At 38.7% G+C, this 144,179-nt stretch overlaps 2 protein-coding genes and 1 long non-coding RNA gene across 39 annotated transcripts; 1 reads left to right on the plus strand and 2 right to left on the minus strand.

Moving 5' to 3' along the window:
• Window positions 1–45,010: 45,010 nt before the first annotated feature.
• On the minus strand, window positions 45,011–48,179 carry LOC110008157 (uncharacterized). The gene is made up of 2 exons (XR_002282741.2): window positions 46,163–48,179; window positions 45,011–45,585 (listed from the first exon to the last, which is right to left on the minus strand). It is a non-coding gene; the product is annotated as an uncharacterized LOC110008157 (long non-coding RNA).
• A 1,132-nt stretch (window positions 48,180–49,311) lies between these two features.
• APTX (APRATAXIN-like protein) lies at window positions 49,312–82,577 on the plus strand. 30 transcript variants are annotated; one of them, XM_088867654.1, is made up of 10 exons: window positions 49,312–49,614; window positions 51,402–51,491; window positions 51,593–51,705; window positions 60,135–60,275; window positions 77,301–78,505; window positions 79,093–79,160; window positions 79,545–80,319; window positions 80,443–80,613; window positions 81,342–81,832; window positions 82,261–82,577. In XM_088867654.1, the coding sequence occupies exons 4-7, from the start codon at window positions 60,261–60,263 to the stop codon at window positions 79,550–79,552; spliced, it is 1,296 nt and encodes a 431-aa protein (XP_088723780.1). In that variant the 5' UTR covers window positions 49,312–49,614; window positions 51,402–51,491; window positions 51,593–51,705; window positions 60,135–60,260; the 3' UTR covers window positions 79,553–80,319; window positions 80,443–80,613; window positions 81,342–81,832; window positions 82,261–82,577. The 30 variants fall into 30 exon arrangements, with proteins under 30 accessions (XP_088723780.1, XP_088723768.1, XP_088723761.1 ...); XM_088867642.1 differs by lacking the exon at window positions 79,093–79,160 and having other exon boundaries at window positions 81,322–81,709; window positions 81,788–81,832; XM_088867635.1 differs by lacking the exon at window positions 79,093–79,160 and having other exon boundaries at window positions 81,342–81,709; window positions 81,780–81,832.
• Window positions 82,578–91,625: 9,048 nt separating this feature from the next.
• Window positions 91,626–113,277, minus strand: LUT2 (Lycopene beta/epsilon cyclase protein). Of its 8 annotated transcripts, none has more exons than XM_088867658.1 (12): window positions 112,774–113,277; window positions 111,790–111,919; window positions 104,233–104,385; window positions 103,041–103,176; window positions 102,850–102,960; window positions 102,676–102,778; window positions 97,477–97,620; window positions 97,271–97,378; window positions 95,619–95,715; window positions 95,385–95,516; window positions 93,277–93,409; window positions 91,626–91,904 (listed from the first exon to the last, which is right to left on the minus strand). In XM_088867658.1, the coding sequence occupies exons 5-12, from the start codon at window positions 102,933–102,935 to the stop codon at window positions 91,739–91,741; spliced, it is 969 nt and encodes a 322-aa protein (XP_088723784.1). In that variant the 5' UTR covers window positions 102,936–102,960; window positions 103,041–103,176; window positions 104,233–104,385; window positions 111,790–111,919; window positions 112,774–113,277; the 3' UTR covers window positions 91,626–91,738. The 8 variants fall into 8 exon arrangements, with proteins under 8 accessions (XP_088723784.1, XP_088723785.1, XP_088723786.1 ...); XM_088867659.1 differs by having other exon boundaries at window positions 93,320–93,409; window positions 112,774–112,979; XM_088867660.1 differs by lacking the exon at window positions 111,790–111,919 and having other exon boundaries at window positions 93,320–93,409.
• Between the last annotated feature and the right edge of the window lie 30,902 nt (window positions 113,278–144,179).

The raw sequence follows: 144,179 nt of genomic DNA on the forward strand, positions 1-144,179 counted from the left end.
TCAGTCCGGTCCTAAGCTCTATTAACGAATACACAGATTGGGGTATTATTGGCCTTTGATGATTGCTCATTCCTTGAACTACACTAAGAAGTGTCAAGTGTGCCAAGTACGTTCAAGTCTTGTTCACCAACCTCCAGAGCCCTTACACCCTATAGTAGCATCATGGCCCTTTTCATAATGGGATATGGACATTGTAGGGCCTATAGGCCCTCCTTTGGCAATGGGTCATGTCTTCATTCTAGCCGCAATAGATTATTTCTCTAAATGGGCTGAAGTGGTCCCCCTTAAACAAGTTCCTGGGACAACAGTGGCCAACTTCGTCTAACATCACTTCATATATCGGTTCGGAGTGCTCGACCAGATTATATCTGACAATGGTCCTCAATTCAGGAGTCACCACATTGATCGCTTGGTTAACCAGTTCGGTTTTGAATGAAGGTATTCGACAATGTACCACCCTCGAGCGAATGGAATAGCTGAGGCTTTCTATAAGACTTTGTGTAAGGTTTTATGAAAATCGGTATCAAAGATGAAAACAACTGGCATGAGAAGCTTCCTGAAGCACTATGGACCTATCGTACTACTGCGCAAAATTCTACTGATTCCATTCCTTATTCTCTGGTCTACAGAGGTGAAGCAGTTTTACCGCTTGAAATTCAAATCCCTTTATTGCGAGTCACTATTCAACAAGGAGTAATTAAAAACAAGAGAGTCAAGCTCCGTTATCAAGAATTGGATGCCCTCGATGAAAATAGGCTAGAGGCTCAATAGAACCTTGAACTTAACCATGGGAGAATGAAGAGGGATTTTGACAAGTCTGTTAGGGTCCGTTCATTCGCCCGTGGCGATCTAGTTCTAGCCATCAAGAGGCCTATTATTATGCATGGCCAGCGTAAAAGGAAATTTGAACCCAAATGGGAGGGTCCCTTTATAGTAAAAAAGGTCTCACCAAATGGATCCTACGTCCTAGCACATCCTGATGGAGAGGAGGCGATTGCCCCTATCAACGGGCGATACCTAAAGAAGTATTATCCGTGATGCATATTCAAAGGAAAGAGACTCAATGCAAAGAAGGCAAGACAGTCCAAACAAGGTCTAACTCTTTATTCCTGTAAAAATGAGTTACAATTTACAAGTCAAAAAGCCCATTATTAGGGAGGTTACAAGTCTCATCTGAGGATAAGAGGACGGTTATAAACCAAAATCTGTAGTTTCACTCTTGCATTTGAGGATAAGAGGATGGTTATAGGCCAAAATAATTCCTCTCCTCATGAAGAAGAAGCAAGCCCACCGAAGAACTACTCTCCCAGAAGAAGCAAACCCATGAAAGAATTGCTCTCCTAGAAGAAGAAAACACACCAAAGAAGCATCCTCATCATGAAGAAGAAGAAAAACCACTTGGAGAGTCAGCTTCAATTCATCTGACAAGTGCCACCATAGGATGATGGTTACAGGCCAAAAGAAGGAGCCAACCATTTTCGAGTCAGCTTCAATTCATCTAACGAGTACACCAAACATACAAAGCAGACTTCTCTGGCAAGGAACTAGCCTATGATGGAGAGAATACTTTGTTCACAGTGGATGCCCTTCCACAGAACAATATGGACTTCACTATTGTGCTTGAGCACTTGGCTTCTAACATGCATCACAAGCCAGGCCTTACCACTGGTCACCACCCTTTACCTACCCATGTCAATGCCATCGCCAAGTGCAGCAATTCTCGCATGCAACTTACTGCCACATGAGAGTGGCACCGTGCGCGTCATCACGTGCCACATGCGCTGATGAGAGCCGGTTGTTTCCTCCAAAGACCAGTGCCGGCTGTGCTCCTAACTCCTGGCGTCGGCTGCCTTTCTTGAGGATCAACGTAGACCGTGTCAGCATCGGCTATGCTTCTAACCATCAGCATCGGCTGTGTCAGCATTAGCTGTGCTTCTGTTAGTGCTGGCTGCCTGTCCTAAGTCAGTGCTGGCCGTGTGCTTCACCGTGGCTGTTCACCTCCCGATGAATCCTGGTTTTTCATGTCTCTTCACCTCCTAAGACTCCTCATTTTCAAGGCCTAACTCCCTTCGCCTCCTCAACTGTTTGATTTCCAAGCACAACCGTTCGCCTTCCCTGCGACGGTCCACCTCCTGCGACCGTTCGTTCCCTGCCGAAAAACATCTGCAAGGTCACCAAAAACACCATGAAACCACTTAAGCCCCCGAAAAAACTCCCAAAACAAGCGGAAATGCCCACTACTGCACTTCCTGCCTCTCCAACCTGTAAAAGCACGACCGGGATTCACTATTTCCCAGGTAAAACCCCTTGCACTCATTGAGAAATTGCTTAAAACCATCGAAAAACCTCGATAGGTCTTTTCTCTTTCTTAAATCACCGCCGGAGTTCATTGATTCCCCAATGAGCTCCCCTTTTTCCACTGATTCTCGGTCAAAAAAGCTCCTTGTTTACTCCTTTTGCTCGCTCTCCTCCTGCAAACTTCACCAATCCCCGATAGACTTCTGTTTGTCGAAAACTTCCCTGTAGAAACCTTGCCGGAATCCTTGGTTGCTTGCCAGAGCTTCCATCACAAACTCTGTTCATCGTTAAAAAAAAATTTGTTTAAGTTTTTACCTTCTGTGAAAAGTGGGGAAAATGGGGGTTTACCCCCTTATATAGCCAATGCTCTGCCGAAATGCCCCTCGCAAATTGGGAATCCCAGCCACATCCAGGAGATCAAACGAAAATGGGCCAGGATTAGGTCGGGCTCGAGCTGAAGCCCAAACACAAAACCACACTCACAGTCGGCTGTGTGTTCAAAGACTTCAGCGCCACCCGTTTTGATTATGACTTCAACGTCAGCTGTGTGCTCGAAGCCCCAGCGCCGACTGCATTCTTAGTAAACCCCACGCCGGCTGTGTGTTCAGCCACTTAGCACCGCCTGCGTTTCAACAACCCTAGCGCCGGCTATGTTCATGCGATAGCACAAGATGTCCTCAGCGCTGGCTATGTTCAGCGCCGGCTGAGTCGTTAAGAAGCAGTGTTGGCCGTTTTCAGCATCGGTTGAGCTCTCACAAGAAATAATGGTTGTTGTACGTGGTGGCAGCTGTATTTTAAGCAGTCTAGGCCGAAGCAGTGTGTGTCCTATCGCTATCCTCAGTGAGGTTGCACCTTGACTCTGACCTATTGAACTTAGGTCGATCAAAATCAGGTCATGACTTCTCATCCCCAGTAGGATAGCCATACTCGAACTATAGCCTATTATCTCTAGTGGAGTTAGGGTCATTTTTGCTGCTGCAACCCCAGTGGTGCCTCACGCTTATTTATTCTGTCCTCAAGGATATAAAAGACCCACATTTGTCTCTTAATCCTTAGTGAAGTTTTCTTTCGTTCGCCATCCCTCGGTGGGCCACCATCTCCATCTGAGGCCTCTGCTTGTGAATGGCCTTAACCATTTTATCCTTAGGGAGTTGGATTGCCATCCACGGACATAGTCCCCATGGAGCTCCACCTACATGGCGACTCACATAATGGTCTAGATGCACGATCCTAAACTACATGGTCCAAACTATATAACCTTAAACTGTAGCGGAAGTCTAGTTGCACGACCTTAAACTGCATGGTCCTAGCTGCATGACTTTAAAACTGCATAGCTATGGTCTAGATGCACAACCCTAAACTGCATGGTCCAAACTACATGACCTTAAACTGTAGCATAGGTCTAGTTGTACAACCTTAAACTGCATGGTCCTAGCTGCATGACTTTAAAACTGCATAGCTATGGTCTAGATGCACGATCTTAAATTGCACGGTCCAAACTATATGACCTTAAACTGTAGAAGGTCTGGTTGCATGACTTTAAACTGCATAGTCCTAGTTGCATGACTTTAAAACTGCATAGCTATGGTTTAGCTGTATGACCCTAAAACTATAGTACACGCCCTAGCTGCACGATGTTAAAACGCTTAGCATCTTGGTCCAAACTATATGACCTTAAATTGTAGCGGAGGTCTAGTTGCACGACCTTAAATCGCATGATCCTAGCTACATGACTTTAAAACTGCATAGCTATGGTCTAGCTGTATGTCCCTAAAACTATAGTACACATCCTAGTCGTACGACGTTAAAAGGCTCAACACCACGGTCCAAATTATACGACCGTAAACTGTAGCGGAGGTCTAGTTGCATAACCTTAAACCGCATGGTCCTAGTTGCATGACTTTAAACTGCAAAACCCATAGTCCAAGCTATATGACCCTAAACCATAGTGCTTCTCTTAGCCGCATGATGATAAACTGCTTTGCATAGGTCCCGAAGGTATGACCATAAACTCACCCCTACGTACGTGTGCACACCTTTTTACATGCATCTTCATGCACGTCTTCCTTAACCGACCCATGCATGTGCACTACCTCCTCAGTGAGTCCATTCATTTCATCATCCTTCATCATTCCCCAGTGAGTCTAACCCATGCTTACAAAATGGCGAACCATCCTGCCACCTATACTCGCCGCAAGCTAGTGGGTCACCATTTTTCACCCGCTTTTCATACCTCATCCATCTTTCATAGGTAGCTTCGTGTCATCTCCCCAAAAGTGAGCTAAAACCACTATCATACTCACTCCATGACCTCTACCAACTTCCATCCATATCCATTATGGTCCAACTGTATGACCTTAAACTGTAGTGCATGTCTTAGCCGCATGACATTAAAAGGCTTTGCAGTGGTCCCAAAGGCATGACCTTAAACACACCTTCACAAAAAAAAAATGAAATAATGGGCATGGTGTATGCCATAATAAGGGAAGGCCATGCATAAAAATGACAGACGGGCATGGTCATGAAACCATGAGTAAAGGAGTTTCGTGAATAAAACCCGGGCACCGTGAAAACCTAAAAGAGCATTATAAGTAAAAATGGAAGAATAAGAGTGAACATGGCAGTAAGGTCATGGTTAAAAGAGCCTCAAATAAAAAGAAGTTGGTAAAAACCATCTCTACGGCTCTGCTTCCCAAGTTCAAGTGAAATCCACAAAGGACACTTGAACCAATAAAAATAGGTTGATGTAGCGCTCGCCTCAATGGGCGGCTTTAGCCCTCACTCAAAAAAAAGAAAAAATCCCCAGTGTTACAATACCATGATCCAAAAATACGAGCTCTAAGTAAAATATTTTGACATCCTAAGTCCAGTTGCAAAAAGGACTCGAGGGACAGAATATTCGCCAAGACGGCAAGACAAGTCTCAAGAAAAAGAGCAACATTCCCAAGAGGATATGCAACATACTCCTAGATGCCGAAGACACCTCGAGAAGGCAAAGTCATCCACGAATTTGAACCTACTATGTACTGAGCTGCACAACAGTGGGTAGGGATGGTTGTACCCAAAGCTGGTCACCTCGACAAACTGAGGTACCCTACCCGCCAAGGAATAAATGGTGCACAATGCAGACGAGGGCCAACAAAAGGCTCTTCAACACAACAAACAAACAAGAAAGTCACTCTGACAAACCAAAGATGCCCCAAGAAGTCTAAGTTAACCATGACTTTGGAGCGGCAATCAGATGATTGTCGTAGCAGCAAAGCAGTGGGTAGGGGTGGTTATACCCAAAGCTGGTTATCTAGATAAATTGAGGTACCCTACCCGCCAAGGAACAACTAGTGCATTACGCAGACGAACGTCGACAATGGCTCTTTTGTTGTCTATCTAAGACAAAGACCCAAGCCAAATGGGAACAATGGCCTTTGACATGGCACTCAATTACAAGATAGGCCTGATTCTGACTGACGAGGTCCATATAAAATCCTAAGCTTCAGAATCACAGAAAGTCCACATGAAGGTGAGGACTTCGATAAGATCTCTCAAAAAAGTCTGTTATCCCCCTAAAGTCTCAATGGACGGACCCGCGAACAATGCATCCCTACATTTGAGCATCCTAGTTACACCATTACGTGAATCTCCTCGGCGTTCACGTGGTCCTGTGGCTAGGAAGAAAAAAGTAATAAAGCCAAAGGAAATTTTTCGAATGTTATCCTTCTCGCTTCTCTCGAAGAGCAACATTTGGCAAGGCAAGCTATTTGAACGTATTTTCAGCACCTTGGTCCCAGATGCGGAATTAAGAGGAAGCATGTCAATAAAGCCTATAAAACAGTGGAAATTTCTACAGTCTCAGAATGGCCACAGAATCGGTCACGATATTCATCAGCACTCCAAAAGGCTACCTGTCATGTTTCATCACGATCAGACATGTCTAAGGTAGTGAATATAAAGAAACAATTTCGACAAAATCGTCCTCTAGTACCCTGAAATGAACCCCATAACTAGAACTATATTTTTTGTGCATCAGATAGTTGTGGGACTACTGTCATTGAATACGGCACAGTCGAAAACCCTTATGGTTCAAGTTTCGGCTTAATCGGACAGTCCAATACAAAGTTAGGGGTAAAATGCTAAAAGGAGTAGGCCGCACACTATTCCTGTGTGGCCACCCTGCATCAAAACACCATTAAAGGTGGTTGTTTTTACAGTCATGGGCAGTAACTTTAGGGGCCTATATCTCACTCATTTTAAGTCAGATCATGCTCAAATTTGGTGAGCGTATTGGTCTCGTCAAGACGAGTGTTTCGATATGTGGTACGCCCCATGACGATGCCCGAACAGGGAGAAAAACAAGAGAGAAGTTGCAGATCCATGAAGAGAATTGCAAAAAATTTAGCAGCAGCACGCTACACTTTAGTGGCCAAATCACGACGCTCACATACCCGATCGGCATGAAACCAATTGCATTATGTGCGTGAGGTCCATGGCTATCTCTGGTCCAAACTTCACGTACGATGAACAGTTGGATTTCACACACGGAGGCGTCGAAGCTGCTATAAATTCTGGCCACCAGATTTCAAGACTTCGGTAAAAACTCAAGACGACGAAATCTTCATCCGGACACAAAATCAAGCTGTGTTTATTGCAACGTGATCTTGACAACATGCTCAGTATGATTCAATGAAGAAACTGAATAAAAACATTAAGAATAGAGCACACAATCGATTCAAAGTTTTCAAGATTCAAGCAAATTTCAAGTTTCATGATCATGGCTCAAGAACATGATTCATAGCTCGAAGTTAGTATCAAATCGATCGTCATGCCGAGCCCCACAAGAAAATAATCATCTTTCAATCAAATGGGGATCAGTCATGGGACATCACACAAGTTCTCGGGCAGCAGTAGGGACTGCTTTAAAATTCCACACATTGTTAGGCAGGGGCAAAACAATCCTTTTGCACTCATTTTTTAAATTTCTTTTAATTCAATTAAATTGTAATTATCTTCAATTCTAGGTATTTGTTGGGCATCCACCCATGTTTGAGCCTAATTCTATATAAGCATGTAAAGCCAAATTGTAAAATCCCCTTGGGTTTATTATTAAAGATTCAATAAAGACTTCATTTTTTCTTAAAGTCGTGGGTGCGTCTTGGAGAGAGAGAGATGAGAGAGAAGAAAGGGCCGGTACCTTTCGATAAGGTAACTTTCTCTCCACCTCTCTTTCTCTCTCCTATCCTCTTTCTCTCTCTTTTTCTCATCTCAATCTCTCTTTTTCTCTCTCTTCTCGTCTCTCTCTCTTTCTTTATTTCTCTCTTCTTCTCATCTCTATCTTTCTTTCTCTCTCTTCTTCTCATCTCTATCTCTCTTTCTCTCTCTTCTTGTAATCTCTATCTCTCTTTCTCTCTCATCTTCTCGTCTCTATCTCTCTTTCTCTCTTCTTCTCATCTCTATCTCTCTTTCTCTCTCTCCTTATCATCTCTATCTCCTTTTTGTTCTTCTTCTTAAAACATAGCCACCAATGCCTAGCACTGACTGTATCTTTCTCTCTCCTCTCTTCTTAAAAAACACAATCGGCGATGCCTAGCTCCTATTGTGTCCTTCTTGTCCCCTCTCTCTCTAACACATTCGACAAAACTTAGTGCATACTACGTACCCTCTCTCCTCAATCTCACCTAATTGATGAAGCTCAACGCTGACTACGTCGTCTCTCTCTTCTCTGTCCAACACAGCCGGTGATGCTCAGCGTCGACTGCATCCTCTCTCCCTTCTTCTTCCAACATAGCCGGTGACGCCTAGTGCCAACTGCATCCTCTCTCCCTTCTTTTTCTAACACAACCGGTGATTAACACCGACTGTATCTTTCTTTCTCTTCTCCTTCTAACACAGCTAGCGATGCCTAACGCAGACTGTGTCTTTCCCTCTCTTCTTTTCTTAAACACAGCCGGTGATGCTTAACACCGACTATGTCTTTCTCCCTCCTCTCTCCTTCCTTCTCTCTTCTATCACACTCGCCCCCTTCTTTCTTTCTCTCCCTCTCTTTTTTTCTCTTATCTTCTTACTCTCTCTTTATGATTTCCATTCTTTCAATTATTCTTTGTTTGATTAAGAGGGGTCAAGATTAGCCTTTCATGGTAGTCCTATCATCTAGCCATAATATTGTTGTACCAGAATTTCTGTGCCCGCTTTATTGCCATGACAGACTAACCAAGCTAGTTAGTATCGGTATTGAGATCTAGTAGTAATTCTGTTGAGCCGGTCTGGGTTACCGAGCCCGTTTTACTGCCACGTCAGACCAATGACCTACCACCTTAGTCACTGTACCGATCTCCCCGCCTAGTCAAATTCTTTTCTCCCCCAACTTCGTTCTTTTATTCTTCTCTTCTTCTTATGAATGTGCATGCTTGTGTACGTTTACCAAAGAGGCAAGGTGAGGTCTGCTGAGCCACCTATCTTATAACATTTGCCATACATGTGTGATTGTAGGAAGCAAGAGAATACAAGCCAAGGGAGGCGATTCCAAACCAATTTTATGACTAAGAGGCTTTCTTCGTGATTTAAGAGGGCGCCCATGTGAGCCAGCTTGAGAAAGTCCTGAGCCCACCTTAAATTCCTCTCTCATAAGTTGGTAATACATGTCTTTGTTCTCGAACGAGGTTCCCGAGAGATCGATCTCAAAATATCACGGGTCTTTGCTGAAACCCAAGACTCATGCCGCCCGATCATCCAGATCCAGAGGGCAAGATCGAGGCACCTAACCACTCCCGTCCTTAGTCCTCCTAATTTAGAAAAACCTATGTTCCTATACATAACTATGAAAATAAAACCATGGGGGTAATGTTAGGACAATATGAAAACCATGAAAAAGAGCAAACCATGTATTGCATCAGCAAAACCATGATTGATTATGAGACAAGATACATGGACATGGAGAAGCATTGCTTAATGCTTGTGTGGGCTATATAAAATTTTGGAAATTATGCCTTATTTAATACAGTCAAGCTCATCTCAAAAATAAACTCACTCAAGTACCTATTGGGAAGACCAGTCCTTAATGAACATTTAACGAAATGGATAATAATATTGAGCAAGTTCGCGATCGAATATGTCTCTCAAATGTAGGTCAAAGGACAAGCCGTTGCTGACCATTTCGCTAAACACACATTACCAAATAACACTCCCTTTAACACGGATCTCCATGATGAGGACCTCTTCACAATTGAGGACTCAACTTGGGAGCTATGCTTCGATGGTGCAATCAGTTATAGGAGTTATATTATGCTCACCCAAAATTTTTTTAATGCCGACAACTATCTGACTGAATTTCCCCTATACCAATAACATTGCCGAATATAAAGCTCTGATAGCCAAACTCGAGAATGCCATAGAACTGAAAATTCACAAATCCGAGTCATTGATGACTCATTATTCGTCATAAACCAAGTTCAAGGGATTGAAAGGTCAAAGAAGAAAAATTAAAGCCTTATCAATAAAAGGTGGAAATTGATGATAAAATGTTTAAGCAAACCACCTTCCAATATGTAATTAGGGAAAACAATCGGTTCGCAGTCAACCTTGCTTTGATGGTCAACATTCCCTTTAGAAGTCACCACACTGTCATTTAACATCGAGCACAAGCATGACCCCATCGAAATTTGAAGAGAAAATGGAGCAAGAAAATGAGAATAATGGGGAAGCGTCTTTTGTGGCCTCAGATGCACTAGTCAAGGCAAAACCATGGATCCACAATGTGTTATTCCTGTTGAAAGATAGGTCATACCCCTACGGTGCCACCAAAAAGGATAATGAAGCCCTCTGAAGGTTTTTTCTGAATTTCCTAATAAGAGACGAACATCTCATCAAGAAATACTTTGATGGCATCATCTTGTGATGCCTCGACCATCCATAAATTGATCAAGTGTTAACAGAATTACACAATGAAGGAGGTCACTCTGGGGCAACTGCCTTGTCCTAGAAAATCAAACACAAAAGCTATTATTGGACCACCATGGCCAAAGATTATTGGAAATTCTTTAAGAGGTACCCTAAATGTCAACTTTATAGAGACCTCATCCATGCACCTTCTGTACCACTTAACACAGCCTATATGGCCCTTTGTCATGTGGGGTCTTGATATCATTGGAATGATTTCACCAAAAGCCTTGAACGGCCAATGATATATACTAACGGCCACATAATACTTCACAAAAAGGGTAGAAGCTGCAACATTAACCAAAATTGAAGGTCAGGATGTCTGTCGTTTCCTAATGAACAACATTATATTCATATTTGGTGCTCCTGAATCAATCATTACTGACAATGGAACCAACTTCAAAAATGAAAGGATCACTAAGGTGTGCAAAAGGTTTGGGATAACGCAGAAATTCTCCACACCCTACTACCCTCAAGGAAATGGACAAGTAGAGGCCACAAACAAATGACTTCTAAGAATTATATATAGAATGATAGTAGGTCGCAAAGATTGGCACCAAAAGTTAGATGACGCGCTATGGGCTTATCGAACAAATGAGAAGACTCCTACTGGTATTACCCCATACTAATTAATGTATGATATGGAAGTTGTGCTACCCATTGAAGTTGAGATATTGTTCCTCTGAGTGCTCATTCAAAATGATTTAGACAATGAACAAAAGATAAAAGCACGAGTCGTTGCCCTCGATACTCTAGACGAAAGATGACTACGAACAACACAGAATATCATAGCTTACCACTATAGAATTGAGAGGGCATACCAAAGAAAAGCTATTCCCCGACAATTCAGAGAAGGAGACGTGATACTCAAGAAGATCTTCCACACTCCTGCAAATCCACACCCATTAGAAAATTCAAACCTAATTAGGAGGGGCCATTCGTGGTTACCCGAGTACATGCAGCAAAATCCTATAAAATAAAAAATCAAGAGGAGTATGAACTCAAAGACCCCATTAATGCAATGCATCCCAAAAAATACTACCTGTAATGAGATTAAAAAATAAAATTAAATTAAAAAAAAAGGAGAAAATGATGGACCTGGTGAAAACCTAAAAGGGCACTGGTAAAACAAGAAAAAGAAAAAAAAATGATGAATGAAAAACATGGCGAAAACCCTAAAAGGGCGCCACGGATAAAAATAGAATCATGAAAAGAAAATCCTCCAAAAAGGAGGCCCTGATCCAAAACATCAAGTACAAACAAGTACTTGCAAGTCACAACAATACTGCATAAGCAAAAGCTGAGGATGGAGACTCCTCCTAATCCCTATAGGTTCCCAACAACCCTCGAGAAGATATGGGAAGGTGACATGAATTGGAGACCCAAGAGACTTCAACCAACCTCGAGAAGAATGTCGGGACCTCTCCAAGAAGGAAGCTTGGCAAGACCCAAAGAACTCCTCATGATTTTGTGAAACACATTATAGGAGCTTTAAAGGCTAATGTCAAGTCTCTTGGGCCCTTACGATCTCACAAGGAAACCATTTCATCTTTAAATAAGCGAATAAAATATTTTCCCTATTTGAAAATGTTTTTCAAATTGGCTGTTAAAATCATCTATTTTCAAATATTTTTCTTTCTAGAAAGGACTTCCTCCATCACTACAAGAGGTTAAACTCTTAGTCGATCTGACCTCGCTCTCGAAGCCAACTTTTCTATGCACGTTATGAAGGCTTGAAACTAACCAAGCACTCCATAATTGTATGGCAATAACTACCAACTACCACATATCGGAGATGGGTGAACCTTGCCAATGACAATATTGGCTAGTTAGGGAGCATTCTCTCTGTCCTTTAGATCCCCTAAGGCAAAAATAGGCAAACTCTTCCTCGTGTGTGTGTTTGATGGTCCAATAACAGGAATTTTGGGACGTAAATTGGGCTGAGTTTGTTGAAACTCGGTCTAAAAAGTGTGTGCAAATAAAATGTACATCTCTACCTCAATGAATTAATTGCACTTGTAAAGAGTAACTAACAAAACACCCCATAACTGGGGCAATGGAGCAAGAAATTCCCCAAAGCAAGGACAAAAGCTATATAAAAAATGAGCAAGAACTACCATGTATGAATATTTTGCATCTAGGGGCATCTTGAACATTTCTGACCAAATATAAAGGGCAGTAACATGAAAATATTGACTTGAGATTAACTCTGAGCACCAAAAATAAATTTGTTCTTGCTCAAAATGCCTCTACTCAGATTTTGAATGCTCCTATAGACTGATACAGCCAAAAGTATGTATTTTCTCTCTGAAAAAGACTATTTAAATTTTAATTGGTTTTCAAAAGTTTTCATATGCTCCTTGGTAGCACAAGCCTAAACTACCAACCAATTTCAAAAAGAAAATATTTTATTCAAAAAATAATAATAATAATTTTTCTCATCGGTGGCACAAGCTTAAACTACCATCCAATTTAAAAAAAAAAACCCAAAAATTCAAAAATAAAATAAAATAACATATAAATAAATAAAGAGCATAAGAAAAACAACTAAAACCTTTAGAAGACCTTAGAAAACCCTGAGGGAATCGAAGAAAATGATAGGTTCAAGAATTTGAATTATGAAAATCTCGTAAGTCAAATGGCATGGCCAAAAAAATCCAACTCAAGTTTCGAGCATGTGTAACTCATCAGAGGATCTCACGTCCAAAACCCTAGAATGAAAATACCCTAGGTGGGCGAGTGGGGAGCGCAATGTCTTGGATGGAAAAGTTCGTGTGCCCTTTGCCCACATGACATCAGATAATTTAAAATATCAGCAGTGCTTACTTCTTTGACACTCATATATCCCTCAAAGGACATGGAATGCCAAAGAGGGGCACCCGTAGACACCCCAATTGAAAACTGGTAAATTCAATAGTTTTCTAAACCCTATGCAACCTTAGGACCACATTATCCTAGTAAACCCCGGACCATATACCATCATAGTCCATACTGCCTAACAGAATCCTACATATTCATTTTTTTTGAATAACATCAAGTAAAAATAGCCAAATCAAATATTTTTACTTGATTTTTAACAGGAAATATCTCAAAAGCCATTGGAAGTCCCCGAATCAAAATCTATCAAATCTAAGCAAATTTGGTCTGGGTAACAAACCAAAATTATCAAGAATCATGTGATTTTGGCAAGTGATATCTAAAAGCCTTTGGATCACCCTAGAATCAGAATCTGCTGATTCTAAGCAGATTTGGTATGGGCGACATTGTCTAGAATCAAGTGATTTTTGGTAGGAGATATCTCAAAAGCCTTTGGAACACCCCAAAATTGGAATTAGCTTATTCTGGACAAATTTGGTCTGGGTGACACACCTAGTGTCGTGCCATCAAACTTTCTAGAATTGCATATCTTTGACCTAGCTCATCTCCTGAATCATTTTTTGTGAGGTTCATTGAACCTGGACCATTTTGGTCTAAGCAACACGGGTAGTGTCACCTAAGCCTTTGACCACCAAAATAACAGTCTAGGCTAGGAAATCCCTTTGTTACGAGTTGTTATCCATTCCAGTTGTTTTTCACCTTTAAAAACTCATTTTCATAACTCATTTTAGGGTTAGACTCTAAAAATAAATTGGTTAGATGCCTCAATCTCGCCCTCCAGATCTAGGTGATCGGGTGGCACACGGCTCAGGTTTTGGCAGAACCCAAGACTTTGAGATCGCTCTCTCAGGAACGTCGCTCAGGAGCGAGGGAAGGTATACCAACTGATGAGAGAGGAATTTAAGGTGGGTTCAAGACATACTCTGGCTGGCTCACCTGGGCGCCCTCTTAGATCACCAAGAAAGCTCCCCAATCGTAGAACTAGTTCAGAATCACCTCCATTGGTCTATATTCTCTTGTTTCTGCAATCACACACACATGGTTAATTTTACAAGACAAGTGGGCCGAAAAATACCCCACCTTGACTTTGAGCGAATGTACACAGGCGTGCACATCCAAAAGAAGAAAGGGGAAGAGAATAGATAAACGAAGAAGAATGGGTTAAAGCAAGGGCATGGAGAAGATAAGCATTTGACTAAGTGACTAGACCAACATAGTGGCTAGACCAGAAGTGATTGACCCGACGTGGTAGCAAAGCGGGTACAGTAGCTTGACCGTCACAACAACAACGCTATCAGACGCAAGAACGATCATCGACTAGCCTGACACAATGATTAGCATATCGTGGCAATATAGCGAGCACGGTATCTATGACCAGCTCAACAGCAATACTGTTAGACGACAAGACTACTATGGCAATGTTTGTCTTAGCCTATCTTGGTCAAACGAGAGAGAAAGAAGAAAGAAGAGAGATAAAGAGAGACATGCATTGTACTATCGATGTCGTGCATGTAAGAAGAAGAAGAGATAAGCATTGAAAGAGAAGAGAAGAAGAGGGAGAATGAGGAGAGAAGGGAGAGAAGGAAAAAGAAGAAAGAGAAAGAGAAGGGAGAAGGGAGAACCTAGATGGCGATGAGAGGGAAGATAAAAAAGAACAAGGATGGCAGTTAGCTTTCGTCGTCCGTATCAGAAGGGTGAGAAAAGAGAGAAAACATGGGCAGCAACGTGCTTCCGCCGTCCGTGTCAAAAGATTAAGAAGAAAGAAAAGACATGGGCGGCGATGTGCTTCCATCGTCCATGTCACATGAAGAAGAAGAGAGAGGAGACATAAGCGGCGATGAGCTTCCATCGTCCATGTCATAAGAAGAAGAAGAGAGAGGAGACATGGGCGGTGATGAGCATATAGCGTCCATGTCATAGAAAGAAGATGTGAGAGAAACAGGGGCGGCGATGAGCTTTCGCCATCCATGACAGAGAAATAAGAGAACAGAGAAGACATGGGCAGCGATGTGCTTTCGTCATCCATAACACAGGAATAAGAGAAGAGAGAGATTGCATGGGCGGCGATGGTGTTTTTATCTTCCATGACAGAAGATTTAGACAAGAAGACTTTGACAGAGGCCTATCTCGTCACTCAGGTTAAGGCCCGGCTCACTATTTGTGCCTCTGAAGCAAGAAGACATCATGATAGGCGATAGATCCCGCCATGCATGAATAGAAAGGAATGAGAAAGAAAGAGAGAGTAGAGAGAGGAGAGGGGAAACATAAAGGAAAGATAAAGAGAGAGAAGGAAAGTGGATAAAGTAAATCAAAGAAGAAAAAGGAAGAATAGATAAAGGTGAGAGGAGAAAAGAAGAGAGAGAAAAGAGGAGAGAGAAAAGAGGAGAGATATAGAGATGAGAGAGAAAAAAGGAGAGAGAAAGAGAGAGAAAATATGAGAAGCGAGAGATAGAGATGAGAGAGAAAGAGGAGAGAGAAAGAGAGAGAAAATAAGAGAGAGAAAATATGAGAAAAGAGAGATAGAGATGAGAGAGAAAAAAGGAGAGAGAAAGAGAGAGATGAGAGAGAAAAGAGAAGGAGAGAGAAAATTACATTACAAAGGGTACCAACCCTTTTCTCCTCTCTCCTCTCTCCTCTCTCTCTCCAAGACGCACCCACGAACTCAAGGCAAATTGAAATTTTATTGATCAATGTGTAGAATGAATGGGGGGGTCCTTTACAATTAGGTTTAGCATGTTTATATAAAATTGGACCCAAACATGGGTATGCGCCTAAAAACTAGCCTAATTGATGATAATTAAAATTATTCTGAATCAAAGAAAACTAAGAAAATAGGGTGCAAAATGATTGTTTTGCCTTTCCCTAACAATTTATAGAATTCTAAAACAGTCCCTGCTGCTGCCCTAGAACTTGTGTGATCTTTCTTGACTGATCCGGATTTACTCTGATGCCCGTTTGATCGAAAGAGGATTATTTCTTGTAGGGCTTGGCGTGACGATCGATTTGATACCCATTTCGAGCCACAGATCATGTTTTTAAGCCACGATCATCAGACTTCAAATTTGCTTGAATATTGAAAACTTTGGATCGATAATACGCATTCTCCTTGATTTTTTTCATGTGATTTCTTCTTTAAAGTGCACTGAGCATGTCTTCATGATCGCATGGCAACAAACGGGACGCGATTTGAAGCCCGAACGAAGATTCGCAATTTTTGAGGTTTGGACGGAATCTGAAATTCCATCGCCAGAATTTATAGTCACTTCAACACCTTCATGTGCAAAATCCGACCGTTCATCATATACAGGGTTTAGACCAAAGATAGTCCTAAACCTTATGAACACTATGGGACTAGTCTCATGTCACGATTTTCGAGCGTCATGATTTGGCTGCTGGATGAGGCATGTCACTGCTTATTTTTCAGCAACTTTCTTCACGAATCAGAAACTTCCCTCAAGATTTTCTCCTTGTTCTGGTGTCGTCACGAGATGTGTCACATATCGAAACGCTCATCTTGACGAGACGAATACGCCCACAAAATTTGAGCAAGATCCGACTCGAGACGAATGAGATATGGACCCCAAAAGTCACTGCTCAAGACTGCACTTTAATGGAGACTGGTTGTAGGGTGGGCACAAGGGAATAGTGTGTGGCTCCTCTTATTTCATTCTTTTGCCTATAACCTCTTCATGGAGTATATGTTTATGCTTAAATTTGACCCTTGAGGGTTTTCAACCGTGCCAGATCCAATGGTTGTGATCCCACAATAATTGACACACCAAAAATAGAGTTCCAGTTATAAGGGTCCATTTTAGGGTGCCAGAGGGCAATTTTTCCAAAATTGTTTCTTTATGTTCATGTATCAGACATGTCGGATTGTGGCGAAACTTGACAGTTGGCCTTTTAAGTGGTTTGGAAGATTTTGACCAATTCTGAGGTAATTTTGAGACTGTCGAGAATTCCACTGTATGTCAAGCTTTGTTGATCGGCTTCCTCTTTATTCTACATCAGGGACCAAGGAGTTAAAAAATATGTTCAAATAGCTTGCCCCGCCGAATGTTGGTTTTCGAGAGAAGCGAGAAGGACAACATTCAGAAAATTTCCTCGATTTTATTACTTTTTTCTTCCTAGCCGCAGGACCACATGAATACCAAGGAGATATCCACGCAATGATGTAACTAGGATGCTTAGACATTTGGATGCAATGTGCAAGTCCATCCATGGAGACTTTAAGGGGAGAAGAGACTTTTTTGAGGGATCATGTCGAAGTCCTCACCCTCAAGTGACTACTTGTGATTCTGACAGCTGAGGATTTTGTACGAACCTCGTTGGTCATAATCAAGACCGTTTAACAATTGAGTGCCATGCTGAAGGGTATTGTTTCCATTTTGGTCTGGGTTTGTTTTTATCCTCTAGTGTTAGTCCACGTTTCGAGGATTTTTTTTGTTTGTTTTGGATGTTTTTGTTGAAGAGCCTTCTGTCGATGTCATCTGTGTTGTGCACCAGTTATTCCTTGGCAGGCAGGGTACCTCAGTTTATCAAGGTGACTGGCTTTCGGTATAACCCCTACCTACTGCTTTGCAATTTCAACAGTCATGATACCTTTCTTCTTCGTCTGAGGTGACCCTTGAGGATTCAATCCTAATGGCTGCATCACAAGCCCAAAGTCATGGCTGACTTGGCTTTCTTGGGGCGTCTTCAACATTTTCAAAATGTGTTAGCGACCTTATGAGAATATTGCTCTTCTTCATGAGACTTGTCTTGCCTTATTGGTGAGTCTTCTGTCCTTCGAGTCCTTTTTGCAAATGGACTCAAGCTGTTAGAATCTTTTTCTTGAACCTCGTATTTTTTAGGCCCTGGCATTGTCACACCAGAGATTTTTCTTTTGAATGGAGGGTGAACCCACCTGTAGAGGTGAGTGTTGCATCAATATGTTTATTGGTTCAAGAGTCCTTTGCGGATTTTCACTTGGATTTGGGAAGCGACGCCGTAGAGACGGCTTTCACCAACCTCCTTTTTTTTGGGGCTCTTTTACCCATGACCTTTTGGCCATCCTTTTCTTCCATTTTACTCTTCACAGTGCCCAGGTTTTCATTTTCATGGAACTCTTTTACTCATGATTTCGTGACCATGCCTGTCTGTCATTTTACTCATGGCGTTCCCTTGTCCAGGTATACACCATGCCTGTTATTTTTTTCTTTTTCTTTTCTTTTTTTATTTTCTTTTTCTTTTTCTTTTTCTTCTTTTTTTTCTCTTTTTTTTTTGTGAAAGCGTGTTTAGGGTCATGCCTTCGAGACCTGTGCGAAGCCTTTTAACGTCATGCGGCCAGGACGTGCACTACAATTTAAGGTCATACAACTGGACCATGGCGGCGATGGATGGCAGTCCGTAGAGGCCATGGAGTGAGTATGGTGGTAGTTTGACTCATTTTGGAGAGATGGCACGTGGCTACCTGTGAGAGATGGATGGTATGAATGGAAGGTGGAAAGTGGTGACCCATTAGCTGATGGTGAGTATGGATGATAGAATGGCTCGCCTTCCTGTGAGCATGAGTAAGACTCACTGGGGAGTGATGAATGGTAATGAAGGAAGATGGATTTACTAGGGAAGCAGTGAAGGTGGTGCTCGCACGAACGGGTCGATTAGGGAAAATGTGCGTGAAGATGCACGTAAAGGGCATGTGCATGCGTGTGGGGCGACTTTAAGGTCATGCCTCCTAAACATATGTAAATCAGTTTATCATCATGCAGCCAAGACATGCACAATGGTTTAAGATCATATAACTTGAACCGTGGTTATGCAGTTTAGAGTCATGCAACTAGAACCATGCAGTTTAAAGTCATGTAACTAGACCTCCGCTCGTATAGTTTGGACCATGCAGCTAAGCCTTTTAACGTCATACGGCTAGGACGTGCATCATAATTTAGGGTCATATAGTTTGGGCCGTGCAGTTTAAAGTCATGCAACTAGACCTCCGCTACAGTTTAAGGTCGTATAGTTTGGACCATACAGTTTAGGGTCGTACACCTAGACCAGGGCTGTGCAGTTTAAGGTCATGCAGCATAGACCATGGATGTGCAGTTTAAGGTCATGCAATGCGGACCATGATTGTGCAGTTTAAGGTCATGCAGCGCGAACCTTGGTTCTAATTGCCGTGTAAGTGAAGCTGCATGGGGAATAGGTCTACAGACAACAATTTGACTTCCTAAGGATAAAATGATTAAGACCAACAAGGGGTTTAGATGGAGATGGTGACCCGACAAGGGATGGCAATCGGACTTTGCTGGGGGTTAGGGGAGAAGTATGAATCCCTTGGGTGAATAATGAGGCTCCCTAGGTTTATGGGAGGTAATCTGACTCCCTGAGAATAAGGTAGTCAGGTGTGAAGAGACCCACTGAGGATTGAAGAAGTCAAAATGACCTTAACTCCACTAGGGGTCAATAGGCTGCAGTGCAAGTGTAGCTTGTACTGGGGATGAGGGACTGCTCTTGACTCTAATGGGGATAACAAGTCATGGTTTGAGTGGAACGGCCGTGAGTCATAATCTGGGTGCGATACCATCAGGGATAGTGGTAGGACACACACAGTGGTGATCAGGTTTTGGCATGCACGGCACTAGAACATGCATGGTGCTAGCGCAAGGAGTGTAACGCACACCGCAATAGGCTTGACACTCATGTCATTTAGCACGGGCAGTGGCAACACATGTGTGGTGGTAAACCTGGGAACACAACTGACGCTGGTCATAGAAGGACACAGACGGCGTTAATTCATTAAGATCACAGTAGACACTGGGCATAGGGAACACGGTCGGTGCTAGGTCATTGAGAACACAGCCGGCGCTAGGGACGAGAACTCAACTGGCACTGGGTCTTTAAGAACACAGTAAGCGCTGGGTTATTGAAAACACATCTAGCGTTGGGTATGGGCTAGTGTTCGGGCCTCCAGTCCAAGCCCGACCCAATCTTGGTCTTGAGTTTTCATGGTCGGCGGTAGACTTTCATTCAGGCCTCAGGTCTGAGCTTGACCTGATCCGATCCATCGTCGTTTGGTCTTCTAGGATGTGACTGGCATTCTTGGTTTGCATGGGGTATTTGAGGAAAGCTTCGTCTATATAAAGGGGTAAACCCCATTCTTACTGTTTCACCGACAGTAAAAACAACTAAGTTTTTTAGCAGTGAGGGTGAAAAATCTCACGGCTAGAACTCCGGCAAGCATGCAGAGCAGGAAGTCTTCAGGAATTTGTCAGTCATCAAATTTCAACTGAGAGGGTAGAACAATGGCAAGGGAACGCAGGGACCTCCGCGAGGGTTACTGTCACTAGAGTTATAAAGCAAGGAGTTTTGCATGGGTTTCAGTGGTCTTTGGGGTACTAGGGAAGGTGAAAAAGGGAGGAATTTGTAGCAAAGGGTTGCTTGAGAACTTACGTTGGTTTTTGGTGGTTTCCTGTGAAAAGCAGGAAGGGGAAAGGTTTCCCAGTGATTTTTTCGGTGGGAAAAGGGGAGTTTCAGGCGAGAACGCGAGAGGTCGCGAGGAGGTGAACGGTTACCCGGAAAAGAAGGGTCGCGATAGGCGAGTAGTCATTCGAGACGAAGGGTCTCTTATAGGAAAACAAGGGGCCTCGGGAAGGTGTGAAATCATTAGGGGGAGATGAAGGGTCTTAAGTAAGAAAATGAGGGGTCTCAAGAACCGAGGAAGCGTGGGGAAAATGAAGAGTCACCGAGAGGCAAAATGTCATAATAGGAAGGGGCCACAGCCGGCCCTGACTTAGGATACGCAGCCGGTGCTCATCCTCAGGAACACAGCCATCGCTAACGCTAGGACACACAGTCGACGCTAGAGTTCAGAAACACAGCCGGTGCTAGCTTTTTATGATACACAGCAGGCGCTGAGTCTCCAAAATTCAACCGGCACTAGTCTCGTGTGGCGCTAGTCAGTTCCTTTGTCGCACATGGCTAGTAACATGATGCACCTGGCCTTAGTCATGCACAGCTTTTGCCTGCTCGATCCTTTGATGAACCATGATGAGTGGTGTTTTGCTGTAATCGTGTACGACAATGACTGGGGTAAGCAAAGAGTGGGGACCAATGGTATATCCTGGCTTATAATGCCTATTGAAAGCCAAGTCCTCCAGCACAACAGTGAAGTTCACGTTGTTCTGTAGGGCACCCATTATGAACAGGGTATGATCTCCATAATAGGCCAGTTCCTTGCCATAGAAGTCTGCTTTATATGTTTGATATACTCGTCAGACGAATTGAAGCTGACTCGAAAATGGTTGGCTTCTTCTTTTGGCCTATAACCATCCTCTTTGAGAACACCCGTCAAATGAATTGAAGCTGACTTGCAAGTGGTTTTTCTACTTCTTCGTGATGATGGCGTTTCTTTTTGGCCTGTAACCGTCCTCTTATTCTCAGATGCAAGAGCAGCACTACAGGTCAACTGTTCTCTTTTCCTCAGATGCAAGAGATTTGTAACCCCCCTAATAATGGGCTTTTGATTGTAACATGTAACTTTTTTTAATGCAATAAAGAGTTGAGCTTTGTTTGGACTTTCTGGCTTGCTTTCTTCCGTACTTTTGATTCTTTGCTATTGCACATTAAGATTTGTCTTGAGTATGCATCATGGATATTATTTCTTTAAATATCGCCCATTGATAGGGGGCATTGCCTCCTCTCCATCAGGATGTGCCAATAAGCTCCATTTGGCAAGACTTTCTTGACTATAAAGGGACCTTCCCACTTAGGTTCAAACTTCCCTTTTGCACTGCCCATGCATAACAATCTACCTCTTGACAGCTAGAACCAGGTCCCCCCGGGCGAATGAGCGAACATTGATTGACTTGTCAAAGGCCTTCTTCATTCTCCCTTGGTTGAGTTCGAGGTTCTATTGAGCTTCTATCCTCTTTCCATTGAGTGCATCCAATTCTTAATAATTAAGCTTAACTCTCTCATATTCGGTTAGTCCTTAGTGTATGGATACACGTAGTGAAGGGATTTGAATTTCAAGGGGCAGAACTGCTTCACCCCCATAGACTAGGGAATAAGGAGTGGAATCAGTGGCATTTCTTGTGGTAGTATGATATGCCTACAAGGCTTTAGAAAGTTTCTCGTGCCAGTTCTTCTTCTTTGATATAGATATCCTTAAAATGTTGCACAGAGTCTTATTGAAAGCCTTGGCTAATCCATTTGCTCGAGGATGGTACATAGTTGAGTACTTCCACTCGAAGCTGAACTGGTTGACCAAGTGATCAATATGATGGCTTTTAAACTGAGGGTCGTTGTCTAATATAATTCGATCAGGCACTTCGAACCGATAGATGATGTGATGTCGCACGAAGGTAGCCACCGTGGTCCCAGGAACTTGCTTAAGGGGGACCCCCTTTAACCCACTTGGAGAAATAATATGTTGTGGCTAGGATAAAGACATGACCCATTACCGAAGGAAGGTCAATAGGCCCTACATTGTCCATACCCCATTGTGAGAAGGGTCATGATGCCACTGTAAGGTGTAAAGGTTCTGGAGGCCTATGAAGAAGACTCGAGTGTATTTGGCACACCTGGCACTTCTTGGCATAATTTAAGGAATCAACAGTCATCCAAGGCCAATAATACCCCAATCTGCATATCTAGTTATAGAACTTAGGATCAGACTAGCGGCATTTCCAAGATTGCCTTGATCTTGATCGTTTCAACTTCCAATCCTCAGTGTCTAACAATGAACCCCAAGAACTTTCCTGAACGCACTCCGAAAGTGCACTTTAGCGGGTTCATTTTGAGCTGATGAAGGCGTAATCATTCGAAAACCTTTTCAAGGTCCTTCATGTGAGTGCCTTTCACTTTGGATTTTACCACCAAGTCATCTACGTAACATTCCACCTCTTTGTTCATCATGTACTTTAAGATGGTCGTCATCACGCTTTGATATGTACCACCAGCATTCTTCAATCCAAAAGACATCATGGTGTAGCAGAAGACACCCTTTGGAGTCAAGAATGTGGTGGCTTCCTCATCATCATGCACCATCTGTATCTGATTATACCCGGAGTATCCATATATGAAGGAAAATATTTGGCATTGAGTTGTAGAATAAATGAGCATCTCGATGAATGGTAATGGGAAGTCGTCCTTGAGACAGGCAGTAATCAGGTCGCGAAAGTTGAAGCAAACCCTAATTTGGCCATTTTTCTTTTTGACTGGAATAACATTTGCTAGCCACTTTGGGTATTTGACCTTGCGAGAAGCTCTCTTACTACCTCAGCATCTATCTGCATTCAACATTGGGCCTGAACCTTCTCTATTTCTGCTTGACAGGCTTGACAGATGGATCAATGCTGAGTCAGTGGACTGCGACTCGAGGATCTAAACCTGGCATTTCATGGTAATGCCAGGCAAAAACATGTCAATTTGCTCACAAGAAGGCAGTGAAATTCTCTTTCTCCTCTGAAGACATATAAAAGTGAGCCTGGGGTCAGTTTCATCTCCTAAATTTATCTCTTCGAGTCATCGACTGTGGCTTGACCGCCTTCTTCCCATTCTTCTAGGGCCTCTTGCAACTCTTCTTCCTTATCTTCAGAGGTCTTTTCATTAACCTCAAGTGCAGAGACCCATGATTCTGACATCTTTGCTTCCAATAAGGCTCCAGTGTAGGTCATGATTTCTACATCTTTATCAAACGGAGGAACAGAAGGATCGTCTTCGAATATGGATGTCGTATCTAACTGTGGGAATTTAATTTGAAAGTTACAAGGAAGTTGAGATTCAGCGATGGTGGGACAAGAAGCGCCTTCATATGAATCACACGGTCTTTGCAAGGGTGACTGCAGTGTTTGCCCCGCGCTGGCTTATACTTCATAGACTTGTACCGAGTGGGAAGCTTCTTGAAAATAGAAGTTCTATCCCCTTGATTTTCTCAATCTCTGCTCAAGGTCAGGCTCAGGGGACCACTGGGGTTTCATTGATTTTGACCTCTTGTGCTTCTTTGAAGAAGATGGCTCTACCTTGACTTTAGCTGCCAGGGCATCAGCAACTGTTAAGAGTCCAACTGCCTGTGCCAGAGACTTTTTCAACCACCTCCGTTGCGTCCTACTTATATTGGATCCTTCAAGTTCTCTATCAAGAGCCTCGAAGTCTAGACATTTCAAGGTTATGCCTGCAAGAGACATAGAAGAGGAAGGATGAGAAGAAGAAGAAGAAGAAGAAGAAGAAGGGGAAAGTGAGTGAGGGACTTTTAAGGTCATTCCCCTCATCAAACCGATCTGGGCAGATTTTTGCGTCATCACCAGAGTTGGACGTGTGCAGGGAGTCTTTTAGGTCCTTCCCCTACTCAGACCATTGGGGAGCGCCTTTAACATTGTCACCCTCATTGGACGTGCTCTGAGAAGAGGATGACTCAGGGATATCCTCTTGCTGGGATGAGGAAGGAAGGATGATCATGCCAGGGATAAAGTCCAGCAAAGTTGGTAGTGGGGGAAGAGGCCTGAGAAACTCCTGCTCTATGGGTGGTTGAGCCACCTTGTTTCTTCGACGAGCAGTCTTTGGTGCCCATCTCCTTCTGGTTTTTTGTGGCAGTGATTGATCCATCTCGCTAGGCTTATGGACAGCCCTAGCTTGGCGAACTGCTTCTCGCTTTAAGGAATTGAGCCTTCTTCGCCTATGGTAAACTATCCATGGTTGGGAGGTCAAGGGATCAGCAGAATCAGAATCATTATTACCAGGGTATTGTGTTGAGAGGCCCTCTTGTACTAGTGGAGTAGTGATTTGGGGATCTCCTTCTAGACCGTTACAAGCCTCTTGACATCCCTATATTTTCTTTGCAATTATATCATGGAAGCTGAAGCATTTGCTTAGGTCGTGGCCCCATATTTAATGGTACGGGCACCAATGGTTCTCAGTTCCTTGAGCAAGGCGCTTGGGTTGCCTCACCGATTTTGGTACGATGAGGCCTTACTTGAAGCATCATAATGAACAAGGAGCGCAGGAGATCGAGTGCTTCATCTTCCTCGTGGATTGTCACTGTGTGAGAAGCTTATGTTGCCCCGAATGCCTTCTTCAGCTCTTCGAGCTTTATATGACCCTTCTGGATTAGGGCTTCGATAATGTCTTTTAATGTGTAACAGTCATCTGTGGGGTGATTTATCCTCCGATGATAAGCACAATAATTTGCATGACTATCAAGTCCAGCTTGATCAGGGAACTTAGTCTCTAGAAGCTCGATCATGTTCTGTTCGAGTAATAATCAGAGTAGTGCAGGGGCCCATTCCTTTTCAAAAGGATAAACTTTATTCTTATGCCTGGTCCAACAATCATCTCGATTAAGGTTCGCTGGTGGGGGTATTCGACTGTACGATTGTTGTTGCTGGCCTGCCTGAGGCACCTTTGCTGTGTTTAACCCGTTGGAGAGGTCCAAAGTTTGGGAGGGAGATTTCTTTAGATCACTTACGGTGATGGCCACGCTAATCACCCCTTTCTGTTGGTTGCCCCGGGTGTTAGTCTAATTGCTATCAATGCCTCGATTTTTCCCTGAGCTTGCAGGCTATTGTCGTGACCTGCCATGGTCGCATGATAGACTTTCTATGCAGATCGACTTTGAGATAAGATCTGACATGGAGGTTGGGTTAGAGGCCTCAACATGTAGAGCGATCTCAGGACGCATGTTTCGGACACAGGTTTGAACTGCTTCCTTCTTAGGTATGGGATTGGGATGGCGAGCGGCCAAATTTCTCCACCTTGATATGAATTGATCCACCGGCTCATCAGAATCTTGGGTTAGGGTGAGGAGCTCAATGATTTGCACTCTCTCTCTCGACCTCATAAAAGCGCTGGTGGAATAGTTTCTCCATTTCCTCCCTAAGTATGTACTGAGTTTGGGGGAAGCCGAGCATACCACTAAAAAGCTAAGCCATCAAGGGTTTCAACAAATTGATGGAGAAGGAGTCTCCCCTTAGCTACTGTCTCTTGACACGCTGCTTGGAAGTGGGGTTTTGCTGGTGCGGGGAGGATGTACCATTGAACAAGGGAAACTTCCGTTTCTGGTAGTCTGAGGGAAATGGCACCTGATGGGTTGATTGGTTCCGAACTTGATGGGTTGCACGAGGCAGCTCGGTCAGCAAGGGGTCAACATGCCCTGATTGGATTCAAGTCTTGTATGCCGATCGTGTAAGAAGAATCATGCTAGGCGATAAGTTCCGCCATGTATGAACAGAAAGGAATGAGAAAGAAAGAGAGAGCAAAGAGAGAAGGAGAGAGGGGAAACATAAAGGAAAGATAAAGAGAGAGAAGGAATGTGGATAAAGTAGATTAGAGAAGAAAAAAGAAAGAAGATAAAGGCAAAATGAGAGAGAAAGAGAGAAAAGAAGAACGAAAAAATAAGAGAGAAAAAAGAGGAGAGAGAAAGAGAGATAGAGATGAGAGAGAAAAGAGGAGAGAGAAAGAGAGAAAATAAGAGATAAAAGAGGAGAGATAAAAGAGGAGAGAGAAAGAGATGAGAGAGATAAAGGAGAGAGAAAGAGAGATGAGAGAAAAAAGAGGAGGAGAGAGAAAAGTATCCTATCAAGGGGTACCAGCTATTTTATTCTCTCGTCTCTCTCTCTCTCCAAGACACGCCCACGAGCCAAGGCTCTAAAAAAATCAAATTAGAGCCCACCTAAAAATGTCCACTAGAAGAGGTTGTTTTTATGCCCAAATTATTTGAATGTATGTTTTAGCACCTTGGTCCCTGGTAGGAAGCAAGTCAATAAAAGTCTATAAAACAGTGGAAATTTTGGATAGCCCAGAATTGGTCAGGATCGTCATCACTACTTCAAAAGACCACCTGTCGAGCTTCATCATAATCAGATATGTTTAAAGCAATGAACACAAAGAAACAATTTCAGCAAAATTGGTCTCTAACACTCTGAAACAGACCATGTAACCAAAGCCATACTTTTTGTGCATCAAACAGTTGTGAGACCACCGCCATTAGATTTAGCACAGTAGAAAACCCTTTTGGGTCAAGTTTCAGCTTAATCGGGCACTCCAAGATAACGTTATGGGTAAAATGCCAAAAAGGAGTAGGCTGCACACTATTCCCGTGTGGCCACCCTGCACTAAAACAACATTAAAGGTGGCGATTTTCACAGTTACGGGCAATCACTTTTGGCCCTATATCTCACTTGTTCCAAGTCGGATCGCTCCCAAAATTTGGTGAACGTGTTCGTCTCATCAAGACGAACAATTCAATATGTGGTACGCCCCATGATGACACCCGAGCAGAGAGAAAAACTAAATGAAAATTTCTTATCGGTGAAGGAAGTTACAAAAAATTCAGCAGCAGCACACCTCATTCGAGCAGCCAGATCACAACGCTCAAATACCCAATCGGAACGAAACCAATTGCATTAGGTGTGTGAGATCCGAGGCTATCTCTGGTCCGAACCTCGCATACGATGAACTGTTGGATTTCACACACGAAGGCATCAAAGCTACTCTAAATTCTGGATGCCGAATTTTGAGATTCCAGCCAAAAACTTAAGATGACAAAATCTTCATCCGGATATGAAATCAAGCTACGTTCGCTGCAACATGATCGTGACGGCATGCTCAGTTTGATTCAATGAAGAAAGCACGAAGAAATATCAAGGAACAAGCACATAATCGATCCGAAGTTTTCAAGATTCATCTAAGATTTAAGTCTCATGATCATGGCTCAAAAACATAATCCGTAGCTCATGTTGGTATCAAAATGATCAACATGCTGAGCCCTACAAGAAAACAATAATCTTTCGATCAAATGGGCATCAGAACAACCTCGGCTCAACTATGGAAGATCATGCAAGTTCTCGGGCAGCACCATGGACTATTCTAGAATTTCATACATTGTTAGGCAAGGGAAAAACAGTCCTTTTGCACCTATTTTTAGAATTTCTTTAAATTCAATTAAATTGTAATTATCTTCAATTCTAGGTAGTTTTCGGGCGTACACCCACATTTTAGCCCAATTCTATATAAACAGGCACTGCCTCATTATACAAAGGATGGATTTATTCTTCTTGGATCAATCAATAAAATTCTGATTTTTACTTAATTTGGTGGGCACATCTTAGAGAGAGAGAGAGGAGAAGAAGAAAAAGGTTGGTACCCGTCAAGCAGGTAGCTTTCTCTCTCCTCCCCTCTTTCTCTCTTCTCTCCTCTTTCTCTCTTCTTTCATCTATATCTTTTTCTCTCTTCTTCTCATCTCTATCCATTTCTCTCTCTTCTTCTCATCTCTATCTCTATCTTCTTTTCATCTCTTTCTCTCTCCTCCTCTCTTCTCGTATCTATCCCTTTCTCTCTCTTCTTCTCATCTCTATCTCCATCGATCCTCTTCTAACACAACCGGTAAATCCTAACATCGATTGGTTTTTCTCTTTCTTCTAACACAACCGGTGAAGTCTAGCGCTGGTTGGTTCTCTCTTTCTTCTGTCACAACCGGCAAAGCCTAGCACCGGTTAGTTTTCTCTTTCTTCTGTCACAACCGGCGAAACTTAGAGCCTGTTGGTTCTCTCTTTTCTTTTGTCACAACTGGCGAAGCCTAGCTCCAGTTGGTTTTCTCTTTCTTTTGTCACAATCGGCGAAGTTTGGTGCCGATTGGTTTTCCCTCTCCTCTTCTGTCAGTTGGCAAAGCCTAGCACCGATTAGTTTTCTCTCTCTTCTTTTATCAGTTGGCAAAGCCTAGAGCAGATTGGTTTTCTTTCTCTTCTTCTATCAGTCAACAAATCCTAGCACCGACTGATTGTCTCTCTCTTCTTCTGTCAGCGGGTGAAGCCTAACATCGATTGGTTTTCTCTCTCTTCTTCTATCAGGCTTCTAGTTTTCTCTCTCTTCTTCTGTCTGTCAGTGAAGCCTAACACTGACTGATTTTCTCTCTCTTCTTCTATCAGTCGACAAAGCCTAGCACTGATTGGTTTTCTCTTTCCTATTCTGTCAGTCAATGAAGCCTAGCACTGACTGGTTTTTTCTCTCCTCTTATGTCAGTCAGTGAAGCCTAGCATCAACTGGTTTTCTCCTCCTTTTTTGTCTGTCAGTCGATGAAGCCTATCACCGACTGGTTTTTTCTTTCCTCGTGTCTATCAGTCTATGAAGCCTAGTGTCGACTAATTTTCTCTCTCCTCTTTTGTCAGTCGATGAAGCCTAGTATCGGTTGGTTTTCTCTCTCCTCTTCTATTAATCGGTGAAGCCCAGCACCGATTAGTTCTCTCTCCTCTTTTATCAGTCGGCGAAGCCTAACGTTGACTGGATTTCTATCTCCTCTTCTGTCACTATCGGTGAAGCTTAACACTGACTACGTCTCTCACAATCGGCAAAGCCTAGCGCTGACTGTGTTTTCTCTTTCTTCCTTCTAACACAATCGGCCATGCTTAGCCTCGACTGCACCTTTCTTCCCTCTCTCTCCTTTATCCTCTTGTCTTTCATACTCTTCTCTTCCTTTCTTCTCCCTCCTTCTTTCTTTCCCTTCTTCTCTTCTTATTCTGTTCTCATAACCTTAATTCTGCCACTCCTTTGTTCGACTAAGAGGTATTGAGTTTAGCCTCTCATGGTAGTCCTGTCGTCTAACCATAATGTTGTTGTGCCATGATTACTTGGCCCGCTTTATTTCCACGACAAACTGACCATCGTGCCTAGCTAGTCGGTATTGGTCATGACATCTAGAAGTAATCCTATAAGGTGGTCTTATTTACCGAGCTCGTTTTGTTACCACGTTAGCCCAATTATTCACCAGTCTAGTCACTGCTATGATCCTCTCGCTTAGTTGAATTCTTCTCTCCCCCGTCTTTCTTCTTTCCTTCTTTTTGAATGTGCGTGCATGTGTACATTCATCAAAGAAGAAAAGGGTGAGGTCTGACCCACCTGTCTTATAACCTTTGCCATATATGTGTGTGATTGCAGAAAATTAGAAGAATATAAGCCAAGGGAGGCAATTTCGAACTAGTTTTATTACTGGGGGCCTTTTTTTAAGTGATCTAAGAGGGCGCCCACGCGAGTCAGCCCAAGTAGGTCCTGAACCCACCTTAAATTCCTCTCACCAATTGGTAAAACTTCCCCCCCCCCCCCATTCTCGAACGAGGTTTTCGAGAGAGTGATCTCAAAAACGTCCCAGGTCTTCCCTCGAAACCCGAGACATGTGCCGCCCAATCCCCAAAGGATCCTAAGGGCAAGATCGAGGCACCTAACCAGCTTGACGACTCCACTGGGAACATATTACCCCGTAGTCGGATCGTTCTTGTTTGGCTAGTTTCTTTCTTTATTGTCTGCTTTCATTGTCTTTTCACATTTTATTATGGCTTGTGGGTTCTGTAACCCATTTATCCGAATAGGGGACTTTCTTATCCCCGTATTCGAGAGCATCCCTAGGGAACAAGTTCCTTTGACTTCGTTCCCAACTATTCTCTTGAGCAAAGACTCCTTGTCTAGGTCCCAAGTCTTAACTTAGACCGATGTGAAGCGGGACCTAAAAATCCCTCACTCCCCATCTCCTCGCTCTAGCGAAAACTCCATTAAGGTGCCCTACATCGGCTGCACTTATGTTGCCCCACAGCATGCACCCAACCACCGGCAAGTCACTTGCCGGTCGTGTTCCTAAGGTACGTCGGAAGGCCGCCCAATCCCTTTCTGCAAAAGGCAAACAAGCTGCCATTGTTTCTGTGGGTCGCCATAGGGCTACCCCCCACATTTCTGCACCATTGGTCTCTATCCCTAGAGGCTCATCACGTCGAGGCGGAAACCCCACGATCTCCATCCCTCACACACACCACAAGGCTCGTGGGTTACCCACTCGAGCCACACCTCGGGGAAACCCTTCTGTCACCTCGAGACCGTGTCCAAGATTGAAGCTTTTAAGGCCAGGTCCTATGCATGCTACTCATATGCATCTCACTGCTCGAGGCAATGCCATTGCCACGCCAACCAAGTACACAGGAGACGACCTTCTTGTCCTCCTACTCTGCACACACAAGCGCACATTGTAAGGGACAGGCCTACACCTGTTCTCTTGCAGACACTTGCCAGACCACTTGCTCGAGCCCAGGTTGACTCCTAGGTTACCCGTGACCCTTCTTCAAGGGGTCCACACGTGTAGCCATCACAGATGCCCTCTTGCCCTCGACTCGGGCCTCCTTATGAGTCAACCATGCTCCGGCCCACTCCTTCTTCATCGAGTAAGCACCTTCAGCCTTGGTACTTGAAGGTTTTCCCTAAGTGTACCATCCTGAACCAGCCCCATCACTTTGGTCATGTCTCTCGAGCCCACAAGTGATCTCGGGGCATCGACCTGATGGAAGATCGAGTCCTTCATCCTCCCTAGCCTAAGATGACTCCAGTTCCTAGCCCTCATTGTCGCACCTAATAGAGACAGCTCTTTCTTATGCAAGAAGAGTTGACCAGCAGTGACTTAGATCGCAGTTTTGGCACGAGGTCCATCAAAACCTCAAAGCTAAATGCGATAGAGGTGTGAAATTTTGACCAGGGAGGTGACCAAGGCAGTCAAAACAACCAATTCTGACCCTCTTCACCTGAATCCCTTGTACCCCCTTCCAACAATGAAGCCTGAAGAAGTGCTCCAAGAGCCCTGTGCTGTGGTTACTCTTGTAGAAAAAGACCTAGCCGCTGAATAGCCACGATCCCAAGATTGTCGAGAACCGATCCAAATGCGATCAGTATACAAGAGTCGAGTTCAATCGAGGCATGTTAATCCCCTGTTGACTGACTTACCACGTATGACCCATGAAGTTCACAAGCCCTCTATTGCCACTAACGTAGACCCCCATAGTGAAATGGTCAGCGTAATAGTCGTAAGCGAGCCCGGTGATGCGCAGGCAGAGCGCATGAACAAGTTTGAGGATATGGTGCATGTGATGATGGAAAAGATTGATCGTATCGACGCTGCACGCCAGTCAGCTAACCATGAGGTCAATTCTCATCACTCTAATGGTGCACCTCCACAGCAGCCCCCTCCTTCTACCTCACAGGACAATTATGTCCCTCATCCCATCTCTCAGACAAACATTAACGTTATGGTCACCCATAGACTAAAGAATAGACAAATCCCGGGGATACAAGGCGCAACGCCTTATCAAAGGCCATACCCCTCATTTATTGATCAGGTCCCGTTTCCCTCAGATTATAAGAAATGGAAGTTTTCTTTATTCAACGGAACCACATCCCCAAACCAGTATATTGCCCACTTCCAAGCAGCATGTCGAGAAACAACGGCTGACAGGAGGCTTCTTCTTCGACAGTTCGTTGAGACCCTCGATGGCCTAACATTTCAATGGTATGCCCCGACTTCTTCCAAACTCAGTGCATACGTGGGAGGAGATGGAGAAACTATTCTATCAACGCTTCTATGAGGTCGAGAGAGAGGTTCAAACCATTGAACTTCTCACCCTGACTCAAGACCCCGATGAGCTTGCAGATTAGTTCATATCAAGATGGAGAAACTTGGCTTCCCGCCATCCTAATCCTATGCCTGAGATGGAAGCAATCCAAACTTGCGCGACCCGAGATCGCTCTACATGTTGAGGCCTCTAATCCGACCTCCAAGTCAAAGCTGATCTCTAAATCAGTCCACATAGAAAGTCTTTCACACCACCATGGCGTGACAAGACAACCATCTACAAGTTCAGCAAACAACTAGGGCAATGGAAATTCTTGAAATAACACACAAGGCAGCCAACATAAAGGGGTAATCAGTGCAGCCGTCATAGTCACTAATTCAAAGAAGCCTTCCTCCCAAACTTTGGACCTCTTTAAAGGGGTAAGCACGACAAAGGTAATACCCCAGGCTGGCAAGCAACAATAGTCGTACAATCGGGTACTCCCACCGGCCAACCTTGATCGGGGTGATTATTTCACTAGGCAAAGGAACAAGGTCTACCCCTTCAATAAGGAATGGGTCCTTAAGCTGTTCTGATTATTATTGGAACATAATATGATCCAGCTTTCAGAAACCAAGTTCCTGAGCAACCTGGCCTTGACACTCAGGTGAATTATTATGCCTACCATCAGAGGATCAATCATCATACAGATGACAGCTACACGCTGAAGGATATTATCGAGGCCTTGATTCTGAAAGGTCAGATAAAGCTTGAAGACGTAAAGAAGGCCTTCAGGGTAGCCGAAGCCTCTCATGCTGTAACTATCCAAGAGAAATATGAAATGCCCTTCTTCATTATAATGCTTCAGGAAGGTATAATCACACTTAAGCAAGCAAGGCAACCTCGTCGCCTTGCTAAGGGGACTGAAGATCGGTGGTGCCCATACCATTAGATAAGAGGCCATTACCTATCAGAATGCACAAGTTTCCTTGATATATTAGCAAAGAAAATGGGGGAGTGTCAGTAGTTTTACAATCTCCCTATAAGTGACCCCCAAGTCACTTCTCCATCGGGACAAGGAGATCTCCCAAAGAAGTACCTTCTTACATTGATTTAGACCCTGTGGAACCCTTGATTCCCCAGCCATGGATAGTCTACCAAGGCCAAAGAAGACTCAAGTCTTTAAGGTGAGAAGTTGTTCGCAAAGCTAGGGATGTTCGCCAGCCCAATGAGATGAATCAAACATCACCTGAAAAAACCATAAAAAGACGAGCACCAAGGCTACTCGCCGAAGAAACAAGACCGCTCAATTCACAGTCAAGTAGAAATTTCTCAGGCCCCTTCCTCCACTGCCAACTTTACTGGACTTCAACCCTGGCACGATCCTTCTTCCTTCTTCATCCTGTCAAGACGATGTCCCCATGCCATCTCCCACTCAGCATATGTCCAATGACGGTGACGACGTTAAAAGCACTCCCCAATGGTCTAAGCAAGGGAAAGACCTAAAAGACCCCTTGCGCCCATCCAACCCTATTGATGATATAAAAAGCTACCCAGATTGGTCTGATGAGGGGAACAACCTTAAAAGTCCCCCACCTTCTAACCCTTCTCCTACTTCTCTTGCTTTTCATTCTCTCTCTTCTACGTCCCCTGCAGGTACAACCTTGATATGTCGGCACTTCGAGGCTCTCGACTGAGAATTTGAAAGAATCACTATAAGCAGGATGCTGTGGAAACAATTGAGAAAGATCGTTGCACAGGTAGCAGGATTCCTAACAGTTGCTGATGCCCTCGAAGCTAAAGCCAAGGCAGAGCCATCTTCTTCAAAGAAACGTAAGAAGTTGAAGCCAAAGAAATCCCAGTGGCCCCCTGAGCCTGACTTTGAGTAGAGGCTAAGAGAGTCAAGAGGGCAAATTTTCTACACTCAAGAGGCTTGCCACATGATACAAGTTTGTGAAGAATCAGCCGGCTCGAAGAAAACACTTCAAGCATCCGTACGAATATCGTGTGATTCGTACGAAGACACTCTTCACATTATTATCATTGAACCTTAATTTTCCTCTAACTTTTGAGATAAGTCTCTCCAACCTAGCGTGCTTACCACTTTTGAGGTTGACCTTTCCGTCACTCGGTTCGATAAAGGTGCAGAAATTATGATCCACTCTGGACCTCTATCAGAGGTAAAAATGTTAGGATCAAGGGTCTCTGTACTTGAGGTCGATCGAAAGATCTTTGAAAGCGACGATGAAGAGTTGCAAGAGGCTTCAGAAAGAATGGGAAGAAGGTGATCAAGCCACAGCTAACGAACTCAAGGAAATAAATATTGGAGACGAAGGGGGTCCTAGACCCGCTTTCATTTCAATGAATATGTCTCCAGAAGAGAAAGAAGATTTCACTACTTTTTTGAAAGCAAACCGAGACGTCTTTGCTTGACACTATCATGAGATGCCTGGTTTAGACCCTCAAGTAGTTGTTCACCATCTCAGCATCGATCCGACTATCAAACCAGTCAAATAGAAATCGAGAAGCTTCAGGCCTGACCTCAAGATGCAGATAGACCCCGAGGTGACCAAACTCAAACGAGCAGGCTTTATTCGCGAAGTCAAGTACACGAAATGGCTAGCAAATGTTGTTCCAGTAAAGAAGAAGAATGGTCAAATCAGAGTGTGTATTGACTTTCACGATTTGAATACTGCTTGTCCCAAGGATGACTTCTCGTTGCCATTCACCAAGATGCTCATCGACTCTACAGCTCACTGTCAAATATTTTCCTACATGGACGAATACTCCGGGTATAATCAGATAAGGATGGCACCCGAAGATAAAGAGGCCACTGCATTCCTAACTTCAAAAGAGGTCTTTTGTTACACAATGATGCCTTTTGGATTAAAGAATGTTGACGCCACATAATAGAGAGCAATGACGACCATTTTCAAAGACATGATGCACAAGGAGGTGGAATATTATGTAGATGACTTGGTGGTAAAATCTAAAGAAAAAAGATGCTTACATGAGAGACCTTGAAAAGGTGTAAAAGCGGTTGCGCCTTCATCAACAAAAAAATGAACCCACTGAAATGCGCTTTTGGTGAGCGCTCTGGAAAATTCTTGGGGTTCATCGTCAGACATCGAGGCCTTGAAGTTGAGTCATTCAAGATCAAGGTAATCCAAGAAATGTTGTCACCGACTACACTTCAAGAACTGCACTCTCTTCAAGGGCAGCTGGCATACATTCGTAGGTTCATCTCGAACCTCTTAGATCGTTGTAAACCCTTTACACACCTGCTAAAGAAAGATACCCCATTCATCTGGGATGAAGCATGTTAGGCAGCCCTTAACGACATCAAGCATTATTTACTCAACCCTCTAGTGCTCTCTACACCAGTATTAGGAAAACCCCTCATTCTATACGTGACTGCTTTGGATGAGTCACTCGGAGCATTGTTGGCACAAAACAATGGAGAGGGAAAAGAGACTATGTTATATTACCTCAGCCGCAAGATGCAAGGGGCCGAGAAGAATTATCCTCTGATTGAGAAGATGTGTTTGGCCCTGATCTTTGTAGTATAAAAACTCCGCCATTACTTGCTTGGTCATGAAGTGAAAATTATATCGAAAACTACTCCTGTAAAGCTTCTCATGACACGCCCATACTTGTCGAGACACCTTGCTAAGTGGGCATTATTGCTGATGGAAATCGACATTACGTATGTCTTGCAGAAGGCCATCAAGGGCCAGGCCTTGGCTGACTTTCTCGCAGCACACCCCGTACCGGCAGAATCTCCTCTATCAAGCGACCTCCCTAATGAAGAAGTATTTTGTGTTGACCTTACTCTTGTGTGGGAACTGTACTTCGACGGAGCATTCTAATCGGATCGCGGAGGCACCCGCGTAGAATTCTTCGTGCCTAGAGGAGGAATATTGCCATGTTCTTTCTCTCTCACTCAAGTCGGTTCTCATAATGAGGCATAATATCAGGCCCTTATAAGCAGACTGGAGATAGCCTTCGACCTCAACTTGGAGCTGCTCAAGATCTATGGCGACTCTGAGTTGGTTATCCGACAGGTCAAAGGATTTATGATGTGAGAAAAGACACTCTTAAGCCTTACCACGATACTGCAAAATCGTATATGGCTCAGTTTGGGGATGTTTCCCTGAGTCACATCCCCAGGAAGCTAAACTCGCTGGCTGACGTACTTGAGAAACTCGGTGCTACAATCAATTATCATCATCAGGGCCCATGCTAATTTGGGTGGCAAAATGGAGACACATCGAACTAAGAACTGAGGTCGATGCGGATGACGAGAGAAATATCGTCCCCGAGTACCCTCCTTATCCATTTGGAGCACTTTTATCAGCCAAAGAAGTAATCAAGACTGAACAAGAAAGAGCACAGACTCAAGGAGCTAAGGGTCGAAATCAAGAACCAGAATTCTTTGACCCAATGTGTGCAAAAATTGAGCAGGTAGAAGATTGGAGAGAGCCCATCACCAGTTTCCTAAAACATGGCAGGCTCCTAGAAGATTGTACCTAACGCAACAGCATACGTCGAATGTCTACAAAGTATACCCTCCTTGAAGAAGACACTCTCTTCAGACGGTCATTTAACGGCATCCTTCTTAGATGCATCAATATTCGAGAATCAAATAAGGTGTTAGAAGAAGTCCACTCTGGCATTTGTGGACTACACCAGTCTAGTCCTAAGCTCTATGAACGAATATGTAAATTGGGATACTATTGCCCTTCCATGATTGTCGATTCTTTAAGCTACTCTAAAAAATGCCAAGTATGCCAAATACACTCCAGCCTGGTTCACCAGCCTCAAGAGCCATTGCACCCTATAGTTGCTTCATGGCCCTTCTCACAATGGGGGTATGGACATAGTAGGGCCTATTGACCCTCCTTCCACAATGGGCCATGGTTTTATTCTAAAAGCAACAGATTATTTCTCTAAGTGGGCTGAAGCGGTTCCCCTTAAGCAAGTTTTGGGGATAGTGGTGGCCTACTTTGTTTGACGTCATATCATATATCACTTCAGAGTGCCCAACCGGATTATATCCGATAATAGTCCTCAATTTAGGAGTCATCACATCGATCGCTTAGTTAACCAATTCGGTTTCGAATGGAGGTACTCGACTATGTACCACCCTCAGGTGAATGGATTAGCTGAGGCTTTCAATGAGACTTTGTGCAACATTTTAAAAAAGTTAGTATCAAAAACAAGGAAAAACTGGCATGAGAAGCTTCTTGAAGCCCTATGGGCTTATCGCACTACTACGTGAAATACTACTTATTCCACTCCTTATTCTTTGGTTTATGGGGGTGAAGCAGTTTTACCTTTGGAACTACAAAACCCTTCACTGCGAGTCGTTATTCACCAAGGAATAACAGAAGATGAGAGAGACAAGCTCTGGTATCAAGAATTAGATGCACTTTATGGAAAGAGGTTAGAGGCTCAATAGAGCCTTGAACTCAACTAAGGGAGAATGAAGAGGGCTTTCGACAAGTCTGTCAAAGTCTGCTCATTCACCCACGGTGATCTTGTCTTAGTTGTCAAAAGGCCTATTGTTATGCACGACCGACATAAAGGGAAGTTTGAGCCTAAGTGGGAAGGTCCCTTTATGGTCAAAAAGGTCTCTCTCAACGGAGCCTATATACTGACACATCCTGAAGTAGGGGAAGCAATGCCCCCTATCAATGGACGATACTTAAAGAAGCACTACCCATAATACGTATTCAAAAGAAAGGGACTCAACACAAAAATAGGCAAGATAGTCCAAACAAAATTCTAACTCTTTTTATTACAGTAAAAACGAGTTACAAGACGCCCATTACTAGGGAGGTTACATGTCTCTTGCATCTGAGGATAAGAGGACAGTTACAAACCAAAACTTGTACTTTCGCTCGTGCATCTTAGGATAAGAGGACGTTTACAGGCCAAAACAAATGCCTGCCCCACCAAAGAAAGGCCTTCCTCATGAAGAAGAAGTGAAACCAGTTTAAGCTAACTCATCTGACGAGTAAGAGGATGGTTACAAGCTGAAAGACAAAGCAGAGCCATTCCAAGAACTTAGCCTCAGTACATCTGATGTGTATGTCAAACATACAAGCCAGATATCTGATCTGATGTGTATATCAAATATACAACAAAGGATTCATTCGACGTGTGTATCAAACATACAAAGTGGGCTGCCTTGGCAAGGAATTGGCCTATGACAGAAAGCATACCCTGTTCACAGTGGGTGCCCTTCCACAGAACAACATGGAGGATTTGGCTTCCAGCAGGTACCACAAGCAATGCCCTATCATCATTCACCATTTTTTGTCAGCCCATTGTTGTATGTAGCACATCGCGAGCGCCGCAAATCCCGCACGTAACTTACTGCCATATGCAAGCATCACTCTCCGCACCATGATAAGCTACACGTGCTAATGAGCGCCGACTGAAGCCAACACCGGCTGTGTCCTTCAAAGGCCGGCGTCGGTTGCCTTTCTTGAGGTTCAGTGCCGGTTGTGTCAACACTCCAAACCATCAGCGCCGGTTGCCCCAGCACTAGCTGCACTTCTGTTAGCATCGGCCTTATCGCGACTATTCGCTTCCCGAGACTTCTCGTTTTCAAAGCCTAAGTTTTCACACCTCCTTAATGGTCGCACGAAAGAGGTAACCGTACACCTCCCTGCGACGGTTCACCTCCTCCAATTGTATGCCTTCCACGATAGTCTGCCTCTCGTGACCACTTGTCTCCCGCCGAGACTTCTTCTAACGGCCGGAAACCCACTGAAAAACCCTCCTGTCAGCATTTTTTACCTGAACAGCACCAGAATTTCACCGAAAACTTATGTAAACTTCCCCTAAGTTCCCAGGAACCCTACAAACACCATTAACAACATTGAAAAGTTACCACGACCCTCGGAAAACCCCTTAAAACTCCCTGGAAAACTCCCAAGACATGCGAAAATGCTTATTGTCCCACTTCTCGCTTCTTTTACCCTAAAACAAAATACCAAGGCCGGAGCTTTTCCTTCCACAGGAAAGTCCCCTGTGCTAAAAAAAAAAAAAACTCTCCCTGCAACTTCACCAAATTCTTGGCAAAGCCTGCTCATCGAAGGTCTTCCCTACAAAACCGCTTGGAATCCCACTATTGGACGAGAACCTTCCCTGCAAAACCTTTGCCAGAGTCCCACTGCTTCCCGAAACTTCAACCGACCACCCTCTCCTCACCGTTAAGAAAATTTTCGATTAAGGTTTTTTATGCCCTTGGTGAAAAAGTGAGGGAAAATGGGATTTTACCCCCTTATATAAACCACACTACCCTCAAATGCCCCTCACAAATTGGGAATTCCAGTCGCTTCCAAGGGAAGCCAAGTGATGATGAGCCGGGTCGGACTTTGACTCGAGGTCCGAGGTTACTCTCATCGATCCATCCCTAGCGCCGGGTGAATTTTAAACAACCCTAGCGTCAGTTGACGTAGCACCGAGTGAATTTCAAACAACCCTAGCACCAGTTGACGTAACGGTGGATGTGTTTGCAAAACAACCCTAGCGCTGGTTGACTTAGCACCGGGTGTGTTTTCAAAACAACCCTAGCGTCGATTGACTTGGCACCGGGTGTGTTTTCAAACAACCCTAACGCCGATTGATTTTGTGCTGAGTGTGTTTCCAAATGACCCTAGCGCCGGTTAACTTAGTGCTGGTTGTCTTCAAACAATATCACGGGTCATTCACAGTGCCAACTGAGTCTTTAACAACCCAGCGCCGGTTGTGTTTGTGAGAACTCAGTGCTAGTTGAGTACTCACAAGAAACCACTAGCGCTACACTTAGCACCGGCTGTATTTCCAGCAGCCTATTGTCACCTACTCCAGGTTGAAGTCTTATGCGTCCTACCACTTATCCTTAGTGGGGTTGCACCCAAGTCGTGACCTATCATCCCCAATGATGTTGCACCCAGGCTGTTGCACCCAAATTGTGGCCTATCATCCCTAATGGAGTTAAGAGCTATCCCTCATCCCCATGGGAGTCACACCCATGCTGCATCTCATTGTCCCCAGTGAAGTTAGGGTCATTCTTACCTCTTCAATTTTCGGTAGGTTTGTTTCACACCGAGCCATCTTTCACCCTAGAGAGTATGCTTACCCCCCACTAAGACTTAGTGAAGTCCGCTTTTGTTGGCCATCCTTCATCAGGACACCACTCCCTCAGTTTGTGAATGGTCTTAACCATTTATCCCTAGGGAGTCGGATTGCCATCCACAGACCTATTCCCCATGGAGCTTCACCTACATGGTTGCACCGCCTCGGTTCATGTTGTATGACCCTAAACTGCACAGCCTCTATCTGTGTTGCATGACCCTAAATTGTATAGCCTCGGTTCATGCCGCATGCCTAAACTGCACAGCCTCAGTCCGTGCTGCATGACCCTAAACTGCATAGCCATGGTCCAAACTATATGACCTTAAACTGTACAGTCCTAGCTGTATGACTTAAAACTGCATAACCATGGTCCAAGCTATATGACCCTAAACTGTAGTGGAGGTCTAGTTGTACGACCCTAAATTGCATGGTCTTAGTTGCATGACTTTAAACTGCACAGCCATGGTCCAAACTATATGACCTTAAACTATATTGGAGGTCTAGTTGCACAACCTTAAATTTCAAGGTCGTAGCTGTATAACTTAAAATTGCATAACCATAGTCCAAGCTACATGACTTTAAACTATAGTACACGTCCTAATCGCATGACGTTAAAAGGCTCAGCACCATGGTCCAAACTATATGACCCTAAACTGTAGCGGAGGTCTAGTTGCATGATCCTAAACTGCATGGTCTTAGCTGCATGACTTTAAACTGTATAGCCATGGTCCAAAATATATGACCTTAAACTGTAATGAAGGTCTAGTTGCACGACCTTAAACTGCACGGTCCTAGTTGTATGACTTTAAACTACATTCAGTTGTATGACCTTAAACTATAGTACACGTTCTGACCGCATGACGATAAACTGATTTGCAGAGGTCCCGGAGGTATGACCAAAAACTCTCCCCCACATACTTGCACATGCCTTTTACGTGTACCTTTCACGCACACCTTCCCTAACCTACCTGTTAGTGTGCGTGCGCCACCTACATTACCTCCCCAATGAGTTCATTCACTTCATCACCATACCTCATTCCCCAGTGAGTCTCACCCGCACTCATAAAATCGCGAACCATCTCGCCATCCATACTCGTTGTAAGCTAATGAGTCATCATTGTGCACTCACATTTCATACATCATCCATCTCTCATAGGTAGCCTAATGCCATTTCCCCAAGTGAGTCAAACCACCACCATACTCAGTCCATGGCCTCCACAGACTGCCATTCATCACCACCATGGTCCAGCTGTATAACCTTAAACTATAGTGCACATGTAGGCCGCATGACATTAAACTGTTTCGCACAGGTCCTGAAGGCATAACCTTAAACACGCCTTCACAAAAAAAAAGAAAAAAAAAATGAAAGATTACAGGCATGGTGTATACCTTAACAAGGGAACGCTATGAGTAAAAATGACGGATGGGCATGATCACGAAACCATGGGTAAAAGAGTTCCGTGAATAAGAACCGGGCTTGGTGAAAACCCGAAAGGGCATCATGAGTAGAAATGGATGAAAAGGGTGGACATAGCTGAAAGGTTATGAGTAAAAGAACCCAAAATAAAAAGAAGTTGGTGAAAACCATCTCTAAGGCACCGCTTCCCAAGTTCAAGCGAAAATTCGTAAAGGACGCTTGGACCAATAAACAGGTTGATGCAGTACTCGCCTCAACAGGCGACTTCAGTCCTCACTCAAAAGAAGAAAAATCCCTGGTGTCATAAATGCCAAGACTCCAAAAGTATGAGCTTCAAGGAAAAGATTCTAAGAGCCTGAGTCCAATTGCAAAAGGACTTGAAAGACAGAAGACGCCAAAATGGCAAGACAAGTCTCATGAGGAAGAACATTATTCCCACAAGGTCACAAACATACTCTAGAAATAAATACTCCAAAGGCAAGAAATCGATAAAGCCAGGGGAGAACCTGCCAGAGACGCCAGCTTGTCTAGCCGGCACGACTAGACCTTTCGGATCGGCTAATAGAACCTACAGCTGACTGGACTCGATAGACGAGACCTATAGTGGTACTTTGAATGTCAAAAGAAAACCTGGTGTAGCAGCAAACAGCGCCTACCAAAGCAAACCAATGAACGCAGACCAAATGGGAACATTGACCTTCGTACAAAATCCTCACTCACCAACAGTCCGCACGAGGGTGAGGACTTTGACAAGATCCCTCAAACATGTATCTTCTTCCCCTAAAGTCTCCATTGACGGACCCCCGAATAATGTATCCCTACGTCTGAGCAGCCTAGTGACACCATTACGTGAATCTCCTTGGCATTCACGTGGTCCTATGGCTAGGAAGAAAAAAAAGTAAAAGCTGAAAAAAAATTTTCAAATGATTGTTCTTCTCACTTCCCTTGAAGTACAACATCCAGCGGGGCAAGCTGACTGAACGTATTTTTCAGCACCTTGGTCCCTGGTAAGAAGCAGGTCAATAGAGTCTACAAAACAGTGGAAATTCCTGACAGTCTTAGAATGGCCCCAGAATTGGTCATTATTGTCATCAGCACTTTAAAAGACCACCCGTCGAGTTTCATCACAATCAGACATGTTTAAGGCAGTGAACACAAAGAAACAATTTCAGCAAAATTGGTCTCTAGCACCCTAAAATGGACCCTATAACTAGAGCCATACTTTTGGTACGTCAAACAGCTGTCGGATGGCGTGTGTTTTTTGACCGCCACAGACCTAGCATGTCCATGACGATATAAAATTCACGCAAAACCACAACGGACGATGCGTCATCCATTGTGGATACGTTCAACAAACTGCCATAGACATAGCAAGTCCATCGCTGTGGCGAAACACTATAGTATTTCACCTATAAACATTGTTTTTCCTTATAAACTCGATGTCGTCTTATTTTTTGGACAGTGTGGATTAAAAAACCGCAACGGATTTACTGTGTGTATTGAGATAGTATATCCGTGACGGCCTTTTTTCACACGAAAAAATACGGGAAACTACCATAGCTCTCGTAGATCCATGGCAATTTGTAAGACAAAACCGCCACGGAAATAGCATATCTGTGTATGTTCCTGGCGGGGCAAAATACTATTCAATTTCACCTATAGGCGTTTTTAGGAGTATATATATATATATATATATATATATATATATATATATATATATAAAACTCTAAAAAACGCTTATAGGCGAAATGCTGCAGTGTTTCGCCTCGCCACGGACATAGCATGTCCATGGTGGTTTATTAAACAGAGTCGCAATGGACGGCACATGGTCCGTAGCAGTTTCGCTTGTTTTTTGACAACCACATACTCGCAATTTTTGAACGATTTTGGAACCTCCATCTTTTGCTTTTCTTTCTTCCAAAAAAATATTAACTTTAATGGAACTTTCCCTTTTAATGGGGTTTTTAAAAAAAAAAAAAAGTTTGAAGTCTTTTAGACAGATATTGAAATATATACGTATAAATCGTAGAGTACAAAGCTTTTCATGAATCTACTCCCACACAGTAACATATATCTAAGATGAGGGTTCTCGTGTCCACACAGTAACATATATCTAAGGTTAGGGTACTCCCATACAGTAACATATATCTAAGATTAGGGTACTCCCATACAGTAACATATATCTAAGATGAGGGTTCTTGTGTCCACACAGTAACATATGTCTAAGATGAGGGTTCTCGTGTGCATTGCATTTATGCAATTATGACGATAAGCTTTATTTTTCTCTCTTTAGATAAACTCAATATCTCTTTCTCTCTCTAAAAACTCAACATCTAATCTAATATGTCTTTTTCTCTCTAAAACCCAATATCTCTTTATATCTGTGAAAATTTGTTTTCTCTTTAAGAACCCAATTTTTCTTTCTCTTTAAAAACCCAATCTCTCTTTAGAAGCCCAATATCTCATTTTCTCTCTAAAAATGCAATCTCTCTCTAAAGACCCAATATCTTATTCTCTCTCTAAAAATTCAATATTTCTCTCTTTAAAAATCCATGACCACTCTCTAGAAACCCAATCCATCTTTCTCTCTCCGAAAACCCAACCACTATATCTCTCCCTAGAAACCCAATCGCTCTTTTTCTCTCTAGAAATCCAATCTTTCTTCTCTCTCTAGAAATTCAATCTATCTTTCTTCTCTCTGGAAATTCTATCTCTCTATTTTTTCTCTCTAAAGACCCAAAAAAGGTTTTTAAAAAACATTTTAACATATGCTTTTTTTTTTTTAGAATACTACAAATAAGAAAAACTTAAAGAAAAAAAAAAACCCAAAAACAAAAAAGGCATCTTAATGGGCCAGGCCGGGCTCAGACCCAAACCAATAAGTTCCTTTCCGGCCTTTGGGCCAAGCGGCCTTTTCCTATATGTTTCTGGGCCGGGCCTGATCATTTTTGGGTATCATAGGGCTTCGGTCTGGCGTGACCCATTGGAAGCCGACCAATATTCTCTGTGAGGACATCTAAACGAGGTCTTAAACTCCACCACAGCCAAACCAAGGGTCTGACTGCAATATTCATTGGTATAAAGGATATGGTAATACCCTTCCATTACAAAAGAAGTTTCAATTTGTACAATGCCACGTCCCAAATTATTCGAGCTTTATTAGGTCTTTAGACAATCGTGAAAATAGGCACTCCTCAACTGCACCAGAGCCTTTTCTGTTTTTGTAGGAAATAGAGACTCCTGACCCTCTCAATGAAGTAAAACAATGTTAAAAAACTAACACTCTCAATGAAGTAGAACAATGTCCCCAGTTGTTGCTTTTTGACCTCATAATGCATCCTGAGTAGAGTTTATTTTGGTCTCGGTCTCAATCTTCCCTGCATTTCGTAGGGGTCTGGCCCTCATTGAGCTTCTCATCGACAACGCCCTTGCCCTTCATACTGGCTTCGGAGATGTCGAATCGAGCTTGTGTGGCAGCTTTCACTTGCGACTTCTGGCCAAGGTAAGAGAAACACTCGAGCACAATGATATCAACGAGCACATTGAAATTGGCATTGTAGACAATCAAACCAAACTGGTTCAGCTTCACTTGATCCTGTCATTGGGCTGAAAACATTAAATCCGCAGGTTGGATAAGTACAGGGCATGAGGATCATTCAAACAGGTGAAATATAACATATAAACTGGTAAGTTTAATTTACCAGAAAAAAAAAGGAAATTAATTAGAAAAAAAACAAGTCACTGATCCTATCTAGTGTTTTCTTCAGAATTTGAAAAAGAACATCAAAACCTGTTTGAACGTTCAAACTGGTTTGAATATTTACAGGCCAAAAAAAAGAATAAGTGTAGGGCTAGAACGTAAATCCAAAGTCCAAAAATGAGTAAGTACTACCCTTGAACCATTTAATAACAAAAGTTGAAAAACAAAAACCCAAAAGAAAAAAGGAAATAAAGGGAATCCTCAAAGAAGAACAATACCACTTTCTAGACCACAACACCCAAACAACACCCACATTAAATCCAAAGGTTGAATAAGTACAGGGCATTACCACCATGCAAATATGGGAAATATAGAATATAAAGACAAAATTAATCAGAAACAGACATGTTACTAACAAGTACCTTTCTCTAAAAATTAGAATGCTAAGGAGAGAATCCACCTGAAATTTTAGCAGAGCCAAACCTGAGATATATGGCATTTGCCAACTCGATCTCACGGTTTTTTGGTAGCATTAGAGGACATATTCCATGACGAGTTCCGGCAACTTGCAGGGACACAAATTCTAGAGGAGGGAGAGAGCAATGAGGGGGAGGATGTAACACCCCTTATCTGTTCATGCACCAGCAAGCTTTGGGCTCGTTTTAATTGTTGAAGTTCGGCTCCACATGGAAATTAGCATGAGAGAGAGAAAAAGAAATTAAGACATCGATTAAAAATTAACAATTGTATTAGACACAAATTTACGAGTATAATAGTTAACTCAAGAGACAATGGAACATACACAATAATCAACTCAAGAGATCCATCAGAGAGCAACAATTCTAGTAATCAGACAACGATAATGGAACATAAAAACAACCAACTGAAGACAGTGCAGCCCCCTCAACAAACCAAACAACCCCATTCAAGATGCCTTGGGGACCGGACCACCAAACCATGTTGTTGTCATGGGAGAGAGTTATGTTGCACAGAGTTTTGAGGTTTTCTTTTTCTTGCCGGTAGGCTTGGTCGAGGGAGACCCCTCTTCTTACCACATCTCCCCATTCCTTTCTCACCACCATATAAATCCCAACAACAGATGGTGGGTTTGCAGCCAAGGTAATAACCATCAAATAGTATATCACTTGGAAAAATGCCATAGAGCCTCCCACTACTAAAGCCATAACTCATAATCTTTTTACCGTATATCCCTCCACGTACAAGCACTGGAGACGGATACCTATCACCTTTCTTCAGCTCACTTTCGCTATTACATTCGAACCCCAACTCGAGCATATCGATATTGATCACCACCTCCCACTTCTTCGCCTCCGTGCTTAAAAACCACACTATTAGTTTAAAATATGGCCTTACAGCCACAAGAGAAACATGGCCATTCCAATCCAAGACTGCAACATGGCCAACCCACACCGAGATTTCTAATCCACTTCGAAGCTCCGATGGTGCACGTATAACCTCTACTGCCTCCCTCACCATGTCGAAGCCAATCAACCTACAGTCCATAGTGTCATAGGTGTAGCATATATGTCCAATGGATATGAGACTTTTCTACCAAAGATCAGAGGTTTTTTTTGGCAGGCTTTCAAGGTGCCTCCATTCTCCAATCGACGAGTCAAACAGCTGGTATTCCGGAATGGGCTTCCATGCAAACACATTCAATACCCTAATCAAAACCCTGAATTTGCGATGCTGATGCTCAAACTAGAATCTGAAGTAGAATGCAAAGGATCCAGGAATAGCAAGAAGGCAAGTGGATTGGCCGGTTGCAGAGTTGACAATAGTAAAGATACCTCTACCTGTTAAGGTACAAAGATGCCATTGGTGCATCCCACCCTTTATCTACAACACATGATTGGGTAATGATTTTGTAAAGACACCTTCATCTACATCCCACCTTTTATTTAGATCTTTATATGTTGCAGATAAAAAAGGAAGACAACGAATGGTTTTGAGTAAATAACAAATTTGTTCAAACCCAAAATCCAGAAAATCTTTTTTACAAAGAAATTTTGGAATTACAAAAACAATTGCACCAAAATTTCTTTATAGAAACTAAACAAGTTTCTAGTTTTTTCAAAAATCTTGAAATTCCTTTCAATATTTATGAAGAATTAATTAGATATGGAAAAATCATATCTTAGGTAACAAAGCCCAGTTTCAAAAATACACAAGTTCACTCTCTGAGCTGATAACTAATCAGAGTCGCAATTTTCAAAAGCTCAAAGAAAAGATGTTTCAGTCCATTAAACAAATGGACTAGAACGAAGATTTCTCTTTTGATAAGATTAACTTTTATCTTGTGATATCATAGCTCCTCGATCATCAAACAAGTGATCCGGCTTTTGAAAAACTCAAAAGAATTTGTCTCTATGAAAAGGCTAAACAAGTCTTACCTAGCGACATATTTCCAAAATATCCCAAATAGTGGACAACAGATAGTTTTCAAAAATTTCATAACTCCTGGAAAGTAAGTTTGAAAATCACTACCTTGACCCACACCAAAACATAAAAGTTATTTTATATCTCGACTTCAATCAAACTTGTGATTATGGCGAGATTGTGGACTGAGGCCCTACAAGAAAAATTAGATTTGAACACCTTCATGGGCTATCTTTAAAATTCCTGCCCAACTTCATAAAGAGCATGGTCTACAGAATCTCAAAATCATGGAGACACAATGATCATCTGATATTCGACATAACCAGCATCACTGGATGGTTTGCTAGAGAAAAATTCTACCAGCCATACCAATTTTAGGAACTGAGAAAATCACACCCGATGGATTTCTATATTACTGAAGAAACACTGGTAACAAAGGAAGAGATAAACAATCTCGACGTCACAGAATATGTCGTCAAAAGCATAAATATCATTCACCAAAAAGTTGTATATGATAAAAGAAACAAGAATGACAAAATTCATAGACGGCAGGAAACTGTTCGTAATAGATCTCCCAGTAGCCCACACAGTTGAAGAAGAACTAAATATAGATTTACAAAAATTTCTAAATATTTATCCCACAACAATACTGATGGATCTCACCTCGGACATAGCTAATCAAGCTGAAAAGCGCATCGAGATCTTTCGAGATACTATCTTACAAAGATAGGAAAACAATCCCTCTGACAGCAGTGACAACTTAGACAGTATTGGAAACTCTAATATTGCCAACATGATGGAAAAGTGATGGGACGGACTGACTGCAAAAACAATCCAGCACACGTGTCCCCTAACGATGCAAGTGATGACGCAAAACATGATGTTATCAATGACACAAGCACTGACGTCATCACGCTATAATTATGCACCTGCCGCACTTACGGGTTACCTGACACCTCGCTACAACCATTATTACTTCCAAGACACCTCACCAAACCGTCATAATTACTTCTAGGACACCTCAACAGGTGGTCATAATTTATCATTGGACACATCAGCAGACTCCATTATTACTCAACGGCCTCTATTATTGCTGACCAATAGCAATAATTGCTCACCTGCCCCAATAATGGTGCACCTACCTCCATTATTGTGGAATTGAAATGAGTTATAAGGGTTTAAAGTTCGCATCTTCTCCTCTATAAATAGGGGCTTAGTCTCTCAATTGAGACATCGAAAATTAAAGCTTCACTTTAAAGTCTGAGTTCAAGCCTTAGGGTTCTAAATTTTTTGTTTCCCTTCTGTTTTATGTTGTAATACCTATGCTTATTCATTCTCTTTTGTATGCCTTTCCTTCCATTTCTCCTGCTTTCTCATCTTCACGAGTCTCAGTCTGAGTCTTGTAAAGCCTCTATAATCCGCTTGTCTATAAATGATATCATAGCATGTACTTCAAAGCTCATACTTGTTTATTATGAAGTAAAGCTTGCTGTTAAAAGTTAAGCGTTGTAGATTAACTGGACTGATCACCTCAGGTAAAATATCTACTTCTTTGCTTTAATTTATCTTTATGATGTATATGTTCTTTTTTATTTTGATTTAAACTGTGACCATGCAATGTGTATGTTCCGTTTTATTTTGATTCAATATCGGTTTGATCTAGGTCAAATATCTGCGACCGTGCGATAAAGTTTGGATGCTGATGACAGATGAATTTACTATTCATTTTCGCCTATATATATATATATATATATATATATATATATATATATATATATATAAGCTGAGATTAGCCCACTAGCTCATATGAACATATGAGCCCAATGGCCCAGATTGAATCTGGGCCGATCTGACGCTCACGGATGTCAGGTAGTATTTGAATTTTATTTATTTTTCTACAAATCCAAATCATTTGAAATTTTAGGCGTGTGTTTTAAAAAATAGGTGAATCTTAAAAAATATCAAAAAAATATTTTACATGAGATAAATTGATCAAAATACCCCCAAAAGTATTCGAGGGATATTTTGGTCATTTTAGTTTTACGAATAATTGTTTTTATATTTTTATTAGGTGCACCTTGATGAGGAGAACACACCTAAAATTTCAAGTAATTTGGATTTGTAGAAAAAAAAAATTTCACAGACTACCGGACATCCATGATCTTCAGATCGGCCCAGATTGAATCTGGGCCGTTGGGCTCATATGTTCATATGAGCTAATGGGCTAATCCCAGTTTTATATATATATATATATATATATATATATATGGGAAGATACTACAAAACACCTATAGGCGAAAATGAACAATGATTTCGTCTACCATCATCACCATCCAAACTTCATCGCACGATTATAGTTGTCTGATAGTGTTTTAATATTTTTTTTATTAATTGGAATGATCTGAAATTTGGAACGTATATATATCTCAGTGAGGAGCACATAATAAAAATATGAAAAAATAATTAGTAAAATATAAATTGACCAAAATACCCTTAAAAATATTTGAGAGTATTTTGGTCAATTTATATTGTACAAACTATTTTTTTTCATATTTTTATTAGGAGCGACTCACTAAGATGTACAGACGCTTCAAATTTCAAGTAATTTGGATTTGTAGAAAACAAATGAAAATTGAGATACTACTGGACAACTGTGACTGCGCAATGAAATTTAGATGATGATAAAGATAGGCAAAATTAATGTTTATAAGGCAAGAGTTTTTTACGTGTATATATATATATATATATATATATATATATATATATATATATATATATATATATATATATATATATATAAGTAATAATGTTATGGGACCCTCTCACATCTAATGGCACGAGACCTCGAGGATGACCGTTAGATATAATTCTAAACTCAAGAAAAAAAAAAGACGGGGCTTTAATGGTTAATTTACTTCCAAGGAGGTAAAGCCCCCCTCTTTTTCTTGAGAATAGAATCAGAATATCTTTTGGTTCTATGCTAACGGTTGCGGCAGGGTTAGTAGGATCATTACTTTTTGATAAATGATAAGAATCAACAATGCGCTATCCCAAATTTTTTTGGAAACATAAAAGTACTGATTTTCAAGAAAATTTAGTGATTTCGAAAGGTTTTTTTTTTTGAAAGGTTATACTGTTCTCTCTCCCACTATTTTCCTCGACTGTTTACTCACTCTCACATTCGTTTTTGATCTCTCTCTTGGTCATATTCAACTAGCGGAGAGACACGCATGCCTTGCTTTTTCTAGTTTCCTGCGGTGTGCTGAAATATCTTAAGAAACTCATGACTTGGCAATTAAAACAGAGTTGCAATTCTCTGCAGGAATCCCTAAGAAACTCATGACTTGACAATAAAAAGAGAGTTGCAATCCTCTGCAGGAATCTCTCATGGGTGATGGAGTGGAACCTTCAGGTTTGTAGGGAAAGAAGAATTCCCCAACTTGTTTCAAATAATAATCTTTTCTCTAAGACGTCTTTCACAGAGGTTCAGATAATGAATGGGTGAATTTGCAGGTGTCGGGAATCAGTTGGTTGTGGTTCTCGTGGGCGCACCAGGCAGTGGCAAAACGACCTTCTGCAACAATCTCATGGAAACTTCAAATCGGCCATGGATTCGTGTATGCCAGGTACTTCTCTTCTCTCTAGCTATCTATTAATGCATTCTTGTTATTTGTTTGGAAATGATTGATACCTGCAAATGAATAATGGAAAATGAGAGAGAAATTGGGGAGAATTGGGTCTTAGAGGAGTAAACTTTGTCAAAAGTTAATGCAAGAATACCCATATTGATGGATTTTTGGTGATTCTTCTTCTTTAACTATCTATCAATGGTTTTTTTAGAACTATACTCTCTCACAAGATAGTGCTGGAATCTTCTATCCACGGGCCTCTGTTGTTTGATTTTTAGTTGGATAAATGATTGACACTCACAAACGTAAAATGGAAAATAAGAGAGAAACTGAGGAGAATTGGGTTTCTATACAAGGATACTTTTGTTGTACGTTTCTCTTTTGAATACTCCCCCCCCTTCATTTCTTTTGGAAAAACCTAAATTTGAAAAAGTATTTTGGTCAGCAGTTTTTACCTTTATTTGGGATGAATATGTAAATCCAATGAAAAGGTGGAAGGATTGATGGACTTCTCGGTGCAAGCTGTTGCAGAGAAGTGTTTTGGTGGTAGTGTTGGGGATGTTCTCTCTTTAAGTACATGTAATACTCATTCTTGATGTGATTCCCATGTGTCTTCCATGTTAAAAATCTCTCATGTTCAAAGGACCAAATGAAGAAGATAAACTGCATGTAGAACTTGATAATTCAAATGATCACGTGTCCCTACTTTGTAGGGTTGACTAGTATTAGAAAGAAACCATAGAGGCCTGCCCACCATGTAGTATTATCTTTTATCATTGAAAATTGGAGCTTGGCTGTAGATATGGTTGATAGAACTTACTTAAAGGAGCTGTAAATTAGGAGATGAAATCTCGTCTCTTATCCAGTTCATCTACCTAAGGGCAAGGGAAGAACAATTGGCTGTAAGTGTATTTTCACGATAAATGAAGGCTGCTCTGATGAAGGTGAAAATATGTATAAAGAATAATCGGTGACAAAGGAATATGTCCCGAAAGAAGGCAAAGTCTTGAATTAAATCTTCTCATTAGTAGATTATGCTATTATTCAGGTTCATATAGATATAGTAGCTTTGCATGACTTATATCTAGAGCTATTTGCAGTGTTACATAGACACCAATGCGGTTGTCGGCTTCTATGAGTGTCACAAGTGTCTGGTATCTTGGCCTAAAAAGGCAATACAACTAGACAAGTTGGTATGTTATTTTTCATAAATAAAATAGTATATTTTTAAAGATGTATGATATGATTTTCTTTGAGGGAACTCAGGAGTAGCTGCAATTGGCGATAAAGGGAAAGTAGACCTAGGTGGTCTGATCATGTATAACATCAACCTAGAACTATACCAATTAGAGGAGTGATATGGTTTAAGCAGAAGGTTCTGAAAAGGCAAGGGGAAGGCTCCAAATGACATGGATGGAAGTAGTGAAAAAAAATATAATGACTTATGGTTTGACTGAGGGAATGAGTCTTGATCAGTATATGGTGGAACATAATTCATATAACTCATCTTAGCTACACCCATTCTATGGATATCTTGTTTCTTGACCACCCAACATTCCATCCCTTAAAGCATTGTTGGTCTTACAACCATCCTATAGAACTTCCCCTTTAGTTTCATTGATATGCAATGAACACATAAGACTTCAGAAGCACGTCTCCACTTCGTCCACCCATCTCTGATTTATGAGCAACATCTTCGTAAATCTCTCCTGTCTCATAGATTACTGATCCAAGATATCAAAATTAATCCCTTTTTGAACAGGTGCAGGCCATGGGCCTCGAGCCAAAGACCTGCCAAAGCATAAAAGTTGTTCTACCACCTATAGCTTTACCATTTTACGTCATAAAAATGCCGGACACTTTTATTTGTACTGCGGCTATCATACTTAAAATAAATGATGTCATTCGACTTGTATGGTCAAGCATCGGGGTCATGTCTCTAAGAGTCAACAGATGTCGACATGTGACACTAGCCTTTATATTGAATGTATGGGTAACATTGACTATTTGATGTAAAATATCTTTCTCCATTGAAATCTATAGGAGGAAATCTAAATGCGCTATCTTGAATGCTTTGTACAGAATGGAAAAGAGGATATGTTGGCAAGGAATATCCTTGACAATGGTACAAATGATTCGACATTTTCATGTGTAAAGCATGGGCATTGATCGTGTGCATTTACATTTGGTATTATATGTGGATGACATGTTAATTGTTGGAGAAATCATGTTAAAGATAAATAAATTAATGACTCAGTTGGGCTAAGAATATTAGGCAAAGAATATTAAATGAAAGACCTAGAGCATGTAAAGAAAGCTTTGGGCATGGAAATCGGTAGAGACTGAAAGATTGGGATGTAGTTGTCGTTGAAAAGTATATTGACAAAGTTGCTTCAAGGTCTAATATGACCAATGCAAAACCTGTTAGTGTGCCTCTTGTTGCTCATATTAAGGTTTCTGCAGTGCAGATTTGTGTGCTAGCACATATGAAGATACAGAACCCATGTCTTATGTTTTTTATGCTAGTGTTTTGGGAAATGGCTTACACTAGGTTGGCATCTCCCCATGGTGTTGGTTTTTTCAGCAGGCACAGGGAAGTCCAGGAAACAAACATTGGTAGGCAGACAAATGGATACTTCATTGCTTGCAATGTACCACATATAGTTGCATTGTGTTCGAGAAGAATTATTTAAGGAAACGTAATTTAGTGGGCTTTGTGGATGCTAATTCTGTTGAGAATTTGAACAAGAGGAGATCCGGTACTGGTTCTGTTTTCATTCTTATTGGTGGATCAGATGCTGATTTTGTTGATAATTTTAACAAGAGGAGATCGAGGACTGGTTCTGTTTTCATTCTTGTTGGTGGATCAGTTAGTTGGATGGAAGTCATCATTGCTTTCAATGATTGATTTGTCCATTATGTAGCAGAATACATGGCTGCCACATAACTATCAAGGAAGCCATATAAGGGTCTTGTGAGTGACCTGGGTTAATATAGGATTAAAAAAAATGTTTTGCGATAACCGAAGTGATCAGCGAAGAACCAAGTTTGCCATGTAGGGACCAAGCATATAGATGTGAAGTACCATTTTATTGAGAAAGTCATTGAAGCAGGTAAGTTTTGCATGTGAAAATCGGTGTTTGGAAAAATGGATCGGTGGACTGGATTGCCCATCCGTCGGGATCACTGATCCAGATCTTCTGGGTAGGCGATTCGATGAAGTCAAAAAAAAAAAAAAAAAACACAAAAAGGAAAAAAATTATAGAAGGATATGATAAGTAGTGTGGACATTTATAACAATTATTTTAAGCAGCATAGTTGGCTAGTACTGTGACTGATGATGCCAAGGTTAGGGGTTTGGATCCCCAACTTCTTTTTTTATGTAGTATAAAATACAAAAAAGTTAAGGTAAAAGTGCTTGGGAGGGGGTTCGAATCACCAACCTAGTGCTACAGGTTCTGGAGTGCTCCTGCCGGACAACTAAGCTATTATAACATAGTTTGCATAGAAAGAAACATAACATTTTATTTTTTTAAGAATCATTTTGATTCCTTCAAGGCCTCGGCATAATGTCAATGAATCCTGATCTCGATCTGTGATTTTTCAATCACTGGTGAAAACTAATATTAAGAATAATGTTGCCAACATGATGACAAGCCTGTACCAGTGGTGAAGTTCAAGTTGTGCTTGAACTTACTCACTGCATTGAGTGGGCACCCTATGCGTTTTGTTGGAGAAGATTGAAAGCGTTCTCAAGTGGGTCAAGCGAAATTCAAGCCAAGGTGGTGATTATCGTACTTATTCATCTTGAATTCTCTCCCTCCCCCTCCCCCTCCCCCCATCTTTTTTGTAAAATCCTAAATTATAAAGAGCATTTTTTTCATGGAAGTTTTTCGTTTTATTTGGGATCGGCATATAAACCCATGGTGGCTAGGGTTAGAGATTATAGAGATAGATTTAGAGAGAAAAAGAAAAATCACGAACCTTTAAGAGTTAAGGGGTTTCTTGGAGGATAAAAAATAGTGGGTGGAAAATCAACATTCTCTCTCTTTAGGAAGGAGAATAAAATAAACAAGAGAACATGTGCACTAGCTTTGTTGGTGATCTCTGGATTTGTCTATCCCTGTGCATGTAGCTTTTGCAAGGAAATGAGCCACAAAAATCTGATATTGTATTTGTATATGATTTGATCTTCATTTCAGCTGGTTTTGTTCTCTCTTTCCCGTTAGTTTTTCTCAACTTTGTCACATGTAGTGCAGAAACCCATATTTTTTTCATGGAAGAATAATTGATTTTTTTTTTCTGCTTTCTAATATCTATACATGGCTAGGGTTTGCTTTTTATTTGGTGAAATCGCTGATATCAAAAAATTAATAATGGAAAATGAGAGAGAGCTTATGGAAAATGAGAGAGAGCTTGAGGAAAAATAGGTTTGGAGAAAACTATAATCTCTCAGAAGATATTATAGTAAAATCCATGGTCGTTTTTCTTGTTTTCTCTCTCTATCTGCGACTTCTTTTTTATTTGCTCTTTATTTATAGTAATGATTGATACCAACAAAAAAATAAACATAATATGAGAATGAAATTGAGAAGAATTGGGTATTTACTTTAGTGAACTTTAGTCTCTCATAGGATGGTGCAGGGAAACTTGTCCTTTGAATGGCAGTAGTCTAATTAGTGGATTATTAAAGAATCTAATTTGTGCCTTTCAGCTTGAAGTCATTGTGTATTGAGTAAGAAGGAAATGAGGAAATGAATGCTGGCATTGCTTGATGCATTCTGCGAGATTCTTTGTCCTTTTCATGGCTTTTTTAACATAATTATATAGTTTATACATATATTAGTGCTGCATTTGGAGAAGATTTTTATTTTATTTTAATTTTTTCAGTAGAGACCCAATACGGTTAGGAATGTGTTGGTGCTTCCTTGTCCACCATTTGCTAGGATCTTTAACCACCTCCCTCCTAGCCAGTGTTTTGTGAAAGAAAAGATAGGACCTTGTGAAGTCTTTTCCTTTTTACAAAGGGTGCTGACCACTGCTCCAATAGTGTAAGAGAGGGGAGTTGACCCCACCAGCAGACGAAACCTTAAGTATTATAAATTTGTAAAAACGTTGTCTATGAGATACCGTTAGAATCTGGGAGTCTGCATGTTTTTAAGTCCTCGAACACTCCCCTATATACAACTTATTTACTCGTTATCCCTTTGAAATGTTGCTACGATGATCTAAATTCTTTTGCTAGATGTCTTATTTTCTAAGTGAAGGTTGTCCTCCTCTAAAGCATCCAACAATATTTAGGCTCCTTTCTTTCTTAAAAATATTCATTAAAGGGAAAACTTTGTCCCTAGGAACACTAGACTGTGATATTCTCCCATTTCCACTTTTGAGGTGGGTGACAGATGCAAAAATGTCCCATATCACTTCATTCCCAGAAACAATCTCAAATAAAAAAATGGAAAAACAAAAAAAGTAAAAGAAAAAATGAAATAAAAAAGAGGAATAATTTGTAGCTCTAGGCATTCTCCTAATGTATTGTTATTGCCAAACTAAATTCTTTGTAAATCGATTTGAATGAGATGTGGGTCATATGGATTTGGAGTGTTTTTGAAGTTCCAAATTAAATAGAAGTCAATCCGAAAGCAATATCCTCAAAGAAGATGTCTTGGAGCTCCAAAAATGCTCTAAAAACTATGGGCAACTTATGACCTAGTTTGAACCTTCCATTTTGAATGGACATGGCATATGAGTGATTATAAGATCTTACAAAGCTCCAAATCAAATCTTTGAGGATCATTATTTGGGTGTTTGAACTTTTTACGGGTCTCCCAGCCTCCATAAAATTGATTTCTGAGGTGAGGGAACATTATTCTCTAATGTTCCTAGGCACAAATGAAAAGTTAACCCTGCTTAATATGTGATGCCTAGAGTTGCAAAACTATATGAATATTTTTGTTCAAGCTATGTCTCAAAATATGAATATTTTTGTTCAAGCTATGTCTCGCAATATTGGTTAGCTTGGTGCTCCACCTGCTTTAGCATTTGGTTGCCCCCTAGTGCTACTTTCAGGTTCATCCTTTGTAAAGGCATTAGGAAAATCTATTTATAGCATTTGATTCCCTAAACTGGTTGATAATTAATGGTGGGACCACGACATCCTGCCTTTCTGGTCTTCAATATAAATGCCACAATTATTTTTTCCACATTTGGAGCCTAGTTAAATTGTAAAATGGCGGGATTATTATTTTCTCTAGCCTGACCCTGGGAAATAGCGAATTTTTCATTTGCAAATACGCCTTTTGCAGTGAAATTGTCACTGTACTTTTACGAGCATGCGTAGTTGAGTCCCTTAGCCTTCGGCAAGTGGAATGCGATCAAATTGAGTTCTCAAATTTTCTATTTGCATGAGTTAGACCTCAAGGAGAAAGAATATTTTTCATTATAAAATGGGTCATCATGCTCGTAAAATGATGGAAAAGGCTTAAACTTAATCAATATAGGTCCCTCTAAATGTATCGGGGGACCCGCACTACTTTTGATATTATCTCCATGTTGACCTGGAGCAGTTAACAAGTTTAAATCGACAAGCTTTATTGGTGATTGATTTTTATTCAGTGTGTATATTGGCATTCAGAAATGCTGTACTTCTTACCTAATGTCCATTGCAAGATAACTAAAATGGGTTTTTTACCTTGATAATTTGAGGAATGAGTGTGATAAAGTATGGAGGGCGATGTAAACATTGACTTGGGAATGTTTGACTTAGAGCTAGCTTAGATGAGAAGGTGAAAACTTAGGAGCTCACACAACTAGTGTTCAATCCTCCAAGTTGCATGCTTGGTGTCAGGCACCAAGCATGAATTGCATTAACTAGCAGGGGCATGTGCATTCTATGTGATTGAATATGATATTAATGGACATTGTGTAAAATAAAAGTATGATTGTTAATTTTTTTCGGAGTTGAATCTGGCTATCTATTGATGCATTGCATCTTTGGTGCGAGAGAGAGGCTTGATCCTAGCCTTACATCTCACATCTAGCTATTATGATGTGTGGTGATGATTTTCCCACCTTATCACCATTTATCCAAATTCAATTTCAAAATTCCTTCTTTTCTATTTAATCTTCAAATTTTGAAATTCAAATTAAGGTAATTACTCAAATGCCCATGGTACTTGAATGAATTATGTGAGAGGAATGATCTAGGAGGGGCATGCCCCTACTTTATGGATCAATGTTTTCTTGCCTACCATTTTCCCTCAAAAGTAAGATATCTTTCTCTTATTAGTTAGTCCACAATGGTTAGTAAGGCTTGGTTTTAATTGGACCTATGGCTTTGACAAAAAAATATCTAGGCCAAGTCGGCTCACACACACATGCAAATGCACACAAACATGTGGAATAGAAGTAACATATGCTAAAGACCAACAGAACACATAATACAAAAATATCACAAAACACAAAGAAGGTCCTCAACAAACGTCATGTAGTGGGCATGCCTCTCTAGGCAGCATCACTCACATCTAGCTATTATGATGTGCGGTGATGATTTTTCCACCTTATCACCATTTATCCGAGTTCAATTTCAAAATTCCTTCTTTTTTATTTGATCTTTGATCTTCAAAATTTGAAATTCAAATTAAGCTAATTACTCAAATGCCCATGGTACTTGAATGAATTATGTGAGAGGAATGATCTAGCAGGGGCATGCCCCTACTTTATGGATCAATGTTTTCTCGCCTACCATTTTCCCTCAAAAGTAAGATATCTTTCTCTTACTAGTTAGTCCACAATGGTTAGTAAGGCTTGGTTTTAATTGGACCTATGGCTTTGAGAAAAAAATATCTAGGCCAAGTCGGCTCACACACGCATGCAAAAGGACACAAACATGTGGAATAAAGTAACATATGCTAAAGACCAACAGAACACATAATACAAAAATATCACAAAACACAGAAGGGCCTCAACAAACCTCATGTAGTGGGCATGCCACTCTAGGCAGCATCAACCACATGTTGCCGCATGTGGTGATGTGGAGCCTACGTGGTACCATGTGGTTGGCTGTTGGGTCCAATTGGCCATTGGGCCCCACACATGGATCTCCTTGTTTGTCATTTTCTCAAAAACTAATTTTGTAAAACCAAATTTTTCTCCATAAAAGAGTTTCTCAAAAATTATTCTCAAGATTATTTCATTACTTCAGATTAATTTGAATCCAACGAAATTATTTTGAGGGAAATTAGGATCCTTTAGGAAACGAAATCAGATAGTCGGCCACGTCACTTAGCTTGTCCCGGAACCCTACGTCGTTTTCTTAAATCAACCCAAAAACTCTCATGGCCCACTAATCTGAGGTAGGGCACTTGTTTAGCTTGTCAAAGTTAACTCAATAGATGATCAAGTCTTGGAATTGGCGTACATTGCAGAGGGACCCCAAGGACAGGCACTTTTGTGGAAACGGGAACTCTCTCTTCTGCACATGTGCATAGCTCCTTTTAGTGTATCAAGATTGAAAAGAGCAGCTTCCAATTTGTGATGGCGATGCACATGCCATGAGATGGCTCAAGGTCAGTGATATGTCTTATGTCCTTTTAAAGCCTAACCATCTTACGTAGGACTCTTGAAAAATCTCATATTAATACTCGAGCTATAGTAATTCTATGATTTGAACACTTAACTCATGTCCTCGCTTTGATGATCATGAGGCATTTTTGTAACATCCTTGACTAGGGATAACCTGTAACCTTTTCGGTTCACTGCACCTAACACTTGATACTCCTGATCTGGGGTTTTGTGACTCTAAGGGCACCAACTCTAGATCTAAGTTTGCAAAGATTTCGTGAATCATTGTGTTCTTGTTCACTTCCATTGGGGTTAAGGCCATAACCCCAACAATTATAGCCCCTTGACAATAAGTTTATCAAGATTCTTGGACGATGATGGAGGGACAATTGGGATGTATATTTAGTTAGTTGAACGTATAGTAAAAATCAATTCCTTCCATCATTGTCCAACTCATTGATTGAATGGTGATGAACCAAGTGCTCATGGTTGTGACTGCGACAATACTGTTCATTGTAATATGTTTTCTTCTATAATTTTGGTTAACATTTCAATCTCTCTTCAAGATTTTTAACTGTAAATCATTCTAGTGGGCCATTTTCCACTATGCATATGGTCATCATAACCCATTGACCATGAGAGTAACATTGGGTAAAACCTTTTTAGTAGTAATTTTAAGACTAAGAATCCTATGAAAAAAGTAAACTAAACACACTCATTAAGTGTCTAAAAGAAATAATGTCCTATCATTGAAAGAGACCATCGAAGTTTTGGATAGTCTCAAAATAGATAATAGGGAAAGAGATAACTTATAGTTATCCCCTATGGCTTTGGATGTTTACATTAGAAATCTTTTGTTTCTAACTCACTTGTAATGGGAAAGTAACTATCCCAATCTCTTATTGTCTTACCTTAAAACTTTATAAAACTTAGAAGGATGCCTACCCTAATCCCTCTCCATCAAAAGGGATCTCATCTAAATGAATGCTATGTGTCAAACTGTTAAATTTGGTTTAATATATCTATAATAGGTGGAGAGCTATGAAATCTTGTTATAACAAAAATAAGGAAATTTTTTACTGTTAGTAATGTTATTGACAAAAACGAAGTTTGTGTCACCAAAAATAGTTTTAAGTATATAATTTTAATTTAAAATAACCTTTTAAAATTATTTTCATGAAATGGAATTATTCTTATTATATAGTATACATTTTCAAAAGTTAGTATTTTATATAAAATTTACATCTTTTAAGACAAACATTGGAAAAGATCACGCATAGTAAAATATATTTAAAATAGATTTGTTATTTAATCGCATGTTTCGGAGTTGTTTTCAATGAAGTGCTCATTTTTAGAAAATTATGAAATTACCAATATATTTATTAAAATGACAATGATTTTATGTTCTTATTTATGTTCCCATTTAAAAGATATTGATATTTTAAAAAAGTTACAAATAATTATTTATTGTGAGGTTGATGTATTCTTTGGACCTTTTAGCTTTTATTCCCATACCACGTGTCAGCACTCTAGAGCTGAAAAGGTACAAATTTCCAGTGAAACATGGGCCAAACTTTGGAGTTTACATTGTTGAAGAGAGACATGAGAAAGATTTGCTTGCATAAGCATATTGTATACTTACTTTCTTGGGTTAGAGACCTTATGAGAAGCATTGTTTTAAAAAATGAATTGGCGGGTGGGGTGGATCACCAACTATTGATCCCAATCCATATCGGCAATCTGGATTGCTCAAATTGGCTATCCAAAATATTTTTTAAAAAAGTGATATAAAATGTAATATGTAGAATATATGTCACAAAAGCATGACTAGTTTGTTGGCTTGACGTTGCACTTCAAAAGAATAAGTTCATAAGTTCGATTCCAACCTTTGGTGGTTTTTTTTGTTTTTTGGTTTTTTTATTTACTTTAAAAAATTTCTATGTTCTGGCTCCTTCCTTTAGAGAAAACTCTTAAAAAAGTTGAAGACCACTAGGGGGAATCAAACCACCCACCTTTCAATAGACAACCAAATTTGATAGCCAACTAACTTATTCAGGATACATTACTTATAACTACATACATCATATGTTAATCCAATCGTTCGTCTGAATCAGGAATCGACATGTTCATGTGCGATTCCTGATTTGGATGAACGAATTCCATTTCAGATTTGGCAATGTTTCAATCACTGCTGAGTAATTATATTTTTGGATTGAAAATTTAGGTATGCACTATTAAATCTTAGGGACAAAGTGTTGAACGGAATTTTAGGTTCTTTTTCTTTTTGTCCAGAAGTCAATTTTGTACTTCAAGTTCCTGACTGACTTTTGGGTTCTCAAAAATGAAGTGCCAAACCCATACGTGAGTTAAACAAAAGAAAATGTCAGGGAAAAAATCTGACCGAAAAAGGAGCCTAGGCGTAAAATATTAAATTTTGGACCTATTTTTAATTGCAAAAATATATATGATATTTTTGTAAATTTCCCCTAAATTTAAAGTTTGACCATAGTACTCGAAGTGCTCGAGCATAATTTTAATACTATAAATGTCATCCAAGAGAATAAGTATGAAGTATGCTCTTTCGTGAGCGTGCTTAAATTAAATGTTCGTCTGTGAGAAATAGGTTGTTTCCAAACCTATCGGTGAAGTTACTATTGAAAGGCACGTGTTGTACGAAGCACCTCATGCTTTGTATAGAGAAGATTTATTGAATAAAATAATTGGAAAGTATATTATGATATGAGAGAGATGGATTGACACTGTTGTTTGAGAATATATGTGAAGCACCATGCTGCTTAGCATTAATTCATGCAATAAAAAATAGCGTATTGATATTACATTGTTTAATGTATTATTGAGAACCATAGACAACGAGACATGTATAAGGAAAATGGAACCTATGTATTCAGAGCTTGATCCCTTACAGGAAGGATCAAGATTCCAAAGTTATATAATTCTCAGGGAAGCGAGATTCCCCTCCTTGGAGTGCAGGAGGGAGATTCTATAACAGAATTGACCCCTTGATTGCACAAGCCTGGTTACTATGGTGGAGTAGTATGTTTTAGAAGATTTAAAATTTTCATATGTTAAAAAACAATTAATGCTTTGTGTAGGTGATGTTACATCAAATGTGGATGTTGTCACAACCCATGTGGTTGCTGTCATTTCTACAATAGTTAATAAATACTTTTTCTCTAGCAAAAATTTCTACTTTAGTGTTGATTAATTGCCTAAAATACCCATCGACAAGAGGTTACTCATAATGAGGAGTATGGGTATCATTAATCCAAAAATATTAGTATGTTTAGGAATACACCATAGTAAGAGTATTAAAAAAGGATCCTATAAGCCCAACAACCTATGGAATGGTATAAGTCTGACAACCTAGAATGAAGGGTCTAGAAATGAATGACTAGCACTTGTTATTCTTGGTCATTCTCCTTCCTTGATTTGGGTTGTGCAGCTCATGCAACAGTATAAGCCTTTTTATTTATGGAATACTTTCGTCTCTCTCTCATATATATATGTGTATGTATGTATGTTTATATATACGGCGAGAGAGAGTATTATAGGTGTACCACAATAGTTGAGAGAGAGACTAAAGTATTCCACACCAAACCTATTACACACCGAACTAGGATATACTCTCTCTCTCTCATACCACCATACGACGATAGACAGATTCAATCCTACTTCGGTATGTATGTATATATATACAACGAAAGTAGGGTGGTATGAACCTATTCCAGTGGAATGATTTTGAGAGAGTATATAAAAAATTGCTAGTGGAATGTATATATAAGTGGCATGGGTGGTATGAAATTTTTGGGTGTGTAATAAGATGGAAGATATGGATAGGATAGGGTTAGTGGTAAGTTTTAAATATTCATGTTCCATGCCCTTTCATCCCAAACCAATGTTCAAAACATTGGCCGCCTAGCTCACCACCTTATGCTAGGACCGTTCGGCCTGGTGGGGTACGGTGGCCTTGGGCGCACAACTAGTCGCCAAGGATCTCACCTGGGCAGTCAGTCGCCTAGTGCCCAGCGCTTAGGCGCTATTGTATGGCCCTTTTGGCAAGGCCTAAAATTGGGCCTCACCAAATAGGCAATTTTTTCCCTTGTAAAGGGGGAAATTGCATTTGGGAGCATTTTGACCCCTCAAAACCCTAAACAACCCTATTTTTTCAAAAACTAATAATTTTTTGTTCAAAAATGAAATTTGTTAAGGATGGCTACTGAAGTTGTAGTTTTCGATTTCTTGTGGAATGAAAATGCATTCCACTGAAAACTTTTTAGGGCCGAAAGTGACAGATTCAATCCTACTTCTATTGGTTTTTTGAAAAAAGGCTAATTAATTCAATTTTTTATGTTTAAAGTTTCTTATTTGTTGTGCGAATTGTGTTATTTTTTCTTTTCGTTTTTCATTTTGTGTGTTTGTTTTTTAATTTTGGCTTTACATTTATGATGATATGCTCTTCTTTGGTTTGCTATTTTTTTTTTTGAATTTGTTTTTAGTTGGCTTTATGTGATGCTTCACGAGTGGTTTTTTTTTTTTTTTCAGTTTGCTATTATTTGTGATTATAATATATTTATTGCTATCTTTTGGCTATATTTATAGTTTTGCTTGGCTATTTATGGCTATGTTTGACAATATTATTCTATCTATGCCTACTTCCGTAATTTAAAATGCAGAATCATAAATTTGTACTATAAATTTATAATACAAAACCATAAATTTATAATATATATATCTAATCATCCCCCCCCCCTCTGCCCCCCCGCCCCCCCCCCCCTCCTGCCCCCCCTGGCCGCTCGCCCCCAAAAAAAAAAAAAACCTACTTTTCTTCAGTGATCCCCTAGACAACCAAGCAGTTGGGCACCCCAACCACCTGGAGGCCCATTTCCATTTTCTTGAACATTGTCCCAAACCACAAACCATGGCCACATTCTCTTTCCTCTTATACTTTCTTTCACCATCCCTAGGTCTTATATTGGTCAAGTGTCCTCATGGCGCATCTTCTCTTCTCAAGTAAACATGAATGAAGCTTTCTCACAAATCGATCTTCTCTTCTCAACTGAATATAATCGTGCTTCACATTCAAGCTGCACAAAGTCTCACTTCCTCCTCAATTTATCTTGGTTGAAAGCTCCTTGAGATTTTCTGAAACGAGCGGTAGGTAAGAAGTGTGTCATTACCAAGAACCACTATATACTACAAACCAACTTCAAACACTAATTCAGCTTGTTTACTAAAGGTTGTACCTATTCCATGTCAACATGGGAACCACTCCAAAAGTAGCAGACATCCACCTAGATATAAAGGGAGATTTGATTTCGTTGCATTGTCATCCTATATATCATGTTTTGAGAATGATAATAACCCGTTTTTAGTGAAGTTTATTTATTCTCCTTCAGTTCTTAGTCATGCAAATGTCAAATCATCATGAACTAAATTCGGTTGTTCTTCACTTACCAAAGCTGATGAGGATTCAATATAGGAACAATTCCACAATAGAAAGGCCAATTAATGAATGAAACATTCACTTTTGTTCTATGTTTAGTATGGAGAAAATAATAAACATTCTAGTTTTACCACTCAACTTGGCTTATATTGGAGCGGCATGTGGAATGACAAGATTTTATGAATGTGTCTCAATTAATGCCATGTTGGTAAGTTACATGGTATAAATAGATCTTCCCATTGCTTCACTACGGATCAATATGTGAAGTGCACCTTAATAATTGGGGACACCCCAAAGCTAAAGTTGGTGGGGCCCCTCAAGGTAAACCCAATATTGAACCATAAAGCTCATCCAACATAATCGATGCATTTTCCCTTTCTCCTTTTCGGCACCAATATAATTATATAGATTGATCAAGATATGACAAATTTGCACAAAAAAGGACTTGAGATACATCTAACACTTTGGTTGCTACATATCTTGAAGGTGGTGTTTGTTTGCATGAAAAATGCAAGCTTTTGCTTTCTGTGCTATAGTGACTTCCCTTGTGTGGTCGTGGGGGAAATATTGTAGGGCCCACCACTTGAGTGCGCCATTTTGGACACAAATGAGGAAACTGACATTGTAGGATCCCCTCCTGGAACAGCAGTTACCATAGTTAGATACCCCACTTAGTGCAGTGGGCTATTAATCATGATGGTTGTCAAATGCCCCCATCAAAATCACTTCTATTTAACTCTTTTCTGGTTGTATGTTGGAAACAACTGTGATTCCGAATTGTTTCAAGAATTATAACCATGAAATCATGGGTGGCTAGATGATTGGCGTAGTTGGAATCGCTGTCCATACAATGCATATCACATGGAGCGGGATTCCTATCATTTGCCAATCGAGCTTCGATCTGATAGGAATCGAGATTACTGCCTTGATGGAATTCCTGTCCCATGAACTTGGAATCAAAATTCCTATATTATGGGATTCACACCCGAAAGTGCTTGGAGCTGGGCTTGATGTGATAGGAATTTTGATTCCAACTTGGAATCAAAATTCCTATATTTGAGGTGAGACAATGGCTACTGCTCCCTGCCTTCCACCTTCCATCTCCCCCCCCCTCTCGTTCCTCACCCCTCGCCCCCTCCCTTTGACTTCTGTCCCTTCTTAGTGACTCTGCCCTCAGGCTTGCAGCCCTCTACAAATGCTTAGTAGTGGGTCTCTTCAATCCTCCACGAGATGATATCCGAGGTATTGAGAAATGGGGAATATTGCTTTGGGGAGATCCATCCCTATCTTTTTGGAAACTCTCTGAGGGGCCTTTTCTTTTCTCTTTCTCCTCTGTGAACCTTGCTCTTTTGGCCATTAACTCTAACCCTCCCACGTTTCGGGGAGCCTCCCTTTCTTTGTATAGATGGACTCATGAACTATGCTCTTTCCGCATTCAGAAAGTTTGGGTCACTACTATGTCTAGCCCTCTCCACGCCTGGGACCAAGAAACCTTTAGGCTTATCGAGAATGCTTGTGGTTCCTTCGTAGCTGTGAGATCCTTGGAGTCTCTTCCTTTGGGGTTTATCTGTCTCATTGTCGATGTTCTGGACCCCATTTTATCCCCACGTATCTTTGGCTTGAAATTTTTGGTCGGTTCTACCAGGTCTTCCTCTCTTGGTCCTCTGCTTCTCCTTCTTCGTCTAGCTTCGTTCCCCCCCACTGCCCTCACCAAGTTTTTCTGGCAAACCCGGCCTGTCGACCCCGCTCTGAGAAATGGACTTCAGTTTCAAGAAATCATAAGTCCCAGCCCCGACATTTCCAGAACCCATGACGTCCAGTTGTGGATCATCGTCCACCAGTCGATCGAACGTCGGACCCTACACCGGTTGCCAACCTTTTCGATCCGTTGAGTGGTGCTCATCTCGATGACAGGGCTCCTTCACCTACCTTGGCTGACAGCCATCTTGCCACGCGTCACGCCCTTACCGCCCCCCTGGAAGGAGATGGACACCTGGCACGTGCAAGCAGGCAACGTGTTGCCCCACCAAACATCAACGGCTGGTTCTTGTACCCTGCCCTCCTCGAGCCCCCCACCTGCTCCACCTGTCCCTCGCATCTTCCCTCCTCCCTAAACCTTCTACCTACCCCCAACCCTATCCCGAGGTTTCTCTCCCCTCGGAAACTCCAACTTCCTCTCCCTCCCTAAGCCAACCTCTGATCTTCGGCTCTCTCTCCCCCTCCATTCTCTCTTCTGTCCAGGCCCCTTCGTCCAACAGAAATTCCCGCCCTCCCCTCGCTCCCTCGTCGCATGGAGAACCTATCATCATTTCCCCTCCCCTGCCACCGCCGGGGGTTCCATCATCCTCTGTGGAGCCCCTACCAGTACCTCCTCTCTCTTTAGCTCTTCCTTACCGTCTACCCATCCCTTACTCGTTCCCTCCGACTCTGAACCCCTGCCTGCTTTTTCTGACCCAGCCACCCTCTCCTCTGTTCTCCCCCACTCCTCCCCTCCACTGTTGAACCTTGACTCCCCTCCTGGTTCACCCTTCCATACTGACTCTCTAACCACCTCCATGGAGCCTCTATCCTCTGCTTCTCTGTTGCCATCCCCTCCCATTCGTATTGGGTTCCCCACATATCCTTTTAGCGGAGATCCAAGTATCATCTCTTTCCTGGTGCCGCTTCCTTTCTGCATCCCACCACCTCCAATACCTTCTTTTCTTGTTGCTTCCCACCCCTCTTCTCTGGCCCACCTCATCTCTCAGGACCCCCTACCTACTGCGCCCCGCTATTTCACCCCATTCCCACCCCCTTTCCTCTCACACTCCACCCTCTTTAATCCCCCGCCCCCCCCTCCCATCCCCATCTCTTTAGCTCCGGATCACGGCGACTTCTTCAAACCCCCGCCTCTAGCCCCCATCCCTGTTCCATCTTCCGTCTCTCCTCAGTCACACTAACTGGATTTCTCTCTGGACTCTCTGCTGGAAGTCTCGGGTTCGTCCCCCGTTACAACTTCCTTGATGATGAAGCAGCCAATTTAGGCCAACCCCTCAAGACAGTCTAACTCCGATAGGGCTGCCTATCATTTGGACTAAGGCTCTGCCCCAGCAAGTTTCCCCTCAGGAGGAAGGTTCTTCAGTGGGTTCTTCAGTGGTAGGGACAGCTGAGAGTCCTGCTCCCTCAAGCTCTTCGTCGACTTCCACCCCCTCCCCGATGTCAGCTAGCTCCTCTTTCGTTAACAGGATGGACCATGCCCAAGGGATGATCCACCATGTCATGGATGTTATGGGATTCCCATACACCGGACCCGAAGGACCCTTCAATGAATTCTTCAAGGCTAAAACTCCAGCAAGATTTAGGGTAAGTCGCAAAGGAAAAAGGGAAGTTGATAACCTTGCTTGCAGCATTAACTATGATCGTGTTTCAACCTTGCCCCTCATTCTCATTAGTGCTGGCCCCTTTTCTCTAGGGTCCTTGGTGAGACGATCCCTTAGGATCTTTGCTCGATCCCGCTCGTCTTAATGCTGGTCCTTACTTGGAACATTCGTGGGTTACTCCCAAATAAAAAACAGGCAGTCAGGGATTTTTGTCATAAATACAACCCCACCATTCTGGCCCTCACAGAAACTAAGCTGCATGCGCGTGATTTACAGCACATTAGACAAGTTTTTAGGGTGGTCGCCCCTGCGAATGGGAAGCTTTTCCTACCAACAGGGTTTCGAGGGGCATTTGGGTGATCTGGGACCCCATTGCCCACTCCCTGTTGCAAGCTTCCAGCGCCTCTTTCTCTATCACCATCATTTTACCCAGGACTTCAGACGAGCTCCCTTGGAAATTCTCTGCAGTCTACGGGCCTAACCTGGACACCCTTAGACCTTCTTTCTGGGATGAGCTCAACTCTATAGCCTCCCTGCGACACCTATCTGGCGTCTGGGAGGAGATTTCAATGTCACCCGCTGGTCCTTTGAGATAAATACCTCATCGAGGATAACCCCCGCCATGCAAAGTTTCTCAGACTTTATAGCCCAGAACAACCTACTCGACCTAGCGATTCAGGGCACCCAATTTACATGGTCCAACCATTCCCTCAACCCTTCTTTATTCAAACTTGATCGTTTCCTCGTCTTCCTTTATTGGGACAATACTTTTGGAGGTTCACATTTCTCAGCCCTTCCCAAACCTACCTCAGACCACTGCCCACTTCGACTTGATACCCACCCGGTTCAGCGAGGTAGTAACCCTTCAGATTTGAGTTGGCATGGTTGGAAGAACACTCATTCTCCTCCCTTCTCCCTCTGCTTGGTGGCTCGCCATCAACAATTCTGTAGTAGGATGGGTGGGTTTTAGATTACAAAGAAAACTTCAACTCCTCAAAACCACCCTAAAAAGTTGGAGCAGAAGCCTACCAGGATCCTTTGAATCCCAAAAGAACTCCATTCTTTCATCCATCCAAGATTTGGATCTCCTCGAAGAATCTAGACCCCTAGTTGACTTTGAGCACCAATGTAGATCTCAGCTTAAACTGGATTTACCAGAATATTCTCAAGAAAGAGGAGATATTCTGGTATCAAAGATCAAGGATCAAGTGGCTTAAGCTGGGAGACTTTAATACCGGCTTCTTCCACAAGATGGCCAATTGTAGACGAAGGGACAACACCATCTCCCATCTCTTGGATGGTGACAGATTATTGGACCAACCTAGCCAAATCGAAGAGGCTATTCTTTCTTGTTTTACGAACTTATTCTCTGCGCCTCAAGGTCCCAGGTCCACTATGGGGAATCTCCCCTTTCGCACCCTTCCATCTGACAAACCTTCATGGTTAGAAAGACCTTTCCTTGAAAACGAAATAAAAGCTGCCATTTTGAACCTGGCCCTTGATAGAACCACTGGACCAGACGGGTTCCCTGTTGCCCCTTTCAAAATCTTCTGGGATTTTTTCCGTATCGCTTTCCTGGCTATGTTCTCGGAATTCCATTCAAGGGGGATAATCCACACGGCCATGAATGCCACTTTTCTAACCGTGGTCACTAATATTGAAGGTGCGGCACACATCAAAGATTTTAGGCCTATCAGTCTAGTGAACTCCACATACAAAATTCACTTAAAGGTTCTAGCCTCTCGTCTCAAAGAGGTCCTTCCTTTTGTCATATCCATTTCTCAGAGTGCCTTCGTAAAAGAGAGACAGATCGTTGTAGCCCATGAATGTGTGCATTCCAGACACATTAGCAAAATCCCATGCCTCATTGTCAAACTGGATTGGGAAAAGGCCTACGATCATGTTGATTGGGCCATCCTAGATGAAACCCAAACCAGAATGGGATTTTGCAGAAAATGGAGAACATGGATGAAAGCTTGCTACTCGAATCCCTACGTCTCTATTTTAATCAATGGGTCACCCAAGTTCTAGTTCCCCTCTTCTAGGGGATTAAGACGAGGAGACCCTCTCTCTCCTTTACTCTTTGCGATCTTCGCGGAGGTCTTTAGCCAATCCATCTCTCGTTTATTTGAGGTCGGTATGTCACGTGGTTTCTCCTTCGGAAATCATAGCCCAATCGTCTCGCATCTTCAATATGCAGACCTTGAGGAAGCAGAATACCTATTACAGTTTCTAAGATGCTTTGAGTTTGGTATGGGATTCAAAGTAAACTTCAAGAAGTCCAAAATGATGGGGTTAGCAATTGACTCCCAAACTCTCAAAGACTTCGTCGACAGCTGGGGTTGCGAAGCACAAGAACTACCTTCCACCTACCTAGGCTTGCCTCTGTGTGAGGGTAAACCAAAGCTACGTGCTTGGTCCCACATCATCGATAAAGTCGATTGGAAATTGGCAGGGTGGAAAGGCCGTTTTCTCTCTTCGACAGGACGAACGACTCTTATTAAAGCCACTTTAGCCAACATCCTTGTTTACCAGATGTCAATCTTCCATATGCTGGCCGCAATCGTGGTTAGAATTGAATAGCTCATCCGAAGGTTTTTCTGGTCAGGAGTTGCAAAAAAACCACAAATTGCATTTGATTTCTTGGGAGAAGCTTTGTAAACCCAAATATCAAGGAGAGTTAGGTATAAGATCACTTAGGAAACATAATCAAGTCTTACTTGGCAAGTGGTGGTGGCGCCTATCCACTCAAAGTGACCAACTCTGGATAGATATCATCAGACACAAATACTGCATCCTAGCCTCCCCATGGATCCCAGAATTCAGGAATCAATCTAGAGCCTCTGGTTTCTGGAGATCGCTTCGCTCTTCCTACCATGGTTTCAGAAATTGCCCTCGTTTTCACCCTAGGAGGGGCAATCGAGTTCGTTTTCGGTACGATGTTTGGCTGAGACCCTCCCCCCTCAAGGATAGTTACCCCAGCATTTTCTCTCTGGCTCGTCACCAAGACTCCTTATTGGCCGAAGAGATGACTCTCTTGGGTCATTCTCGCTCTTGGAACCCTAGTTTCAGAAGGCCCTCGAATGAGCTTGAAATTCCAGCCTTTCTTGAACTGTTGGTGGCTATCCACCATAGGTTCATTCCCCCATTGGGAGAAGACCAGTTAATCTGGTCACCCAATGCCTCTCGCGTATTCTTGATCTGTTCCTTCTACTCTTTTCTCACTTCCCCCCCCAACTTTCCCTCATGCTTCTCCCTCTATTGTGGCTAAGGCATGGAGATCTCTCGCATCCCCCAAGGTCAAGACCTTCATGTGGATCGCCCTTTAGCAAAGGGCACTTACTGTGGACTGGCTACAAGAAGAGGCATACACCTATCGAATAGATGTGTACTCTAATTGGAAGAAGAGGAAACAAATGACCACTTCTTCCTACACTGCCCCTATGCTTTTTCCATTTGGGGTACATTATTATGTCTATTCCGGGTGAAGTGGGTTGTTCCACCCTTTGTTTCGGTAATCCTTTCCAGCATTCAACCTTACCCTTGGGGAAATCCAGGGATTATTATCTGGAAATCTGCTGTGGCAGCAAGAATTTGGGTCATTTGGAATGAGAGAAACAATCGAATCTTCAGGGGAGTCTCATCCACATACCCAACTTGTTTTCCCAAGCTCAAATCCTCTTTCGTGTTTTGGGCAACCAACAATCAAAATTTTAAAGGTCTTCCTCACTCTGTCTTCTTCAACGACTGGACTGCCATCCTACAACATAACTGCAGAGGCATATCACACAGTTCATTTGGAGATCCCCTGACCCTGGTCAACTTAAACTTAACTTTGACGGCTGTTCACTACGAAATCCAGGACCTGTTGGGATAGGGGCAATACTCAGAAATAGTGCTGGATCTACTATTGCTACCCTTTCCAAATCCATTGGTCACGCAGACTCAATGAAGGCAGAAGCTACTGCCCTGTGCATAGGCCTCAAACTGTGTCTCCCCCACCCTTCCGAGCCTATCATTTTTGAAGGAGACTCTAAAAATGTTATAGCATGGTCCTCAAATTTCTCTCCTCCCCCCTGGAACTTGGCTACATTTTTGACGAGATTCACCATATTTGCAGGGATATACTCGTCTCATGGAGGCATACATGGAGGGAAGGGAACCATGCAGTGGACTCTCTGGCTAAACATGGAGCAGCACTAGTCCATACTTAATTTTTTGGGACAAACATCTTTTTGTTGGTTGCGTTGTTCTTGTCACTGTAACTGCTAAAATGATGTTTTTCGTATCCTACTCTCTCTCATCCCCCTTTTCATAAGGGTTTTGTAGCTTTCCGTCTGTGGAAAAGCATTCCTCTCTCTCTCTCTCTCTGTTCTCTCCTTTTACTCTCTATTCAAGTTAACCTTTCTTAGAAAAGCTATTATCAAGAAATAAGCTCCAAAAACCAAAAGATTTTAAGGTTCCAAATTATTTTTAAGCAAGAATTCCTTTTTGTATTGGACTCCATATATTGAATACGCTTACCCCAAGCTCCCCTACTATTGGAATCGACGTCTCTGACAGCCCTCCTCAAACATTGGAGTTGATGTATTGAGTGCCCTTTATCATAGTTCTCCACAAGTATTGGAAACAAGTTTGAGTACCTTTAAATAAAAATTGGAAATGAGGTCCCATAATGGATGAATCACAGTCTTGTGCATCTATAAATCACAAAATTCAGTAAGGTGGAATATAGATTCGAAAGAAATGGAAATACGATTCATAAAATGTGGAATCGTAATTTCCTAACTTCCAGTAATCAGGATCTGTGCCGATTCATTCACAGAAATGTAGAATCGCGATTCTGAACGGGAATCACTAACTTGGGTGGATAATTTGGGTAACTATAGCTATACCTTCAAAGTTACTATGAAGATCCAATATCTCAGGCCATTTGAATTATTTTGTAAATATATCTTCTCTGAAAATCATCCAACATTATCTAGGCTCCCTTTTCTTGTCTGCTGAGCTCATGGCTACCCGAGTTTAGTCCCCAAATTCATTTCGAAAGGAGGTTTAGTAGTTGATTGTGCTTTGACTTCGTATTCTGGTTCTGATGGTGTATAAAGCCAAGTTCAAGTGATAACACTTTAAAATTTTCTCATTTCAATGCAAGACACTTCAAAATTACATGGATCTTACATCAAAATTTGACAATTACTTACAATTTCCAGACTCTAAACTTGGCTTCTCACTCACTTTAAAAATAAAATAAAATTACAACTCTATTAGGTCCCTTGAGAAAGTCCAAATACAAATCCACTACGGAGAGTGAGTGTACAATACTATACAAATTACATTGCCAAATTTATACATTACTTTGGAATTACATCAAACACCTCAAATGCAATCTCCCTCGTCACCAAACAAACACTTAGAGGTGCTCATTATATTTGATCATAGGAAGTCAATAGGGTGAGCTCTTTGTGCCCGGTTTACAGCCAAGGACTTAGCTACATACTATGGAATGATTACTTAGTGGCACCCAGATCATGGCCAATTTCACATCAAATTTATGGGAAGCAATTAAGCATCATATAAGCTACACTTATGTTGCACTTTTCAACATAGAGAAGGCTTCAGAATTTTGGCCAAATTGTGGGAAAAAATGTGGGAGAAATAGGATCCAAATTCTGAAGAGAAATGTAGTTTAGGTGAGAGAATTTTGGCATAGATTCCTCTTAAGATTTCCATCAACAAAGTGAATTAATTGACTGATTTGGATCCAAATAGTTGCATAAATCAGTCAATTAAATCTCAAGAATACTCCATCGAATTCTTGCCAAAATTAAATCTATGAAATAGGAATCAAGGGCTCATACTCATGGATCAATTTGAACTCAAATTCTCATGAAACAAGAAGGTAAAAGGCTTTAATACCTTGCTGTAAATTGAGATTTACAGCCATCAAAAGCTCCAAGGATGCAATGCTTGACCATGGTGCTAGGGTTTTAAAACCAAACTTGAGATGAAGCTTTAATGGAGCCTCAGTCTCACTTTTGCTCACTTTATTTTCATTCTTTTCTCCTTTCTTTCTCACACTAGAAAACACATTTCAAATGAAGAGAGAGAGAAAGAGGGGGGCCTAAGGAGCAGTGCCACACTAGGAGAGTTTAGAGAGAGAGAGTCAAACGGAGGGCGTGTCACTTATATTTCTTAGACCCAATGGGTGATCGAAGGGGGTATATATAGTCTTATGTAGTAGATACTTCTAGATGAGTTAATCTTAGCCATTAACGCAAGATATCCATGGCTTTTCCTAAAAAAAAAAAAAGCAAGTCATCCATGGCATGAGAGAGGGCTTGATCCTAGCAACTCATCACTCATTATGCCATCTTGATAAGTGGATGAGATTTAACACCATTATCTGCCTAATAATTGCTAAATTCTCTCCAAATTTCCCATCATTGAAAACATAAATTCGGTTGAAATTGAACTTGTTTCCATAATTAACTATGCTAACTCAACTAAATAGAATGAAAAAGCTTACATAGGAGGGTACCACTCATGGAATTAAGTAATCTTCTAGAAACAATTTGAATTTCATATTTCCCTTCAATTCCATGTCATCTTTGTGTGCATACAATGCCATATAGAGATAAGTGGTTACGAGCTTAATTCAAATGGGACTTAGGGATTCAATGTTTCAATGATAATATCAAACCCTATACTCCTTCTAGAAGATCACCCCATGTGCACACAACCAACAAATCCTCCGCATTAAACATGTGCCAAAATAATTTCTCCATTTCAAAAATTCTCTTTAATCACTAAAATTACACATCACAATTACATGAGGACAAAAGAATCCCCCATAGCAGGTGATGTCATCCCCTTGTCGTACACATGGCAATGTCGTAGAGCCACACACATGACACCAATTGGCTATTTGGGCGTGACATGTGGGTCACGGGGGCAGAGTCCTTTGTCATTTTGCAAAAATGGAATAAAACAATGAATCATGCTTAATGATCCTTTGTCATTTCTCAATGGTACTCTTGAAAGGAGAGGTCTTACAATTAAGCATGCTCAATGTTACTCGTTGCCCTGGCCAACACACCGTCATGAGGTATAAAACAATCCGACCCTGTCTAGACTCTAGAGGTAATTGTGAGCCCTCTCAATACCTCTCACATACTCAAGCCTCATGATGCACAGGTTTGTGGCTCTTTGTCCCAGTACGCCAAGATCCTAGTGTCACATCGCTCTTGCTCATCCCACTGTGATCAAGAGCTATCAGGAGCAATAAATATGTTGGGCTTCAAGGCCTTGAGGGGCCACAACTCCAAGAGGTTCTACCTCAATCCGAATAGCTTTTTGAGAGGATTTTAAAAATGTTAGCAAATTTCGCTTGATGAGAGCTTCATTCAAATTTGAACATGGTTTCGTTGAACATTGTCAAGGCATTTCCCCTCAAATATCCACATACACTCGCACATAGAGAGGTGTATTCTCACCCATTCTGTGTTCTACAACTAGGGCTGCTCTTTGGCATGTGAAGGGGAAAACGATGGAAGATCAGAAGGATAAAAAGAATAGGAAAATAGTGGATGAATAGGACTAGAGGATGTGAAAAGCTCAAGGGTGCCCTATAGAAGCAAGTGTTGAGTGGACATACAAAAGGAAGGTTCAATAGCAGCAAGTTGAAAATGTCACTGGTAGTGCTCAAGAGGTAGTCACTATATCACTGGTACCATGTGAAAATGCATGCTGTATTGGCATGAAAATTTTGGGGAATGGTTATCTAGCTTTTAACTGATCTCGTACATTCATATATATAGTCTGCTCATACCTACTAAATGCAAGTGACAATGCTGTACTGGAATGAGGAATAATGCTTATCTTCCCATAAAAAAGAGGGTGCCAAAGCTTTTCTCCCCAAAATTTTAATGCTTATTGACGGGAGTTTTCGGGAACATCATTGTTCATGTCTAAGTATTTTCAACATTGTCTTCCCTTTTGTGTGCTGCCAATGGGTTCTTTTAGTGAAATCATTTTCTGACCTCTGTTGAATTCGTCAATTTATTTATTTTTGTGCATCTTTAGGCATTTGAGTAATTGACATACATTATCGAAGCCTGTGGAACATACTTGGCCATTCTTCTTCTTTTTCAAATTAGATAACAAACCTGAATCTCACATTTGGAATTTGTTTATTATCTTTTCAGGACACAATTGCAAATGGAAAAGCGGGGACCAAAGCCCAATGTCTAAAAAAAGCAACTGAAGCCTTAAAGGATGGCATAAATGTTCTTATTGATAGATGCAATCTAGAAAGAGAACAAAGAGACGAGTTTTTAAAGCTCTATGGGCCAAAAGTTGATGTGCATGCTGTGGTTCTTGATCTGCCAGCGTCACTTTGCATTTCAAGATCAGTGAAGCGTACCGGACATGAAGGAGGCTTACAAGGAGGAAGGGCAGCAGCTGTTGTTAATCGTATGCTAAAATATAAAGATGTGCCAAAGCTCAGTGAAGGGTTCTCTCGAATTACATTTTGCCAAAATGAAAAGGATGTTGAGAATGCACTAAGTACATATGGATCATTGGGACTGTCTGACAGTCTTTTGCATGGGTGTTTTGGACAAAGAAATGCAGAGTCTAAAGTTCAACTTGGCATTATGAAGTTCCTAAAGAAAGCAGAGGCCCCAATAAATAGTCAAGAAAATGCTACACAAAAACATTCTCTTACTACTGACCCAGAGAAGCCAATTTTGTTAAAGGGTGATGAGAATGTGGATGTTACTAATAACAAAGGATTTTTGAGATTTGTGCCTTCCATGGATGGTGTTCCACAAAATCGAGAAAGTGTTGGGAAGGAAGTTTGTCATACTAGTGAACTTGATAATCCAAATTCATCAGTGGGAAATGTGAATATGGATGTTACTGATAACGAAGGCTTGTTGGAATATGCTCCTTCCATGGATGATGCTACTCAAAGTAAAGAAAGTGGTGGAAAAGAAATTTGTCATACCCATGAACTTGAGGAGCCCATTTCATCTGTGAGAGATGTAGACATGAGCACCATCAATAACAAAGGCTTGATGGAATTTGCTTCTATGGATTTTGTTACCCAAAATGATGCTTTCTATACTCTAGTTTTCCCATCAATTTCAACATCTGATTTTCAATTTAACAAAGAAAAGGCATCTGGTATAATTGTAGAAGAAGTCTCTAAGTTCTTGGATTGGGCAGAAAACGTGAGACTAGTTCTTGTAGACTTGACAAAAACATCCACTATATTGTCGATGGTTGAGTCCAAAGCAGTGGAGAAAGGAATTGATCCAAAGAAGTTCTTCACATTTGTCGGGGACATAACTCGACTCTGCACTGATGGAGGTTTGCAGTGCAATGTGATTGCCAATGCTGCCAATTGGTATGAGTTTACTTTCTGATTGTAGATTTGATCAGAATATGAAGTATAATACTTTCTATTTTAAAGAGCACTTAAACTATTGTATTTGGTTTTGATTTGTTTGCTACTGTATTCTTATCTGTACACGTGTGATCTCCTATCGGCCTGCTCCCAAACACTGGCTTGTTGAAATCTTTATTCTCATATACATTATGGTGGAAAAATAGGGTAACAGTTTTTTGTTTGGTAAGCATGCATGTGGTAGAAGTGCACTTCTCAGAGGTGATCCATTTCCAGTACTGTTTTTGCAGAGTCATGCTTAATCTTAGAGATGGGATGGGGTCTAATGCGTTAGTCATTGTTTAACCACACTCAGAACTGCAGGGAAAGAGCAACATGTAACATATAGATTCTTTGTATAGATTTTTCTTTCCCCTGGCTGTCATGGTTCTAATCCCTTCAAGTAAAAACAACAAATCCTATACCCTTAATTTCACCCCCTACATCCACTATAACCTCTTCCACAATGTGAATGCACCATAGGGACATATGGTGATGATTTGTTGGTTCCAATCAGCATCCCTAGATTCTTATATGGCCTTTTGCAGGTTACCCATCATGCACAAGGATATATGGTTGATACATCAATCTTGTTGGTCTTCCTTCCCAATACCAGGTAAAGCGAAGCATCTAATAGGGCCATGTATGTTGTTTCATGGCTTGTGAAAGGAACAATGCTTGCAGCTCTATAAAGACAATAGATCTTCAGTTGACGTGTCAATATAATTTAAAATAAGGTCTAGATTGTAAACATAGATCTAGGACAGGATAGAATATGTCACTCTTCTTTCTGGTAGTATGTACATTCTTATATTGAGCTAGGAAATTTGATTACTTGATCTTTTCTTTAGTATGTACATTCTTATATTGAACTGGTAAATTTAATTACTTAATCTTTTCTAAGAACCCATGATTAGCAGTAGACTAACATTCTTTTGGATCAAATTTTCTGCAGAAATCTATGGTTTCTTGAGATTCCATGATTAATTTTTCTGTGCAGGCGCTTGAGGCCTGGAGGAGGTGGTGTTAATGCGGCTATATTCAGTGCAGCGGGTAAAGAATTTGAGATTGCAACAAAGGAAAGTGCTACTAGTCTCAACCCTGGTGAAGCCATTGCTGTTCCTCTCCCCCACAATTCTCCTCTATACAAAAGAGAGGGCATGACTTACGTGATACATGTTCTTGGCCCGAATATGAACCCACAAAGACCAAACTACCTTAACAATGATTATGTAGAAGGATGCAGAGTTCTTTGTAAGACTTACTCATCACTTTTTAAGTGTTTTGCTTCTTTAATAAAGACCCAAAAATTGCAAATTCGCAGCAGCGATCTTATCAAGCGAGAAACTTTAGAATCTTCAAATGGCACTGGAAAGATTCCTCTTGATCAGTTTCTTCAGGCCTCTAACAGTCATAAACAGAGAGCTAAGAGGGAGAGCTGTTGTGAAACTGAGAGTAATAAAAAATGCAAGGGAGTTCCTTCTTCTGGATTTGTTTTGGTGAACGGTGGTTTACATATTAAGGTTCCTGAAAATAGTAACCATGGTAGGAGTCATCACACCATATCTGGATTAAGTGAGAATATTGGAAGCCCATCCAGATCCATGGCAGAGGAAAACAAGGAGCATAAGACTAGTAAGAATGATAGGGTTGCAAAGGCTTGGAGCTCATGGGCACAGACTCTGCACCAGATTGCCATGCACCCAGAAAGGCACAAGAATAGTGTTTTAGAGAGTTCAGACTCGAATGTTGTAATAAATGACCTTTATCCTAAGGTTTGAGTCACCTCTTCCATTTGATTTCACCCTTTGTTTTATTCTTCTTTCTATAAGTTTTTATTTCTAATTTCATTATTGTGATATATGTGATGTATTGCTTGTATATTTTCCTTGATGCAGGCCCAAAAGCACTTGTTGGTACTTGTGAGACTTGATGGACTAGATGGCCTTGCAGATGTTCGTAAAGAAAACCTTCATTTGTTGAGGGATATGCACTCTGTGGGACTTAAGTGGGTCCAAAATTTTTGGCATGATGATGCATCTTTGGTTTTTCGTCTTGGTTATCACTCGGTATGTGCTAGTCTTCATTATTTAAGCTCTTTATTTCATTGGGGTCTCTGTGTGTGTGTGTGTGTGTGTGTGAGAGAGAGAGAGAGAGAGGGCCATGCCACCAATTTTCTCCCATGTCATCTACAGCTTCTGTCGTAAAAGTTGGAAAAGTTGGCATGTGCTCTCTGGCAGCCTATCCATAGGTCCTTAATCCCCCTACATTTCTGCTTTAATCTCCTACTTTTCGATGATCTTTTAGAGAATTTTAATGTTTCATTCTTTCTATAATATGTGGTGATGCTAATTATGAAATTCCTTCCATATCTTGTGGTGGAAGAAGTAATTTCACTCCCCTCTCTCTTATCTGCAGCTTTTCTTTCATGATACATGCCCTCTCCAACTTTTCAAACTCTAAATACGCAAAGTGTTCCAGTGAGAACACCAGTTTTAATGTTCATTGTGAATTCTCCTTCATAGGAGAGAGCCACAAAACCATTTCTTTTTCTCTATACCCAATCATCTAATGCTTTTCATTTATGATACTCGCACGAAAGTCTCCCAAACTTTTTCAAAGACTCCTAATTTGCCTACAGTGTTCCTAAAACACTAGATTTCCGTTTCTAAAGCACCGAAAGAGCTCCAATATGAAAGGATTTTGAGATGTATCTCCCCCCTTTTTGGTTTTTGTACTTGTGGGTCTTGATTGCTAATTAGGAGTCACCGTTGTAGCATTTTATCGGATATGGCAGGCTCCTTCAATGCGGCAGCTTCACCTTCATGTTATTAGCCAAGATTTTGATTCCCCTCACCTGAAAAACAAGAAACATTGGAATTCATTCAACACGATCTTCTTTAGGGATTCCGGTGATGTGATTGAAGAGGTCGATAAGAATGGAAGGGCAGCATTGTATGAGGCTGAGAGCATCTTATCAATGGAATTGCGTTGCCACCGTTGCAAGAGTGCTCACCCTAATGTCCCTTGCCTCAAATCTCACATTCGGGGATGTCGTGCTCCTTTTCCTGCATCCCTTATTAATCAGGGCCTTTTGATCACAACCCCAATGGTGGCAAGAAAGGAAGAAACAGGATAAGGATATCTTGTGGTTCCTTTTGTCATGTATGTACATAAAGTCTTTTTGTTACTATAATTTGCTACGAGTTTTGTAATGAAACCAATGTTCATCAAGATGTGCAGGAGGGCACCAACATGGAAATATAGGAAGTGGGAGACAAGGAAGAGGTGAAGTTTTGTTCTTAATCGCATGCTGCTTCTTTGTATTAGGGGTTTTAGCAATCTTTTTTTACACCATATATGAACTGAGTTGCCATTGATGTATTTTGCTTTGGAAAATATTGTGCTATTTCATAATAATATCACCTTTGTAACATAATTTTGCGGAAAGTGTAAGGGAAGTTTGCATTCAGTTATCAAAAACTGCCCAAATTGCTATCCAAAGAAAATTGAGTCAGACTCATTTTGTAAATAATTTTGAATGGAAAAACGTGTGCTAAGCTCTCTTTTCTTCCCTTGTACCGGTTTCTCATTCACTACCTCGTCTGTTTACCTTCTTTATCATTGTCGTTTTTCCCTTCTCTGTAATCTTTCCTTTCTTTCTAGACCTTGGTGTCTTCCGTCTCCCATATAACTGAGTCTCTGTTGAAAGACAGGCAAGAAGAAGAAAGGGAGAGGACGAAGAAAGAAGCTAGAAAAGGAAGAAAGCAGAGAAAGAAGCTAGTGAAGCTAACGTTTCAAACGACCTAGAGGCCTAAAGGAGCGCTCTCTTCTCTCTCTACATGGTTCCAGCCCCCTGCTTAACACACTCTCTCTCTGCATGGTTCCCAGCTCCCTGCTCAACACAAACACACACACTCTCTCTCTCATCTTAGGACATTGATTTGGTTTTTGAGAATCCCATACTTGGTAGTGCGTATGCTTCGGATATTACCAGTACTTGAGATCAGCTGAAATTCAATTGTTCGCTGCATTGGCTTGTGGTTTCCTTTCAATTTTCTGGTATGGGGCTTTTCGTTTTGATATTTAGGGTAGGTTTTGGTGTTGATCAGAAGCTGCCATTTCTGTTCATACTGAGTTTTCTTTGCTTTGGGTCTCTTTCTTTCTCAGCATTTGCGTGTGCATGGTTTCATTTGATTATGAACTTAGCCACCAATAGGTCTATTTAGCTCAAAGGTTTGGATCTTCTTTTTTTTATCTTTTTAAATATGTTTTTCTACCTCTTCCTGGTTGCATTGTCGCCCTTTGAGCTATTACTTTAGTTTTGCCTTCCAAGTTTATTTCCTTTCTCCTTCTTTGCCTTGATGGATTTGGAAAAACTTTTCTCTTTGGCGAATCTTTTTAACTCACTCTACATCTGGTCGTGCCTTGATGAGTGTTGTCAGATTCGTGTTGGAGCGTTCTTCACTTTGATTGGAAAAACAAAGCAATTTGGTGCTTAGGCCGACTCCGAAGGAGATTTCGGAATTTTAAAAATATTTATATTTTTATGTATAAAATATATTAAATAATATATATATATATTTTTAAAAAGGACAATTATGTCTGCTTCCATTGTTCTACGTTCGGATGAAGCCATATAACTTATTGGGTTAAGTGCATTATTTGATGACTTCTATTAATGTTGTTAGTTTGCCGTTTGTCTGTAATTAATATTTTTATACTTCCCCTACAACATAGAAGATCTATGCTTTCCCTATCATCCAGCCGTTCAATTTTGATCAAGAGAGTCACTCAACGTTAGATCTTAGATCCGATGTTTCAAAGTATTTTATTTTTAGTTTTTTTTATAAAATTTTTATGAATATGAAATTTGGTATGTGCCATCTTCTCATTGGGGTGCACTTATAAAAAATATTAAAAATATTTTTTTGATAAAATATATGACCAAAATACCCTTTGAAATTTTCATCGGCATTTTGGTCATTTTATTTTATTGGAAATATATTTTTTATATTTTTCACTACTACGAGTTTAATAGAAGATTGGACTTCCAAAATTTGGTGTCAAAATAGTTTATAGAAAGAACATAAAAAATAAAATAGTGTAAAAACGTGAACATTGTTATTGGGGCAATCTTAGCCCTCCATTCAGTGGACAGTGGATAAGGGGAAGTATATAAGTTTTATCTTGTATGGGAAGCATAAAAAACTTCTCATATGTATATATAATCCGGATCTTGATCTGATGTATACTATTCGGATCCAGTTTTAGATCGGGATCCAATGCATATTATTCAGATCCAGAGCCAAATCTCTAAAATCCAGTTTGAACACAAATCCTATCTATACTATTCGGATCGAGATTTGGATCTGGTCAGATCCATCCCCGATCCGACCCGTTCTCACCCCTACGGATAGGGTGTCTTCCCCATTGAATTACCCCAAAAAAAAGGGAAACCCAATAATTATTAATGACTTAGATTCAAATTCTTCTTGTTTCTTTGTACCTTCAAAAAGCAAACTCCTCGTTGAAAAAATGGATAGCGCCTGTCTTCCCCACTTAATTACCCAAAAAAAAAAGGGAAACCCAATAATTATTAGTGACTCGGATTCATATTCTTCTTATTTCTCTATAGTGGAGTTTCACTCTTGTCCGTGCTCCTTTCGTCTTCCTCATCTTCGATGTCGAAACGGGTGGGATTATATTGATCGCAAAAATGAAGAGGTCCTGAACTATATTATTGATTTCTCGAATCATCAAGCTTGAAGTCTCACCACCATCAGGGAATGCTTCCTTGGCCATGTGAGGGTCATCAAACTTCTTGAAGATCGCATCGATCACATGAACTACCTCATTACACCAAAAGATAACGAGATTTGTGCCAAGGATGATGAAATGATATGTGTTCACAAGGAGTTTGAAGGAAACTCAGTGGGATGAATAATTATTTTAAGCATCCATTTCAATGAAATTCATACGGTGGATAAGTTTGATGACTTATATGTTGGTAGGCTGAGTTAAGCTCTTAATGATGTCTATGGACGTTTGTAAGTCTGGTATTTTATACATAGGGGCACTTTTGATGGACACACCTATAAGTGTGGAAGTGGGATATGAGAATAGACACTGAGATTGTTTCCTATGATATTAGACACACCTCTAGAGCACATATGAAATCAAGATATAAGCACATGTGTATAATGAGTTATACTACTGGTCTATTGGATAACTTACATGATTCAAAACTATAAGTTACTATGGAATTGTATGGACTTTGTAGTGTATACTCTAAGTGAATGTTCCAATTGAAATATATTGTGACAATAAACAAATAGTATACATTTGCCTATTTTTTCATATTATTTTGAAATGGTGGTGGAAATTTTAGTATTTTTTGGTTTGAAAAAAATTTTAGTTAATATTTTACAATAATATCTTTTTTGTTCCATAATGTTTTGGAAAAGCAATGTATTAAAAAAAATGATTTGCTTTTTTTTGTAGAGAAAGAAGTGATGGTTTTTGGTCCTACATTTGAAAAATGGAATGCAGAATGAGTGGTATTTATATGGGAAGAGTGTCATACCTTATGTTTACATAATAAAAGGGAGAACGTGGTGCTTGTGTAGAGCACACAAAGCATGCGATGCGCATACTTTGCAACTTGCATTGGCGCATAATGCACCGCTTATGTGCCCATGCATAACCCAATTTTGATACGACAGTTGGGTTGCAGTCATTGGAGCTTGTTGACTCTTGGCTTGGTGGTTTGAACCATTGAAAGAATTCATCCAACAATTACTAATCTTTGAAGTTTGTGCTGTTGCGTTTCTAATAGTTGCATAGTGCTACCTTTCTCTTTATATAAGAAGGGGACGAATTTTCATTTTCTAACGTAACTTTCTACATCGTTTTTCTTCTCCGTCAGATATTTTCTATTGCACTCTCCCTGTCTGCTTGAAGCAACGTTGGTGCTCTAAATTAGTGTAGCCATCTACTTTCAAATATCCCGAGGACTGTTTTGCATGCTATTATTTGATAATAAAAGAGAAAAATATAGTATTGAGAGAACGCTTTAGCATAACTGATTACTAATCGTTGAAGTTTGGGTGGTTGGGTTTCCAACCGTTACATAGTTAATAGTACAATGAATTGCCACCTTTTTCTCTCTATAAAAAGTGGACGAATTTCCATTTTCTAACATAACTTTCTACTTCGTTTTCTTCTCCCTCCAATATTTTCTATAGCACTCTCTCTCTACTTAATGCAACTTTGGTGCTCTAAATTAGTGTGACCTTCTACTTTCAAATACCCCCAGGACTGTTTTGCATACTATTATTTAATAGTAAAAGAGAAAAATATAGTATTGAGAGAGCGCTTTAGCATAACTGAAAAAAAGGAAGGTCCCTTCCTATATTCTTTTGTTTCTTGAATCAATTCCTCGTCGGTTACTTCAGGCCCCATTTCACCCACAATTTATCAACAAACCTAACAAGTCATACAGGGCGTTAGCTATTCCTTGGAATACACGAAGCAAACCTAATCAACATAAGTCGCCTACTTTTGGGGGATCAAACTAAAGATTGGTTAGTCAAGGTGGAGAAGCCATTTCCTAATAAGTGAGCATTGTAAGAAAGGATGAGCAGGGACAAGGAGTTTGATGAAGACAGTGAGGATATGGTAAGCAAGTTGGTTTAAGAAGGGTGATGATTTTAAACTTTTCCTTAACCCATCTTATACCTGGGTAAAAAGGCATGGTTATGTTCGGTAGACAGCCAACGTAAATTTTTGTCAAAACTTATCATGAATCCTGATAAACTTATAGTATGAACTTGGTAAGCCGAAAAAGACGTGGTTAGAAGTAATCTGAAAGCCTCACTGAAGATATAGCCTTTAACAGAACAAAATGGAAAACCATGATTCATGTAGTCGACTCCAATTAATTGGAAAAAGGTTAAAATGGTGATGATGATGATTTAAGTAAGCAAGTAGAAAGAAGACCATAATTTGAGCAAAAGGTGGGAGATGTTCAAGCTATGGAGGTGAGACAAAAGGGAGCCTGAGGCAGAGCCCTAACATCAAGTTGTGGAGTGCACTAGGGGTGGGAATCTAAGCTGCAGTATTCAAAAAATCTAACTGGCTTTAGAAATCGGCTAAGGGCCAATACTGAGTAACTAGTAAACCGTCTTGTTTAACTGGCCTAACCAGGCATGTCTCGGCTAGTCAAAAAAATGTTAAAAAAAATAAAAATATTACACAAAAATCTAGAAAAATATGAAAACTATATTTAAGTCTTAATTAAACAAAACACGTCCAAATGAACTTGAAAGATCAGTGAAAACTGGATTTTAAAAAATCTATTTATGCCTAGGGGTATTTGTTTTTCAAATTTCATGTAATCGTTTTTTATTTTTATTATTTTTTAAATATCCTGCCGGATCACCAAAAGCGGCCAAAATCGAAACCAGCTAGTGATCAGTTCCGATCCGATTTTGCAAACACTACTTGGGTGATCAGCATGATCACCCCCATAAACTCCTACCCCAACCAATCTAGACGATATACTCAGCACAGTTTCCTCAACTTAGAAACTAAATACAACGATGATTGGGAGGGAGACGGGCCACCGTGTCCTTCTTAGTAGCTATTTATTATTATAATTTTGGGTAAGTACTTCTATAATAAATTAGGGTGTGGTTTGTATAGAGCCTAGGCTCTAAACAATCAAATCAAAGTCTACTTTCAAATAGTGTTGAGAAATGTAGTTTCAATATTGGAAATCTTTGTGCTAGACTTAAAATATATTTTCATCTTTATTTATAAAATTTAAAGCTTCAAAATAGTGTAGATCAACATATCTATGAAAACTTGAAAATCTTAAAAATTTATGGTAAAAAAATGGTGACAAAATACATTATTTCCAAAACTTGAAATCCTTTTTTTTCTCATGTCCATGCATCTTGATGTCCAGATGATCCATTTGAGGATATTTGGGCATCAAAACAACCTCTTCGAGTGAATTTTTAGGTAGGCTCTAAATTGATTGTTTAGAGCCTCGGCACTATATAATTGTTCTCATGGACCTCAGTATTAAAAATTATTTGTTTATATTTTTATATTAAATTGTTCTCATGGACCTCACTATTGGGATGTACTCCATTTTAGACCATGAAATGAATATGCGGTAACAACTAGTGGACTACATGCATCTAAAAGAGTTTGCAACTGTTTTATCAAAAAATAAAGATCCAAATTTTGTCACTAGCCTGAATTGACATTTTCAAAAGTAACTTCCATGGTTTTTGTCCTGAGTTATTCGTGCTCATGTCATGTCGAGGTACCGAGTTGGATCTGCTTCATGTTTTCAAATCACTGCCTACTCATGGGACGTACTGGATCTAAAAAGCAATAGGATGGCAATCCTATAACCGCCCATGCTTTGCAGTCTGTGCAAGTGTGAGTGTGAAGTTGTCTTGCATGTTGGCCCCAAAATAAGCCTTTGCTTATTAGCCGTGTAAAAAAGCAAGTTGTATGTATGTGTGCACAAGAGAGATTATGGTTGATACTCAGGAGGGGAATAAACTGTGGTTGGTAGATGTTGAAGGGGACGTTTCGACAAAAGAACGACACAGTGTTTTGGGTGTTGAAGAGAAGGCTCACTCTGACATGTTGGGAGGTATGGGTCTTTCCTTTGATGACCCTATTGCCACTGTCTATTAAGCCATTAAAGAGAGGTTGAAGGCAGATAAATTCACTAAGAATGTGACGTTTCGACAAAAGAACGACACAGTGTTTTGGGTGTTGAAGAGAAGGCTCACTCTGACATGCTAGGAGATATGGGTCTTTCCTTTGATGACCCTATTGCCACTGTCTATCATGCCATTAAAGAGAGATTGAAGGCAGATAAATTCACTAAGAATGTCCAAGATGGTGATGGCAATGCTAAAGGTGGTTATACCGTAAAGAGTTCAGCTACAGATGGCAAATGGAAAGGCAGAGGAACGGTGTTAGCTTAGCCGACTAGGTCAAGAAAGCTTGCATCCTGGGGGTTCTTCAAGAATAGGAGGACAACTGGTGGAATTGTCATTCGCAAAGGTGAAACGTTTATATCAATAACGATGACAATAGCTTCTCAAGTACTTCATTGGAGTCTTCATCATTGGAGCATCAGGAGATTCACGGACTGTGCCTATACCAGGTTGTACTTCTAATCCTTAAATAATTATTATCAGTTAGAAAGTAACGGGTCTGGGATATTCGAGACATAAAAAAGATGGTTCGTTTTTTGTTAAAAAAATTCAAACCATACATCCTAATTTTGCAGGAAATTAAATTGCCAGGGCTTGTTGTTTCTTTGGTTAGAAAAGTGTGGGTTTCTGAGGCTATCATTTTGTAGGTCTTGACTCTATAGGTGCGTTTGGGGGCTTATGCGATTTGTGGGACCCCTCGGTTTTGCAATGTTTTGAGGTGGTTAGGGGTGTTAGAATGTCGTCTATCATCTTTCTGGTCCATTATTTGGTTTCTCATGGGGCTTAGTTAATGTTTATGGTCCAAACATTCCTACTAAAAAACAATACTTTTTTAACGATATTTATGAAATTTAACTTAAATGTAACTTATCTTTATGTATTGGGAGTGATTTTAATCTCATTCAATGGCCTGATGAAACTTCTTTTGCTTGTTCGATTAACTCTCTGATGCAGTTGTTAAGTGGCTTCATTGAGATACACAATCCCCTTGACTTGCTGATTTCGGGTGTTAACTTCACATGATCTAATAATAGTAGTGCTAACTTGATCATGTCCAAACTTGATCGATTATGGTTACTAATGAATAGGCGGAGGCATTTCCACTAGCAGCCATCAAGACCTTACCTAATGATACTGTGATGGTTATTTCAGAAGTGAATTTTGGCTGTAAGGTTTACTCTTTCTTAATAACTTTTATTGGTTTACTTATCTCAGACTCAAGGTTATCCTTTCTAGCCTGGGATAAGGTAGTCCAACGTGTTCAGTTCAAATTGGATATTTGGAAGCCTGAGTACCACTCTTTTGAGGTAGAATCACATTACTCAAGTCATGCTTGGCTAAGCTTCCTATTTATTTGATGTCTACTTTACAGATATCTAGTGCAGTTGCTCAAAGGATTGAGTGCATGATACAAAATTTCTTTTAGGAATCTTATGAAGGAGATGAAATTTTATTTGCTAAGGTGGAATAAAGTGTGTACTCCTAAAAGTAAGGGTAATCTGGAGATTATGAAGATTTCTTTGGTTAATAAAGTAATCGTATGTAAATAGTGTTGGAGTTTACAGTTACAGGATCAGTTGTGACATAGAGTTTTGATTGCCAAGTATGGTCAAGATAGGCTAGGTATGTGGATTGGAAGGGGTAGGAGAAATTCCAGCATGTCTTTCATGTCTTGCAAACCTTTGGTAAATAGGAATGTTCAATAGATAGTGGGTATGAGTAAATAATGATTCCTTTTGAAATCTCAAGTGTTTTGGGGATAGGCCACTAAAAATTTATTTTTGGAACTCTTTAATAAAGCTTCTCAGTCAAATACTAAAGCTTCTCAGTCAAATACTACGGCTACTGATGTGGTTGAAAGTTTGGGTAGTCATTTAGTTTGGAGTCTTAATTTTCGTTATAACATATTACTTGATAGAATCTACTACCATATATCAATTACATGCATGATTTGGAATCGATATATATTTCAAATAATGTGGTTGATGAAAATGTGTGGGAGGTGGAGAATGATGAGCAGTTTACTGTTAAGTCAAGGTATAGACTTCTTTTTCATGACCGTTGGCATTGGTAAATATATATTTCAAATAATGTAGGTAATAAAATTGTGTGGGAGGTGGATAATGATGGGTAGTTTCCTGTTAAGTCAAGGTATAGACTTCTTTTTCATGATCGTTGACATTGGTCACTACCTCAAGCTGCGCGAATTTGGAAATGGCATATTCCTCACAAAGTACAATCCTTTATTTGGTTGGTTATACAAGATAAAATCCTTACAGTGGGTAATTTAATTAAAAGAGATAAGGCGATGCCCAATGTTTGCCTTATGCGTAAGAAAGATGGAAAAATTGGAAGCTGTTTTTTTTTCACACTGTCTTTCTTTTTTGGAGATATGGAGTTGGAGCTTCCTATACAATTGGGGGTTATGTGAGCTATGCCTTAGAATGCGGTAGACCTTCTTACACTACTGTCTTTGCCTGGTCTACCTAAGGGGGAAAGATGATTTGGAAAATTCTTAGGGGAGCAATTCTTTGGGAAGCATGGAAGGAAAGAAATCATTAGACCTTTGATGGTAAAGCCTTGCCTATAGAAAGACCTTTGAGCGACATTAAACACACTTTATTGTGCTGGCTGTCAATTATCAAGGAGGAATGGGGTATTATGGAGATTGATATTTTATTAATCTTTTTAACCAGTTCAAATTGGGGCTGATGAAATGCTGCGAAAGAGTAGCTGGGAACCATAGGTGCAAGGTTGTTACAAGCTCAACTTTGATGAGAGTTCTTTAAAAAATCCAGGACAGGCTAGCTTGGGTGGATTGAAAGAGATTGGAACGGTAATGTTATATTTAGTTATGCTTTCCCATGTGGGATTGCTATGGCCAATCATGCCGAATTAACCCCCTCTCTATGAGGTTTGAAGCTATTTAAGGAAAAGAATGTAGGATATTTTTGACAGTGTAAGGTGACTTGATGAATGTTATTAAACGATACAATAAGGAAGTGTCTTGGCAGTTGAGATTTATTTGTTTCAGATTTCAAACCTAGTGGCTACCTTGACAATTTTTTTTCATCACGTGTATAGGGAGTCTAATGAGATAGCCGATGTTTTGGCTAAGAGGGGCGCTATTTTTTCTTCACTTTTTGTCTCAAAAGATGTTAATTCCTTGGTGTCATTTGATTGTGTAATTTTATTTTTTACAAATAAAAATTTTCATTGATATTGTCCAAAAAAAAAGAAAAAGAAAAGCGAGCTAGAGAAAGAAAGAGGCAAGATTAAGCACGGGTGACTAGGGGTAGAGAGAGAGAGAGAGAGAGAGAGAGAGGGGCATAGGCGTCAAGCACAGGTGGTTAGGAGGTGGATGCCGCAACAACATCCGATCCTCCATTACACCGTTAACTTATCCAGGGATCCTACATTTTAATTAAAGTTGAAGTAAAAAAATTTATAGGCTAAGATATGCTCTCACCAACGCTGCTCCACTTGGATCAATCAAAAGATGCCTTACCAAGCTGATTCTCATACTGCTTGGAGCAATCAGAAACATATAAAAAGAAAACCATATGAGTTCCAACGATGAAAGTTTGGAACCAAGAAATCCTTTCCACATCCTGTGTACACACCATCATATTCATCATCATCAATGTGCTAAATTTCAATTCAATGGATGCATAGAACGAAAGTCCAAACAAACACCAATCATGAAGATCGCCAACATTGATATACTATAAAAAAAGATAGAAAAAGTTTATATAAAGGTGAGACTCTAAACAATCAAATTAAGGCGCGCATCAAATATTCACTAGAAGAGGTCGTTTCGATTCCAAAAATCCTCAAATCAAATATCTCGACCTCAACATGTATGAACATGGGAGAAAAAATATTTCAAGTCTTGGAAAAAGTATATCTTGTAATGCATCTTCTGGACCGTCAATTTTCAAGATTTTTCAAGCGTTTATAGATATATTTGATCTACACTATTTTTGGAGATTTAAATTTTATAATTAGAGATGAAAATAAATTTTCATGCATCACCAAGATTTCCAATACTAAAACAAAATCTTTCGATACAATTTGAAGGTACGTCTTACTTTAATTGTTTAGGGCCTCAACTTTATACAAACCACAACCTAAAAAAATACCACATTACTTTTTTTATTTCTTGGTGGACTATATTCATTGCAACGTGCATGTAATCACCTTTTCTGCATAATACCATGATAGCTTTTGTTCTTTGGCTTACCTATATCTTAGCAACGAAGGGTTACTCACATAATCAATTTTCTTAAAGACATGGTAACAAAATCCGTGCCATATGAACTATCATAATATCCTCATAGTTTTATAAACTAGAGAAATAATGAATAAAGCGCCACCCACATACAAAACATAGATGACCCTTATCCCAGCCATTCAATCTAGACAATGTCATGCCCAAATATTTTTTCATTTTTAAATTTTTTTTTCTACATATAAATTTTTCCTGGAACTTGGGGCATGCAATCACCTCACAGGGACATTTATGTTATTTTTTAGCAAAATATTTTTTCCCTTATTCTTAATAGGTGTGCCCTTATGAGAGGTATACATGCCCAAATTTCACTGGAAAATGTTTTATAAAATAAAATAAAAAATTTCAATACTCTAAGCCATCCAATCAATAGGATATTATGCCTAAAGTTATCACAACTGTCCATTCAAATCCAATGGCTGGGAAATAGGGGTCACATATTTTTTCTTCTAATATGGGGGGTGCAACATGTAAAGTTTCCCTAAAAGAAAAGGTAAGATCAAGTACTAATTAGTAGTTTGCAGTTATAATACATACTAAGGAGTCAATTTCTACATAGTAACAGCCTTTTCTTATCAAATGTACGTCAGATTAGTGTGGCTAAAAGAGAGCAATTACTTAAATATACCATGTGTTGCATATTTTCTAAGGAAGTGGTTCAATATATACCAAAGTTAAAAGTAAGGCCATACCAATTAGGTAAACTGAAAAAGGTCTGGAAGAATACTCTGATACCTTCAACGTCCAATTGTAAAATCAACTCTAGACCAAAAAGAAAGAATGCCCTTTGACGCTTCCTTTCTTGTGGCCAAAGTGCTTCCCATGCTGAGACCAATGGAATAAATAAATACAATGCGGAATCTCATCTTTATTCACTATAGTCATAATCATGGTGCATTTCAAAGTAAAAATGAGGAACGATCCAGGTTAACGAATAAAGCAATACAGATTTAAATTTCGAAGGACCGCATATTTAACTGGTTCCAGAAGTTTATTCTTGGGAGATACATTGCGAAGCGATAAACTAAACAAGAAAATAAAAAATATGATGTAAAGCAATGTATCGATTAATATCCCAGACCACCAAATACACAATTATAATATCAGTATTCAACACAGTGACGGAAGGTGATGCAAATTGGAAAACCAAAAGGGACAGCTTATCACATTAGGAACATGCAGTAAAAAGACTTTTCTAAGGATTCAAATTGGAAAAGCTTACCACATTAGGAAACTTCAGTAAAAAAAACTTTTCTAGGGATTCAAGTTGGTAATTATTTCCCAAAAAGTCGTTCATTCTTCTTACCATTTATGATGTCATCATTTTGCTTATTTGTACTTGATCAAAAGAAAGGAAAAGAAAGACAATACCATTCATGATGCAGTTGTTTGTATAACATCTCATATGTTAGTCACCAATTATAGTTAAATATCATTGATTAGAGTGATATCAATCAATGTCCAGAGAGGATAAGTTGCATTTGATATAGAACAGTGGATTGACTCGTGTAGGAAACACAAAGAATGACTTAATTTTGGATTGATAACCATCAAATATTCTGATCTTAGGTGACTTTCATATATCGCCTAGTGGTAATTCAAATCCAAAAATGCACTATAGCCAGCACGTATTACCCATACTCAACAAAAAAACAAAGCATTTTTGCCCATATTTCAAGAGTTTAACCCAACTATGAAATTGCCAAAGAGAAAAACAATGAATTTGTGAGTTAATTAGAAAATCAGTGAATTTCAATTTTTTATTTTTTGAAAGGAACCTGAAAAATAACGAAAGAATATTACAAATATTTGATAAGTCTTTTGCATTACTAAATCTCATTTCGTACAGCACAAACATGTAAAATTGTATTTTCTAATGGAATATATTATTTTGAGAATAATATCGATCAAATATATTTTAGGTGTCATATGATAAAACATTTTTTCATGTTGTAGTTTGATTTATATTCAAAGTTTGAAAAATATGTGAACTTCTGTAACATCATGTCACTTTTTCAATTCAAAGCCATATAGCATTGGATTGAAGGATTAAAAGATTTTATTATGCATACATTATATAATCTCCGATTTCATGAAATATGAAAATTGAAAACACAAAAGACTCAAGAACTTCTAATACTCTTGTGCCCACATTCTTCATCGTATTTACCTTTTTCTTTCCAGTTTAGGGCCCCATGCTGGCTGTAATCATATTGATCTTCCTAGGCTATTGTTTCCTTTACTGGAGTCACAAAGATCATTGTCTAAAGAGATTGAAAGTTGTTGAGGGTGACCCAAATGGACCTATTCGAGGTGTTCATGTGGGATGCCACATAAGATTTTACAAACCTAATAAAGTTGCCAAGGCCTACCCAAATGCTTCTTTCAATAAATAAGAGGTGGAGGGCTAAATCAAATATGAAAACAAACTGAAAATGCCTAAATCTATGCAGCATTAGGGTGTGTTGCATGGTTGCACCCAATATCTCATGCACCAGTAAAGTATACTATAGAATTACTATGCAGCATTAGGGTGTGTTGCATGGTTGCACCCAACATCTCATGCACCAGTAAAGTATACTATAGAATTACTATCCCAAACCTCATGGTTCACAATTCACCACCAAGAGAGCACCCTCACCTCAAGTAAGCATTGATCTATAAGTCCAAATGCCACCAAGTAACATAGATGCATCCTAAACTTGAGTAACTAAACCATCTTGCCAATGTTAATGCTGTCTCCTATGCCAAAATGATCGTCTTAAGGACCAAGATTACATGTATACTTTGTAGTGCGTACCTTGCAAGGACACCCGCTTTATAAGCCTATCATATAGTATTATATCTTTACTTTGGACACTTTTCTTTAGTACATTAGCAATCACGGAAGCATATGTTGGGGCCTCAGATAAGGAGCGTACAACTGAGTAGCCTGTTAGATGAAAAAAATAGAGAAAAATGGTGTGAACTATATAACTAACTAAACCACTCTCTTTCAAAAAGAAAATCACTACTAAAGCTAAAATTTGATTGCCTGTGGCAGGATGAACCATGCTAGCAGCAGCACCGAACGCAAGATTCTTCTGATCAGTGTTAGGCAAGGATCCACCCACAGGGATGTATGACCATTCCTACAAAATGAAATAAAAAAAAATTATAATAAAACCTTCTAGTTCTTAAATAAGCTACGACTATTTCCTCTATCATTCGCCATATATTGCTACTGTACATTTGTTAGAGTATTTGGGTGTCCAATCATTGTATATACCTTTCACATATGTTGCAATTGCAATATAAACATTTGGTAGAAACATTGATTCCCTAGAGGTGTCATCATTCTAACCAAGCTTAAGGGAATTATCATCATTCTGTAATATATCTTGAAACATAAAGATCTCCAAAACTCAATTGAAATAAAATATATTCCCTTGAATTTATTGCGTTGTTACCCCTTCTGAACTCATACTATGTTTAGTGGGGGTTTCATTGGAATCAGTAATATGTTGTTAGCCATAATCAACATTAATATGCTATTAAAGATATAATCAAGTGGTATTAGGGTCTGTATGTTTCCTTCCATAAACGTTTTTCATCTTTTTAAGGAAAACGGGTCAAGTCCAACTCCGTAGGGTCAAAGCGACCACCTGACCCAGGTAATCATATATAATTAGCATACAACATTTATTACCTTGTAACAATATTTTATATTGTACAATCTATTGCATATTTAATTAAACATTATATAATATGGTTTTTAGTATTAATACATATCATTTGTATTGTCATAGTATAATATATTATAATTTGATGCACTCCCTCTCACTTCTTTATGAGTACAAATTTTGATCCACCGCATCCATCTCACTTCTTTATGAGTACAAATATATTTTGTTTGTCCTGCTGGGCAAGAGTTGGTTATTCTCTATCAATGTAATATTTTAGGAAAATTCTTTCTACTACTAAGGAACCTTCTTATTTTCAGGGATTTTTTTAATTTATTTGGTTTGATTTTTAGGAAAAGTATAAGCTGTTGGTTTGGGGCAGATTGTTTTGGCCTTTGTTTGCTTCTATAGCCCAGGATTCCATAATTTAGTATTTGTTTGACCTTAAACAGGTTCTTCTCACTTTACATCAATTTTGAGAAGGTTTTTGCACCCATATAACAAAGTTTCCTTTATTTAAACGTTCACAAAAAATGCACATAAACATTTTACATGATGTTACCATTATCAAGACAACAAAAACAAAATTTTTAATCCCCATCTTAAAAGAAAAAAAATGTACATGAGATACTTTAACATTTCAAGAACTAAGAGAAAAGAGTTTGGAAATTGACATCAACTGACTTCATACATCTGACCCTTGGGTTCAGTTTCAGTGTAAAGGAGTAGAGTATCCTGCACATCAACTATCCATAGTATCCAAAAATTACGAATACGTGAAAATTAACTTTCCAAGAAGAAAGAACTACAGCAACCGAACCATTTTCATTACAAATGTGAATGGTAAATATTGAATCTTCATGTTTTGAATCAATTTAAGTATCACAATATGCTTTGTTAAGTCTTATTGAGGCATATTCATGAGATTATAATAGCATGTATAAAAAATTACTAACATTTTTAACATAAATTTGTTTTACCATTTCTAACCACTAGGAAAGTTTGATTAAGCTGAAGGAATCACCTCCTCATAAGTTCTCAAAACTTCAATGCCCATCTTGTCCAAGCGCTGTAGCAGTCTTTCCTTCAATAGATCAAATGGCATGGCAGTTCTAGAAGCTAAACATGTTTCCTGTAGTAAACTAAGATTATCGTGAGTCACAAGGCAATTATAGTTTATAAATATGTATAGGGGATATTAGCTCTAATATCATTAAGCTATAGACAAACCTCAAAGAAGACTCTTGTGGATGACATTGGCATGACATAAAGAAAAGTTGGAAACTCTGAATTCTGATATTGAACTTCATCATTCATGCTATCTCTGTAGTCCATGAAAACCATTAACCTGGGATCATAGGGATTATTTTTCACCTGAAATTCATAGAAGAAGAAGGATGAATATATAAAATTTCAGGGATTACTTTTTGTTTCAAACTCTAGGAGAATCATGAAAGTGAGTTTCATAACTTCGGTAAGAAAACAAGAGAACATGACATATACAAAATAAGCAAGACAAGAAAATAATAAACTGAAACAACACAACACATAACACATGGTAGCTTCCTATTTTTCTCTGTTTTACATTTATGGTGTCATGCATTTTCCAATAAGCGTTTCAGTCAGAAGCAATAATCTTCCCTTAAAGTCCCAATTATATTTGATTTGATATCCATCTAGAAATGATTATGAAAGTACTCTATTTAAGTAATCATAATCAGTTCTTTTCTTGCAATTTGTTCCTACGTTATCATTGTATTGGAAAACCAAGAGTTTCAAGTACCACTCTGACCAATTCTCAAAAAATGTATGTTCTTTTCATTTATATCAGATATTTAGAAAGACATTTTGTCTTCTACTTGAATATACAAGAGATTTTGGCGAGCAACTTGTCTCAGGTAAATAACAAAGCTATAATGATCATAAAGTGACTCTCAGGTCAGCATGCCATTGTATGGTTTCCATTGCATTATTTTCTATTGGATATATCACATTATCGGTATGTTTTACTTAGCAACAAATACCTAAGGATATTGTTGCTACAAATAACTGTTGAAAGGCTTGCAAGGCGGGTGATGTCATAAATGCAGTTACCAAATCTTGCATACAACTCCAATCATTTTTATTTTCTTTTGGACATTTATTTTCAGATTTCAGAAATTGGTCAATGCTGTTTTCCCATCAGATCATGGTTGACATAATCAAATTTTTATCCATATGAACACAGTAATGTTATTTTTCTGTAAAATTCAATCATTTGGATGACAAAATGAATTTACAGAGAACACCTAGAGGAAGTGTATATGATGCATACTCCTCCTTATTGGAAGAGAAACAAAAGAATTGGTTTGTAAGCTAAAGTTGGCAATAAGTTCGCTTCAGTGGACATACAAGAAAAAAATTGATCGATTCAACATGTGAACAAAACAAAAGTATGGTAACTAAGAAGTGTTTCAGAATATTTGATGCTTTTAAAGAGAAGCAGATAGAGTACCATTACTTTGTTTATCTGGATGATACTATTGTGCTAGGTAATGATGAAGTGAACATTCTAATCTCAATAAAATAAGGTATCAATGTCAAGGATCCCGCAATACTTTTCACAATGAAAATATGTTCTTGATTTGCTCACACCAACATGTAAGATAAATTCCAGACAAAATATTCCATTGAGCTAAACTCCCGAATTTTCCATCTCATTTTGAATAATCTTTTAGTGATCCTAGACACATCAATACTTGTGGATAAGTTTACTTACCTTGACATCATTGATCCTGAGATTAATCTGTCATCATAAGTAATTTGATGGATTTGCCTAGAATAGAACATCCATTCAAAGTGAATGCTTTGCTATAAGAAAAAGCCTAGTTTTCACATCCATTTGGGCTCTTGCGCGATGCGAGGGACGAGGTCACAAGTCCCCATGCAAGCTGAGAAGGATATGAAAGAAGGCCAATGATGCAGGAAAATAGAGAAAAGAGGCAAAAAACAGTTCAATAACTATCAAAATAGTTTAGATTTGAGTGGATTTGGCTTTTCTTGTACAACAAGTGACCCCAAAACCTAGGGCTTGTTGGCACTATTCACAATTTGTTTTTACTATTCACGCTCCAAAAGTGTTAGAAACTTAACACACCAGGTCTTTTTATTACATTATAATAAAAAATACCAAAACTTCCCCCACTTAAGTGAAACATTATAAAAATACCCCATAAGTTCCCTCACTTAAAAAAATTTGTAATGACACTTTCCCCTTAATAAAGCAAGTAATTCCATACGTATTCTAACCACTTTTTTAAACATCTCCTAAAATCCTACAAAATATAAAAAATCATAGACTCCCTAAAAAGAACTTAAGAACTTAAAAAATAAACTTTAAGTTTAAAATAGATAAATCCTTCAAAATAAAACAAATATTGAAAATAGGAGCAGCTTTGCTCTCCATCATTCTCCACCAGTCGAAGGAAACTCGTCCTCAAATGTTGAAGCGTGCTAACATGAAATTTGCATTAATCCTGCAAACTTCTTCAACCCAAATATTGTAAATACAATCCTGAGACTTGTAGGTTATTGCATTAGTCAAAATATAATAGTTGTGCACTGAAACTAAGTCTTTGCATGCATTTGATATATTACATAAACACTTTTGAGAACCCCTTGAGGAAAGGGTCATTATATGTCGACGAAAGAGAGTAAGCTTAGGTGGGCTGGCCATGTATTGTGCGGACCCAATACAACACTTGTTAGGAGGTATGAGTTAGTTCAAGTGGAAGATTCAAAAAAGGTAATGGTAGGCCAAAAAGGACATGATTGAAAATAGTAAGAAAGTATATGGGGACTCATGGCTTCACTGAGGGTACGGCCCTTAATAGAGCAGAATGACAGACCAGGATTCGAGTAGCCGACTCTATTTAGTTGGAAAAAGGATTTGACGATGATGATGATGATGATAGAGTCTTTAGTGTCTAGAGTATCACGAGTCATCTTTCTATCTTCTGCTTCAAGCTTAGTGATGATCTCATCCAGTTTTGGCATACTCTCTTGTACTGTGAGAGCTGAGATAAAGGTTTCCTAGGAACTCAATAGTGTCTTGAGCAGGTGGCACACTTGTATTTTCTCATCATGCATTACTTGCGCCACCTCAAGATCTAGGACCAGTGCTCTAAATGTCTGGATGTGATCTCCTATCTTTCTTCTTTTCATATTTAGGTCTGAGTACTATTTCATTGCAAGAGTATTTCTTATCAAAGAAGAAGCAACATAACCTTATTTCAAGTTTAAGATGGATTTCTTTTTCAGTCTTTGGGGTCTCGTACTTGGGAGCATGGAAATCATCCATGGCCATTAGGAGGAGATGTTTTGCTTGAGTATTTCTATAATCCTACTAAGCATATGAATCCTTAGTGGTTTACCTCACACAAGTATTGCCTCTCGGTTCAGGTGGGGGATCTCTATAAGAAACTGACTAAGCCCTACCTCAAAGAGGACACAGCCCTTCCGTGGAGTGCAAGCAATCGTTCAAGACCATCAATATCGAAGATCAAGGAATAACGACTTCAAATTTTCTATCTAATCTGAGCCCAACTCCTTCCAGGCTCTTTCTTCCATTTATTTCATTTTTTTCGGTATTATTTTCCTCATTATTTTCTGTATTAGATCTATCATTCCTCATTGCTTTATATGTCTTTTATTCCTTTATTAGATTCTTTAGTTTAATTAGGCTTTATCTTTATTTTCATTATTATTCATCTTTATTTTCTTTAGTAGAATTTGTTTTTCTTGTTTTTCCTTTATAATGCCTGTTGCTTTATTCAACTTCATCTGCTTTAGTTAGATTGTTATTCTTATTTCTTTATTTCTATTTCTTTTGGGGTTGCACATTACCTAAGCTAGCTCAACAGTAGATTTGGAAAGAATAGGTCTTCTTAGACTAATTTCTTTTGTAGATCTGAATTCGATGAGTCCACCTATTTCGACTATTTACATATTAGGGTTAGACACAATCTCAGACAAATTGGACTTTGATTAGTCTGGTCGGTCTCAAAATCACGCGTAAACAACATATACATACATACATACATGAATACATATATCGATTTACCTACATACATAAATACACACACACACACACAAAATATAGCAAAACATATATAGGATAGCAATCTTACTTGTATGCAGTAGTCTATACCATCCAGTTTATTTAGACAATGTATATTTGGCACTATTTTAAATAATATTCCAGATTTTAGCACTATTTTAAAAGACATGAATCTACACCATCCAACTAAAATTAGACGATGCAAAACACTACAACCATATATTTCTACAAGTAAGGTCGCCACCTTAGTGCAGCCTACTCATTTTGCCACTAAATCATGCATAAAAAATCCTATATTCCAATTTCCATAAAAGAGATTTACTGTTCCCATCTAGTTCATAGTTTGAACATAAGAATAGGCACTGGACATAAATGCTTAGCATGTTGACAAATTACAACATTAGTCCCAAGTTCAAATCCCACTCCTAACTACCCAAAGTAATAGTTCATAGCTTGACACATGAAGAAATCCTAATGGAAAATAGCTTTCGCACTTCAAATTTCACAAGTGCATCCTAGGGATCTTTCGAAATGAAGTGTTTATGTGATAGAAATTATAGAGACTTGACAGTAAGCAAAGCTTGATCAAGTCCAATTTGTTTCAAATCTTACAAAATTAGTAGTTCGAATATGCCAGTATTGAAATTGTTTGTTCATGTAATGAAACAAAAGAGAGCTTCCCTATGATGATCAACAGAGAGGGAGCTTCCAGGCGACCAAACCTTGTTAATGACACTTGTAGACAGAGTTGGACAAAAATATATCTGCAGGACAAGCATTCTTATTTCTCATAATTGCTTCCATTCATATAATGCAAAACATACAAGACTCTAGAAGCACATAAAGGTGTCGTTTCAATGTCAGATTCATCATTCGTTGTCCATCAAATAGTAATCATGCCACTAATTGACTCTATGTGATTGTTAATATTGCTGTTACAATTGAGGGCTCAACCAATGAAATAATAGAAATTCATTATAGAATGAGGTATAAGATGATACCTATAGCAGAAGAACTCAAAAATAAACCCTACTGAGATAATGATTCTTTCCTTCAAGATATGACATTTTTCTAATGAAGTATGGTAAATCATGCTCAATTGTTGCTCCAGATATCCCATTTGCTCCAAATCCAGTATGTCAGCAAATTAAAACTTAAGCTACTTCTAAGACATGAAACCCTTCAAACATGAAATTGTTTATGTGATGAGATAAAATGTCCTAAATGTTATCTTACTCTATATTTTATTTTATTCTATGTTAAGTTATCATAAAGACATCCAACATTGATCCTTAATAAGAAAGCAATGCAAAATATGAATAATGACTTACCTCAACCTCAATACCATAAGCAGTCTGCACACTAACTCTTGGACCACCGGCCTCGTACTTTAAAAGTTTGCCAGAAGCTGCCCCTGAGGCAACAACAGCGAGCCTGTTCCAAGGCAATAAGTACATCAGAAACTATTTATCTTAAGTTGGTTGCTAGATGTTTCTAGTATGTACCTGCAAGGAACAACCACTTCGTTTTCGCAAACAACAATACTGTGACTATCACACTCTTCAATAATTTTTTCCACTTTAGAATTCATGTATGTAACCCCATGCTCGAAACACCTGAAAGCAATTAATTCAAAGTAAGACAAACTTTCCAAATATATCCAAGATCAGAACTTGTCAGAAATAATCAGGTTTACCGTCTTAATAACTCTTCATGTAGTAAATTTCGACTAACACGACCATAAGAACGACCGATAAGGAGAGGCTCATTACTATCCAAATAAACTGCAGTATCCTGCCAAACATGTTCAATGCACCCTTCAAGTCCCAGATCTGAAAGGAGTAACAAGTGCAATCCAATTAATAAAGTTTGATAGGAGTATAAAAATCAGACATGGGAATACTACAAGTGTAGATAGTGCTAAATTGTCATAGAATTCACACACTATAGAAATTGCACATATAGACTCTCCTAAATCACAGTATAAAGTTATGCCTCATGACAACACTTTGCACTCGTACTCACAACTGGGCTATAAACCATAGAGTTCATAGTCTTAGGCCTAACCTGCACACTCTTTGAGATTAATACAACCAGGAGGGGATTCCCAAACAAATGCCTGCCAGCTTACAGAAAGAAATATATAGTTTTAGATGTCACAAAACGTGCAAATTTCTAACATGCAAATTAAATTTACTCCGAATATGTGATTCAAGGAGAAACATTCAAAATTACATGTAAAAATGTTGGCCAAGATAGTAGTTTAGAATAACCACATAGACCTGAGAAATCTCAGATCATCCATACTACTACACTTAAGGCAGAAACTATCCAGAAACGTTTACCCAGAAAGTAAGAAAGCAAGTGTACTATACTATCATTTCCTAGTTTTACATTCTTAAATGAACTTAAACACTGCAAGGTCATCTTATAGAATGTATTACGGTTTTTCCTTTGCTATCATTCTACAGAATCATTCAAGATCTCGCAAAACATGTTGATGAATGGTGGCATTACACTATTATGACATGCATGCAAAAGAAGAAACTACTAGAGGTCAAAAGGCATATTGCTTATTGGAGTGTCTCATGGACTTAGGGCCCCACTAAAACCTAATTCTCTATACCCACTGACAACAAGATATGGAAGAAGCACGTAAAAAATCTGATTAGGAGAGATCTCAAGGATATAAAGCCAGTGAATTTCACTAAATTCACAGCAAAGCACAGTATTTGTATGATCTTCTATGAAATATACACGTAACAACTTAGCTATAACACAACATTACTTTCCTCGGTCCTATTCGCAGGTACATGACAAGCAGAGAACTTGAACTAAAATTCAGAGCACTGTTTAACATTGGGATTATTACATGCACTAACATATACCTTTAAATTCATCCTCCCAGACACCGTAATTATTTGTAAATGGCAGATCAGGTCCGATAAGTCCAACACTCAAGCCTTCCTTGGCTGATTCAGCAGCAAGTGAGAGACCAGCTGGACCACATCCAATAACTACCAAATCCAGTAGAATCTCCCCTGAAGGAATGGATTGCAACTGCAACATTAGTCATTCAAATAGGCAATTCTTAGTCATATCATCAGATTAAACTCACTTTCTAAGTGGAAAGTACAATAGATATAAGAAGATTAAAAATATAACGATACCCATGATATGTGACTAAAAGGAGTATGATGGAAATGTGAACTGCTAAACTAGAAAAATTCTATGCAATAAAGCTGATAATGTTTCCTTGTGAGTTGACTAGTAATTATAAATGTATATTTTTCTAATGTCCAACAGTGAACGAGTTATTTACCAATCAAAAAGGAAATGGATAAATTATTCCACCTTCAATCAGGAGAAATCAGTTGTTGGGATGCTCAAAGACTTATAAATTAAGGGAAAGTATATAATGAGATTATTTACATTTGGTCCAAGGTGGTACCATTGGCTGCATTTATTTCATTAACCATGCTCAAAGTTCAATAGAAATTTTCTTGAACTTTGTGACACTTAAACTATTAGATTTCACATTGGATGGTTGCTAGTAATTGTGACCTCCCTATACCAAAAGTAAATGGTCTCATTATATACAATCCCATAAATAAACGAGATTTAGATAAATAGATATAGTTTTCTTGGACTCGCCCAAGTCCACTCAAACTCGTGCGAGATGGTCCGAGGCCAAGTTCGGACGAGTTCCATAGCAACTAGCCCCACCCTTCTAGAGCTCTTAAAAAAGAAAAAGGAAACTACTAAAAAAAGGGGGAAACACCATTGTACTAGTTAGAATTAATTTTTTTGATAGTTTTGATAGTTTTTGAAGATGATTTGGAAACTTTCATATTTATTCACTTTCTTTACATTTTTTTAAAATATTCAAGTTCTAGATCAAAATTTTCAATAAAATATCATTTATTGATTTTTTTTTTTATCTTTTTAATCTTCTAATGATTCCTATTAACTATTTTAATTTTTCAACTTTTTTCTTTACCCTTTTTTAACTTTTTTCACTATTTTGTTTTTGTACATAACTCAACCAAGTCCACACCGGTTGGCCGAGTTCCTTGTCTCTGCCACATACCTAGTACCTTCACCGAGTTGATTTTTGAAACACTACATAGATAGATAGATGGGGGAGAGTGAGAGAGAGAGAGAGAGAGAGGAGAGAGAGCAAGGGAGGGAGAGATGGAGAGAGAGAGATTGCAAAAAAGTATAAAAAACATAAAATCATTAAAGCATACTAGAGCTTGAGATGTGTGTCTTTGTTGAGTGTGCCAAAGGTCTCCACTATAAATTAAATAAAGCACCAAGATGCAAGTGCTAGTTTTTCTACACACTAAATCTCTGAATATATACAACTAATGCAATGTTTAAAACTCATTCCAAGTAAATGTGGTAGAAGATTTCAAAATATCCATCAATATAGAAAACTACAAACCAAATTTGTTTGTAGTAAACAATCGTTAGATATTTAAAGTAACACAAGGGTGAGAGACATTTTCCTAGAAGAATATTCAAAATAATTATCCTTTATGAGGAATACAACTCGCCTAATGAAGTAAGGCAACAATTGCTAAAGGCACTAATGTGACTTCATGATGGAGGGAAAATTATACTTATTTTTAATTACTATTCTATTTCAAAGGATATACATTTTAAATTTATATTTTGATAAAATTTAGCATTAAAATTTAGGATTTTTAGTTTTTTAGGAATTCTATAGTTTTAAATTTTTTTTGTTTCATTAGTTCTATTCACAAGAGTATTGTTCATAGGTAATGTTCATAGGGGAAAAATTATCATTATAAAATTTAAGTTTGAGTTGGGCTATATTGGTCATTTAATCATTTTCTGAACATATAATGTCTATAAATATTGAATTATAATATATAAGAGGTGTGTGGGGCCTTGAGAAAGTCAATTCCACATGATTTTTAGAATTTGAAAGAGAGATATGCTTAGGCCTTTGGACACTAGCATGGATGTGGAGAAGAAACCCTAGGTTTCTTTGAATTATGCTTGTGCTTGGCTTTGTTGCTTACCGATTTTACTGTTCCCTCAAATTTTCGACATCAAATTGGTATCAAAGCCTACGACCTACATGGAATGTACTATAGCAATGTAGGGAGTTACTGCAGCACCTATTTTTTGGTGCCCCAGGTCAACAATAAAGCAGGGAAGTTATAGTGGGGATCTAGGGTTTGCTGATTCTGGCAAAATTTTTGTCAAAGCAACTTAAATCTTGCTGATTTGAGTAGTTTTTGTTCATTATTTGCTTAGGGTTTGAGATTTTGGCTAACCCATGGTAGCGAGAAGAGGTCGTAGAAGGGAGATTTTTGTAGATCCACTTTCTGATCCTATAGATGACAGAATTGAAGAACTTTAAAGGCAAGTACAAGAACTGGCACAGCAGTTCACAAGCCTTAGTAATGGGCAAGACGGTGATCTTTCAACCCAAGAGGATCTCAAGTATAAGTCTTTTCACTTTACGCACCACATGGGGAGTCGAGTGATGAGGATAGTGACAGAAGACCTAGATGTGAGCAACATCATTTTAGGATTTTTGATTTGGAGGATGAGATTCTTGATTTTGATATAGATCATATATAAAAATTAGCATAATGTAGATTGGGATTTGCCACCAATCTTCGATGCATATTTAGATGAAGAACAAGATCTTGTAGGAGATGTAATCTATGATGATGTTCAAGATATTGTAGTTGAATTGGCATTTAATGAGAAAAAAGATGAAGGAATTGATAGGTGAAGTAGTTAGTTTAATCGTTGATCTCAAAGATGCACCTGTGGCGTGTTCTAGAGCTGAGTCTTAGCAAATTCAGCAAGATTATATGGCTGAAGTTATGCAATTTCAACAAATTTATGTGATTAAAAATATTTTTCCAACATATAATGACCCTTTCCTCGAAGATTTCTCAGTTCTTACAATCGTTGTTTTTTTATTGGTGTAGTAACCTAAACGTCTCAGGATCATGTTCTCATGTTCAACTTGAATAATATTATTGGACTGATACCAATTTCATCTTGGCACACTTTAAAACTCGAGGACGAGTCTCCAACTAGGAGAGAATGACGGAGGGCAAAATTATACTTCTTTTAATTTCTATTCAATTTTAAAGGGTGTATATTTTTTATTTGATTTTTAAGATTTATATTTAGGATTTTGAATTTTTTAGGAATTTTAGGATTTTTATATTTTATTTATTTATTTCATGAATATTTTTTACAAATACTATCTATGCATTAGTATTGTTCATGGGAATTGTTCATAGGGGTAAAACTATCATTATAAATTTAAATTTAAATTAGGATATATAGGTCATTTTAATCATTGTAAGGATATGTAATGTCTTTAAATATTGAATTATAATATATAAGAGGAATTTTTAGAAATTTAATGAGAGAAAAGTTTAGGCTTTTGGACCCTAGCTTTAGTGTGGAGAAGAAACCCTAGGTTTCTTTCAATTATGTTCGTATTTGCTTTGTTGCTTGCTGATTTTACTATTCCTTAAAATATTGTGTACAAATTGGTATCCTGCAATCTACACGGAAAGTACTATAGCAATGTACGAAGTTACAACAACACCTATTTTTTAGTATCATTGGTCAATAACAAAGCGGGGAAGTTATAGTGGGGGTCTAGGGTTTGCTGATTTTGGCCAAATTTCTGCCAAAATAACCTAAGTCTTGTTGATGTTACCACTTTTTATTGATTATTTATGATTTTAGCAAACTACTAGCAGTGAGAAGGTGCCATAGAAGGGGGATTTTCGTAGGTCCACTCCATGATCCTATAGTTGATAAATTTGAGGAACTTGAAAGGCAAATACAATAGCTGGTGCAATAGTTTATGAGCCTCAGTAATGGGCAAGGCGGTGATCTTTCAGCCCAAGAGGATCTCAAGTATAAGCCTTTCCACTTTTGCGCTTCGTGTAGGGAGTCAAATGATGAGGATAGTGACAAAAAACCCAGATGTGGGGAACATCATTATAAGGTTTTCAATTTGGAGGATGAGATTCTTGATTTTGACATAGATAATATCGAAAATCAAGAAGATGTAGATTGGATCTGCCACCAATCATCGACGCATACTTAGATAAAAAACAAGATCTTGTAAGAGATCCAATCTACGATGATATTCAAGATTTTGTGATTGAATTGGTATTTGATGACGAAAAAGATGAAGGAATCAAAGGAGAATTGATAAGTGAAGTTGTTGGTTTAGTCGTTGATCGCAAGAATGAACCCATAGTGAGTTCTAGAGCTGAGTCTAAGCTAATTCAGCAAGGTGGTTACATGGCTGAAGTTTTGTAATTTCAACAAATTTAGTGATTAAAGACATTCTACAAATATACAATGACCTTTTCCTCGAGGGTTTCTCAGTTCTAATACATAATCGTTGTGTTTTGATTACTGCAATAACCCTCAAGTCTAAGGATCATGTTTACAATATTCGAGTTGAAGAATGTTGTCGGACTAGTGCCAATTTCATCTTAGCAAACTTCAAAACTCGAAGACGAGTTTTCTCCAATCAGGGGAGAATAATGGAGGGAAAAATTATACTTCTCTAAGGGTGTTTATAGTTTTTCTATTTATTTCATGAGAACTATTCATAGATATTGTTCACAGATACTGTTTATAAGGGTAAAACTATCATTACAAAATTATTTCAAAATTTAAATTTTAAGTTAGAATATATAGGTAATTTATATTGTATGGACATGTAATGTCTTTGAACATTGAATTATAATATATAAGAGGTGTGTGGGGCCTTAAGAGGGTCAATTCTCATGATTTTTAGAAATTGAAAGAGAGAAAAACTTACGATTTTGAATCCCTAGCTTGGGTGTGGAGAAGACACCCTAGGTTTCTTTAAATTATACTTGTGTTTGGCTTTGTTGCTTACTTAATTTATTGTTTCGTCAAATTTCCTGCATCACTTCACATGCCAATCCCTTCATAATGAAGTGTATATGACGTAGACGCATGAGTGCATAAATAAAAGATATATCATAGTTTAATTACAAAACGAGAAACAAATCTTTTATATGAATAAGAAATAAAATGGAAATTAATACAAATTGCTGCACAAAGATATAAAATCAAGTAATATTAGTACGAGAGAGGAAATGCCAAAAGGACAACACTGCAAATCTACATGTCAGTGGAACCATGCACCTCCAATGGTTGATGGAAGAGTCAAAATGCCAATGGGTAGAGTTCTTCACATCAAAGAAAAACTGTATTTCTTTATTAGAAGCTTTCCTAGCACTACATCAAATGGCTGAGTGATGTTGCACCAATCTGGGTTGTAGGGATTGATGATAAATAGTGTTCATGGTTGGGAATTTGCCTATCTTGTTAAGTTGAATAGTGGGAATGGACCCAAAAAACCTAAAGTTTGACTTGAGAAAGAACAAATCCAATTGGGCTGCTATCATTCTGCTCTGAGTTATAAAATTTTCAGGAAGAAAACAGGCTATGGAAGAGAGTATCGTGGAGGTAAATCTTCCATCTGGTTTCTATTGCATCTTCCCTAGTGGGAGCTTTCATTGGAGGATTGCAAAGGAATGTCGTTTCCTTTCAATAACATGTTTCTCCATTGAGTAGCACATCTCCATCGAGTAGAACATACTTTTCAGCCTATATGTGCTTGTTTACTGGTGTGGTACTTCAGTTTCTATTAGAAATTATAAAAACCCTGAATCAACATAAGAAATGAGATCCTCCATGAACCCAGTGTATTCCTCTGGGGAATTGTACTGGTTTCAGACATAGAGATCCAAAAGCCTCCTATAAAACTACACAACTATCGCATCAGATGAGTTCACATACCTACTAAGCAGTCAGTATTGCCAATCCATTCACCACATATCTATGGGATTCAGAATATGCCCTATAAGGACCTCTTCATTTAATTTCACACAACATACAACAAAACCAATGCAAGGGTCCTTCACCCTCAGTTAGAGAACTAGCAGGGATATCTTACCCTGATCCAATCCTCTTGATGTCTACTTCTAGACCTGGTGAATTACTTACCAATGTATGTTTATACACCTTTTTTTAGCAGCTTCCATGCTCATACAAGATTGACCACCTCATGAACGCACGGTCACTTGTCATCAAATACAGAACCAAGAAGGAACAAATGGCAATCCCCAATATCATGAAAAACTAAGGTCTCTTATCTATCACTAGATTCCAGTACGCTTCTTCTATGATTATACAAGAACCTTATTTCATTAGGAATAGCCCAACCACCTAACCTCATACCACATAATTGGTTTTAGTCCCTACATTCCCATACATTACCTTGGTAATCATATTTATAGGAATGTTTCTCCCTTAACCTAATGAAGATCTTAACATTGTTCTAGTTTCAGAAAAACAAATCAGCACATGCACCTACTGCCAAATATAGTTGCTGAAATTGCAGGAAATCAGTAAGATGCGGCACTCCCACTTAATTTCAACTGAACACTTATTTCATCAGGAATAACACCACCATGTAACTTCAAATCATATATTGGTTTTGGTCACTACATTCCTATACATCACAATGCGAATCATACTTCTAGGCGTGTTTCTCCCTTAACCCAATGAAGATCTTGACATTCTTCTAGCTTTCAGAAACAAGAATCAGCAAATACACCTAATGCCAAATCACTCAAGTAATCAACCTAATATAGTTGCTGAAATTGTAGGAAATTAGTAAGAAGCAGCATTCCAGTAATGTCTAATTTCAGTTGAATACTTATTTGTTCAACACATTAATAAATGTTGGATGCGCCCACATTAGACCATAAAGGTTGAGTTATTTTACGTTGAAGCTACAACAAACAAAATGTCCTTCAATTAATTTTACGCCAATTTCAAGTGATATTAGCACCTAGTATGCATAAATTTGGCAATGGTTGAACTGCTTTGGGTTAACCAATTATGAAGTCTTTGTCATTATTCTAATCATGTTCTGCTCAAGCTATCGAGAAGGCATATCACAATCCCATCATGAGAAACTCAGGTCACTTATGTGTCACAAGATTCTAGTTAGCCTCTATCTATGATTATCCAATAACCTTATAACACAATTACCGACCTTCAAATCACATAATTGGTTATGGTAACTAACTTCATATAGATTACCTTGCTAATAATATTTCTAGGAATGTCTCTCCCTTAACCTATTGAAGAAGATCCTGACATTCATCTGGCTTTCGGGAACCAGAATCAGCACATACACTTACCACCAAATGACTCACTTAAGTAAACGAACCTAATATAATTAGGGAAGTTGTAGGAAATTAGTAAGAAGCAGCACATGGAGTCATCTATAGAAGCTAGCACAAAAGAAATATCCTTCAACCGATCTTAAGCCAAGCTCATATTCCATTAGCACCAAGTTTGCATAAACTTACCAATGGTATAACTGCTTTGGGTTAACCAATTGTGAAATCTTTTTCATTATTCTGTTCATGCTCTATTCAATCTCCCCTCAGTTCAAAATCCTTGAAATCTCCAGATTCATACATTTCTCGCTTTTTAGGACTGAAAGAATAGGAAACGGGCCATAACCATTAAAAAATCTCGGAGCCCAAGCACACCCATTTAGTACTAGTAGGAACAGCTATTCTTTACAAAGTACCCTGAAAATTAAACTGTTCTCCTTTTAATAAGTGGCATAAAACTGGATGAGTTAGAAATGGACACAGTTTCTGACACCAAAACTGAATTAAATTGCAAGAGTTTTCCGAGCATCAAACCCAAAAGTTCTGGTTATTGCAGTGTTTTGATACTCGCCTTGGGTCAGGTAACCTAGGGAGTTACTCGGGGACCACGTGGACTCGCCAAATTACGGTAGCGGACCAAAAGCCCTTGAAAAATAAAAAAAAAATGCAGAAAAATATAAAAAATAAAATAAAAATAATAAAGGTAAAATAAAACCAAAAAGCAACATAAAAACTTGAAATAAGGTGAAAAAAGTATATAAAATACAGATTTAGAAAAAATGATGAAAAACTCAGGCACATGGCACAAAAAAAAAAAAACTCACCAAATCCTTGCCAATGGCATCCAAATTATACATAAAAATTTGATAAATCATTTCCAATTATATATAAACATTTGATACATCATTTCCATATGCTTATATATATTTTTAGGAGTTTTCTGTTCTTAATATACCTCGAGTTGTATAGAGTATAGAGTATAGACTATAGAAAACCATATTAAGGGAAGAGAGAGAGAAAGTGTGTCTTGTGCAGAGAATGTCTTGACAGAGAATATCTTCTCAAGAAGATATCTTCATATTAAGAAAATAAAAACAGAATGTATTGTGCACAGAGAGAGAGAGAGAGGGGCTGATTTGCGAAGAAAAGAAGGGAGAGAAACAGAGGAATAACCTTATCAGCGATCTTGGGTTGATCGTTCATGGGCTTATTTTGCTGCATTTGAACATAGAGGAGCTCTGTTCCCCCTGCTTTTATGAAGTCCTCCTCATCTACAAATTCTTCTCCTTGTGGTTGCTCGTGAAGAGTAATTGTGCAATAAGAAATTTTCCTATTTGAACTCTCTCTCACTACATTATTGCTATTCAGATATATGGGCTTAGGCCATGGAGAACTGGGGAAGAAGATACAAAAATGCAAAGGCTTGGTCTTGAACATCCTTCCATGGAACCCAATAAATGTAGCACAAGTACCAGAACAACCCAAACCATTCATGGACTCCATTGAACAACTTACCCACAATCTCTCTCTCTGTGACAACTTGGGTTCTCTGCTAAACTTACAGCTTGGTTTTCCTTTATGTGCTCTCTGTTAAAGCCATCGTTCTCTCTCTCTCAAACTTCAAACCTCTCTCTCTTCTCTCTCTCGAAAACTTTGGTGTTTCTCTCTCTCACACACACTCTTTGTGTGGGTAGTTGAGTTGGGAGAAAAGCTGGCGTTGCTCTTCTTGTGAGCAGGGAGGAACTCAGCATCCCAAAAATCGCCACGTGGCATCATTTGATTTGTCGGATGTACCGGACTCTCCCTCGTGTTCCACAGCAATGGATAACATGACATTTTGGCGGTCGATGACGTTTCACATTTCACTCACTTTTATGGCAAGGAATGCAATGTTGTGGACGCTCGGGTCCAACTCCAACTTATCTAATATTATATCATATGAGCTCATGTATTACCCCCTCGGTAGCAAATTATACATTTACTCCTTAGGCCAAAACACCTAGTTAGAGATTTTTTCTTATTTTTGTTTGGAGTTTGAACACATATCATTTCCTAAAAAAAATTGTATGCTTTCAGGAAAATCTTGGGATGCCATTCTTTTAGGTACATAGAAAGTGAGAGTTAAATTTCTTTTTATTTGATGTTGGTTGATGGGTTCTATGGATCATATCCCCAAAGTTTGGGCTCTAAAAGATAGCTTTTTAGTGTAAATTTTGCCCCAGGAAGTAGATAAATAGCATACTACCGCAGGTATATTAAATATATTGGCATATTATATATTTATGCATGCATGGCACCGTATGATAAAGTAGCCTTCGGTTACTTCTATTATTACTTTATTAAAATTGGTTGGTATGTAGCTAATTCATTAATATAATGAAAATGTTACAAGAAAACTAAGAAAACAAAGGAAAAAACACGAAGAAAAGAAAAAGGGAAAAGTTTGTAGAGAGCGCCCAGCCCAGGTTCCAAACAATCAAATTAGAGCCTATATCAAAAATTTCATTAGAAGAGATTATTTTGATGCTCAAATATCCTTAAATTGATCATCTCCCCATCAAGATACATATACATGAGAAAAAAAAATGGATCTCAAGTTTTGGAAATGGTGCATCTTGTAGCGTATTTTGGACCGTCAATTTTCAAGTTGTCATATATCTGCTCAATCTACACTATTTTTGAAGCTTTAAATTTTATAATTAAAGATGAAAATATATTTTAAGGCTATCACAAAAATTTCCAATAGTGAAATCACTTTTCTCGATACTATTTGAAAATAGGCTCCACTTTGATTGTTTAGATCCTCGGCTCTATACAAACTGCACTCAAAGGAAAAAAAAAGGAAAGTGAAGGCTAAAACAACCACGAACTAATCGAGGCAATATGCATCAATGTTAAAGCCCCTCTTACTATGAACAAAAGTGAACTCATGCGACTACAAAGCCAAAATTACAACATCCATTACTCCCATAAGATTTGACCGTAGAAGGTCGGACTTCATGCAACATTTGATTACGTTTACTGAATCACCTTCAATAATCACTTTGGAGTGATCCTGGTTAGGCACTCTACTCCCATTTTAAGAGCCCAAAGCTCTGCCTCATTAATGTCCCAAGAATGCAGTCTGCCTTGATATAACCAGATTGTTGTTCCTAAGCTATTACGCAGAAGTCTGCCAAACCCACTAACATCACCACGAATATTTCTGTCGAAGTTAAGCTTGAACCTGCCCACAACAGTTGAGACACCTATGAGGCCTCTTCAAGAAAATAAATTATCAGAACATCTATTGTGGGAAATGGTTATTGCAAGGCAACAACCTCAAATGATCATTTTCACTTAGGCATAGTTTGTTGATTGTCCATTTTTAATTGTTCATATTCTGGTATTTTTAAGACATTAAAAATATTTTTGTAAAAATATTTTCACATGAAAGAACTCTCTCATGTGATCAGATACAGGAGGTTTTTCACCCAATTGGTTCCTATACATTTTTCATACCAATTGGCGGTGAATTAGACACCAATTAAATAGAAAAGTTCTTTCATGTGAAAATACCTTCATAAAAATATTTTCATGCATGCCCTAAATTTTATAATCAAAGTGAGAAATAGATTTTTAGGTTTATCACAAGGATTTTTAACTCTCTACCAGCAATTTTTTTTACAATGTTGTTAAGGACACAACTTACAATCGTAAACAATAAATATAGTTGAATATTTTGAAAATGTTATTTATTTTATAGCAAGTTGTTTGTGCATATTTTTTACGTACTTACCCCAGAATAACAAAGGAAGCGGTAGTAACCATGACTTTCAGGCACCAAGTACGCCCGAAACGCCACGAAAACACGTGCAAAGAAATTTGAAGAGCCCTGCATGAGATATCATCTTGGCCCAATACTGCAGGAAATATCCCTGAAGTTTCAACCCAATTGGGCAAAGCCAAATGCTGATATAAGGAAAGTGTGATGGAGGAGTACTTTTCTACGTAGTGTATGGACAAACAACATAGTAAAACTCTTAAAAATTGATCTCAAATGGCCTTCAAACCATATGACAAATTCAGAAAGTCGAAATATCCCTAATACTGAATTTCAGTCTAAACGGACTTTTCTAGGTCCTACTTTTTAAAAATGGGTTGTTTCTACAATTATGGATTTCACACTTAAACAAGTTTTCAAATATGCAAAATCCTGCTATAGTTCTTAAAATATAAGCAAACTTTGGGCCTTTGAATCACTCAATCCACAAGTCAGATCAAGCTGAAATTTGGGTATGTTATACTCCTTGACGGCATAATCTTTTAACATAAGCCACGGATATGATTGACAACCGGATTGGAAAATTTCGTAAAGAGAAGTTCGCAAAAGGTCAAGCACATGTAAAATCAGTTTGCATCACCTCTCCGCGCTCCAACGACTATAACTCGATATCCGACAGTCAGATTAATCTCAAACATGGTGCATTTCTATTGTGACTCTATTATTGTAAATTTCACATAAGAAAAGTTACAATCAGGGTCTAGGAAGGTGCTCATCCAAGGCTCAAAATTGGACACAATTTTTGAAATAACAGAAATGTGGCTTTCCAACGACTTGCTAGAATCTCAACTTGGTCGACCGGAGGTCATTTCTCACCATTATGGATGCAAAAGGATCGTGTCGACATTCTCTTCCATCTACCAACAAAATAATCTCAATAAACTCGGATTTTCAGAGCAATCAATTGGAGAAGACAATCAAAGTTTACAAAAATCATGAAACCCAGAAGTATCAAGATCATCATCAAATCTCCATGGTTCTTTGCAAACCACATATCAAAACAATTGCATCGATATGACTCATGTTTTCCCAGTTTAGGTTGTTTGTTCTGGTGCCAAAAAATTCAAACCAAGACCTCATGCGATGTGAGTGGGAAGAGACCCTTTTGAGGGACGTATTTGTCAATTTTTAGTTTTGTGCATAGTCTTTTTGGTCATTTTTGCCTTTTTTTATCATTTTTTTGTTTACATGAATTTTTATTCTATTTTTGCAATTTTTCTTTTTATGTATTTCTTATAGACTTTGAGCAACTACCCTTGTTTGAAGGGGGAGCTCCGTATAAACCCCACTCATGTCAAATGAAAAGGGCTATGAAAAAAAGAGAGAGTAAAGAGCTCCTTTTTTTCTTCAGTATTAGCAAAACTCTACCGCTTTGAAAAGAGGAGAGAGAAACATTTTGCAAAAGAGGTCTACCCTTTGCCCCTAACCCTATGTTAACCACCCCTAGTTAGCCTAACCTAAGCCTTAACCCACCTTGGTTAAGTCTCTACACTTAACCAAAGGCTTCCTAAACTTTAACCCAACCACAACCAGCTATCCAACGCACATCTTATCCTTTTCCATACCATACCCTCTAGCCTAGACCATACCCCACACTGAACCATACACCCGACCGTAGTTCACGCCTATTATACTCCCCACCCCCACCATATCATACTCCTTATACTATTACTCCTACCCTACACTTTATCCTACTCCACACCTAACCTATTTAGTCTAGGTTAGCCCTCTTAAGGAGGCTCTTCCATATCGGCATCTGGGCGGGCTTGACTTGACGGACCCCGTGTGGACTGCTCTAGAGTATTTTAGCTACTCACCAAGCACCTTTTCTCGTCATCTATCCCTCCAAAGGGGAGGTACTGCTGGAATTTTATCGAGTTCTGATTGACCATCTCTCTAGCCACCAGTTTAGCCTACCCTTGAACCAAGCCAACCCATTATCCAACCCTAAGTGCTAGCCCATCCAAGACCCACATACCGCACTCACCAAGTAATTCGGACCAAACTCAAACCAAACCTGAACCTACCCAAACCAAACCCAAACCTACCCAAATCAAACCTGAACCTATCCAAAACAAACCCGCACCAAACATCAAACTGAGGAATACATAAGACACACCTAGTAATAGTGAACGCAATACTTAAGGGGAAATCAACGCAGCGAAGAGCGTGAGGCAGTTGAACTAAACTGCATCTGAGAGCGACATCAGAGTGTTTTCTATGCCGAGATCTAAGAGGGAAAAACACCCAGACCCGTCCGAATCCTAATTTACGTGGTACGTAATACCTCAAATTTAAATTTGTTGGCTGTCATCGTACAACACCGTACGCTTTATCTATGCATACACCACACAAGCACACGGTGCATGTTAGGGGCACAAGAGTGGGGCGAAGTGCGGGGTCGGTCAACCATAAGTGTATATTTTCCAATTCAACTTTTGATAAATAAAGGAAAATTATAGGTAGCTTATTTATTTCATTGCAAGTGTATACTCGTCTATTCGACTTTTGATAAATAAAGAAAAATTATAGATACCTCCTTGACCCCACTTCCTAGGCATGCCCCACCACTTCTTGCTTGCCCGCCCCAATATTATATAAATCATACTACTAGCCCCCAAATTTTTGCAACTACCCAAGTAAAAAACTAATCTCTTTTAGAATGAAAATACCCCCTTATAATATATTTCTCTCATACACTTGGTATTTTAAATAATGCTGGTTGGGCACATTTTGTGCAAGACCGACTTCAGTTTAAATCTGTTGTCCAGTACATATTATGTTGGACCGATTTTATTTTTGTTTATAGTGCAGATCGGGACTATCTTCGAATGCAAATCACTTAGATCTAAACCACAAACACGTATTTTTAAGAGTGTGATAGCGAGTGGGGACAATTAAATTCTGATATAAGGCCAGATCTACTCAGAAATGAAAAGATGTGCTCTTAGATCAGTGGCAGAGCCAGCAATCATCCGAAATACGAAATACAATAAATGAAATAAAACTGATTTAATTATAATAAAAATAAATAAACAAAAGAAAATAAATTCGGAAAAAGTAAGAAAATACCAAACTAGGCCAGTTGGCCTTGGACTCCCGAGGCTTCGAGGCCTCGCCCGTATCAGGACCGGTTGAGTTTATGTCGTGTGTCCTCTTTGTCTCTCTTTAGAGTTTGATCAAGCGTTAGCTTTGTTGGATGGTTTTCTTAACCTAAAGGCTGCAGGTTTAATGACCTAAAGCTAAGGTCTTCCTAGGTCTAGGGTTTTCTCAAGATATCAGGTTTCTTGGCCTACGATTTCAGTGTCTAAGGAATCTAAAAGTTCAACCCCATAAATGATCTTTTAAAGGCTGAAAATCGGTTGCAGTGGTTAACTGCCAATTTCAAATGGACTTTTCTACCCGAATTGTTGTTTGATACCAAAAGGGTCCAAATTCAATGAATCTGCCCAAAAATGGTCTACAAATGGTTGGCATGCAGAAACTGCCATTTTGGGGTAGTTGGGTTGGGCAACACATCTGGTGTCATATAGACAAATTTTTTTCATAATTGACAGATTCCAGTTTTGGAGTAATTTATGAGCTCTTGTCAAACTTTGGGTCAAAACGAGGTGTTTTGCAACTTTTAATGAGCTTTTTTATTTAAAACAGGGTATTCTATAGGATTCTAGATCATAGGATAGACAATATGGGCTATGATAGTCTATAGTCTGGGGGTTTACTAGAATAGTGTGGTCTTAAAGCTGTTTAGGGTTTAGAAAAACCATTTAACTTGCCAGTTTTTCAAAATGGGGTGTCTAGAGTTGCTTCTCTTTGGTGCTCCCTGTCTTTCGAGGGATAGGTGAGTCTCAAAGAAGTAGACACTGCTGACATTTTAATTTATTTGATGTCACCTGATCAGAGGGCGCACCAACTTTCCCTCCAAGACAATGCGCTCCCTGCTCACCCACCTAAGGCATTTTCATCCTAGGGTTTTCGACGTGAGATGTTCCAGTGATTTACGAAAGCTTGGAACTAGAGTTGGATTTTTTGGCCATGTCACTTAACTTCAAAGGTTTTCACTTTTAAAGTCTTGAACCTAGTATTTTCTTTGATATCCTTAAGGTTTCTTAAGGTCTTCTATATCTTTTACTGAAGAGATAGATGAGGCGGCAACACGGTAATCATCATATACGGGTGTCCAAGCTCCTTTGTTTTAGAAGATGTTTTTGAAAATTTTAAAATAGGGAGAGTTTTGAAATAGAACTGGGAGCTTTGGATAGGTTATGAAATTTTTAATTAGCAGTTTTAGCTCCTACAACCATAAAGCCTTTTAAGCAATTTAACATCATGCAGTGATAGACAGATATACTCGACCTTTTACGTCATACAGGCCTAGACGGATACACCCGACCTTTTATATCATACGGGGCTAGACATTTTCTGAATACACCCGACCATTTACATCATATGGGTTAGACGGATACACCCGACCTTTTAATTTATATGGGGCTAGATGTTTTTTGAATACACCCGACCATTTATGTAATATGGACCTAGACGTTTTCTGAATACACCCAACCTTTTACGAAAAACGGGGTTAGACGTTTACGTTTTCTAAATACACTTAATCTTTTATATCATACGGGGCTAGACATTTTCTTAATACACTCGACCTTTAACGTCATGCAAGTTTAGATGGTTTGAACGGAAACGTGGTTGACAGTTTCGACTTGTGCCACCAAGGAGCATATATATATATATATATAAATGATCCTATGAGCCAATGGGCTCACAAGAAGAAATGAGCCCAACGGCCCCGATTGAATCTGGACCGATCTAACGATCATAAATGTCTGGTAGTGATTGAATTTGATTTATTTTTCTACAAATTTAAATCACTTAAAATTTTAGGTATATGTTCTTCTCATCAATTTTCACTTAATAAAAATATAAAAAAAATAATCCACAGAAAATAAATTGACGAAAATACCCCTAAACTTTTATAGGGGTATTTTGATCAATGTTTTTCATGTAAAATATTTTTTTGATATTTTTAAAAAATTCACCTAGTTTTTATGAACACACACCTAAAATTTCACATGATTTAGAATTGAAAAAATAAAATAAAATTCAAATACTATTGGGTATCCGTGATCGTCAGATCGGCTCAAATTCAATTTGGGCCGTTGGGATCATTTTTACTTGCAGGATATATATATATATATATATATATATATATATATATATATATATATATATATATATATATATATATTAAATATTTTTAAACCTTTTTTTGAAATAAAATATTTTTCTTTTGAAGTTGGTTGGCAGTTTAGGCTTGTGCCACCAAGGAGTATTTTTTTAAAAAAATGTTTTGAAATGTATTTTCAAATTTTTTCTTTTTTCTTAAAATGTTAGTCAGTTGTGACCCCTTCAATGGATCCTTATATGAATTTGTCGGATCCTTGTTGGGATCTTTGGGAAGAGGAATAATTGAGTGTTACTTTATCTTCCAATCTCAGCTCTTGTATTTCAATTCAAATGTGAGTTCCCTGGAGTTTTCGAGCAAAACAAAGTCTTGGAAAACAGGAAAACACATGATACTGCGTTTGAGTGCTGGAAATATCTTTAACTTTCCAATTTCATTCCTCCACCACCTACCTTCAAAGTCTAGATGATCATGGTCCTTAACCATGTTCTATCAGGCTAATGTTCATTTTTTTTTTTCTTTTTTTCTTTTTGACACTATTTTGGCTCAAGAAAAGGATTTTAGAGAAGAGACAAATAAACATGACTTTCTTCTTCTTCTTCTTTCGTTTTTTTTTTGTCGCCCTGGGGTCCCTTTTAGATATTCAGCTCGGTAGAGTTTTTATGAACATTTGGGGTTCTTTTCATATTTTTAGCCTAGGGGATTCTTTTTAATTTATTTTTCATCGTCTCGGGGTCCCTTTCAGGTGTTCAGCCCGATTGCCTTTTTTCTGATGATTGGGATTCCTTTTGGATTTTCAGCGTAGCTGATTTCTTTTTTATTTATTTTTGAAGAAGAAGATGATGACGAAGGAAGAGGAGAAGGATGAAGAAGAAGATTCAATGATGCATTTTTTTTTTGTGGCAATTCGCCTTAAGATCATGTAGGAATTCGATCATCTTTCCCTTTTCTAAGTGGTAGGGAGGTTATAATATTGGTTATCTTCTTATTTCCTTTGCCCCAGGTTGGCATCAAATATCTGTTTGACAATGGTTGTCGAATATCCTTTGGACCTGTCCTTTGAACTACTCCACTTGAACCGTGATTTTGGGACTAAGAATCGCTCTTAGTTTCTTAATGTCTCAATCTTTTGTGTGAACAGATAAGCTCATCAAGTTTTCCCCGTTAGTGGGATAATTTATCTTACTCATTAAGCGTTATTGCCTTCTGAATTATGAGGCATGAATGCCCCATTTGGTTATTTGCAAGGGGTGATTGATCACCCAACTCCTTTTTTATTGTCTTTTTCGTTCCTGGATTTGTATTGCTTTTCAGAGATTAACTCCGTAGTAATGTCTTGCTCAGTGCTCGAGCTCGGGTGAGACTCTCTCACAAGAAGAGTGACTGAGTTGACATTTGATGACCTTATGCCACATTGGGAGTTAACAAACAAGGGCTCCATCTCATTAACTGCCACTGTTGTGCTCTTTTCATGAGACGAGATTGCCCCTATTGAGTAGTTTGATGGGGTTGTCCCTGTAGGGCTTTCTATTCCATTAGGAACTTGTTCGTCACGAGATAAACTTTCTTCATATTTGGGGTGCCCTGGTTATCGGAGTTGTGCTCATGTCGTTATTGACCTCTAGAGAGCATGTCTCTTGAGGAGGTAATATGGTTGGATTTTCAATATCCAGTACTTCATCCCAGATTGGTGGATCATTCAAGAAATCTTGTGAAGGTAGTTCGAGAGGTCCCTTTAGAATTTTTAGAAGGTCATCTTTCCCTAATGGTTTTTGTTGTCAAGGTGATTAGTTTTCTTCAACTATGTGTTCTTTTATTTCCTATTGGTTAACTATCCTCGAACTAGTCTTGTCTCCATGATTCTAGGAATCACTTGTATTGGAGCCTTGATCGAGCTTATCCTCGGGTTCATCTTGGATCCCTTGAGAGTTTAATTCACCATCCCACGTTTTCACTTGGAATAACAAGTTAAAAGGATTGTCAATGAGAGTGAATTCACTTGGTGTGGAAGTCTGTATCCTCCATGTGTTGGAGTAAGTTTTAGACTCTTCTTGTGACTGGTTTGCAGAAGGGTCACTTTTCTCGATCAAGTTTACTTCTCCTTCTTGAGAGGGTTCCTCACCAGTCGAGTCCTCATTCCCTTCTCTTTCTTATGGAGGGTCGACTTTCATTAGGTTACGAAAGACTCTAGCCTCATCCTCCTTAGCTTGCTCATATCGCGATATTCTGTCAAGCATAATGTCAAAAGAGTAAAGGATCGTCCCCTTGCTGAAGAAGGTTACATATTATGAAATCATGTTATCTAATGCCAGGCTTACCTTTGCAGATTCAGGGAGTGGGGTTTCAACGGCTCGCATTGAGGCCTCTCTGAATCTTGTTATAAATTCAAAAGGAGGCTCACCCAACTTTTGTTTGGTGGACGTTAACTCAACAAGGGTAATGGGTCTTGGTCTTCCCCCATGATAGTGAGAGAAAAATTGCCTGAACATCTTGTCAAGAGTTGATTGAGGGTTATTCTTCATGAATATCTGGTATCACATTAGGGGCTCTTATGATAAGTTATGCGAGAACATGACTTTAACTTGATTAGGTAGGTCTCGTAGTGTATGTATAATTAACATATAGGCATTGATGTATGCCTCAGGATCCTCTATCCCAAAAAATATGTTTATGAATTGTGGCATCACAAACCCTACTAATAGATCTTCTAGGTGTCCTAGAGTCTCTTTATGTAGGCGTTAGGAGCTGATAAATCCCATATTCTCATTCTCTCCAAAGAGCCTTGGAGGCGTTTCATGATGGTGAATTGGACCGTAGGTATAACAGTGACCTGGCTCGGCTGCATGGTTTGTTGAACCTTGATTTGTAGTATGTGGCTCGTATAGACTAGTTGTTGGGCCCATGTAGGGGGTTGCCCCAAGGACTGAGCCTAGGGAATGTGTTCAACTTGGTGTGCCGGTTGTTGGCCTATAAACTCACTCTAATTGAATTGGACCAGAGTTGACCCGTCGCCTGGCATTTGGACTACGTGGCTATGCAAAAGGGCCTGTAGGATAGGATCACCACTTGACAGAGATAAATGACCTCAACTGCAATCATGGCTAGACCTCTGACTTTAAGCAGCTAGGCCCACCTGCCCTTAACCTTGGCTAGGTGATTTAACCCTAGGATAGGATATTCACTTGCCCCAACACTAGACTGAAAGAGTGAAGGGAGGCCATAACTACTGTCAGATGAAGTCTACCCTCAAGGTAATCCTGGACTCGAGTGATGACTAGAGCTAGACCCATGGCCCCGAGTTGGTTGAACTTGTAGGTGAGCATGTCTAAGGTAATCTTGGTTTGAGCCAATAGGTTGAACAAGACATATAGCTTGAGCTTCTGACCTAACCTTCTTGGATTGATTACTCTGGATGGTGTTCCCTCGGTTCAGCAGGACTTGAAAGAATGCATGCACCTTAGAATTGTCTTGATATTGGATTAGGTCAAAACACTAACATTTACTAGTGCTGGGTTGCTTGGTTAGGCTTTCCTTAGCTGTGTATGAACCACTTTCCCTCTAACTGGCTGATTGATAAGACTAAAATGCTGGGCTAGGGCCTTACCCTTGGTGTGCCGATGGGATTTGAGGCTAACCCCCATGTCTTGGAGGATTTACCCTCGCCTAAACCCTTGACTATTCAGGGTATTACGGACCCTATTAACTTGCTAGCTAGTGGCTTCCAAATGATGGCTCAGAGGGGGTGGCTTCGACTGCTAGGTATGGTTCCATATCGGTTGAGACTTGGGGTCATTGATATGAGTGCTATGGATTTGTAAGGGAGCATTGTGACGGTGCCTCTCTGACTGACTAGGTTCTCTGGATTTAGACTAGGTTGGAGCCATAAGGTTGGAACTTGCTCTGCTTTGATCCTGGGTCACGACTCTTAGACTTGTGTTAGACTAGAAAGGTTGGACCTAGCATGGGCATGGACCTAGATTAAGCTTTAACTTGAACCTAATTGGACCTAAATGGACTAAGACTTGAACCTAGTTAGACCTAGAATAAATACGAGTTAACAGATCGAGACTATCTTCAAATGGGGATCGCTCAGATCTAAACCACAAACTCGCTCTTTTAAGAGTGTAATAGAGAGTGGGGACAATCAAATTCTGATCTAAGGCCAGATCTACTAAAAAATGAGCAAATATACTCTCAGATTAATGGCAGAGCCCGCATGATCCAAAATACAAAATACAACGTAAAATACAATAAAACTAATTTAATTGTAATAAAAATAAATAAATAAAAGAAAACAATTGCAGAAAGAGTAAGAAAGTACCAGACTGGGAAAGTTGACCTAGGACTCATGAGGCTTTGAGGCCTCGTACGTATCAGGACTGACTGAGTTTATGTCATGCGTCCTCTTTGTCTCTATTCAGATTTTGATCAAGCCTTGACTTGTTTGGATGGTTTTCTTAACCTAAAGGCTACATATTTAATGGTCTAAAGCTAAGGTCTTCTTAAGTCTAGGGTTTTCTCAGGGTATCAGGTTTCTTGGCTTACAATTTTTCAATGTTTAAGGAGTCTAAAAGTCTAACCCCATAAATGATCCTGAAATGATATTTTAAAGGCTGAAAATCAGTTGGAGTGGTAACTGTTAATTTCAAATGGATTTTCAGCCCGAATTGCTACTTTGGGGTCAACATACCAAAAGGGTCCAGATTCAATGAATCTACCCAAAAATGGTCGGGAAGTGGTTAGCATGCATAAACTGCCATTTTGGAGCAGTTGGGACTGGGCAACACCAGTGGTGTCACACAGACCAAATCTACTAAGAATTGGAAGATTCTAGTTCAATGGTAATTTCTGGCTCTTGTGATGCTGTCTGCGAAAATTTGGGACAAAACGAGGTGATTTGCTATTTTTAATGCTTTTTTTACTAAAACAGGGTATTATGTAGGATTCTGGATCATAGGGTAGGTAGTATAAACTATGGTGATCTATGGTCTGAGGATTTATTGGAATAGTGTGGTCTTAAGGTTGTCTAAGGTTTAGAAAAACCATTAAATCTACCATTTTAAAAACGAAGTCAGTATGGCACAATGTGTGCCCAGATCAGCACATTGTTTGAAAAAAGCTGGAGTGCGGTCATCTCTAGATTAGGAAATCTAAAAATAGATGGAAAGGCTAAATCCCTTGAAAAAATTCCCGAGACTTCCAATAACTTGATTGAAGATATTATCAATGACTATTCTGAGCAAGACAATTGATAATCTAGAACTAATATTTAAACAATCAATCGACAACCAGCGTGCTGAGATTAATAAAGTAGGACATGGAATTAAAACCAGACCAACAGCTCCTACAAAATGTACTATCCAAGACCTTCCCCGGTTGACATCCAATATGAAGAAGACATCGTGATGGGATCTGCCATGTATGATCATGGAAGTTAGATACCCTTAGTGAATATCAAATCCTTACCTTACTCAGACATATGATGATGTATGCCATTGCTAGTATTAACAATGGAAATCAAGACCCTGACGTGGCCAAAGCAATTATTGTAGGATTCCCAAGACAACTTAGAGGATGGTGGGATAATTATCTTATTGAGGTAAAAGAAAATTATATCTTGACTGCTAAAAAGCAGTACACTACTACCTTACCAAATGTAGACAATTCAGATTACTAAAGGTGAGTGTGTCAACACTCCATTTTATACTATTGACCTACATTTTATAGGGAATACTAGTATACTGACTCAAAGACAGTCTGATCTTTTGAAAACCTTAGATGTCCCGATACCATTAGCTTTGTTTTTAACAATTTATTTTCAAATCATCAGCTTATTTTACCAATTTATTTTCATCACATTAATTTATTTTCATCAGTTTATCAATATAATCTAATTCTAAAGCAATTCTATCATTTTAGAATTCTTATACAAAACAAGTATTCCAAATCCTACAGGATACAGATGCATAAGATATAATACAATCCAAACTTTATTTGTAAAACCAACTTACATTTCACAGATACAGAAGCTTGTAAACAGCTTTAATTGCTCAGGAATATGTTCTGGCACTTCTTTAAAAAAACAGCCACACATGTGCTCACAAACTAACTCATAACAGTCACCACAACTCTATAGACCCAAACAGATCCAAACTTCTAATGAACACACTCAGGAATACTCACGAACACAGTCTGATACTCTCTATATAGCCCTTATCAGCCAAATGTACTCTCATTTGTCTCCTTGTCTTTAGAAGAAGACATATTTTGATTGCTGCAACTGGATGTGTTAATTTTCATCCTTCTTCGAGTATCCCTGCAAGAACTCACGAGTTAAAAAGTTAGGAAGGGAGTTAGATTCCCCCTTGATATATTCGATTGTAAAATCAAATGAAAAAAGAATGGCTTGCCACCTTTCAAAAATTCTTTTGGATGCTATAGTTTTAACATCATTTTCTAAAACGTCCTTGGCAGCTTTGCAATCCACTCTTATAAAAAATTCTAGGTTTAGAATATCACTTTTGAATTTTGTAACACATTTGACAATTGAAGGTATTTCTTTTTTAATTAGTTGAGTAATTTTGTTGTTCTGGGTTCCAAATTCCAGAAGTATATCTTACCAATTGTTCTTTTTCAGTTGGTTGAAATCTTTGTTTTAAGATTCCACCATAACCGAGTTCATAAGCATCGGTTTCAATAATTTTGAAAGATTTTGGATGAGAAATAACTAGACAAGGTAGCTGTTTAGCTTTTGCCTTAATCGTTTTTACTGCGAGAGTATGCTGCTCCCCCCAAGCTGGCGGATTCTTTTTAAGTCGTTGAAAGAGGGGCTTGCAATCAACCGCTAGATTTTTATAACAATTTGTAATATAATTGAGAGACCCTAAAAACGTTGTAATTAAGTTTTATATTTGATTTCATCAGGAAATTTGTCAGCAAATTGTATAACACTGTGAATAGGAGTTATGGTCATTGGGAAATATTGTGGCCAAAAATCAGAAATTAGTTTGAAATAGTTTAATCTTTTTAGCTTAGACTACCAAACCAGCTTGCATAATGATTTTATGGAAAAGATGTAAATGTTTTTGATGTTGATCTGTATATTTAGAGAATATGAGTATATCATCAATATACACAATTGTAAAAGTGGTATATGGACTAAATATTTCATTCATAATATTTGAAATTCAGAATGAGCATTTTTGAGTCCCAATGGAATTACATTCCATTCATATGTCCAAATGGTACAGTAAAAGCAGTTTTGTATTTATCCTTTTCTGCTATCTAAATTTGCCAGTAATCTGATTTCATATCAAAATTTGAAAATATAGTTGCTTTGATTTGTCTGTTCAGCAAATCTCGTTTATTAGGGATTGGATAATGGATCCATCTCAATGCTTTGTTTAGCGGTTTATAGTTTACTACCAACCTTGGTATTCCTCGTTCCAGTTCTGCTGCTTTCTCTACATAAAAAGTTAGGCAGCTCCAAGGGGAGTATGATTTTCTTATAAGATTTTTATCCAATAAAAAATTTATTTCCTTTTTACAAATTTCCAATAATCTGCTTTTCATCTGAATCGGTCTAGATTTTGTTGGAATAAGTCTTTCATCAAAATTGGGTTCATAAGGCAGTTCTACCATATGTTGTTTTCTATTCTAAAAAGCATTAGGATCATCAGCACAAACTTATTTATCAAGCTTATCTTGAAATATTTCGATTTTATTTTGAATATTAATAGATTTTAATTTTTCTTCTATTGTTTTATAATTTATTTCTTATTTTAGGGAGAATAAAATTTTTTCTTATTTTCATTTCATCTGCTTATTTTACCAATTTATTTTCATCACATCAATTTATTTTCATCAGTTTATCAATATAATCTAATTCTAAAACAACTCTATCATTTTAGAATTATTATACAAAACAAGTATTGCTAACCGTATAGGATACAAATGCATAACATATAATACAATCCAAGCTTTATTTGTAAAGCCAACTTACATTTCACAGATACAGAATCTTGTAAACAGCTTTAATTGCTCAGGGGTATATTCTGACACTTCCTTCAAAAAATAGTCACACATATGCTCACAAACAATTACTCATAACATTCACAACAACTCTACAGACCCAAACAGACTCAAACTTCTAATGAACACACTCAGGAAGACACTTAGGAACACACTTTGATACTATCTATAATACCCTTCCCACCTCTGATCCCTCCATGAGAAGGGCTCCCTTCTTTTTATAGTTGAAACTTCGAATTTCAAAATGTCTCTTTGAAGTTTGAATAGTTGCCTTCAATTAGTGCATTGACATTACAATAGCTTTGACATGTGACAGCTAAAGTGATTGGCAACTTTAAATAGTGCTTTTTGTTTGCCACTTGTCCTTGCTATAGTATGATATTGTTTTTGCTACAGTACTGTTACAATAGCCCTTGTCGGTGGAGAGTGACGTCATGGCTCATGTTACTTTCTTTGGGCCTTTGTGTCCTGGATTGTTTTGGAGTCGGGTCGGCCCACTATACGTGTCTTAGTTTCTGATAGGGGTAAGAATCCCATCGGAATCATCTCCATTATCTTCCGCATGGTCTTCCTCCTTACCTTTTGAGGAGGTTAACGACATTTCATTAAGCTCTTCTTCATTTAGAGCTAATAACAATTGCCTCTTAATTTCTTTATTTGATAAATTTGGATTATGCTCTTTTAAGAGCTTAAAGTATTCATCAATCCTATTAGGATGTGGGGTTTCAGAATTGGCTTGTTTTAGCCTTTCAATTATTATATTATGTGGGTGAAGATAAGAATCTTCAAACGAATCCCACCATTTTATTTTGATAATCCTTTTTAAATAAGGAAGATAATCTCATTCATTATTATTAGGAGTTATCATATATTCCCATCTCAAAATCCAATGGACCTCGTATAAGGCTGTAAAATATATACATGTATCCACTTGATTCATGCCTCTGTCAGAGATCTGAAAAAATTCATATGATTCTTTTGGTTTTAATGGATAGATGTCTGGAGTTGGTCCCCAATACAAAATCAATCTTTTAAACCATTGGGAAATTCACTTATTTTAGTGATTAATCTGAATTGTAAGAACCAACTATAGGTTCTTTGAGAATTTTGAAATAACAAGACCACATCCCAAGCTTTAATGTAGTCATAATAATTATAGGCCCTAACTTTAGGGGTTCTTGAAAGATATTTATGTTTCTGAGGATCAAAACCCCATTTTTCATATGTATTGATCTTTAAGATCTGGAATTTTGAGTAACCAATATTTTCGTTATTCCTATTATAATGGAAAATTCTTATTATTTTAGTCAATATTCATTCATAGTAGTCTCAGGTTTTATATCTGATTTCAGGATGCATATTATCTATGAGATAAAGATCAGCTACTTGATTTGGCTCTTTTAGAGCATGCTTATTTTCAATAACCATTATAGGTATTAATGCCTTGTTAATATAAGGTGTTTTAGGCTTTGTATTAGAGCTTTAGCCCTCTCATTTGTCTCCTTGTCTTTAGGAGAAGACATATTCCTATTGCTGCTACTGGATGTGTTAATTTCCATCCTTCTTCGAGTATCCCTACAAGAACTCATGAGTTAAAAAATCAGGCAGGGAGTTCGTTTCCCCTTGATATATTCTATTGTAAAATCAAATGAAGAAAGAATGGCTTGCCACCTTGCAAAAATTTGTTTGGATGCTATATTTTTAACATCTTTTTCTAAAATATCCTTGGCAGCTTTGCAATCCACTCTTATAAAAAATTCTTGGTTTAGAATGTCACTTTCGAATTTTGTAGCGCATTTGACAATTGAAAGTATTTCCTTTTTAATAGTTGAGTAATTTTGTTGTGTTGGGTTCCAAATTCCAGAAGTATATCTTACCAATTTTTTTTTTTCAGTTGGTTGAAATCTTGTTTTAAGATTCCACCATAACAGAGTTTATAAGCATCGGTTTCAATAATTTTGAAAGATTTTGGATGAGAAATAACTAGACAAGGTAGCTTGCTGTTTAGCTTTTGCCTTAACTTTTTTTGCTACGAGAGTACGTTGCTCCCCGCATTCTGGTGGATTCTTTTTAAGTCGTTGAAAAAAGGGGCTTCTTTTTAAGTCGTTGAAAAAAGGGGCTTGCAATCAGCCGTTAGATTTTTATTGCAATCAGCCGTTAGATTTTTATAGCAATCTGCAATATAATTGAGAGACCTAAAAACCTTTGTAACTGGGTTTTATCTTTGATTTCATCAAGAAATTTGTCAACAAATTGTAAAACTCTGTTTATAGGAGGTAGGATTCCTTGGGAAATATTGTGGCCGAAAAATCAGATATTAGTTTGAAATAGTTTAATATTTTTAGTTGAGACTACCAAACTAGCTTGCATAATGAATTTATGGAAAAGATGCAAATGTTTCCAATGTTGATCTATATATTCAGAGAATAAGAGTATATCCTCAATGTACACAATTGTAAAACTGGTACATGGATTACATATTTCATTCATAATATTTTGAAATTCAGAAGGAGCATTTTTTAGTCTCAATTGAATTACATTGCATTCATAATGTCCAAATGGTATAGTAAAAGCAATTTTTTATTATCCTTTTCTGCTATCTAAATTTGCCAATAACCTCATTTCATATCAAAATTTGAAAATATAGTTGCTTTGAACAAGATGTTCAGCAAATCCAGTTTACTATGGATTGGATAACGGATCCATCTCAATGCTTTGTTTAGCGGTTTATAATTTATTACTAACTTTGGTACTCATCTTTTGAGTTCTGTAGTTTTCTCTACATAAAAAGATGCGCAGCTCCAAGGGGAGTATTATTTTCTTATAAGATTTTAATCCAATAAATAATGTATTTCTTTTTTACAAATTTTCAATAATCTGTTATTCATCTGAATCAGTCTAGATTTAATTGGAATAAGTCTTTCATCAAAATTGGGTTCATAAGGCAGTTCTACCATATGTTGTTTTCTATTCTAAAAAGTATTAGGAATATCAGCACAAACTTCTTTCTCAAGTTTATCTTGAAATACTTTTATTTTATTTTGATTTAATATATTTTAATTTTTCTTCTATTGTTTTATAATTTATTTCTTCTTTCAGGGAGAATAAAAATTTTTCTCTATTTTTTAGTTGATTCTAAACCTAATTTACTTCTTTTAATTTTGGTATGTCAATAAATTGAAATTTTACTTTATGACCATCAATTTTAGATTCTATACCAGCATAATCCTATAATTTTATTGGATATAAAAGGTTCAAAAAAGGAGTCCTTAGAATTACAGTATGTGATAAACCTTTTACCATTATAAATGGAAAAATAAAACAAGCTCCATTATTGCAAACTGCTGCATTAGAAAGTTTATAATTAATCATCATTCTTTTTCCATCAGCAGCATTCAAATTTGTGTAGTTTTATCAAAATATTTAGAATGAACAAGACCTTCATTTATTGAATTTAAGTCAGCACCTGAGTCTATTAAGGCGATTGTCTGAAAGTTGAATTTTTTATTTACTACAATAGGGACATAAGTATGTCATTTTTATGATATAACCCTATCGACCAAATTGACATATGTTAAATTTTTCAAATTTTTATCAGAAATATGATTGTTTTCGGCTAAAGGAATTTTAAGGTCGTCAAATTCATCAACTATTGTGAAAACATGTTCTTTATCTCCTTTATGAGGAGTTCAATTATTATTTTAAGTTGCTTATTTCTTGCTTAATAATGCTTACTTCATATTTTAATTCTTCTACTGTAGTATTTTTGGAAATACCTCTTGATTTTTCTTTTTGTTTCATGATACTTATAATATTTTTAATGTCATAAGTAGGTTTAGTATAGCAATCTTTTTCAAAATTCTTCATTAGGTTTTAACTTAGAAATATAAATAAGTAAAACTTTTCTTTTAGCAACCGGATCCTCAATCTTGTCGATAATATCCAAAATAATATTTTCTTCTTGGGTCAAAGTATTTATTTCTAACCCATTCATAACACAAATTGATTTATAATAATTACATTGGCAATCAGTATTATTGCATATTTCCTCCTCACTAGAAGAGTTTGAGCCATCAACAATATTAATAGATTCTTCAGAAAATGAATCTGAGTCATCCTCAGAGGTTATGAGAACTTGACATAGTTGCCTTTTAAGGCCTTCATCAATGTTTAGGTTATTAATTTTCCTTTGGTCCAACATTTGTCAGCATAATGGCCAAATTTACCACATTTTCTACAGATGATAGGTTTTCTCGAATGCCTGGAAGATTTTTCTTTATTTTCTTCATCTGTACCAACCTTCTTCTTTTTAAAAAAATTTCCTTGAAGCCTTTTAGATTGTTTCTTGTATGATTTAAAAGATCATCTTTTATCAGATTGAGATTTATGGGGTTATGGATTCAAAACCAAATTGTTCACAGAAATCACCTAACTCTTTTCTTCTTGTAGGTTTTATTTTTCTAATTGTTTCCAGAGTTTAAGGTCGGTACATATTTCTAAGCCTGTAGCACAGACTTCAGCAGATAATTCTTCTAAAGTATAAAGATCATAATTCAGTTCACCATTATTTTTAGCTTTTAGCTTGTTTTTAACATTTTCAGCAAATAATATAGGAAGACCAACAATGAATTGACCTTTCCAGTGACTAGCTCCACAGTCTTCAACTGTAAGGAGTCTAGATATAAAAGTATGCTTATACCATTTATAATGGAAAATAGTAGGACATCTAAGGTTTTACAAAAGATCTGACTCTGTTTGGTTTTTAGCAGTCAGGATATAATTTTTTACTTAGTAAGATAATTATCCCACCATCCTCTAAGTTGTCCTGTGAATCCTATAATAATTGCTTTGGCCACGTTAGGGTCTTGATTTCTGTTGTTAATACTAGCAGTGGAATACATCATCATATATTTGAGTAAGGTAAGGATTTGATATACACTAAGGGTATCTAAGTTCCATTCTACAATTGTTTTGCCATCATACATGGCGAATCCCATCAAGATGTCTTCCTCATTTTGGCTGTCAACGGGGGAAGGTCTTGGATAGTACATTTTTGTAGGAGTTGTTTGTCTGGCTTTAATTCCATATCCTACTTTATTGATCTCGACAGGCTGGTTGTCAATTGATTATTTAAATATTTGTTCTAGATTGTCAATGTCTTGTTCAGAACAGTCATCAGTAACTTCACAAAGTCCTAGAATTCCTGCCAGAAGTTCTACTTCCTCTATTCCAAATACGGAATATGAGCATCAACATATCAATGCTATGTTACAAGAGTTAAGAAGGGTTGGTGAAATACAACAACCCATTTATAATGTTAAGACACCAAAGACAGACAATTCTAGACCCAGATCACCTGAACCAACCTTTTCTGATGTTGAATATGACCCTCAAATTAATGTAATAGAAATAAACACATTTCAAATAAATTATGAAAAAAGTGAAGCTGATTTTAATTTTAATTATAATAAAGAAATTAGGGAATAGTTTCTAAGTAAGGGAATAGAAAGATCACGTCAATATATTAAAGAAAAATATATTGAAGCTATGGAAAAGGCTAAAGGTAATATGTTCTCTTTTAGATGGTTTGGGTAAATCTTTGTCAAACAACATAATCTAACTTGTCCATTCGATTATGTAGAAAAACCATATGTCAGAAAATCTCCTGATATTAATATAATAAATTTAGAATATAATTCGTACAAGACTACTAAAGGAGAAATACAATCTAGACATCCTCCTGAAGATATTATACTTGATATCAAGGGAGCCACTATTGCCCCTTACAAAAAAGCTCCTGATAATCTTAATATGAAAGGATTTAAAACAATTATCAAACAAAATAATTATACTAATCTTTATCTTAAATCCATAGGAGAGCAAGCTAATAGAATAGAAGATTTAGTATCTAAAAAAGATACCATAGAAGATAATCCTTCATCTTCAAAAAATAAACCATTTTCTATAAAAACTACTGCTTCACTAGTTTTTAATCCACCACTCGAATTACCTAAAAACCGGTTTAGACTTCAGCTTGTAAGTTCAGAATTTCTTGATGAAGTCATCTCTAGATTAGGAATTCTAAAAATAGATGAAAAGGGTAAATCCCCTGAAAAAATTCTAGAGACTTCCAATAACATGATTGAAGACGTTATTGATGACTGTTCTGAACACGACATTGACAATTTAGAACGAATATTTAAATAATCAATCGACAACTAGCCTGATGAGATCAATAAAGTAGGATATGGATTTAAAACCAGACCAACAGCTCTGACAAAAAGGTATTTTCCAAGACCTTCCCCAGTTGACAACCAACATAACGAAGACATCCAGATGGGATCTGCCATGTAGAATGGCAAAGCAATTGTAGAATGGAACTTAGATACCCTTAGTGAACATCAAATTGTTACCTTTCTCAGACATATGATGATGTATGCCACTGCTAGTATTAACAACAGAAATTAAGACCCTACCATGGCCAAAGCAATCATTGTAGGATTCACAGGACAACTTAGAGGATAGTGGAAAAAAATTATATCCTGACTGTTAAAAATAAGTACACTACCACTAGGACAATACAACCAGACCAAATACAGACAATTCAGGTTACTGAAGATGAGTGTGCGAACACTGTAATTTATACTATGGCCCTACATTTTATAGGGAATATTAGTATACTGACTCAAAGACAGTCAGATCTTTTGTAAAACCTTAGATGTCATACTCTTTCCCATTATAAATAGTATAAGGATACTTTTACATCTAGACTCCTTACTATTGAAGACTGTAGAGCTAGTTACTGGAAAGGTCAATTGATTGCTGGTCTTCCTAGATTATTTGCTGAAAAGGTTAAAAACAAGCTAAAAGTGAAAAAAAAAGGTGAACTGAATTATGATCTTTATACTCTAGGAGATTTGTCTGCTGAAGACTGTGCTACAGGCTGAAAAATATGTATAGACCTTCAACTCTGGAAACAATTAGAAAAACAAAACCTAGCAAGAAGAAAAGAATTAGGTAATTTATGTGAACAATTTGGTTTTGAATCGATCCTGTTTTATTTTGTCATTTATAAGGGCAAAAGGTTTATCACAGGCCGTAATTCTAGGGACTCCTTTTTTGAACCTTTTATATTCAATAAAAATATTGGATCACACCAGTATAGAATGTGAAATTGTTGGCCATAAAGTAAAAATTGAATTTATTAACAAACCAAAATTAAGAAGTAAATCAGGTTCAGAATCAACTAAAAAATAGAGAAATTTTTTTATTCTCTCTAAAAAAAGAAATAAATTATAAAACAATAGAAGTAAAATTAAAATCTATTAATATTCATAATAAAATCAAAATATTTCAAGATAAGCTTGAGAAAGAAGTTTCTGCTGATATTCCTAATGCTTTTGGAATAGAAAATAACATATAGTAGAACTGCCTTATGAATCCAATTTTGATGAAAGACTTGTTCCAACAAAATCTAGACCGATTCAGATTATTGGAAATTTGTAAAACGGAAATACAAGATTTATTGGCTAAAAATCTTATAAGAAAATCATACTCCCCTTAGAGCTGCCCAACTTTTTATGTAGAGAAAGCAGTAGAACTAGAAAGAGGAGTATCAAAGTTAGGAATAAATTATAAACCGCTAAACAAAGCATTTAGATAGATATGTTATCCAATCCCTAATATTTGTTGAACTGATTGTTTAAAGCAACTATATTTGATATGAAATCAAGTTACTGGCAAATTAAGATAACAGAAAAGGATAAATACAAAACTGCTTTTACTATACCATTTGGACATTATGAATGGAATATAATGCCAAAATCTTCCAGGCATAAGAGAAAACTTATCATCTGTAGAAATAAGTTTGTGCTGACATTTCTAATGCCTTTTGGAATAGAAAACAACATATGGTAGAACTGCCTTATGAACCCAATTTTGATGAAAGACTTATTCCAACAAAATCTTGACCGATTCAGATGAATAACATATTATTGAAAATTTGTAAAAAGGAAATACAAGATTTATTGGATAAAAATCTTATAAAAAAATCATACTCCCCTTAGAGCTGCCCAGCTTTTTATGTAGAGAAGCAGTTGAACTGGAAAGAGGAGTACCGAGGTTAGTACCAAATTATAAACCGCTAAAGAAAGCATTGAGATGGATCCGTTATCCAATCCCTAATAATCGAGATTTGCTGAACATACTGTTTAAAGAAACTATATTTTCAAATTTTGATATGAAATCAGGTTACCGGCAAATTCAGATAACAGAAAAGGATAAATACAAAATTACTTTACCTATACAATTTGGACATTATGAATGAAATGTGGTGCCATTCGGACTGAAAATGCTTCTTCTGAATTTCAAAATATTATGAATGAAATATTTAAACCATATACCACTTTTACAATTGTGTATATTGATGATGTACTCATATTCTCTGAATCTATAAATCAACATTGGAAACATGTGCATCTTTTCCATAAAATCATTATGCAAGCTGGCTTAGTAGTCTCAGCTAAAAAGATTAAACTATTTCAAACTAATATCTGATTTTTAGGCCACTATCTTTCCCAAGGAATCATAACTCCTATTGACAGAGTTTTACAATTTGACAAATTTCTTAATGAAATCAAAGATAAAACCTTGTTACAAAGGTTTTTAAGGTCTCTCAATTATATTGCAGATTATTATAAAAATCTGGCGGCTGATTGCAGGCCCCTTTGTCAACGACTTAAAAGGAATACGCCAGATTGAGGGGAGCAGCATACTTTCGGAGTAAAAAAGATTAAGGCAAAAGATAAACAACTACCTTGTCTAGTTGTTTCTCATCCAAAAGTTTTTAAAATTATTGAAACCGATGCTTACAAACTCGGTTATGGTGGAATCTTAAAACAAGATTTCAACCAACTGAAAAAGAAATATTGGTAAGATATACTTCTGGAATTTGGAACCCAACACAACAAAATTACCCAACTATTAAAAAGGAAATACTTTCAATCGTCAAATGCGCTACAAAATTCGAAAGTGACATTCTAAACCAAATCTTTTTTATAAGAGTGGATTGCAAAGCTGCCAAGGATATTTTAGAAAAAGATGTTAAAAATATAGCATTCAAACAAATTTTTGCAAGGTGGCAAGCCATTTTTTCTTCATTTGATATTACAATAGAATATATCAAGGGGGAATCTATCTCTCTACCTGACTTTTAACTCATGAGTTCTTGCAGGGATACTCGAAGAAGGATAAAAATTAACACATCCAATAGCAGCAATCAGAATATGTCTTCTGCTAAAGACAAGGAAACAAATGAGAGGGCTAAAAGCTCTAATACAAAGCCTAAAACACCTTATATTGAAAAGGCATTAATACCTATAATGGTTATTGAAAATAAACATGCTCTAAAGAGCCAAATCAAGTAGCTGATCTTTCTCTTATAGATAATATGCATCATGAAAGAGGATATAAACCCCGAGAATACTATAAACCTACATTTTATAGGGAATATTAGTATACTAACTCAAAGACAGTCTGATCTTTTGAAAACCTTAGATGTCCCGATACCATTAGCTTTGTTTTTAACAATTTATTTTCAAATCATCAGCTTATTTTACCAATTTATTTTCATCACATTAATTTGTTTTCATCAGTTTATCAATATAATCTAATTCTAAAGCAATTCTATCATTTTAGAATTCTTATACAAAACAAGTATTACAAATCCTACAGGATACAGATGCATAACATATAATACAATCTAAACATTATTTGTAAAGCCAACTTACATTTCAAAGATACCTAAGCTTGTAAATAGCTTTCATTGCTCATGGATATATTCTTGTACTTCCTTTAAAAAATAATCACACATATGATCACAAACTATTACTTATTACATTCACCACAACTCTACAAACCCAAACAGACCCAAACTTCAAATGAACACACTCAGGAACACACAATGATGCTCTCTATAAAGCCCTGCCCACCTCTGATCCCTCCATGAGAAGGGTTCCCTTCTTTTTATAGTTGAATCTTCGGATTTCAAAATGTCTCTTTGAAGTCCGAATAGTAGCCTTCAATTAGTACAATGACATTACAGTCATGTGACAGCTATAGTGACTGACATCTTTAAATAATGTTTCTTGTCAGCCACTTGTCCTTGCTACATTAGGATATTGTTTTTGCTACAGTAGCCTCTGTCGGTGGAGAGTGACATCATGGATTGTGTTACTTTCTTTTGGTCTTTGTGTCTTGGATTGTTTTGGAGTCGGGTCGGCCCACTGTACTTGTCCTAGTTTCTGATGGGGGTAAGAATCTCATAGGAATCATCTCCATTATCTTCCGCATGGTCTTCCTCCTTATCTTTTGAGGAGGTTAAAGACATATCATCTGGCTCTTATTCATTTAGAGCTAATACCAATTGTCTCTTAATTTCTTTATTTGATAAACATAGATTATGCTGTTTTAAGAGCTTAAAGTATTCATCAATCCTATTAGGATGTGGGGTTTTAGAATTGGCTTGTTTTAGCCTTTCAATTGTTATATTATGTTGGTAAAGATAAGAATCTTCAGACGAATCCCACCATTTTATCATGATCCTCCTTTTTAAATAAGGAACATAATCACATTCATTATTATTAGGAGTTACCATATATTCCCATTTCAGAATCCAAGGGACATCGTATAAGTCTATAAAATATATACATGTATCCACCTGATTCATGCCTCTATTAGAGATATGAAAAAGTTCGTATGATTCTTTTGGTTTTAATGGATAGATGTCTGGAGTTGGTCCCCAATACAATATCCATCTTTTAAACCATTGGGGAAATTCACTTATTTTAGTGATTAATCTGAATTGTAAGAACCAACTATGGGTTCTTTGAGGATTTTGAAATAACAAGGCGACATCCCAAGCTTTAATGTAGTCATAATAATTATAGGCCCTAACTTTAAGGGTTCCTGAAAGATATTTATGTTTCAAGGGATCAAAACCCCATTCTTCGTATGTAATGATCTTTAAGATCTGGAATTTTGAATAACATATAATTTTTCTATTCCTAATATAATGGAAGATTCTTATTGATTCTATTCCAGTCAATATTCGTTCATGCTATTCTCGGGTTTTATATCCTGTTTCAAGATGCATATTATCTATAAGAAAAAGATCAGCTACTTGATTTGGCTCTTTTACAGTATGCTTATTTTCAATAACCATTATAAGTATTAACGCCTTTTCATTATACGGTGTTTTAGGCTTTGTATTAGAGCTTTTAGCCCTCTCATTTGTCTCCTTGTCTTTAAGAGAAGAAATATTCTGATTGCTGCTACTGGATGTGTTAGTTTCCATTCTTCTTCGAGTATCCCTGCAAGAACGCGTGAGTTAAAAAGTCAGGCAGGGAGTTAGATTTCCCCTTGATATATTCTATTGTAAGGCTTGCCACCTTGCAAAAATTTGTTTGGATGCTATATTTTTAACATATTTTTTTAAAATATCCTTGGCAGATTTGCAATCCACTCTTATAAAAAATTCTTGGTTTAGAATGTCACTTTCGAATTTTGTAGCGCATTTGACGATTGAAAGTATTTCCTTTTTAATAGTTGGGTAATTTTGTTGTGTTGGGTTCCAAATTCCAGAAGTATATCTTACTAATTTTTCTTTTTTCATTGGTTGAAATATTGTTTTAAGATTCCACCATAACCGAGTTTATAAGCATCGGTTTCAATAATTTTGAAAGATTTTGGATGAGAAATAACTAGACAAGGTAGCTGTTTAGCTTTTGCCTTAATCTTTTTTGCTACGAGAGTATGCTGCTCCCCCCATTCTGGTGGATTCTTTTTAAGTCGTTGAAAAAGGGGCTTGCAATCAACCGCCAGATTTTTATAATAATTTGTAATATAATTCAGAGATCCTAAAAACTTTTGCAACTGGGTTTTATCTTTGATTTCATCAGGAAATTTGTCAGCAAATTGTAAAACTTTGTCAATATGAGTTATGGTCCCTTGGAAAATATTGTGGATTAAAAATCGGATATTAGTTTGAAATAGTTTAATCTTTTTAGTTGAGACTACTGTTTGAACACATTTTTCAGCACCTTGGTCCCTTATGCGGAATAAAGAGGAAGCATGTCAATAATGCCTACAAACACAGTGGAAATTTCGACAGTCTCATAATGACCCCAGAGTTGGTCAATATCTTCATTAGCGCTCCAAAAGGCCACTTACCAAGTTTTATCACGATCAGATATGTCTAAGCTAGTGAACACAAAGAAACAATTTCGCAAAAATTGGCTTTTAGCACCCTGAAATGGACCCTGTTAGTAGATTTATATGTTCGGTTCACCCAACAGCTGTGAGACCACCGTGGTTGAATTCAGCATGGTCGAAAACCCCTACGGATCTAGTTTTAGCTTAATCGGGCACTCCAGGACAGAGTTATGAGTAAAATACTGACCACACACTATTCCCATGTGGCCACCTTGCACCAAAACACCACTAAAGGTGGTTGTTTTTACAGTCACGGGTAGTGACTTTCGAGGTCCATATCTCACTTGTTACGAGTCGGATTGCGCTCAAATTTGGTGAGCGTGTTTGTTTTGTCAAGACGAGTGTTTCGCTATGTCATACACCGCGTGAGCATGCTTGAGCAGGGAGAAAACCTAGAGAGAAATTGCTGATCTGTGAAGAAAGTTGCAGAAAATTCAGAAGCAGCATGTCGCACTCCGATAGCCAAATCACGATGCTCACATACTTGATCGATACGAGACCAATTGCATAATGTGTGTAAAGTCTGTGGCTATCTTTGTTTCGAGCCTCACGTATGATGAGCGGTTGGATTTCATACAAGAAAGCATCGAAGCTGCTAAATAAATTCCAGCCACCGGAATTTAAGATTTCAGCAAAAAACCCAAGATGACAAAATCTTCATCCGGATACGAAATCAAGCTGTCTGTTGCAACGTGATCGTGATGGCATGCTCAGTATGATTCAAAGAAGAAATCGAAGAAAAACATCAAGGACCGAGTGCACTATCGATCTAAATTTTTCAATATTCATCCAAAATTCAAGTCTCATGATCATGGATCAAAAACATGATTCATAGCTCGAAGTTGGTATCAAAACGATCGCCATGACGAACCCTACAAGAAAACAATCATCTTTTGATCAAATGGGCATCAGAACAACCTCAGATCAGTCATAGAAGATCACTCAAGTTCTCGGGCAGCAGCATGAACTGTTTTGAAATTCCACACATTATTATGCAGGGGCAAAACAATCCTTTTGCACGTATTTTTAGAATTTATTTTAATTCAATTAAATTGTAATTATCTTCAATTTTAGATAGTTTTTGGGCGTCCATCCATGTAATTGTATTGAAAAATGCAAAGCCAAATTGTAAAGAACCTTAGAGACCTTCAGTTTATTTCACAGAAGCATCAATAAAGTTTCAATTTCTTCTTAAGTTTGTGGGTGCGTCTTGGAGAGAGAGAGAGGAGAGAGAATAAATGTGTCGCTACCTTTCGATAAGGTAACTTTCTCTCTCCTCTTCTTTCTCTCTCTTTCCCTCTTTCTCTCTCTCCTCCCCTCTTTGCTCGTCCCTATCTCTCTTTCTCTCTCTTTTTCGCATCCCTATCTCTCTTTCTCCCTTCTTCTCATCTCTATCTCTTTTTCTCTCTCTTCTTCTCATCTTTATCTCTCTCTTTCCTCTATCCAGTACAGTCGGTGAAGTTCAACACTGATTGTATCCTCTCTCTCTCCTCTATCCAGCACAGTCGGTAAAGCTCAATGCTGGTTGTGTCCTATCTCTCTACTCTATCTAGTACAGTCGAAAAAGCTCAGCATCGATTGTGTCTTCTCTCTCTCCTCTGTCTAGTACAGTCGATAAAGCTCAGCACCGATTGTGTCCTCTCTCTCTTCTTTGTCTAGCACAGTAGGTGAAGCTCAACGCCGACTGCGTCTTCTCTCTTTTCTCTGTCTAGCACAATCGGCGAAACTCGGCACCGACTATATTCTCTCTCTTCTTTGTTTAACATAGCCGGTGACGCTCAACGCCGACTGTGTTCTCACTCTCTTCTTTGTCTAACATAGCCAGCGACACTTAGCACTGACTGTGTTTTATCTCTCTTCTTTGTCTAACACAGTCGGCAATGCTCAGTGCCGACTGTGTTCTCTCTCTTCTTTGTTTAATACAATCGACGATGCTCAGCGCTGACTGTGTTCTCTCTCTTCTTTGTCTAACACAGCCGATGATGCTCAATGCTGAATCTGTTCTCTCTCTTCTTTGTCTAACACAGTCGGCAACGCTCAGCGTCGACTATGTTCTCTCTCTCTTTTTGTCTAACACAGTCGGTGATGCTCAGCGTCGGCTGTGTTCTCTCTCTCTTCTTTGTTTAACACAGTAGACGACGCTTAGCATCGACTATGTTCTCTCTCTCGTGTTTGTCTAACACAGGCAGCAAAGCTCAACGCCGACTGTTTTCTCTCTCTTCTTTGTCTAATACAGCCGACGACATTCAGCACTGACTGTGTTCTCTTCCTCACATTTGTCTACCACTGCTGACAACGTTCAGCGTCGACTGTTCCTCATCTTTGTCTACCACAGCCGGAGACACTCAGTGCCAGCTGTGTCCTCTTTCTCATCTTTGTCTACCATAGCCAGCGGCGACACTCAGTGCCGACTGTGTCATCTTCCTTGTCTTTGCTTAATACAGTCAGCGACGCTTAACACCGTCTTTGTTCTTCTCTTTTCTCTCACACTCTTCTCTTAAGACGGCAAAGCTTCTACTCTTAGGAAGCTTGCCACATTTTACAACTCTACAGAGTGCCAGCCAGTGCGACACAAACACTGCTAGCACCCGTACAAATACCATGTGATTCATACAAGGACGCTTCTCACCTCACCATCGCTGAACCTCAAATCCCCCTTAATTTTTAAGATGAGCTCCTGCAACCCGAGATGCTTTCCATGTTTGAGGTTGACCCTTCTGTCCCTCGGTTTGAGAAAGGCACATAAATCATGACCTACTCTAGAGTCCTATTGGAGGCAGAGATGTTAGGATCATCTCCGCACTTGAGGTTGATGAAAAGACGTTTGAAAACAACGAGGAAGAGTTGGAGGCTCTAGAAGAATGGGAAGAAGTAGGTCAAGCTACTGTTGACGAACTCGAAGAAATCAATCTAGGGGATGAAGCCGACCCTAGACCTACTTTCATCTTGACAAATATGTCTCCAGAAGAAAAATAAAATTTCAGTACTTTCTTGCGAGAACACCGAGACGTCTTTGCTTGGCATTACTATGAGATGTCTGGTTTAGATCCTCTAGTCACCGTTCACCGTCTCGACATTGATCCGACTATCAAACCTGTCAAGTAGAAATCAAGGAGGTTTATGCCTGACCTAAAAATGTAGATAGTTGCCGAAGTAACTAAACTCAGGCAAGCAGGCTTCATTCGTGAGGTCAAGTACCCGAAATGGCTAGCAAATATTGTTCTAGTCAAGACGAAGAATGGCCAAATCAGGGTTCACATT

This window comes from Amborella trichopoda, chromosome 5 (assembly GCF_054954075.1).
Source record: "Amborella trichopoda isolate Santa Cruz 75 chromosome 5, AtrichopodaSantaCruz75HAP2 v2.0, whole genome shotgun sequence".
NCBI classification, from domain to species: Eukaryota; Viridiplantae; Streptophyta; class Magnoliopsida; order Amborellales; family Amborellaceae; genus Amborella; species Amborella trichopoda.

Excerpts from the sequence above, each read along its gene's own strand:
- APTX (XM_011628956.3), top strand. The coding sequence starts at position 51,467 with ATGGGTGATGGAGTGGAACCTTCAG. Across the intron at positions 51,706-77,300 it reads CATGGATTCGTGTATGCCAG|GACACAATTGCAAATGGAAA; the intron begins GTACTTCTCTTC and ends TTATCTTTTCAG. Across the intron at positions 80,614-81,341 it reads TTCGTCTTGGTTATCACTCG|GCTCCTTCAATGCGGCAGCT; the intron begins GTATGTGCTAGT and ends CGGATATGGCAG.
- LUT2 (XM_011628959.3), bottom strand. The coding sequence starts at position 113,103 with ATGGAGTCCATGAATGGTTTGGGTTGTTCTGGTACTTGTGCTACATTT. Across the intron at positions 102,779-102,849 it reads GAAGTGGTTGTTCCTTGCAG|GCTCGCTGTTGTTGCCTCAG; the intron begins GTACATACTAGA and ends GCCTTGGAACAG. Across the intron at positions 95,517-95,618 it reads CATGGTTCATCCTGCCACAG|GCTACTCAGTTGTACGCTCC; the intron begins GCAATCAAATTT and ends TTCATCTAACAG.